This window comes from Sphaerodactylus townsendi, linkage group LG12, assembly GCF_021028975.2.
Source record: "Sphaerodactylus townsendi isolate TG3544 linkage group LG12, MPM_Stown_v2.3, whole genome shotgun sequence".
Lineage (NCBI taxonomy): Eukaryota > Metazoa > Chordata > Lepidosauria > Squamata > Sphaerodactylidae > Sphaerodactylus > Sphaerodactylus townsendi.
In genome coordinates, this window is record NC_059436.1 from 54,357,442 (window position 1) to 54,475,634 (window position 118,193).

The following is a 118,193-nucleotide window of genomic DNA, read 5'->3' on the forward strand; positions in this document are numbered from 1 at the left end:
CCCTGAGCCCAACGACAACAACAACAGGATTAGAGAAAATGGCTGCTTTGGAGGGTGAACACTGTGGCATTAAACACCCAGGTGATTCTGATTTTCCATCCTAGTCCAACTTCACCCATTCCCTAACCCACGTCTTCTCGGTCTCCAGCTCCTGCTGAATTCAACCCTGTGTGCGTCAAGTCACTTCTCTCAAGTCACTTCCAACTCATGGAGACCCTGTGAATGAACGATCTCCCAAATATCCTCTTGTTAATAGCCTTGCTGTCTGGCAGCACACCTGACATCAAACGGGGTCCTGGTTTCTGTCATGGTGAGGGGTCTCCTCTACTATCTGTTTCCTGCTGCCTTTGTGCTTTGTAACTTGGAGCAATATAGATTGCTCCCAGGTGCAAGTTGGGTTGATAACCCTTCCTGTGGGCTTGAGAACTACCGGATTTCACATTCCTGTTTTGTAATGCTTTGCTTTGATATCTCTGGGGGCTGAAGGGAAGGGGGCATCTTGGTGGGCATAAAAAAGGGTGCTTGGGAAGCCATTCTTCAGAACTGGCATCTTCTGAGCCCATGCTGCCGTCTGTCAATAAAGGCTTTTGATTAAAATCACTGAGTCCGATATTGCTACAGACAGTGGGGGCCTGACTTCCTTTATTGAGTTAAATCATTTCATGTTGGGCCTTCCTCTTTTCTTGCTGCCTTCCACTTTGCCTAGCATTATCATCTTTTCCAGTAATTGTAATCACATGTAATTATCTTCTTGTAATTATCTCATTATGTGAACAAAGTACAATGGCCACAACTGAGTCATTTTAGCTTCCAGGGAGATTTCAGACTTGATTTGATATAATCGCACTGATTTCTCCTTTGGCGGTCTACAGTATCTGTAAAATGCTGCTCCAACATCACATTTCACATGATTCAAAGGAGTATCTGGGTAACCAGTGACCCATCAACTTGATGGCCATACCTGGAAAAGTTTTAGAACGTATCACCAAACAGTCAATCCTTGAGTGTTTAGAATGGATGGCTGTGATTACTAAGAGCCAGTGGGGGTTTCTCAAGAACAAGTTGTGTCAGATGAACCTCATCTCCTTTTTTGAAAAAGTTACTAGCTTGTTAGATCTGGGGAACATTGTGGACATAGTTTGTCTTGATTTTTTATCAGGCTTTTGATAAGGTTCCACATTGTATTCTTGTTGAAGAGTTGGTAAAATGTGGTTTAGATCCTAGTACTTTAGATGGATCTGTGGATCTAGTTGCAGATCTCATCCAGAGCCTGTTAATGGTTCATCATCCTCTTCAGGGGAGTGACAAGTGAAATATCTCAGGGATCTGTTCTAGGCCTTGTGTTGTTCAACACCTTTAGAAATTATTTGGATGAAGGAATAGAAGGGATGCTTGTTAAGTTTGCAGATGGTACTGAATTGAAAGGGGTAGACAGAATCAGAATACAGGATGATCTTGACAGGCTGGGAAACTGGGCTAAAATAATGAAATTAATTTCAACAAAGATAAATGTAAAGCTCTTCATTTAGGCAAGAAAAATCAAATGTATAATTATAGAATGGTCGACACTTGTCCAGGCAGTAGCATGCGCAAAAAGGACCTAGGATTCTTAGTAGACCATACATGGGGCTCCCTAGATGTGCGCCTTATGCTGCGTTGTGCATAGAGATGGGCCAAACAACTCTAGAAACCTTGGCATGGATAAGGGCCATAAAATATTGGCTGCATATACATTTTCTAGTGGGATCCAATAGCAATATTCCCTCTCTGTTATCAGATCACTTTATTTCAGAATGGTATACTTTGATCTTTAGAAAGGTTGAAGCTATTGGTTTCCCCTTGGAATCACTCCTTATGCTCACAAAGGTGGAAGCCTTCAGACTAGTTAAGAATAGGCTCTTGGATCTTGATTTTCATAATTTGACTCGTGCTGCCAAGACAACCTGTTCTCCGACTACATTATTAATCCCATGCGAGCGTGGAATTATGGCAGCATATCTTCGTCTGCTGATAAATCCCACCCAGAGGAGAGCCTTGGCTACTGCCGTAAGATGTCATGCAGCTTAACCATCGAAAGCTCTGTTGCTTGGAGGGAAGATTTAAGAATATGGAACGTTCTAAAAGAGTTTGTTCATGTGATAGGACTACGGTTGAAACACTTGACCATTCTTGCCCTAAATACAATAAGATACGCATGAAATGCATGAATTCCATTTTCTTGAAATGTTCTCAGTGGCATGAGTGTTATAAGATATCCAATCTCCTGAACAGTTCTGATGTGCTCTTTTGTGAAACTGTTGCAAATTTTATACTGGAAATTAGTAATTTTAGCAATTTTAACTGTATTTCTTAACCTTGTTTTGTTTTAAAACTTTGTCCCGTTTTATATGCCAATAAAGGCTTGTGTTGTGGTGTTGTGTAGTAGACCATACACTGAACAGAAATCAATAATGTAAAGGTAAGGTAAATGTCATTTTGGTAAGATAAATGTGATTTGGGGCTGTATTATCAGAAATATAGTCTTCAGATCACGCAAGTGGTCTAACTCTGCTCTGGAGAGGCCTCACCTAAATTAAATTTTGGGCACGTAGACAAGCTGAATGTGTCCAGAGGAGGGCAACGGAGATGGTGAGGGGGCTGGAGACCAAGTCCTATGGGGAAAGGTTGAAGGAGCTGGGTATGTTTAGCCTGGAGAGGAGACAACTGAGAGGTGATATCAGAATCATCTTAAAGTACTTGATGATTACTAAAGTACTTGAAAGTGTTGTTTTCTGTTGCTCCAGAAGGTCGGACCAGAACCAACGAAATTAAATCAAAAGATTTTTTGACTACCTAACTGAACAGTTCCTCAGTGGGATAGGCTTCCTCAGGAGGAGATGGCACAGTAGTTAAGAGCAGGTGTACTCTAATCTGGAGGAACTGTGTTTGATTCCCCGCTCTGCTGCTTAACATGTGGAGGCTTATCTGGGGAAATCAGATTAGCCTGTTAGTGACGTAGGTATAGATTTTTATGGGGGGGGGGATTCGGGGGCAATGCCACGCCCCCACCCAACCCTGGGGGCATGGCCACACCTTCCCAAGCCCCGCCCCTGGCCTCAGTGCTTATAAAAGCAGCTGTCCGAGGCCAGAGATGGCAGACTCTCCTGCTCTGCCCGCCCTGCCCCCCCACCAGCTGGGCTCCCAGCTGGTAGCAGCAGTCCCTTCTCCTTCCCCTCCAGGTAGAGGGGTAGCTAGGGAAAATGGAGCCTGGTGCAAAACCTGAGGTTTGTACCCCCCCCCCCCGGTGGTTGCTGTGATGCTGAAATCCACCCCCAAACAGCATCACTTTCAATGGTGTTTAAATTAGGGAGCCCAGATTCTCAGCAGTGGCGTAGGAGGTTAAGAGCTTGTGTATCTAATCTGGAGGAACCGGGTTTGATTCCCAGCTCTGCAGCCTGTGCTGCGGAGGCTTATCTGGGGAATTCAGATTAGCCTGTACACTCCCACACAAGGCAGCTGGGTGACCTTGGGCTAGTCACAGTTGTTCTGAGCTCTCTCAGCCCCACCGACCTCACAGGATGGTTTGTTGTGCGGGGGGAAGGGCAAGGAGGTTGTCAGCCCCTTTGAGTCTCCTACAGGAGAGAAAGGGGGGATATAAATCCAAACTCTTCTTCTTTTAAATCCATCTTAAAGGGAGAGTCCCCAGTTAAAACAACATTGAAAGTGATGCTGTTTTGGGGTGGATTATCCCCCACCCTGAAACAGCATCTCTTTCAAGGTTTAATCCCTGGGAGACTCAGATTCTGCTGGAGTGCATGCCGAGGTTTTGGATTCAAAAGGAGATCTGGGAATCTCTTAGAGTCCAATTTTCCTGCTGTCAGGGGTGTGTAGTAAGATTTATTTACGGTCTTTGACCAAAGCATTTACAATACAATTTAAAATAAACCATCTTAGAACCTTCTTAGCTAATCTAACAGAACAGGAAGGCCTGTTCTCCAGCCTGTTCGGTTTTCTAAAGTAAGTGGGGGGAGGGGAGGGGGCGCTGCGGGGGGGGGGGGGGGGCAAAAAAGCCAGAGCGTGCACCGGGGGCACTCTGGCCCAGCTACGCCTCTGCATGGGACTGGTGGGGTGCCATTCCTCCTTGAGAACTGGTAGTCAGGGGTGGTGTCAGGTGACATAGGGCATAATGGAGGGCATTTTGCCGCTTATGCTTTAGTTCTGGCAATAAAAGTCTACATGCTTGTTCCTGATGCTGTTTCATAATAAAGAAATCATCTGAACACAAAGTCTCATTATCAAACAGCCCGGGGGCACAACACCCAATCACTTCCAGCATTTGGGGTGAAATGTTGGCCAATCTTGCACCTCACAATGTTGTGACCCTCTCTAAAGCATGCATCGCACAATGTGTGCTGCTTGTCTGGCCGGGTCGTTTTTCGCACCACAATTCTCACGCTTTTTAAACGACGCCTTCTGTGCTGTGTCGAAATGCCGCCTCCAGCAAAACTCCGCTCCGACGAAGGAAGACCTGGGCTGGGGGCGCTCTGGCGTTGGCCGCTTGCTGTTGGAGGGACTCTCCTGGGGGCTGTCAGTGATGTTCACATCACCCCGACATCTCCGGCTGTACATCGGCCTTCTGTGGTGTCCCACGGTGGGACTGCGCGGGTGGAGCTCCAGACCTTTTCCGTGGCAGGCCTCCACCAACATCACTGACTGTCTCTACAACGGAACGGAGACTACAGCGAGGAAAACCTACAGCAGTGGTGGCGAACCTTTGGCACTCCAGATGTTATGGACTACAATTCCCATCCGCCCCTGCCAGCATGGCCAATTGGCCATGCTGACAGGGGCGGATGGGAATTGTAGTCCATAACATCTGGAGTGCCAAAGGTTCGCCACCACGGACCTACAGCATAGGTGTCAAACTTGCGGCCCTCCAGATATTATGGACTACAGTGCTCATCATCCCCTGCCAGCATCATGCTGGCAGGGGATGATAAGGCTGCTAACAGTCCTGCTGAGGGAGCCTGAACAGTACCTGTGTTTTCTGGTATCGCGCAGCCAGTTTGCATTTCCGGTATCCAATCAGCACCCGGCTGCTGTTCACTCTCTAAGGGGGGGCGTGCCATCGCTCCACCAGTCCAAATCTCTATGTTCACTGCCGTTGTACGGCACCCCAGAGCAGACAATCAAGTTCCGGTTCAGACCGGAAGTGCCTGTAGAGAATGAGTGAGCTTGACCAGTCTTTTCAAATTTCCCCCTCAAGTCACATCACGCGACCGGTTCCTTTGCGACGCTGACTCCAAACTACTAAGGAACCGTTTCTTTTCTTGGGGGGGGGGAGGGGGGCTTATGATAGAGACCCCAATGCCTAGAGTGGACACCCGCGGCATCCACCGACGTAGGCTCTCCGCCGTTTCCTCTCCTGATAAAGGGCGTCCAGCCCGTCACGCGCTTTCCTTTCCACGTCGCCCTTCGACTCCGGAAGTGGGCGTGGCCAGAGAGGGCGATGTTGATGCTGGAGTAAAGATGGCGGCGCGCGGAGGCGACGGTTGCGGTCCCCGCTGGGCGGGCTCGTGCGGGGCGCTGCTCCTCTTGGCGGTTCTTCTCTGGGGCGGCTCCGCGCACGGCCGCGTCCACCACCTCGTCCTCAAGGTAGCCGCGGGGCTGCGCCTCTCCCTCGGCGCGGCAGGAGCGGGGCTGCCGGCTGGGGAAGGGAGGGAGGGAGGGAGGGGCGGCGGCGCTTATCCCGACCCTGAAGGGAGAGGCTGCCGTTCCCGGCTCGGTCTCTCGCGCCCCCGCTGGAAGAGGTGTGGCGGAAGAGGCGCGGTGGGCTTTTGTCTGCTGCCCTGGGTTTGTTTCCCCACTCCGTCGCCTGGAGCATGCCGGGAGACCTGGGGCCAGTCACTGTTGTCCCCAAATTCCCTCAGCCCCACCTACCTCGCAAGGTGTTGTCGAGGGAAAGAGCTTGCCCTTGCAATTCCCTCAAGGCAGAGGCTATACACCTGTGGCCTTATACCCTGCTGACCTCCCTGTCCCCCCCAGGCTCCACCCCCAAATCTCCAGGAGTTTCCCGCCCTGGAGCTGGCAACCCTCTCGCCCCCTTCCCCTGTTTGGAGAGGAGACGTCTGAGGGGGGAGTAGAAAATGTTGACAGGGAGACATTTTTCTCTCTTTCTCACAATACTAGAACCAGGGGGCATCCATTGAAAATGCTGGGGGGAAGAATTAGGACTAATAAAAGGAAACACTTCTTCATGCAACATGTGATTGGTGTTTGGAATATGCTGCCACAGGAGGTGGTGATGGCCACTAACCTGGATAGCTTTAAAGGGGGCTTGGGCAGATTTATGGAGGAGAAGTCCATCTATGGCTACCAACCTTGGTCCTCCTTGATCTGAGGTTGCAAATGCCTTAGCAGACCAGGTGCTCAGGAGCAACAGCCACAGAAGGCCATTGCTTTCACCTCCTGCATGTGAGCTCCCAAAGGCACCTGGTGGGCCACTGCGAGTAGCAGAGTGCTGGACTAGATGGACTCTGGTCTGATCCAGCTGGCTTGTTCTTATGTTCTTATGCCAGTAACCATGGGGATTAGAGCTGTAAGTATTGGGCCACTGAAGGAATTCCAAAACCAAACTTACCCGACTATGGTTAGCCCAAACCCAAATAAGACTGTGGAGTGATGATAGACTATTTACATGTTGGTAATATTTGTATTGTATACATTGTAGTTATATGTGAGTGTATATTGTAAGCTGAAAGCATTATTTGGGTTAGAGATTCAAGGAGTGCTTTTGTCTGTATCTGAACAAGAATGTTCATTATAAAAATTTAAAATGCATCGCTGTCTTAGAACAAGTGTGTTAGCCCTTCGGGTGTAAAAGTGGATTGGCTGTATTTACTCAGTGCACCCATCCCATATTTTTTGAATATGGTAGTAACCAGGGAGGGCCTGCCAACCCTTCCTGTAACACACACATTTGGGACATGGTAGAATCTCTGCAAGGGTTAGTAAGCAAATGTGGTTTTTTAGTGCAATGAGTATAGCAGTGACTTTCTCTTTTCCATATTTGTTTGCATGCATAGTGGTTAAGAGAGGTGGACTCTAACGTGGAATTTGATTCTCCACTCCCCCACACATTCTAGTGAACTGGATTTGTTTCCCTGCACCTTCAAGACCTCTGAGTGACCTTGGGACAGTCACAATTCTCTTAGAAATCTAGTCCCACCTGCCTCACAAAGTTTCTGTTGTTGGGAGAGGAAGGGAAGGAGCTGGTGAGCCACTTTGAAATACCTAAAGGGTAGAGAAAAGGCGGGTATAGATCTAAACTCTTGTTTTCCACACGAAATATTCTGGGTTCACTCACTGGCATCGCTAGTTAAGGAATCTTGGGAAAAATCTTCCTTGTGGCACTAAGGAATGCCAAACTAGAAGCCTGACTCTGTTTTAAATGGCTTCATCTATATATCTTAAAATGAGCTGGATGTGTTATTGAGTAAAAAAGTCATTATGGGTCAGTTGGGCCTGTGATTCAGAGGTAATGAACTTTTCAGGTGAATGTTGCTAGGGTTGCTTCCTGACATTGTAAGTCAAAAGGATCTCAGTTGAACGTTTAGGTCTAGGTAGGAGCCTGGAGAGCCCAGTGCTGGTTAAAGTATGCAGTTGGCTGTTGTGGGTTCTCCAGACTGTGTGGCAGTGGTCTGGTTGCTTTTGTTCCTAATGTTTTATCTGCATATCTGTAAGGGTTTGGTACCCCAGTCAATAACAAGACTCGAGAATGGCTTCAGGAGCTTTATCAGAACTGTGTCTGACCCCTATGGCCAGGTAGCTGAGACTGAAGCCCCAGTATAAACTTTACAGTTACAGTCACCTTTGCATTCCCCCCATATCAGCATGAGAAAGGACAGTTGAAGACAGCTGCGGTAGATACTACCTGGAGTAACTCATAGATTTGCAAACAAATTGTTTTGCCTTAGGCGTGTTCTCAGCTTGGACACTCTGCTATCCACCCATACAAACATGGAAACTGGTTTCCAGCCCCGCCTTAGAGGAGGAGCTCCGCTCACTCACGTCGTGGTTCCGCCTGAACTTCGGGAAGGGGAGGACCTCTTGGAGAGGGGGGGTTATGGTGGAAGGGGGACAAGTTGTTCATCCCAGACCCCCTCCGGCCCAAGGTCCTGGTGGGTTGCCACGATGTGGAATCGGCGGGCCACTTCAGTTTTGTCAAGACGCTCGAAGTGTTTATATTCCGTAAAAGTTACAACAAACTTCTTGTTGTCCTTCTATTGCAGGTTCAGGCACACAAAGGTACCCCAGGGTCACCGTGAGACTTGCTGGTAGACTTGTTGCATAAAGAACCTGGAACGTGAATGGTGTGATGCAAATGTTTTCCAGCATCTCTCTTTCATACAGGTCCCCTCACCTGTGAACAATGGTTGGCTGCAGCTCTGTTAAGCGTGTGCTGGGTTAGACTCCCAGGTTAACCTGTGTAGTTTGTTCAAAGGTGTCTGCTAAATGTCCTTAAAATGAGAGCTCTAAAGAGGAATCCATTATCTTTCAGTTTCTTCTTCCTGACACTGGAGGGGCAGGATTTTTTTAAAATCATTCAGCCAAGTTCTGAACTCCCCATCTGGGCATCCCTTTTGCTGTTCCAAAACAGAACATACTGATCTCTGTTCGATGTGGGGCCAGGATAGGGGGCAGGGAGTTTCATATTTGTTTTCCTTTTAGGTAGGGTAGCCCTTTTAGCTTTCCCTCCAAGTGAGACTGGCCGGTATCTTATTTGCACGCAATATCTGCCTGTTTCTTTCTATCTGTAACGATCCTAAAAATAGCTGTGTTATGGTTTATGGACCAAAGGCCTGTGGTAATTGGGGCTTTCCCCTGTTAAGCAGTGTCTGTATCATGCTACTCGCTTGTCTTTTTCTTTAGAATACCTTTAACATGGTAGATTTTGAATGTTGCTTATCAGCTTTCCCTTCTACAAGCATCTACAAACAAAAGAATGGGCTTGGTGGGTGGGTGGGTGGGTGGGTGGGGGCTTGCAAAGAGGCCCACAAGCTAGTAACCCACATTATCCCACCAGTTGATGCATCTACAGGTTTGTCCTCTGTGATGAATGCATGTTTTTTTGTGTGGGGGGGGGGAGGTCCTTTCCTCAGAAAATAATTTTATTTACCTCTACTAACCAGACAAGCGGTTGTTACCTGGGCCACAATTGAGAACAGTATCTGTAAGCTTCAAAACATGTTGGAATTGGGGATGGACATCTAAGGCCAGCTATAAAAACATTGTAATGATAGATCTGTTCTTTTCGTTCCCTTTTAAAAAATACAGGCCTTGATGAAAGAGACTCAAACAACTCGTAAAAAACATCAGTAAGATTTGTGAGTGTTCTTTTGAAATGAAGAGTGAGTGTTTCCAGAGCAGCAATGGCGTAGTGGTTAAGAGCAGGTGCACTCTAATTTGGAGAACAGGGTTTGATTCCCCACTCTGCCACTGGAAGGTATTTATTTTTCATGCATTGGGTATAAAAGTGTCTGCCTAGTGAGGCTCCATTTGTTGTATCTGAAGAAGTGGGTTATAAAAGTTTTACTTGCCTAAAACTTCATTGACTCTGAGGCATTGCAAGATTCTTGTTATTTCTGCAGCAGACAATAGGGATGCCCTTAGGGAGCTATCACCTCTGAAATGAACAAGCAGAGGCGTAGCTGGGCCAAACTATGCCTAGTGTGCATTCTAATTTTCCGTCCCCCATGCCCCCCCACGGCACCCCCTCTTCTCACACTTACCTTAATTCCTTTCCTTTTTCAGAACTTTTTCAGGCTGCAAAAGGCCTGTTCTCAGTAAAAACGGCCCGATGGGAACTATACTTCCCAGGAGACTTCACAAGGTCTCCTGGGAACTGTAGTTCCTCAGGCTGTTTTTACTGCAAACAGGCCTTTTCCATCCTGAAAAAGTTCTGAAAAAGGAAAGGAACTAAGGTAAGTGTGGGAAGTGGGGGGGGGAGGGGAAGTGGGGGCCTGGGGGCAATTTTCCACGCCCTTCAGGCGTGCACCCCGTGCACAGCGCACACCCCCGTCCCCTTGTAGCTTCACGACTGTGAACGAGCATCCATGTTTCCTGTGGGCAAACTCAGGCTATCTCCATAAAGCATCCATAGTGACTAAGCCTGGTGTTCCCTTTGGGGAAGGGATCAATGGCCACTTTACATGTGATTTTGGATGTCTCCCAGGACAAGGTGAGCAGCTGATTCATTCTTCTTCACCTTATTGTTTAAGTACATAAGAACATCAGAAAGCGCCTGCTGGATCAGACCAGAGTCCATTTAGTCCAGCACTCTGCTACTCGCAGTGGCCCACCAGGTACCTTTGGGAGCTCACATGCAGGAGGTGAAAGCAATGGCCTTCTGCTGCTGCTGTTCCCGAGCACCTGGTCTGCTAAGGCATTTGCAACCTCAGATCAAGGAGGATCAAGATTGGTAGCCATAGATCGACTTCTCCTCCATAAATCTGTCCAAGCCCCTTTTAAAGCTATCCAGGTTAGTGGCCATCACCACCTCCTGTGGCAGCATATTCCAAACACCAATCACACGTTGCATGAAGAAGTGTTTCCTTTTATTAGTCCTAATTCTTCCCCCCAGCATTTTCAATGGATACCCCCTGGTTCTAGTATTGTGAGAAAGAGAAAAAATTCTCTGTCAACATTTTCTATCTCATGCATAATTGTATAGACTTCAATCATATCCCCCCTCAGACGTCTCCTCTCCAAACTAAAGAGTCCCAAACGCTGCAGCCTCTCCTCATAGGGAAGGTGCTCCAGTCTCTCAATCATCCTCGTTGCCCTTCTCTGCACTTTTTCTATCTTTCCAATATCCTTTTTGAGATGTGGCGACCAGAACTGAACACAGTACTCCAAGTGCGGTCGCACCACTGCTTTATATAAGGGCATGACAATCTTTGCAGTTTTATTCTCAATTCCTTTCCTAATGATCCCCAGCATAGAGTTTGCCTTTTTCACAGCTGCCATGCATTGAGTTGACATTCCCATGGAACTATCAACTAAGACGCCCAAATCCCTTTCCTGGTCTGTGACTGATAGCACTGATCCCTGTAGCGTGTATGTCCCCAGGAGTCCCCAGCATGATGCCTTCCAATACCTTTTCTTGAGTCCCCAAGTGTTTTAAGGAAGTAGGTGAAGCTAGATGGGATTACTGGTAACTTGGATTCAAGTGAAGAGGGATAGGCACCTTAACAGTTTATGGTACCCTTATCAAATGACTGACTAACTTATGCTGAATGTCTACTGAAGAAGATTGTTTTTTGGGGAAAGTGGAATACACGCAAAGCTGTTTGATGACATCCAAGACTTGTGCATAATTGCAATTTTGTTATGGACAGTTGAGTGGTTTTTGTTTTCATGGCCCAAGAAGAGGAGGAAGCTAATATAATCAGTCTACATAAACTGGAAGGGCTAACACCCCCATTTTCCACATTCTTAAAAGGCTCTTGGATGTTTGTATAATCAATTGTGTGTGTAAATTGTATGTTATGAGTACGAGTAAGAACTGTATGTTTTGGTAATTGGTATATGTTATATGTTGGAATTTGGCAATAGTATATAGTGGTAGTCTGTTTGGTATAGTGATGAGTGGGTGTTTATAGGAATCACACTAGCACAATAAATGCACTGTGCACTTTATATATATCTTTGTGTTTTGAACTTATCTGCTTTACACCATTGGATATTGGTTGAGATGGGATTTTTGCCCAGCAAGGCTTCTGATTGACTTTGGCCGTTTCTGCACGGGCAATTCATGGCGGCCTGGAGACGGTAAAAACACCGTCTCCAGGCCGCCATTCGCACGGGGGGCGCAGCTGCAACGCAGGGCCAGCGGGGCGTGTCCCCAGGCCTCGGCGACGCGCTGGAGGCCCGGGGACAGGCCGGGTCGGCTGGGTGCCGGCGCTCCGCGGCGCCGGCTGCCCAGCTGCTTCAAGGACCGTGCATGCGGACGGTCCCAGCGTCTTCAGGTCGGCGCGCAATGCGCCGACCTCGCCGTTTCCGCCGCCGTGCGGAAACGGCCTATTGGAGATTTGATTGGCTACAGAGATTTTTGGAAAGGTTGTTTTGGCAGAATGCCAGCCCAGGACAGAGATCAACGCTACACTACTGAAGTTAAGCCGTAGTCATTTTGTTGCTGATCCCACCATGTTGTGTCAGAATTCCACCTGCACCCACAGGCTCTAAAAGGCTGGTGACTCCTGGGCTTAGCCATTAGTTGCTAAGCACTTACTGAATCACCCTGTTCTTTCCTGATCTTGGAGGCACTTGAAACTGGGAACCTGCAGGCCCAGTGCAAGACGAGAGGCCAACCAGCACGACAGTAATGGGAGCATATTACACCCATCCTGCATTGGTTGCCAGTCGAATACTGGGTCATATTCAAGGTGTTAGTTTTGATTTTTAATATCTTGAGTGGTATGGGACCCTCAAGACTGCATCTTCCCATATTGCCTGCAGGGGACAGCTTGTTCTTCTGATGGAAATCTGTTGGTGGTCCCCAGCCCTAAGGACATTAGATTGGCCTCGACCAGAGCCAGGCTTTTTTGGCCCTGGCTCCAGCCTTGTGGAATCCTCTGTCAGTTGACACCAGGGCCTTGCGGGATCTTAACCAATTCTGCAGGACCTGTAAGACAGAGACGTTCTGCCAGGTTTTTGGCCACCCACTGTCTCTCTACCATCTTGCCAGCCTCCCCCCAACTCGCTACCAACTATCACCATCGTCAATTGAGTAGTAAATACCATCAAGCACTTGCTGTCTTCAAATGTGTGCCTCACCCCTCCCTCTTTGTGTATATGTTGTTGTTACCTGATCTTGTTCACCCACTAATCTTTATGGTGGTTTAGAAATTGGAGGAAAAAGAGATTAGGATTGTTAGAGGCTGAATGGGGCGATATATTCACTGATCTGTTGTTGTATTGTAGGTTTTGATGTTTTAATTTTATTATGTGGTTGTATTTTATGTAGTGTTTTAAAAGCTTGTAAGCCACCCTGAGCCTGTCTGTGGCTAGGGATGAGTGGGGTATAAATATAATAAATTTCCAGGGACCAAAGGACTTGTGGGAGGGATACGGTCAAAGCCTGCACAAATTTTGGCAGGCTAGCAGGATCTGCAAATTTGTGGATTCCTCACCTTTGGCTGTTTTTACTTCCTATCTTCTTGTGTCCTTTTTTGCCTCCTGTTTTCAGCTCTTTTGACATCCCTATAAATTTGGGTTGTCTGTGGTCACTCCATGAGCCTCTCTCTTGCCCTTTGTGCTTTCATTATAGCTTAGCTCCTGTTACGATCAGCTCCGTTAAAATCTGGAAATGGTTGTTTGTTCTTGGCTCAACTGAGCAACGACCTTGCCAGACCATTTTGTCTGGTCTTCAAGCTCTTAAGTTGCATTTGAGCTCCTCCAAGCAGGAAGTTGGCACCCAGAACTTCCTGCTTGCTTCTCTCAACTTGCTTTGCCCTTGTCCTGTCATAACTCTACAACTCTACTAAAAAGACCTGTTGCTCTAGGATATTTGTAAATTTTCACAGTTTATCTGGGAGAGAAAGAAATGTTGGCCTGATACAAAAGGTGCATTTTGTTTTAGGTGACTGGAGTGATTTGTGAATGGGTTGTTTCTCTGCTATAGTTGGGTCTTTGTCCCACACATTTTCTCAGTGGTGTTACTGAACGTTATGCTGGAGGGGTGGAGCAGGTCCTTCACGTGCCTCCTACACATTCCATCTTGTTAATGCAAGGGTTTGTGGGGGCTTGTTAATGGGGTCTTATGCAGCAGCAGGACATCTGGAACGAATTGGCAGCCTCATCTGAGTGGTTGAAGCTCCTGGTCAGTAACACCAGTAGTCAGTTGGGTTGGGTTACCTCATTGGGCCTGCATCAGACTGGCTAATCTAAATCATTCCTGCACAGACTCCAAGGCATAAAGGAAAGAATTTTTATTCTAGTTTTGCCCTTTTAGCTAGCCGTGGGACACTTCTGATTGGGGTGGGTCACGACACCTGTTGATTTTGAACTTGGAAACTACTTGGGCTCTGCTTTGCTGAGTAAAGAACCGTTCTTTATTATGATTCCGCATTAAAGAACCATTGTCTGGAAGTAGCTAGCTTCCTAGCTTGGTTATTTTATTGTCACCATCTTTGCTCATTGTTGCATATTCAGGTATATCCTGTTAATCTCTTTAATTGTATTTTGGTATGTTTTTGAATCTAGCACTTTGACCCAAGTTGGCTGCAGCTGCCGAGGAACTTGTTTTTCACACTTACCATGTGTGAGTACAACCTTACATAGTTGGTTTCTTGTTTAGAGCTGGAAAGGGCTAGAGGTTTGGTCCCTTGGTCTCTGGCTGTCTGGGTAGCCAAAAGGTGCTGGTGGGAGTGATACCTTGAGGTGTGGGGACTTAGATTGTTTGCCCCTTTATCTCACTGGGCAGTGCTGCGGAGGTAGGCAGTTTCTGACAGTGAGGTCAGGTGTTTTTCTTCCAGCTCATCTCCTAGTCACCAGCGCCCAGGTTGGAAGGAATTCCCTGAACATTGGAGGGTGGGGAAACGCGAGGGAGGGTCCAACCCTTCCCTCCTGCATGCTGTTTCTTTGTCAAAATGAAACCTCTCCCCCACCTTTTCTGTAGGTGATGAGAGCAGGTATGGGAACAATAAACAAGGACTTGGATCTTCAGCTTTACTTCCATTCGCACCCCTCTTTGTGTCCAAGACAGTCCCCTGCGGCCCCCTGCATTTCTTGCATGAATGAAGTTCTTCATGTTGGAGGATTGTTCTCTACTCCAGAGACCCCCCCCCCTGTCCAATGAAAGAGCCTGCAACATGAGCAGGAGTATGGCTACTCTGGCCCTTGGTACCACGCTGAGGTGCATGAGGTGTACAACAGATTGCTTCGAGGGAGGTGCGGGTGGGGGGGGCTGTTGGAAGCAATCACTTAACTTCCCTTCAATAGTAGTTCTTCGTGCCAACTTGTCAGGCTGTAGAACCCTCTCACAATATAGAGGATTCTGGGGGTGTTGGCCCTCACTTTTGCAGGAGGAACCTATTCTGAAATAACAAAGATGGTGTCTTGCTGTGGCCGTCTTGCCAGTGGATTGTAGGTTTAAGCCAGGAGGCAGCTTTTCCTGTTAGGACCACAGACTTTTAATTGATGGCTCAGTGGGATTAATCCAATTAATGTGCGCTTGGGGCTTGTGCTTTGCTTTGTTTAACTGGCAGAACTGACAATGAGCAAACACTGGGGCTTGCAGGAAGATCATCTGATGACTGCTTAGCTTTTCAAGTCCCAAGAATAAGACAGAAAAAATAGAGGTGGCTTTTGCCTTACAGGTGGAACAGCTTTGTAACAAACCATCTCTTCATGTTCTCTTTATGTTCATTTAAAACGAACCAGTGGCCTCATGAAAAGACTCTTGGCCTCACTTTGCCATCCTTTGTTCCTGGCTTTACAAGAGTCTTGATTTTAGTGCTAAAAATGATCCGGATAAAGGCCCACAGTTCAGTTTGTAAAGAGATCAGCTATTTTCTTTTTACACTCCACCTCCCCCAGCTGCAACTTCACGGGCAGTGTTTTATAGTGGTCAGAGTGGACCAGCACTTTGGGAGAGATCAGATAGTTGCTATGCTGCAAAGCTCATTCTGCTCTTGGGCCAGTTGTCCTCTTTCTCAGCCTAACCTGCATCTCAAGGTTGTTATGCTGATAAAATGAGAATGGGAGAGCCACCACAGGTGCCACTCGCAGCTCCTTGGCAGAAGGGTAGGATGAAACTTGCTGGATATTTAGGGCTGTGCATAATGAACATGCATTAAGCTGCCTTCCTCCAAGGGGTGTATGTGTGTTGGCCTGACATATCTGTGTTGGAGTATATAATGCTTTGCCTTTGTCTAATGTACTCAGTTCTACCCAATATAAGTCAACCGCTTTTCTGCGCTTGCCATCAATAAATAAGAATTCGACTTTCAAAGTACTGATTCCTTTATTGAACAAGTCTGGGGTTGCGACACCTGGGTCTTATGGGCAGAGGCTGATTGGCCATTTATTTCACCCAGGTAAGTTTTTGGAAAGCGAGTAGTGTCAGGGAGGGCTTTTAACCATTGAGATTTTTGATTAGCCATTGAAGAAGAAGAGAAGAGTTTGGGTTTATACCCTGCCTTTTTCTCCTGCAAGGAGACTCAAGGTGACTTGCAGACTCCTTTCCCTTCCTCTCCTCACAACAGAAACAAATCCAGTTTACCAGATAAGAGCCCACTGCTCATGAGGAGGAGTGAGGAGTCAAGTCCGGTTCTCCAGATTACAGTCCACCTCTCTTAACCACTACACCATGCTGGAGATATAATTGGCTATGCAGATTAAATAAAACAACATTGCTTTGAAAATAGCTGCCAATCTAGCACAAGATCTTCGCAATGTGACTGAAAGTGAGTGGTGGCCGCTGTTTTGTGGGTGTGCCCACCATTCTTTGTTGGAATTCCAGAGGCTCAAAAAGTTGAGGGCCCCCTGTGGCCAACCAGGATTAATTATATCACCATTCTATCATGAAGTTTGTTGGGGGAGCCTGAGGAATCTGCTAACTGACCTCACAAGGCTATTTTGGACTGAAATGGGGAAGGGAGGAGAATGCAATCAGCCCCAAACACCTTGGAGACCAGGTGGTTTGAGAACATGCTCGGTGTCTTTCCTTTCTTCTTCTCTGGGTTATCTATATGTCTCAGCAGAGCAGAACTCCTCTCTGCAAGGACCCCACTTAATGCTTTTATCTTGTTTCTCCAGAGTCATGCTTAATAATCCCACTTGAAAGCTCACATTTCCTTGATCTCTCTTACGAGGCTTAGAGCTGCACTTGTTTTTCACCTGCTGGTGACCCTGGGAGCCCAGTGAATACCCAGCTAGGAGCTGGTGATGCATCTGTGGAAAACTGCGTGTCATGATCATTCCTGCTCTAGTTGAGCAGATGGTTCCCCCTCAGGAGGACGTCACGTGGCAGAGAGTTCTTCTCGCCTTCCCAGGATGCTTGCAGGCTCACTTTCAACTGGGCTTTTGAGTGGATTTTAAGATGGTTCTGCTGGGTGGGAGTCACAGTGGAACAAAGAGCAGATACAGCTACGGAATGGGAGGTTTGTACAGTCAGGAACAAACTGTGGATGAGGATCGCAGCACACCTTGCATCTACTGAAACCAAGGAATTGGGGTGGTTTGGGGGGGTTTTGGATAGTCAAGTAACACACATGGCACACTGCTGTGGTGACATTTGGCGCATGCTGCACAATGCACTAGTTTTGCCTATTATGCTATAACATGAGCACAAAGAAGGTTTTTAAGGGTGTTTGAAAGCACAAGGTATATGCTCAAAAAAGCAGGATTGAGCTGGGATAGATTCAGACTTATTTGTTTATTTGTGGTCATAGACCAGGGGTAGGGAACCTGCGGCTCGAGAGCCGCATGCGGCTCTTCTGCCCTGGCACTGTGGCTCCACGAGCTGAGCTGCCGGCCCCATCCTTGCACCAACTGCCCACAGTTGGCTGGGCCGCGCCACGGGCTTCCCCTCTCACCTGCCCCGTTGGAGTGGGGCTGGCGCTTTCCCCAGCAGCTGGCAAGGCCGAGCCGCTGGCTTCATCCTTGCCCGCCCTGCAGGCAGCAGGGCGGGCGCATCCATGCGCTTCTCAGAATGAGCGGAGTAAAAGGTAAAAAAACCCCCTATATATATATAGTGTTATCTTTATTTTAAATGTCAAAAATTATTTGCAGCTCCAAGTGTTTTCTTTTCCCGTGGAAAACGGGTCCAAATGGCTCTTTGAGTGTTAAAGGTTCCCTACCCCTGTCATAGACCAATAGCAAAGCATGGAATGAGCTGGGATGTGTCGCAACAAACTGAACGTGAAATGATCTTCCCATCTTCTTAGAATTTATGCACCTGTATTTGTAGACATGTGTGCTAAAGGATGTTCCCCTTTTTCCTGCCCTGTTGAAAGATTTAGTTTCTGGAAGGGGCTGAAACCTGAAAAACAGCAACTTCAACTGTTTGTGCCCATCTTGTTAAAAAGCTAAAGCACTTTCTCTGTTTCTCCAAAAAAACATAATAGAGGCAGCAATTTGTCAGGGTTATAGGCCAGAAAGTAGAGAGTGTCCCTTCTTAATTGGGCAGTTGGAACTGCAGTGACTCATTTTGCAAACAGAATAAGTAGATGATCTTCATTGGAAACAGAGCTGTAGCAGCAGGTAGCCTCACAGACGACCCCTGCAGACAGATGGATCAAGGCGCGTCAGTGCTGCTGGTATTGCTGCATCTGACAGCCACGTTTGACATGGTTGACCGTGACCTGTTGGCCCACCAGCTTGTTGAAGTTGGTTCACACGGGTCAGTCTTGCAGTGGCTTTTCTCATTTCTCCAAGGTCAGGGACAGAGGGCAGCGCATGGAGAGAGGAGGCCATCGTGCCACTTTTTAGATTGTGGAGTCCCTCACGGAGCAGTCCTCTCATTGGTGTTATTCAGCAGCCACTGGAGCTAGTCTGGTTGGGTGGCTATCTGTATGCAGATGACACCCAACTATACCTGTTGATGTGTGGCTGGCTGGATACCACCCTGGTTATTCTGGGCAATTGTCTGGGAGCTGTGGTGGAGTGGCTGAGGCAGTTGGTTGAAACAGATCTATTGGAGTTAGAAGTCCTGTAGCTGGGCTTGGGAGACTGTCAGACCACGAGTCCGAAAATAATAGAAACTAGATTTGTTCTAAAGTCTTTATTTCACAGTGCAGGCCAAACATCAGCAAAGAGGAATCTGAAGATTCCTGCTCAAACCCACTGCCTATATTATTCTCTATTGCCCCCTCTCCCAGAGCCCCACTTCAAAGCACTACAAGCCTGGGAACAGTTCACAGTCTCCTCCAGATAAGATCTGTGGCCAGGCTGTCCTGGGAAGTGAGGAGAGAGCCCTGGACATCTGCAAAGTAGCAAGCAGTAATAAACCATTCCCCCCTTGCCATGCTTTCCACCCATCACTGACAGGCACGGTCCTGACAGAGACTTGGGTTCAGGGTGCCATCTTCCCACTCTTGACAGGGTGCAGTTGACACAAGTACCATCTGGCAAGAGGCTAGGGGTGATCATAGATACCTCTTTATTAGGGAAGGCACAGGTTACCAACAGAGCCAGAATGGCATTTTCCCGCCATCATCACCTCTGGTAACTGGCCCTCTGCCTATCTTGCCCTGACCTGGCTACATTGTGATCCATACAATGGTTACCTCCAAGTTAGACTGCTGTAACTCGCTTTATGCAGGGCTCACCTTGAGGCTGCTCCAGAAACTCCAGCTGGTCCAGAATGCGTCGATGGGGACCCCTTCAAGCGCATATGTCCAACCAGAGCTCTGCTAGCTGCTCTGCACCTGGGTGCAGTACTGAATCTCATTCCTTGGCCTTTAAAGCCCTTAATGCTCTGGGGTCCTCGTATCTGCGAGATGGCCTCTCTTGATCCATCCTCCCAAAGAACACTTCACTCATCAGGTAACAACTTGCTGGTGGTCCCTGGCCCCCAAAGCATCCACCTATCCTCGATCACAGCCGGAGTCGTCTCAGTTCTGGCCCCGAGATGGTGGAACTCTCTCTCAAATCAGGCAGCGGGATGTAGTGGTTAAAAATTGTGGATTCTCACCTGATGGACCGAATTTGATTCCCTGCTCCTCTGCATGAAGCCTGCTGGGTGACTTTGGGCTAGTCCTAGTTCTCTGAGAACTTTCTCAGCCCCACCTACCTCACAAGGTGTCTGTTGTGGGGAGAGGAAGGGAAGGAGTTTGTAAGCTGCCTTGTGTTTCCTTATGGGAGAGAAAGGTGAGGCATAAAAACCGACTCCTCTTCTTCAAGTGAGATCCAGACTCTGTGTGACATGATGTGATTCCACAGGGCCTGCAAGACAGGCCTGTGGTTGAAGACGGTGGTGGTCTCCTCCTGTCTGGCCTCCAGTTCTCCTGCTTCCCCTCCTCTCCTTTCTACGTCCTGTTATCCATGGTGGTATTCTGTTCTCTTTTTTCGACAAGAATTTGATTTGGTCTGCCCTTCCTTTGGATTGGTCCCTGTTAGTGCCATCACATTTTATTAATTAAGATTTTAACGTTATTTATATATTTTAATTGTGAAGAACTTTGTGGGAAGCTGCCCTGAGCCTGACGTGCTGGAAAAAGATGGTGTGAAAATTGAGTCAATAAATGTTCTCGTGGGGGATTGGAGTGTGGATCCGAGGGCGCGGACGAAGGAGCGATCAAAAGCTGGGCTAGGACTGTGGGAACAGGCAAGTCTGGAAGGCCAGTGCATTGCAGTGGGCTAGTGCTGGGTTAGAATGGATCCGTGTTCAAATCCCCTCACAGCCACAAAACTCACTGGGTGACCTTGGGCCAGCCGTGTGCTCTCAGCCAAGCCTGCCTTGATTCTGGATTTGTTCAGTTCAGCCTTCCTTGATTGGGAGACTAATCTGATATTGGTGGTGCAGATCCAGCGGCAGGCTGAAAAGCATTCCGGGTACTGGAGTGCTTCCTGGGCTAAAAGTCAGTTCTGACACGTATTCTTGTTATGGTATCCTTGGCATTTCCTATTTTCCCATGCCACCAGCTCACTAGTGGCTGGACACGGCCACTTCTGCCTTCTTATTCGTGACCTAATAAAAATTGCTAGTGGAAGTGGTACCAGAGCCTTTTCCATTGGGACTGCTGTGGGTGGGCCTCTTTTGTTGGGGTACACTGAGATTGATGGGACGGAGCTCTAGTGTGGGTCTTCTTTTGTTGGGAACTGTGGGCACATTGCTGTTGGTGGGACAGAGCTGTAGGAACCACCCTGGTATTTTCAGTGCTTTGTGCAGGAGAGCAGAAATCCTAAAAATTGTGGGGTTGTGCCCTTATTGTTCCTTCACTAAATGCAAGGACTTCAGCAATACCAAATGATGTACTGGCATAAGAACATAAGAACAAGCCAGCTGGATCAGACCAGAGTCCATCTAGTCCAGCACTCTGCTACTCGCAGTGGCCCACCAGGTGCCTTGGGGAGCTCACATGCAGGAGGTGAAAGCAAGGGCCTTCTGCGGCTGTAGCTGCTCCTGAGCACCTGGTCTGCTAAGGCATTTGCAATCTCAGATCAAGGAGGATCAAGATTGGTAGCCATAGATCGACTTCTCCTCCATAAATCTGTCCAAGCCCCTTTTAAAGCTATCCAGGTTAGTGGCCATCACCACCTCCTGTGGCAGCATATTCCAAACACCAATCACACGTTGCATGAAGAAGTGTTTCCTTTTATTAGTCCTAATTCTTCCCCCCAGCATTTTCAATGGATGCCCCCTGGTTCTAGTATTGTGAGACAGTGTTTTGGGGAAAGGTTCTGATGCTCAGGACTGGGTAGACCTTTCCTGTGTAAGCAGCAGGTGGAGTGTGGCTAAAAGATGTGCAGCTTTTCTTAAGTTGATTCAGCACCAGATAATTCCAATGCTTTCTGTAAATAAACACAACGATTTCAAGAATATTTGGAAATAATTTTGACCTCCCTATCCCTATTTTTATTTTTGTTTCAGCCTTATTATATTTTGTTTAATTGGTGGTGGATAAAAGAATTTGAATCCCAGGGGAATTTTTAAATTGTGATTTTAATGTTTAATGTCTATTAATTCTTGATTGTTTTAATAAACAAAGTGTGGGTTGTTCTGAGCCGACCCCAGTCAGGAAGGGGTGGGATAAGAGTCTTATAATTAAATAAAATAAAAATAAACAAATTACATTGTGCTTAATGATAATTTATTATTGAGGAGTTTGGTGTTGCATACTTGCAAATTTTCTTATAGAAATGGAAACTATACTTTAAAATCTAGAAATAAGCCAAATAGAAGAGAAGAGTTTGGATTTATATCCCCCCTTTCTCTCCTGCAGGAGACTCAAAGGGGCTTACAATCTCCTTGCCCTTCCCCCCTCACAACAAACACCCTATGAGGTGGGTGGGGCTGAGAGACCTCCGGAAAGCTGTGACTAGCCCAAGGTCACCCAGCTGGCGTGTGTGGGAGTGCACAGGCTAATCTGAATTCCCCAGATAAACCTCCACATCTCAAGCTTCAGAGCGGGGAATCAAACCCGGTTCCTCCAGCTTAGAATGCACCTGCTCTTAACCACTGCGCCACTGCTGCTCCTAACATGGATACTAACATGATACTTGTTAAGTAATTAATGCATGTTATGTTTTAAGCTGGTGAAAGAAGTTTAGGTTAGGAAGGAATGTAAGTATTCCATGTATTTCATTCCTTCTTCTCCTGCCCCCCCACCCCCCAATATCAGTTTTTTTTAACATGCATGCACATATATGAAAAAGGAGGGCTGAAAGAAGAGAGAAACCAACAAGTTCAGGCAGTGACTGATGGATAGCTGACTTGACTCTTACATAATGGCCTGGCAGGATTGCCACTGTAGGAGATGGTTCTGGAAACATTTGGTCCTCCCTGGTTGGCCGGTGGAAAGGTGCCTCACTGTTTCACCTCCTGCTCCGCTGTATCCAAGTGGAATAGCTACTAACAGGGGTGAGAAGTGCCCTGTGGCAAAGTCCACTTTATGAAAGAGGCCACCTTCTCTCTTTCAGGATGATGTGCGGCAGAAAGTTCATCTGAACACTTTTGGCTTCTTCAAGGATGGCTTCATGATGGTCAGTGTTCACAACCTCTCCGTTGACCGGAACCACCTGGTAGGTGTCCTATTGCATGTACCAAGCAACCCCCCCTCCAAAAGTTGCTATATATATTGGAACTGAACTATGGTTGGCCTCAGAGGTCAGTCTTGCTCCTGAGTCAGCAGCTGCAAATAGTCTTGAAGGCTACAAATTGAGCACCCATGTCTACCCCACCACATTTGTTTGCCGAGCTTGCTCTGAACAACTGTTACATCTTTCTGATAGTAATTAAGGACTAGAGTGCGTGTTGTGGATGTGGCAAGTGTGCTACAGAAAATATGACATCTCTATGTAGTCTCTTTCTGTCTTCCTCTACCGCAAGCTGGTAACCGCCAGGAAGGTGGATGGGATGACATATGGTGGATTTGCAGTTCCCACTCAACCTATATGGTGAGCACTAAGGAGCACCCGTTGCACCCAGGCTGTTATTCAAATCAGTATATTCATTTTTCATATACTGCATTAATTTTTATAGTCATTAATTTTAAAGTCAGTTTGACATCTACATTTAAACACAGTATAATATTTCATTCATCAGTATTCAATACTTATCAATTCTTATCAATAGTCAATTCAAATGAAATATCCATTCCAAAATCAAAGCTTCATTCATAAGTATATACAGTTTCATTCACAAAGGTACATCATTCATATAAGTATACAAAAATGCTTCGCGTGTATGAGAAGTTTTTCGCGTATCTTCTTCAGTGTAATTAAACTTTCATCCAATTAAATCATGGAGGCTTCTGATGGGTACATCTGCAATTAAAGACACATATACATGTATGTACATATATACAATTTCCCAGTACATTGTTTTTACGTAGATCATTTTTAAAGTCCACTACTTACTGGCTCTCTGCCCTGAGTTGCCTATTCCCATTGGCACCTTCCTATTCCTTTCCTGTCCGCATGTCTGAGTTCCACTGAAATCAACCTAATTGGAATCACCTGTACAGCTGTCCTTCATTCTACAAATGGCATGAGAATTCAAGTGCTTTGTTAAGCCCTATTCGATCAGTTTGAAATTTAAAGATATATCAGTTTTCCATCTGTAACAGTTTTTTCTCTACATTACCTATGTCAGTCCCATCTTTCAAGTGATAAATTATACAGAAACATAAATCCGTATCACTATATTGTAATGTTAAAAAATGTTCCACCTGTGGGGCATCTGTCTATCTATCAATGGGAATAGGCAGCTCAGGGCAGAGAGCCAGTAAGTAGATACGCGAAAAACGTCTCATACGCGCGAAGCGTTTTTGTATACTTATATTAATGATGTACCAGGTCTATGGGGCTATCAAGAAGAGACTTTTTGTTAGAGAGTTTCAACAGATGCTAGAGGAAGCTAATAAAACCTGTTCCCCAATCTCTCTGGGAATACCTGTGGATAGATTAATTGTAGCCCCGGTACCTTTATCTCCTGGTTGAGGCCCGGTGGAGTAGAGCAATCACCTTAGCTAGGTGTAATGCCCTGCCTTCCTCCTTTAGCCTTGGATGCCACCTTGGAATTCCACATAAAGAAAGGAAATGCCCGTGTGGCATGGGTTCTGTGGAAACAGTATCTCATATGCTGTTGGATTGTCCTTTTTATGAGATAGGTAGGAAGAAGCACATAATTCCCTTCCTGCATGGAAGTGAAGGCATTACAGATAAACAGAAGGTTATATATCTTTTAAACAGCCACAACTACGAGCTGTTGGAAGCGGTGGCTAAATTTTTAAATGGTGTTATTTTAACTCGTCAGAAGTTGTAAAGGCTGTTATTATCTTGCAGTGTTAATGTTAAACTATTTATATGCCATTAAAGGTATTCGAAATCGAATCGAATGATGTACCTTTGTGAATGAACTGTATATACTTATGAATGAAGCTTTGATTTTGGAATGGATATTTGATTTGAATTGACTATTGATAAGAATTGATAAGTATTGAATACTGATGAATGAAATATTATATTATGTTTAAATATGATGTCAAACTGACTTTAAAATTAATGACTATAAAAATTAATGCAGCATATGAAAAATGAATATACTGATTTGATTGCCTGGCTGCAACGGGTGTTTATTTGTGGGTGAAATAGGTGTTTATTTGTGTGAGTTGAGATTACTCTAGACCAGGGGTGGGCAATTATTTTTTCCATGGGGCCGCATAAGAAACAGAAAATATTGTTGAGGGCCGGGCCAAAAGGCAGAGGGGCGAGGCGCTTTTGAAAGCCCCGCAGAAGCCGGCAGCCAAGGCAACCGGCTTCTGCAGCGCTTTCAAAGACGCCTCGCTCCCCAGCAAGGCAGTATGGCGAGATGCGAGTTTGATTCGGCAGAAGCCGGCAGCCAAGGCAACCGGCTTCTGCGGGGCTTTCAAAGGCGCCTCTCTCCCCAGCAAGGCATGGGGGCCAGTCAGGGTCATCCGGCGGGCCGTATAATGCCCAGGTCTGCTCTAGACGTTGCACTCAAAGAGTTGAAGTGTTACTAGAGCACTAAGGAGCGCCACAGGATGAGTTGAGTTCCACTTCTGGAGCTCCAGGCCTAAACTTGATTTTGACCTGCCACAGCGGCAGTGACATTTGAGAAGTAAAGTAGCATTGCAAACACAACTGGTGTGTTTCTTGCACGTTAAATGTGGAAACGAATTCCAAATTACTTGCATTTTCATTCTTGCCCTGCCCTTTTTCTGATCTGCTGAAGCTGGTGTTTCGCTTTGGCTTAATCAAGCAACTAGATCTCCTGAGTAAACTTTTATATGAAGTCTTGTAATGTTTAGCGAGCTGTAACTTCTGAATAACCTTGGGTAGGACTGGAATCCTTAATCTGTAGCTGCTTAATTGGTGAAGGCAGATTCAGATAGGAAAATATTATCCTGTTTTTTGTAGGATGCTGTTGAGGGTTCTGGAGATATTACTTTATCGAATGATATTAAAGACAGATTTTTTTTAAAAAAATTGGGTGGTAGCTTTGGCTTGTTGAACCATAAATTCTGCCGCATGTTCTTAACATCCTCAAAATAAATACTAATGTGGGAAGTTTTGGCAGAATACAGTTGAATCTGAATGTTGAGTGGTGTAATGATTAATTTTGTGTAAAAAAATGTTTGATTCATTGACTACCTTAATTTTAAGTGATTCATTCTCTGAACAATTTCTTTAGGTGGGATTCACTTTAGACCGGACACGGAATGATGGATTTTCCACTTACCTGGTAAGGCCAAAAAAGGACGGGTGGGCAGGGCTGATGAGTATCACGCACATTGATCATTCTGTACTGTGTTCCTTCTGCTAGCAGAGAAGGATGCTTTCCAGTAGCACACATTTGGCCTGAACTTTGCCAGGCCCTGAATGGAACTTTTCAATGTAAGCTTGTTTCTCTAAGAAAAAATGTGTCTTCTGTTTAAAGAACTCCCAGAGTTATTGACTTTTTTTCCTCTATATGGTGAGCAGAGAGAAAGTCATAGATAATCTGCTTTTGTGTCTTTTAGGATGAAAAATTGGATTATTGCATTTTAAATAGGACGTCGCTTGATGTTTCTATTAAAATCCTACTTGTGAACTTCACAGATTATAGGTAAGAGTCTCAGTTGCTTCTTCCAGCTTGCCTCCCTCTTTTCTAATTGAATATTGTCAAGATGGCCACCCCTACTCTGGGCTGAATCACACCTTTAAGTGGCCTTGGGAGATTTCTTAATGAAGGTCTGGTAAAAGGTCTCACCTAATCTTTGTTTGGAAACTGAATATCCTTTTTTCATGTTGGGCGGGACCTCTTTCTTCAATGCAATCTATCTTTAAAAACGGTTTTCAGGACTGTTCACATGAGGCTGTGTTCTTTTGTTCTTGGAAACTGGCAGGCCCTTCCTTCTACCTGGGGTCGGTCTCCTTTCAGAGTTTGCAAAGGGAGGCCCTATTTTATTGCAGGAATACATGTTAATACTCATGACTAGGGAATAGGATCCCCCCCCCCCCCGAGGCGTAGCAAAGAAAAATGGTGCCTGGGGCAAAATGGTGCCCCCGCACCCCATGGTAGCTGTACCCCCTATGGTAACTACACCCCCCCTGTGCCCCACTTACCTGAGCTGGCGGTGGTCTCGGACTGCCTGGCGGGGCTGAGGGGTGCTCGGTTGCTGCCTCCGCCAGACCTGGCTGGGTGGGGCCAAGCCAAGGGGCACTGTTGCGGCCCTGCTAGGCTGCTCCTTGAGCCTCTGCCAGCTGAAGGAGAAGCCTGGTGGGGCCAGGCCCAGCTGAAGGGGGTAGGGCATGGATGAGCTGAGTCGGTGTGGGGGTGCCAACCCTATCTCTCCTGCGCCAACTCGGACGGGCCGATTCAGCACGGGAAAGGTGTGGGGGGCACAGAATCGCCTCACACACGGCACACCCTTCCTCCCCTGTGCCGATTGGGGAGCCAAGTCAGTGCGGGGGTGTGGGAGGTGATTTTGTGCCCCTCCATGTGATAGGATGGCGTGCGCCCAGGGACATGTGACCCCACGTCTCTGTGGGCGCTCCATCTCTGGATCTCCCCCACCTCCTGTTCTCCAGCCAATTTCATACCTCAGAAGGAAAGATGTTGACAGTCTGTATTCTTCATTCGTTCAGGAATTGGTAGAGTCTTTTAAAAAACCCAGCTTGGGACCTATTGCAAGCTTGTTCCCACCAATGGAGAGGTTCTGAGTGTGAACCAAATAGAAATGTTAAGGCTGCTTTAAATGCCATCTAGCCAATGCGTGGCTTAAATACAGCACATCTGCTCACCTTTTTCCCCAAGCTAAGCATTTATCTCTGCTTTTGGGATCCCTGGCTGGAGTGTGATGCTCCGCAGAGTTTGTTTACAGAGGGCCTGCTGCCCTCTGGTCTCCTGCAGGAAGCTGGCCTAGTGCTATGGGTTGTTGATCTTACGGCTAATAGGGGGCTGTGTCAGGCCCAGAGTGCATTGTGTACTCAGGAAAACGGGGTGCTAAATCTATCAGTATTATGAAAGTGTAGATTTCTTTCCCACCGCTTGGAAGGAGCATTGATAAATACTTGCTGTTGGTCAGTTTCTCCAGAGGCTTGACTTCTTATAGAGGCCACTGAAAGTAATTTGCTTAAGAGAAGCTAATAATGCTTACTGATTTAATATCCATTTAAACCTTAGAGGAGCCATCGAAAACCCTTAGCCCTCTTGTTTGTGTTGCTCATTTGACTATCAGCCTTCTTCTTCTGAGAAGTAGGTCACTATTTGATTCCGCCTGAGGTTGGAAGGTAACAAATAGCTGTAGGAAACAGCCATAAAAATCCTTGATATGTCCCTTCTTTGGATTGGGGATAATAGCAGTGGCCTACCCTACTGGGAAAGTGGTTAAATTTCTTGCGATAATTCTTGTGAAGTACTATGAGCAATATGTAAACCTATATTATTGCCTCTCTTTTTTCCCCACCCCCAAATAAGTCTTCCATTCTAGGCCTAATTGATAGAATTGCCTTGGGGAGGGGGTGGCAGTGAGAAGATGCCACAATCCTGGGAAAGGGGGCGCCCTTCTCAGCAACTGGACCTACATGCAAGGTCCAGCTTCACCCTTTTTTTGAAGCAACCTCTCTCCGTATTTAGTTGCATGCGCTGAAACTGTTTTTGACTCCTGACTACCTCTGGAAGGCTGCTGCCCTTTACTTTCTCTTGGAGGCTGAGGACAACTTGGTGGTGGGTGATTTCCACCCCATCTCAGGAAGGCAGGAAAATAATTCCGTCACTTCCTGTCAAGGCTCAGGCTCCATTTTAGCCAGTATTTTTCCTGCCTCAACAGGGAGTGCATGGAATTCTTCAGTCTCCTGCACTTGATTCTTGGTTTTGCACCACTTGGTGCCTGATCCGTCCTCCTGTCTTTGTCTTTTCTCTGTGTCTCTTCTTGTACTTTTCCCTACTTGTATCTAGGCTGTTAGAATCTTTGTATTGTAGTGTGCTCTCTCCTTCTAGGGAGATTCACTAGCGGCCTTCTTTCCTGCCAAAAAGGTCTGCAAAAGGCTGACAGGGAGTTTTCCCCTTGTAGGGCTAACTACCACCGCTCTGCAGCAGAAGCTACCAGAGCAGCCCTTAGGAGGGTGGACCCCCCCCCCCCCCCGAGCAACACAGAAGATCCCCTCTCAGCCCAGTATTGTGCATGGGATTGTGCACTAGTATGCAGGGCTGAACCAGAGGCTCATAGGCCTCAGCAGCCAAAAGGCATGCAGGGCAAGCAGCAGGCAGGATTGGAGCAGCCGCCTTCAAAAAGTAAGCAGTTTGATAGCCACAAGCACGCTCCATGCCTAGAGCACACTCCATGCCTAGAGCATATTGCATCACCCACTCCTTCGGATGTCTTCCACGATCCAGCTGGAGTCAACAAGGCAAGATTGCAGCGGTTTGGGGGAAGGTGTGCAAACCTCGGAGGAGGAAGATAGCTCTGGAACTGTTCCCTTGCATGGCCCTTTTGACTGGCAGTCTTTCACCTTGTCTGACTTTGCCAGTTTCTTGAATGAGGCTATAGATGACAAAGCTGCAGCAATCCCACCAGGGCAGAGAGGCCAGGACTACTGGCTCTCTTCTTCCCTCTGAAACAATGCAAGCTCCTATGCATCCCCATTGCAGGGTCCAGATCCTCCACAACTGGGACAGACCTAGGTCCCCATCCCAGGACCCACATCCAACAATATATGGGCAGACTAGGGGTTACCCTAGGTCCCCATCTCGCAATCCTCTGGCCTTCCCGCAGGAGGAAAATTATAGCGGGGACGAGGAACAACAGTCAGCAGATCACTTCTCTGACTCTGAGGAGGTAACAGCATCCACTGCAGATAATGCCTTCGGGTGCCTTAAAGAGGAAGAAATTGAATTCTTAATTATCAAAACCACAACTGCCCTTGACTTACGTGATTCTGAGGATGCACAAGTCCCAGGTGCTACTTCAGCATTACCAACCAAACCGATCAAAGGATGTCCTAAGGGTAGTAAGTAGTATTTCTCCCAAGGGGAAACCCCTGAACTAGCATTTCCCATTCCTGAATTTTTCATACGAAAGATTAGTAAAGAGTGGGAAACTCCTGCCGCCAACAAGCATACTTGTCGGTAGCCAAAAGGGCACTACCTTGTACTGGAATACGTTAACAACAGTGTACAGGTGCCCTTAGTGGATGGTGTAATTGGGGCCACACAATCTGGCAGCCTCGTTGTTAAAGATGGAGAGGACAGTATTAAAGACTATCTTGACAAAAGATCTGAGATGATTCTTAAGCGTCCTCATGAATTCCTGGCATCAACCATGAAAGCCATAGCACCAGCTTCCATGGTTGCCAGAGCCCTCCTAGTCTGGGTTGGGTGCATCCTTGAATTTTTACCCCCAAAGTAACAGCTATCAGGGAAGGGTTGGAGCGTATTAGGATCAGTTCAGCCTTCATCGCTGATGCCACCTTCGATGCCATAGGCTTGTCTGCATGCTCTATGGCAGGGGTCGGGAACCCGCGGCTCGCGAGCCGCATGCGGCTCTTCCGCTGCTGTTCTGCGGCTCCATGAGCGGAGCCGCCGGTCCCCTCTTCGCCCGCCCTGCAGGAAGCAGGGCGGGCACATGTCTAGCCCGCGGCGGGGGGGTGAGCGGGCGGGGGGGAGGGAGAGTGAGCGAGCAAGTCGGCGGGGGAGCGGACGGGGGGGCGAGCGAGTGGGTGGGGGGGGGGGGTGAGCCAAATAGCTCTTTGGTGGTGAGCCAAATTTGGTGGTGAGCCAAATGGCTCTTTGAGGGGAAAAGGTTCCCGACCCCTGCTCTATGGCATCCACAATGGTAGCCTGCCGCAGTGCCTGGGTCAGAACCTGGCAGGCTGATAACCATTCTAAAACCCTGTTGACCGGATATTCTTTTCAAGGTCAGACCCCTTTTGGCAAAGACCTAGACCAGATATTGGTCGAAACAAAAGTTAAGAAAAAAAAACCCTGGAGACTGTAGGAACACGTCATGGTACCCTAGAGATGGTAGGAACAGCTCATCATTCCCCAGGGGCCCTGTCTTCTCTCGTAGAAGAGACAACTTTTGGTCAAGGTTTGACAAAAAACCCAGGGCAGACACCACATCCAAATCTTGACTCCAATCTCAATGCCGTTCCAGTGGGGGGTCACCTCTTCCTCTTTCAGAAACTATGGAGAGATGACTACATGGACTCCTGGACGAGAGAGGTGGTGTCCCAGGGTTACATTTTCGAATTCCTCCATTTGCCACCCTCTCGTTTTCTACCCTCCCCACTCAGCTCCGGGACCGACATGCTTTCTCGGACCTTGAATGCCATAGATCATCTCCTATCCATCAGAGCAATTGAACCAGTCCTGAAGGAGGATCTGTTTTGTGGTCAACACTCGCATTTCTTCATAGTCCCCAAGAAGGCAGGACTGGAGGGTGATCCTCAATCTTCGCTTGATCAACAGGTACATCAGACTTTGCAGATTTAAAGAGTAAGCTCTCCCATTCAGTCTAGCCTCTGCACCAAGGGTATTCTGCAAAGTTCTGTTAGCACCAATCACGCTCCTCTGTCAACAGGGCGTGCACATTCATCTGTACCTGGATGACCTCCTCATCTGGTCCAAGTCCAGAGAAACTGCAGCCTGCGATCTCAACTGGGTGGTGCTGATCCTTCAACAACACAGGTTCTTGATAAACACGGACGGGAGCATCCTCATTCTTCACAGCGGATCTTACATCTTGGGGCCATCATCAACTCCAACAAGAATGCCTTCTTCCTCCCGGACGAAAAGATCTGCAAGATCCAGAGAATGATCGGCTCCCTACTCCAACCCCGGTCAGCATCGCTTCTGCTCCTGGCCAAAATCTTAGATATTCTCATAGCCACAATAGACCTGGTTCAATGAGGGGGATTCCATGCTCGACCCCTTCGACAGTTTCTTCGCCCGTTTCAATGGGACATAATCATCAAGAGGGATCAAACCTTGTTGATTCCCCACTCCTTCAAGGAACAGCTGCAATGGTGATTTCACAACAGAATGTGAACCAGGGCAAGCATGTCAGTCAAATACAGATCTTCACAGACACCAGCCTGCAAGACTTGGGAACCAATACAAGGCAAATGGAACAACAGGCAATCCAAGCTACCCATTAATATTTTTGAGGTAAAGGCCATCCTGCAAGTACTTCATCACTTCCAGTATTCAATCAGGAACCAACATGTCCTAATCCGCACCTACAACATCGCAGCAAAGGTCTACATAAACAACCAGGGAGGCTCCAAATATTCTCGCCTACATTCAACAGAGGACAATGTCCTGAGCCTCAGGGCAGAACACATCAAGGGAACCTCGAATCTGGATGCAGACTGGCTGAGCTGACAGACATTCTCTCCACCAGAGTGGTCCCTCAACAGAACAATCTTTCGGACCATCACTCACAGGTTCGGGATGCCAACGATGGACCTTTTTGCTACAGCTCAAGTAATTCTCATTGCTCCCTATTGGCCAAGGAGACCATGGTTCTCAGCTATCCAGGAACTCACTTTGGGCCCTCCTTACTGGATCCCAGTGTCTCCAAACCTCTTCTCACAAGGACCACTGAGACACCCCAACCCCAGGATGGATCAACTTGACCGTCTGGCTGTTGAGCAGCGAAAATTAACCAGTAAGGGATATTCAACATATGTTACCAATACACTGCTGGCTTCCAGACATCCAGCAACTCTTCGCATTTACAACTATACGTGGAAAGCCTTTGTCGGATGGACCAGGCGAAAACAAATCAGTCCAGATAATCCACCTCTGCCAGAGGCTCTGGACTTCCTACAGGAAGGTTTCAAATTTGGTCTTCGCAGTAACACTTGGAGAAGACAGGTTGCCGTCTTATCCATGGATGGCATACCTTTCAGGGTTTCCCAGCAACAGAACATCCTGACATTCTAAGGATTTTAAAGAGTGTTCAGCAATCTCAACCACCAATTTGTCACCGATTCCCTTCATGGAAGCTGCACAGAATCTTCTCATCCCTTACGAAGTCCCCACTCAAGCCAATCCAAACTATCCATCTTAAATGGCTAAGGATGAAGGTGCTCTTCTTGGTTGCGATCACCTCTGCTAGGAGGGTCTCGGAGCTCAGGGCTCTACCAGTCAATCCTAATCTGTGTGTATTCCATGAGGGCAAAATAGTTCTCAGAATGGATCCTACGTTTAAACCAAAAAGTTTCTTCCACTTTCCATCTGCAGCAAGACATTGTGCTGCCTTCATTCTGTCCACAACCATCACATCCCCAAGAGCGCTCATTGCATTCCTTGGATGTTAGGAGGGCAATCAAAGCCTTCATAATCAGGACTGACTCCATGCGCCAAATGCAAACTCTGTTCATCAACTTATCTGCCCCTAGGCTAGGCCTTCCTATATCAACAGCATCTATCAGCTCAATTCTGTATTATAGAGGCACATAAGGCCCTAAATATCCCATTTCCATCAGGTATTACAGCTCACTCCATTCGTTCCGCAGCCGCCAACGCAGTATTCTGACACAGGAGCAAATTTGCAAGGCAGCCATTTGGTCTCCCCCTCCACATTTGTTAAGCACTACAAATTACAATCTTGGGGGGCTGCTGAAACCGTCTTTGGACGGAGGGATCATATCATAGAAACTTAACGAGAGCCCACCCTAATTAGGGACACTGCTTTGGGATGTCCCACCAAGATGTCCTCCGCCTCCAAAAGAAAGGTCCATTGGATACTCACCCTGAAGGGACCTTCTCTTGGTAAGCAGGAGGACATCTTGGCCCTCCCTGTGCATCATTAGTGTCTTATATGGGTCCAAGAAATTCTTCTCTAAAGGAAATACTTCCTTCTAAGGGCTGTATGTAATTGTTACTGTTTTTTCCCCCGCTGTTCTTGTTACGGTTAACGCTGACTTCTAATGTTCTGTGGTTATGTTTTTTGCGTTCTTTACTGTTATTTCTACTGCTCGGTCAGGCGAATACTGGCTAAAATGGAGCCTGAGCCTCGACAGGAAGTGACGGAATTATTTTTCCTGCCTCCATGAGATGGGGTGGAAATCACCCACCAAGATGTCTTCCCGCCTACCAAGAGAAGGTCCCTTCACGGTGAGTATCCAATGGACCGTTCCCTGTCTTTTTAAAAAGAAAGATTCAATGCCCTTTAAAGCAAAAAATCTGTCAGTATCACAGTTCTGCAAAAGGCAACACAAAGCCTCTACTTTGTGTTGCTCTGTATACCCACGTCTAGTAGTGACTCTTTCCTGCCTTCCAGCTGAAAGTGCCAGGAACTGGGACCGTCTGCATGCAAAGCATATATGCCTGGTACGCATTCTGTAGCCTTCTGTTTCTTCCCTAGCCGTTGTTCTCTTCCCTGCTAACCTGGAAGTGATGGCTCTTCTTTCCCTCTTTTCTCTTTACTCCACCAGTGCTGCAGATCCAGAAAACCAATGCTAAGCTTCCTTCATTAGAGCTATGCCCTTTGCTCTCATACGGATGAAATAACATTACCCACCCCTCTTTGTCTATACAGTGTGAAAGTCAAGCCCAAAGCCGAAACTCCCCAGCTACCCAAAATAGTCTTCGTAGATGGGACTGCACATTCGGGGACTGCTCCAGTCAAGGGCTCGTCCACAGAGGAGGCGCTGCCTCAGAACAGTGGTGAGCTGGTCTCCAGATGTAAAATTAAGCTGTTACTGAATGACTAGCCATTTCCATGTCTACTGTGGAAGTCAGCTGTTTGACTTCTGGACCTGTCTAGACTATTTTAATAATATGATAAACATACACAAGATGAGGGTCAAAGTCACTGACTGTACTGACTTTCAACTGGAAACGAGGCTTGTAAGTCTGTGGATTGCCATTATGTCGTGATAATTAAATGGAGCCTGCATGACAGAGGCATGTAGACCTCTGGCATGTAGAACTGAAGAGGGAGGGCATTGCATGTATACCCAAGTTGCATGGAGAATGTACCAAAGATATAAAATGCTTTGCACAGTCTAGCCCAGGGGTAGGGAACCTGCGGCTCTCCAGATGTTCAATTGGCCATGCTGACAGAGGCTGATGGGAATTGTAGTTCCTGAACATTTGGAGAGCCGCAGGTTCCCTACCCCTGGTCTAGCCATGTTGGTTTGAAGGACTACTTTATCCTTCAGCGTCCTTTAAAAATCTAGCCGGTTGTCTCATTTTACAGCCAATGCTTTAAAGAATAGGGGGAGTTTCCCCCTTTCCTTACATATACTGGTTTCAGAAAACCTGGGAAAGACAAGGCTTTGTGTATTAATTCCCTTTGACAGTAGTAATAATGCTTTGTTCTATTCAGATAATCTAAAGACGTTTCGTGTTTTTCTCTTGATATGCAAGAGTGGTTAAGATTATTATGTCTATAAGAATTAAAATTCTGATATTTGATTCCACAAGAATTAAGAGACTGTGAAAACCTCAACACTGTCCACTACTTTCCCATTATCTTGCACCCTACCCCTCCTGCATAGAGGTTGCGTTCATAGAATGTCTCCCATCACACAAGCTAAAGATCCCTGACTTTATCATTTGTTCTCAGTCTTCTGAGAACCCTTTGAGTGCCAAGCCCCAATCCTAATGGAGCAGTGAGCTCTCTGTGGTAATGTATTGTCGAAGGCTTTCATGGCTGGATTCAACTGGTTGTCGTGGGTTTTCCAGGCTGTGTGGCCGTGGTCTGGTAGATCTTGTTCCTAACGTTTCGCCTGCAACTGTGACTGGCATCTTCAGAGGTGTATCGCAGAGAGAAGTCTGTTATAAGAGAAGTCTGGACACAGTGTATAACAGACTTCTCTTTATGATACACCTTTGAAGATACCAGCCACAGATGCAGGCGAAACGTTAGGAACAAGATCTACCAGACTGTGGCCACACAGCCCTGAAAAGCCACAACAACCAGTCTCTGTAGTCAGTTGGTGTGCAGATCTGCCTTGGAAATGGCATTCCAAGAAGTTTTGTAAAATGCATAAGATTTAGCTCAGGGTATACCTTATGAAGGTACATCCTGATAAAGCTAAGCAGATCTAGTGCCTGACTGGGAGACATTCTAGCGACTATGGGTAGGGATGGGAGAAAAGTGGGATTATAAACGTTTTAAGAAATTGCAGTGAATAGAGGCCATCCTGTCTGAACATCTGACTTTGGTTTTGTGTGTATATCTCTAGTGACGAAGCAGGCACCACCCAAAAATGTGACCACACCTCAGGTGAGAGATGGCTAGCATTATTACTATTACTATTGTTATTACTGTTACTGTTCAATGTTACATATCAGTGACAACTCTAAAGCAAAACTCGATACAGCCTTTTCAGAAAATAAAAAGGGACCTTTTATGGCATTTCAGATGATGAAACATTGCTGCAGCAAGGCATATACTGGCTCACATTTCTTAAGAGCAGGCTCAGCCATTTCAAATGATGTCATTCCGTTTCACTGCAGCTGGCACAGATGTTTGTCATCCCTGTCTGCTCTTCTTCCTCTCTCCCCCAAGCCCTGGTTTTCAGCCCCAGCATGCTGGAGGAGTGGGTGGGTGGGACTCCAGTTTGGTCATGCTCCTGTGCTGGGACATTACTGGCAATTGCTGTTTGTTTTCCATTGAGCCTTGTTTTCATGCTGTGTGTGAAAGGGTGGGGCTGGGGGAAGCACAGGAGGCAGACACGCCAGTCAAGCCAAATCTGTTCCTGATGCAACAGATTGAAGTTCAGTTGCAGCCAGTGATATAGGTATAGATTTTTGATGGTGGAGGTTCGGGGGGCGGGACCATGCCCCCACCTACCCCTGGGGGCGTGGCCACACCTCCCAAAGCCCCGCCCCCAGCCTCAGTGCTTATAAAGGCAGCTATCTGAGGCCAGGGACGGCAGACTTCCCTGCCCCCCCAGCCCCCTCCCGGCTGGGCTCCCAGCCAGCAGCCGGCAGTTCCTTCTGCCCTCCCCTCTGGGCAGAGGCATAGCTAGGGGAAATGGAGCCTGGTGCAAAATCTGAGTGTTTCCCCTACCTCCCTCAATGGGCGACCGCTGTGATGCTGGAATCCACCCCAAACAGTATCACTTTCAATGGTGTTTAAACTAGAGAGCCCAAATTAATCCACCTCAAAGGGAGCATCTGGGGTCCCCAGTTAAAACAACATTGAAAGTGATGCTGTTTTGGGGTGGATTCTCCCCCACCCTGAAACAGCATCTGTCCGGGCGCGAGTCCCAACGCGGCACCCGGACTTGTGATGGGGCCACGCAAGGCTGCGGCCACTCCCGAAGAGGAGACTGCGCGTGGCCTCGTCAATCCGTCGCCTCACTACCCCGCCGGGATGCTGCCCCCCCCCACCACGGCGACTCACTGACTCAAGAATCGGTCGGCATGTTGATCTACCGACCCGTCGATCCTTCGACCTGTCAATCAGCCAATCCGCTGGCACGAGCGCGCCGTACCGGGCTTGCCCAGCCTCAGCTGAGAGTGATAGTGGAGATGAGAAGGGACAACTCCTGGGATGGGGCAGAGAGTTGAGAGGGGAAAAGGGATATAAGGGGGTGGGAAAGGAAGCTCTGGGGCGTTGGCTGAGGGAAGAGGGTGGAAGGGAGAGCTGTGTGGAGGCAGGGAAAGAGGACTGTGTAGTCCAGGAGGGCAGGGGGAGGGAGAGTCCTGTAGGCCAGCTGTGCTGGAGAACAAGCTGGGGGACTTGTGTTGGGTCCCAACCCTCTGAGGGTACAACAGGGAAGGGGGAGTCGTGGGAAGCCTGGTAGGCGGACCAACCCTCGCTCAGTGAAGTAACAGAGCGAGGGGAAAGGTGCAGGAAGGGTGACAGGGTATGCCCACAGCTGAGGCACCCTGTGGGCGAGACTATTTAAGACATTGGCTGGGGAGGACAACCCCCAGGTAAAGGGAGGTGGGAGGGCACACTCGCCCCAGGGGGTGGGCGGTCAGGGGAGGTGCCACAGCATCACTTTCAATGTTTAAACTGGGAACCTCAGATTCTCCCGTTAAATCCATGCTGAAGGGGGTGGATTTAAAATAAGAATCTGGGGAAATTTGGGGGGTGCCTGCTGTCAGGGGTGCAATTGTTAAGCTAGCAGCACCAAACTTTCAGGGTATCTTTAGGAGACTCTCCTTATGATACCACCCAGGTTTGGTGAAGTTTGGTTCAGGGGGTCCAAAGTTATGGACCCTCAAAGGTGTAGCCCCCATCTTCTATTAGCTCCCGTTGGAAACAATCGGGGGTGTAGTTGTTCGTTGTTGTTTTGCAGTTAACTTTTCTCCATGGTGTTTGACCTGTTTGCGTGGGTTGGAAGAAGCTGATCTATCTTTGCTGTCTTTCCTCAGGTGCCTGCTGAGAAATCGCACCCCTTCCAGAACATATCAGGTGGCCTTTCTTTCCAGGTGGGTTGTTTCCCTGGTTGTGCTGTGTGTGGGAGATGCCTGCAGAGGGTCCCAACACATCCCTCTCGCTCCTCCATGCCATACTTTTATTTTTTATTCATTTGTTTCCCACCCAAAGCAGCTTACATTGATCTCCTTGAAGCTTTTTAGCCTCACAACAGCCTTGTGAGGTAGGTTAGTCAGAATGTGTTTGACTGGCCCATAGTCACCGCCCTCCCCCCAAGGCTTCACAGCACAGGTGTCCCAGATAATAGTTGAACACTCTTCATTATTATACCACCATGCCTCTCCTAATCTAACTGGTCCATTCTCTAAAGCTTTTAGTTCTGTTTCTACGACGTTTCATAATTCTTAATGACCTTTCTGAACCCCTGAGTTGTGTTCTATTAACTGAATATAAGTATGCCCTGCCTCTCTGGTGAAACAAACAATCACAGAGTGGTTTATGACAAAGTCAGAGAAAGGTCAGCCCTGCTAAGCAGCAGCAGAGGAATGAGATCTTTAACTTCTGCAACACCAAAGGGGAAAGGTCTTGAAAACATGCCGGTTGTATTAGAAACAGACCAAAGCCAGAACCAGAAACATTGAATACCTGATTCGGACTCAGTTGGGACAGGGGAGGTGAGGAAGGAGAGGCAGCTCCCAAATCTAAAGAAAACAAAGTTTTCATACAACACCTGAAGAATAATGAACCTGGCAGCATGGATACGGGGGGCAAGGAGGACAATCTAAGGTAATGGCCCCATCACCAGAAAGGTTCTGTGTCTGGTTACTGCTCTACAAACATAGAACAGCACAGCTTAACTGCTGGATGGGCTCTGAGAGGTTCATATGAGCCTTTAAAAACCTTTGTTCTGGACCGTATTCTGCTTTAAAGATAACCACCAGCACTTTGAATGAGACTGGCGACTAGCTGGCAAATGGTGATGTTCTCTTAAAAGTACTGTTCCCTGCATCTAGGCCAGTGATGGCGAACCTTTTCGAGACCGAGTGCCCAAATTGCAACCCCAAAACCACTTATTTATTGCAAAGTGCCAACGCGGCAATTTAACCCGAATAACCCCCTCGAGCAGGGTCCAGCCTGCTGTAGCCTCCAGCAAGTCCCACATGCACTGCTCTGCACCTCTCTAGCATCTCTGCTGCCTCTGCCCCCCTCCCCCCTGGGCAGCGGCCACTTGGAGCTGCTGCCTGGTACCAGCCCCGCCAGCTGAATCCTCCCTGCTCGCTAAGGTGCATGCACATCAAGTCCAGCGGCCCAGGCCAGCCTAGATGTGTGTGTGTGGGGGGGCAATTTCCCCCCCACATGATGAACTCTGTGCGCATGTGCCCACAGAGAGGGGTCTGAGTGCCACCTCTGGCACCCGTGCCATAGGTTCGCCACCACTGGCCTAGGCTCTGTGGTTATGTGTGTGTGTGTGTTTGGAGTAAAACCATTGACTTCTCCTCTGCCTGCTTCTCAGTTTTTCTTCAACATCTCTGAGACCCAGGAGGGCCTTTACAGCCTCTACTTCCACAAATGCGTCGCTAAGAATGTCCTGAACGATCCCTTCAGCCTCGATGTGAGTTGGCGGTCTCCCTTTCTATCCACGTATTTCTAACTAGGTCTTGGTAACTGTTTGGTGGGAAACAAGTGACTGTTCTCGTGATTCCAGCATTAAAGGGGTTGGCGTCCTCAGGCAGCTGCTGGTGCCCTGGTGCTTGGAAGGGCCTTTGCCAGCTCTGCCACTCGGCACTCACCCTCTTGATCAGACAGGCAGCTGCAAAGAGCCATAGCTGTTGACGGCTCACTCCTCTGCTCCGTCCCCATCACATGCTCATCCAGACCACTGCAGGGTTGGGGAATCTTGCTGAGAGGTGTGCGGAAACTTTGCAGCATTGCTGACAAGATAGGCCCAGTTGCCAAACCTGGCAAAGGTGGAAGGAAGTCCCTCTGGCTAGGTTTTTGACTTGTGCCTCCACTGATGAGGAGGCATCCAAAGTCAGACTCCGACTCTTGACGAGCATCTGGCTGGTCGCCCCTCAACAGATATAGTTGCGGCTCGTGAGCATATTGATGGCAGCCCAGCCCAAAACTCCAGACCAGCTGGGGAAAGAGTCACATATAGATGTCAAATAATATTGGGGAGAGGATGACCTCGTGCAGGACTCTGTGCACCCAAGGGTGCTGTGATGGCACCCTTTCTTTTTGCGCTGCCCTCTGTCCCCAGCCTCCGAGGAATGAGACTAGGAATTGCAGGGCTATTCCCTGTATGCCAGTATTGGCAAGGTGGCGGATTAAAGATCATAAGTGATTGTCCTAAATGCTGTCCCCATTAGAGGTATGCCACTGCTCAAAAAGCTGATACCAGCTAGTTCAGGAGTCTGCAACCTGCGGCTCTCCAGATGTTCATGGACTACAATTCCCAGCAGCCCCTGACACCATGGCCAATGGGCCATACTGGCAGGGGCTGCTGGGAGTTGTAGTCCATGAACATCTGGAGAGTTGCAGGTTGCAGACCTCTGGGCTAGTTGTCTTTTAGGTGCTGCAAAATCTCCTACTTTATGTTGTCTCGTTTTCAGATAGAAATTAATGAGAAGAACCCCGGCAGCTACCTCTCGGCAGGAGAAATCCCTCTCCCTAAGCTCTACATTTCAATGGCTTTCTTCTTCTTCATCTCTGGGGTGGTGTGGATCCATATCCTTCGGAAACGCAGGTCAGTGCAGCAGTGGCATCTGTGTGTGCCAATTTGGTGGCTGTCAGCTCGTGCTCAGTAAGGGCTCGGGATGGCTAGTTAGAAAGAAGCTCGAGTCAATGAAGAAATATGGGAGAAGAGGCTACAGAGAATGAACTTACTGCTGTTTGTGTGACAAAACTATGAGGAAGATGAAACGGGGGGAGGGAAAAAAGGGGGGAAATTATTTGTTTGAAAATGTATGAAGAAGGAAACTATTATAAACTGTAAAATTCAAAGGATGGCTAGTTTAAGACAAAAAGCAGTTATTCCTTCTTTCAGGCATTCTGTACAAGGTTTGAGATGCTTCCATCTTTGGTAATTAATCATCATGTGAGAAGGGTCTGTTCCTACTCTGAGATCACTTGCCCTGTTCGTAGGATCTTGCCTTTGTGCTCTGTAAAGGTGACATAATGTCTTGTGCAAGAAGGGCCGCCAGCTCTCTTTTCTTTGCTGTACCCCCTCCCCGGCACAGGCCCATTACTCACGGAACGCTTACCTCAGGACTGGCAGCTGTGTAGTGGGGCTGAAGTGTGCTCTCCTCATGTTTCTCGATTTGCACATGAGGAGGCAGCCCAGTGCCTGATCTGCAGCTGCTTGCTCATCTTAACTGACCTTTCTTTTTGCTACTTCTCTTAATTCTGCCCATCACTGGGTCTCTGCTGCAGCAAGAGAGAGAGACTTGTTTTAGAAAAGAGTCTTATTTCAAATAAAGTTTTTAAAAGCCCTCATGATCATCAGGGAGGCCAGAAGCAGAGCAGTGAACTGGATCCAGAAAGAGACGGGCTTATATCGAAATCGCTATATGAGCACTTTAGAGAAGCAGGATGGAACTGACAACATGGAATGAGGGCAGAGGCGCATGGGGGGGGGGGGGAATGGTGCCTGGAGACAACCCCTTCTCTGAATATCTCACCCCCCCTGTGCTTGGGGGCGTGGCTCAGGGGCACTAAGCCCCGGCCTCGCCAACCTGCATGAGCTGCCCACCGCTGAGTCTTGCCCCCAGCCTCCGTGCAGGTCGCAGGGCCTGGGGAACACAAAAGCCGCCCTGCACACAGGCTGGGGGGGGGGGGGGAGGCTCTACTGCTCAGGCGGGCATCACGCCCACCCTCTGCCGAGCCCCACCCTCCACCTCCCTGCAGGCCAGCTCCTGAGCTGGATCTTGCAAAGTTTTCAGCTGCTCAGCACAAGAGAGTCTTAGTTGCTGTTGACATTGAAAGAATCAAAGTGATTGGCGGTTGAGAAGGAACCAAATATTGGGAGGTGTCCTTTGTTGCATTGTGAGTGCTCGAGTACCTTGCGCATTATTTCTTGCACTGTCATGTGGATGTTTCCATTGATGTCATGATTCTCTTTTTTCCAGCTTCTTGAACCTCCAGCATCTTATAGCATTGTCTTTAAATGTCCTGCTTCAGGAGCAGGGCATAACTTAGAGTTGCTCTTACTGTTTTGATTGTGTTCCCTTCTTACAGGGCTGACGTGTTTAAGATTCACTGGCTTATGGCTGCTCTTCCTTTTACCAAGTCCCTCTCTTTGGTCTTTCACGCAGTAAGTAACTTCTCAGTCTGTCTCTTTTGCTACTGACATCATGAGGACAGGAACTGGGTGACGTCAGAGGCAGGAAGTGGGGTGTGGTTGAGCAGTTGAAATCCTTCTTCCCAAAGTATTTCTCTTACATCACGCTGAAAGTATCAGTGCTGGTGAAATGCATGGGTTCCAGACAAGGCAAGGGAGACAAGCATGCTTGTTCAGATATCCAGCTGTGTTGTTGTTGCTATGCAGCACACTCGGGCAATGTGGAAGTGTTCACACAACAGAAGAGAACTAAGTCAAGCACCCCAAAAGGCCTCCACAGTTGCAGTTTGGTGCTTTCTGATTCCAGCTGAACAGTAGCTGGTGACCAATGACTGAAGAACAGGGCAGGGAGGGATCATAACCGCAGGGGGTTACGTACTACCCAAGAAGAGAAGATGATCTTGGATTTATATCCCCCCCCCCCTTCCTTTCTCTCCTGTAAGGAGTCTCAAAGCAGCTTCTGGACTCCTTTTCCTTCCTCTCCCCACAACACACACCCTGTGAGGTAGGTGGGGCTGGGAGAGTTCTGAAGAACTGCGACTAGTCCAGGGGTCGGGAACCTTTTCCCCTCAAAGAGCCATTTGGCTCACCCTCCCCCGCTCACCCCACCCACTCGCTCGCAGGCCCCCCCTCCGCCCACTTGCTCGCTCGCTTGCGCCCGCCTGCTCCCCCCCCCGCCCGCCTGCAGGGCAGGCGAAGATGGGTCCGGCGGCTCGGCCTGGCCGGCCGCCGGAAAAGCGCCAGGAGCCACCGCAAGCGGCGCTGCCCGGCCAGCTTCTGGAGAGGGATGCGCGCGCCACTTTGCTGGCGCTTGCAGGGCGGGCGGCGATGGAGCCGGGGCGGCTCGGCTCAGCCGGCCGTGAGGCAGAGCCTCCCAGGCGGTAGGAGACAAATCCCGTGGCGCCGCCTGACCTGGCCGGCCGCTGGCTGGGGGATGCGCCAGCCCTGCTGCTTGCAGGGCGGGCGAAGATGGAGCCGGCGGCTCGGCCTGGCCGGCCGCCGGCAGAGCGCCCGAGGCGGGCAGGAGCCAAATCCCGCGGCGCGGCCTGGCCTGGCCGGCCGTGGGAGAGGAATGCGCCCGCCCTGCTGCTTGCAGGGCGGGCGAAGATGGGGCCGGCGGCTCGGCTTGTGGAGCCGCAGAACAGCGGCGGAAGAACCGCATGCGGCTTGCGAGCCGCGGGTTCCCGACCCCTGGACTAGTCGAAGGTCACCCTGCAGGCTTCCTGTGTAGGAGTGGAGAAAAAAAATCCAGTTCACCGGATAAGAGTCTGCTGCTCATATGGAGGAGTGGGGAATCAAACCTGGTTCTCCAGATTGGAGTCTACCTCTCTTAACCACTACATAGTGAACCTTTTCAAGACCGATAGTGATACCGATAGTGATAGTGAACCTTTTCAAGACCGAGTGCCCAAATTGCAACCCAAAACCCACTTATTTATCACAAAGGGCCAACACGGCAATTTAAGCTGAATACTGAGGTTTTAGTTTAGAAAAAAACAGTTGGCTCCGAGTTACTTGGGAGTAAGCTTGGTGGTAGTCGGTGGCTTTGCTTTGAAACAACCGTGCAACTCTTCCAACATGTGAATCATGACCCTAGGAGGGTTTACTCAGAAGCAAGCCCCATTGCCAGCAACTGAGCTTACTCCCAGGTAAAGGATCGCGCTGTAGCTCTTTGCATGAAGTCAGTCAGGTTTAACAGCACTTAACAGGGTTATCTACACTGCTTCCCCAAAACTAGGTCTTAGGTTTAATGCTAATAGAGCCCAGCGGCTCAAGCCAGCCTAGATGTGTGGGGGTGGCACGTGCCCACCGAGAGGGCTCTGAGTGCCACCTCTGGCACCCGTGCCATAGGTTCGCCACCACTGCACTACACCATTCTGGTTCTCAAATGTTGGCCATCAGTTCCTCTGCTGTTGAAGTTCCCAGCATGGTGCCCATGAGCACTGTGGCACCTGCCAACTCCTTTCCTGGTGCTTACCGAGTGTTTTTAGAACGTGGATGGATTTGGGTGGGGCTTGCTACAGCAGGAGGTCTGCTTGATTGTTTAAAAAAAATGCTTTGGCTACAGCTGCCACCACAGCACAGGGATTTTCACTGTGCAATTGAAGGTAAGCTGTGACAGTCACTTTGTGCCTGGTTCCGCCTTCTGCAGCAGCCATTTTGTGACTGCGAGCACCACACTGGGTCAGAATCCCAAAGTTGCCCACACGCTCAGAAAGGCACCCTTTCTCCCTTTTGCTCAAAACAAGCCTGGCCTGCATACTTCTGGATCAGAGAGCAGGGCTTACCATGTGACCTGTTGTGTCCTGTTCAAGCTGTTTCTTAGCAAGGCCTGACTAGCTGCTCTCCCTCTGGCCAGATTTGCTCAGGGAAGTCAAACATTCAGGTGCAAATTGAGGTGACTTTTAACTGACGTCTCCCTTTGTCCTCCAGATCGACTACCACTACATCTCCACTCAAGGCTTCCCCATCGAAGGCTGGGCCGTGGTCTACTACATCACTCACTTGTAAGTGTTCAGGCCAAATTGTCGGCCAGATCCAGGGAGGTGTGATGTGTCGAAGCAGCGGATTTACTCAGAGTAGGCCACCTTGCAGGACTCAATGTAGACAAGAACTGACAGACACACAGTCACCAGTGCAGTTCTATTTATTGCTATCTACTGACAGAGTGCTTCGCCAGACCACAGGTGTTTTCAGGCACACATCACTCTGTTGTCTGTGCTATCTATATACAAAAGTGGTTCCAATCAGGTGCCCTTACCTTATCAGGTGCCTTTACCTTATCAGGTGCCCTTACCTTTTGCACACGGTACATGTTGTTCACTCAGCCCTAATTTGCACACGGCACCTGCTAGAAGGAGGGTCCAGCTGCCATTTAGATTGTGCTCATCTAAACACATGTCCTGACACCCCTTCCAAAATCGGTATGACGGTATTTACATATTTACAACATTGACAGACACCACATTTAGCTGTTCACACAGTGGCTCATATTTTTTCTTTTGCAGTAGGTTTTGTTAAGGCATCAGCCCAATCCCATGAACCCCAATCCACACGAAGTATTGACTTGGCTTGGTGCCACTTGCCATCAGGAATGGTTTCACTTGGGTTAATAAAACAAAATCTGAAAAGCCTCCATCTTTGGCGGATGCGGTTGCTCCCTCCCCAGCCTCACAATGTGTGAAAATAGAAAGTTCTAAGCAGGCAAGCAAGCAAGATCCTTGTGGGTTTTCTACTTGGGCCGAGCCAACCTGCTCTCCACCCCACCAGGCTAGCCTTTGCAAAAGGAGCCGAAAAGAGTTTGCAAGATTCAGTTTCTTCCTGGCTCTGCAGTGTGCCACTAATTTAGGATACATGAATGTGGAATCAGCTTTTCTTCTCCCACACACGTGAATGGATTTTTATCCATTCGAGAAGAGCAGTTTCTATGTGATGGTTTGGCATTGTAATTGATGAAGACAACAATTTTGGATTCATATCCCACCTTTCTGTCCTGTAAGGAGACCCAAGGTGGCCTACAAGCTCCTTTCCCTTCCTCTCCCCACAACAGACACCTTGTGACCAGTGAAACTATTAAGACCGAGAAAACTTGTTCCTGGTATAGTCTTCTGTGTTTGGTATCTGAAGAAATGGGCATACACATAAAAGTTCATGCCAGGAATCAAGCTTTGCTGGTCTTCAAGGTCCCACTGGACTCTTCTCTGGTGCTTCAGACCAACCCAACTACTGGTCTGAATCTCTCTGAGGCTTGATCTTCATCCTTCAGATGCAGCAAAATGAACAATTTTGATTTTTTGCTAATGACTCCCTGTCCTGTCACAAAGGGAACCATCCCATTTCCAGCAAATTCAAGGCTGGATCTTGTCCACTCCTCCTCCAGTGCAAGGGAGATTCTGGTGGCACAAGTGGCATCCATAGGGAAATTGTGGAATTATTGTCTGATAAGTGAACCTCTGGTGTCCTTAAAAGCTCCTTGAGCGGCCAAGAGGCACTGTGTCAGGATCCAGCCCATTAAGGTAAAATGTCCCTGCAGCCAAGCGATCTCTGCCACTCTGGTCACAACACTGCAATTGGCATGGCGCTCTAAAGAGGAGAGTTCACTCTTCGACTGTCGGTTCAGTTTCCTTTGTAGGTCAGGTTGGAATCCAGCACAACTGCTGCTGTAGTGGAGGTGCCTTCTTCAGGCACTCTCATGACACAAGATGGCTGTGGAGTAGGGTGAATTGGAATATAACCTTTCTGACTCTTGGCTCTTCGATATGTTCAGTCACTTTAACGGGTCCCTTTACATCCTGAGAGCTGCCTTTGAGGCCTCTGGCCTGGAAAAAAGTAAACTTTGAGCATTGTATGTGGAATGATTCCAAGCAACGCTCTCCTTCTCCTTCTTCTTTTGAATAATCCAGACTAAAAGGTGCTCTGTTATTCATCACCATCGCCCTCATTGGCACTGGCTGGGCCTTTATTAAGCACATCCTTTCGGATAAAGACAAGAAAATCTTCATGATAGTCATTCCGCTGCAGGTGAGTGTGCTGCTACTTCTTGCATTTTCCTCAGTTGCATGTTTCCCCGGTCCCAGTTTTCCTTCAAGAAGGGAGCACCAGTTGTGTCTGTACTGGTAGCAGTGGCGTAGGAGGTTAAGAGCTCGTGTATCTAATCTGGAGGAACCGGGTTTGATTCCCAGCTCTGCCGCCTGAGCTGTGGAGGCTTATCTGGGGAATTCAGATTAGCCTGTCCACTCCCACACACGCCAGCTGGGTGACCTTGGGCTAATCACAGCTTCTCGGAGCTCTCTCAGGGGGGGAAGGGCAAGGAGATTGTCAGCCCCTTTGAGTCTCCTGCAGGAGAGAAAGGGGGGATATAAATCCAAACTCTTCTTCTTCTAGGTTGATTCTGGTGCTGCTGTCTTTTGCAGTCCACATGCTGTCCGTGATGGCTTGTGTGAGCAGCGTGCATAGGATGTTGAATACTGAAGTGTAGGGAGGAGGAGGGCTGTTTGCCAGGAAACTTCAAAAGGACCGTTTGAAGCCTCTCTTTTCTGTACCTCAAAAGTTCCGTGCGCAGGCTAAATCTGTGGACAGTCAGTCACATCCAACTTCCCAAAATCCGAGGGCAAGGGCCAACCTAGGGCAGAGACTAGGGCAGAGGCCAGTCCTGAATGAGGTGCATCCCATGGGACACTCTTGGAACCCTTTGCTAGACCGACAGTGATACTCACTGCAGGGTGACAGGATGTCTGTAAGTCACTGAGCAGATTTGTTCTGAGCCTTCCCAGAGCAATGGAAGTAATTTTAGTCAGCGTTGCAGTTTTTGGTTCTGGATGCCCATGCCGATCCAAGTTTCCTTTCGCCATGGGAACAGAGATAGCCCAGCCAAAAGGAACCAGCCCCTTTATTGTTGGGTTGGGGGGTGGAGCAGGAAGCCCTCTGAAATAATCTTCCTCCGCAGCTAGCTTGCTGGGTGGTCTTGGCCCAACGTCTGCGGTAGCTGGTCCTCCTCCTCTTGCCAAGTTCCACTTAGGAGCAGCAGTGGCGTAAGAGGTTAAGAGCTCGTGTATCTAATCTGGAGGAACCGGGTTTGATTCCCTGCTCTGCCGCCTGAGCTGTGGAGGCTTATCTGGGGAATTCAGATTAGCCTGTCCACTCCCACACACGCCAGCTGGGTGACCTTGGGCTAATCACAGCTTCTCGGAGCTCTCTCAGCCCCACCTACCTCACAGGGAGTTTGTTGTGAGGGGGGAAGGGCAAGGAGATTGTAAGCCCCTTTGAGTCTCCCGCAGGAGAGAAAGGGGGGATAGAAATCCAAACTCCTCCTCCTCCTCCTCCTCCTCCTCTTCTTCTTCTTCTTCTTCTCCTCCTCTCCTCCTCCTCCTCCTCCTCCTCCTCCTCCTCCTCCTCCTCCTCCTCCTCTTCTTCCTCCTCCTCCTCTTCTTCTTCTTCTTCTTCTTCTTCTTCTTCTTCTTCTCCTCTTCTTCTTCTTCTTCTTCTTCTTCTTCTTCTTCTTCTTCTTCTTCTTCTTCTTCTTCTTCTTCTGATCCCGTAGAGTTTTCAAGGCAAGAGGTGGTTTGCCCGTACCTGCTTCTGCCTGGCAACCCTGGAACTCTCCCATCCCAGTGCTAACCAGGGCCAACCCTGCTTAGCTTCTGAGGCCTGATGAGACTGCACCAGCCTGGTCATGGTGAGGGCTGAGAAATTGTGCCTGGCACTGAAGTCCCAGCAACTGAAAGACTTATTCACAGCAATTATTCTGGCTTCTAAGAGGCCACAGGGTGTTTTCCACATAGTGGAGTATGCTGTTTCCATAAGTGCTAGAAACTTAAGGCAATGGAAAGTCACCGTAGCCTGAATTCTAAGCCGAACATCCCATTTTCTGCTACTGCAGGATCGCAGGGCCCTCTCCGTTTTCTCGGCATTGCCTTCTTTGAGCTCTTTGTGTAAAGTGCTGTGGAGTCGCAGCTGATGTATGGCAACCCGGTAGGGTTTTCAAGGCAAGAGACAAACAGAGGTGGTTTGCCACTGCCAGAGCTCTGTAGAGCAATCCTGAACTTCCTTGTTGGTCTCCTGCCCAAGTACTAAGCTTAGCTTAGGAGATGTGACAAAATCAAACCAGTCTGGTTCAACTTGGCATCCCGTTGCTGTTCTTAGAATCCTTCCTGTTTCCTCTCACAAGGTCTTGGCAAATGTGGCCTACATCATCATCGAGTCGACAGAAGAAGGCACGACAGAATACAGTTTGTGGAAAGAGATCCTTTTCCTGGTGGACTTGCTTTGCTGTGGGGCCATCCTGTTTCCAGTCGTGTGGTGAGTTGCCAAGACCGTAGATTTGTATCAGGAGGAGAAGCAAAGTGCGCACGTCCATCCAAGCCAGGGAGACCGTCTTGGTTCCTGCCTAGAAAAGGATTTTCTGTCAATAGTGTGGGTTGTTCAAGGAGGAATGAAGGGATAAAACTCCCTGCTTTGCATGCAGAAAGTGCCAGGTTCAAACCCCAGCCTCTCTAGTTATTGTTGCAACACATAAAGCTGGCTTATTCTGAATCCTGCATGGGTCCAGCAAGAGCTGTGTTGCTACTCGGACTGGCAGCTGCTCTGCAGGATCTCAGGTGGGGTCTTTCACATCATCTCCTCTTTCGTCCTTTTAACTGGAGATGCCAGGCATTGAACTCCTGCATGCCAAGCCAATGCTCTGCCACTGAGCTGTGGCCCCTCTCCTGAAGGCTCTGCCTCTGCCTGACATTTCGGAGAGCTGCTGCTACCTAGAATTGCCAATACTAAAGTAGACTATGTGTAAGGCAGCTTCATAAGACTATGTGTAAGGCAGCTTCATATGTTTATGTGAAACGCTTGGCAACACCATCGCTCCGCCATATCCCAAGAACGTGTCTGTTTTTGTCCTTCCCTAGAGACATTCTTTTGCACTGTTTAGGATAAGCAGTTACTGCTTTTGCAGTGTTGCCTGGCAGAATTTTGTCTACTGGATGGAAACAGACTTATCTGTATCATACCTTCCTGATGTATTCAGCAAGCTCAGTTTTCTGGATTGTGGAGTTCCAGTACACAGAATACCCAAGGCCCTTACCTAGGATCTGGCAGCCAGTCTTCCTGGTCACCAGAGGGCGCCCCAGGCTTGTATAGCATCTGAAGACCTTCGGCAGGTGGTGGATTGATTGAAGATTACTGGTGGTAACTCATAACTAATTTTCCCTTAATTTTTTGTTCTAGGTCAATAAGACATTTACAGGAGGCTTCTGCAACAGATGGCAAAGGCAAGCGAATCCTCTTCCTTCAGTTTTGTACCACATGTGCATAATTTAAAATCACAGTGGCAGATGACACTTTACAGGGACTAAACAGTTCTGCTATTTATGGTTCAGTTTCTTTGCTCTTAGAAGCAGGAAGTGGGGCAGGTCAGGGGTTGGCTTCCAGTCTTGGCTGCCTGCTCTGCAGATGGTTGATGCAACCAATGCATCTGTTGCTCCCCCTTCACTGTCCCCGCAAAAGAAACCATTGTCTCAGTCTCTCATTTTGATGGAGGAGATAAATACCTGGAAACCAGAATCCTGATGTGATATTATGAGCTGGAGCTTCCTGCCCCTTCCTGCCCCTTTTTGAAAGTGTGGGAGAATCTCCAGATCTTTTGTGGAATCAGGCTAACACACCAGGCCAAGGTCCAGGATAGAACTGGAAAGACCAATTGCGGTCAGTTCCAGAGTCCGGGCAGGAGCCAAAGGGGTGGGACTAGCAGAGCCGAGGACTCCAGCAGAGGCAAGTGGTATTGGGAAGCAAGATCTGCGGGCAGGGGGGAGAGAGAACAGACAGGTGCAAAATATAGGAGAGTTGCGCAGCAGATGTGCTTAGCTGCACAGGCAGAAGAGCAGTCTCCTTCCAGAGGTCCCAGGGTGCCAACTGCGGCCATCAGACAGTCGTCTGGTGACTATCCCACTATGCAGGGTCGCCCATCTGGCGTCAGCTGGAGCCTTGGTTTTTTCCATTGTGGCTCTGTGGAGTGGGCTCCATGAAGATGGGAGGTGGGGGGTGCTTCCTTGGAGATCTTCAGGAGACACTGCAAGCACCTCCCTGTTTTCAGGACTATTTGAACAGCAGGAATCTTAAGGAGGGAGAGGGCAGAGATTTGGGGTTGGCTATTTTTTTTTTTCACTAAAAATAGACAAGATAAAAGAACTGGGAGGAATGTCAAAAGTGTGCAGACGTAATATATACATAAAGGGAAGCGCAGAGGATTGTTTCAGAGCATTAATCAAGAAATTGGGCACCATTTTCAATAACATAGAATCTGGATTATTCAGGAGATAATTCAGTCTGGAGTTAGGAAGGCAAGGGCCTGCCAAAATTGGAGGCTTAAGAAATTCCATCTAAATTAGAAGTTCCGTCTAAATTCCATAAATTTTGGGCAGACAAACAAAATATGCTCTAGTGACTCTTCAGAAGTTAGACAATACGTACAAGTGCGCTTCTGATGAAGAGATTTCGTAAATCTCTCTGGAGATAGTGTGAGAGGAAATGTATTGGTTCTTGCTCTGGTTCTTGCTCCATCATGTGTCTGGTTCTTGCTCCATCAGCTGAGGGTCAAACAATATGTTTAACTAGCTGACTATCCTACATTTCCCAGGTATAATATCAAAATAGAGGGGGGGACACAGACTCTTTTCTTTGCCAATTAAAAGTTGATATTCCTGATGGAATAACCACTCCTTAATACGATGGAGGATCTCATTGGAGGAGAGCATGTGAAGCTGGTCCCAAGTGAAACCCAGGGGAAAAAATCTTGGATTCAATAAGGGCCCACCAGGCAGACAGCTGAAGTTCAGGAAGGGCAAGATAGATAAGACTGTTGGAGTCGTGAAAGAAACATAGGCTAGTAGTCTCAAATGGATCAGGGCTGTATCCCTTCAAACCTCCTCAGAACAAACCATAGAAGGCTAGCAGGTCAGGAACAGTCATTTCTCCGCTTCGTCGAATCGAACTTTGTGTAGCAACACTTGTGTGCTGCTTCAGATCCTTAATCAGGTACTATTTATTTATCCCATCCTTCAGGGAAATCAGAGTGGAGCAGCAGTGGCGTAGGAGGTTAAGAGCTCGTGTATCTAATCTGGAGGAACCGGGTTTGATTCCCAGCTCTGCTGCCTGAGCTGTGGAGGCTTCTCTGGGGAATTCAGATTAGACTGTACACTCCCACACACGCCAGCTGGGTGACCTTGGGCTAGTCACAGTTCTTTGGAGCTCTCTCAGCCCCATCTACCTCACAGGGTGTTTGTTGTGAGGGGGGAAGGGCAAGGAGATTGTCAGCCCCTTTGAGTCTCCTGCAGGAGAGAATGGGGGGATATAAATCCAAACTCTTCTTCTTCTTCTATATGTGGTTCTCCCCTCCTTTGTTTTGTTCTCATGTGGTGTAGGCTAGGCAGAGCATGATTGAACCAGTAACCCAGTGAGTTTCATGGTGAGTTGGGTTTAAACCCTGTCTTCCCCCCACCCCAGCTGGATCTAGGGCTGACGATTCCTGAGCTATTGCTTGGGATTCCAAGCTGGTGGGCGTAGCATGGGAGGGAGCAGCTTAGTGCCTGGCTGCCGAGTGGGTTTCAGAAGTGATGCCTTTTGAGCAGACTGTGGTAGTGGGGGGCATGGGAGGTGGGTACTCAGGACAGTGTAAGGATTTTCTGCCAGGGGTGTTGTATGGTTTCCGGGCTGTATGGCCATGTTCCAGTAGCATTTCCTCCTGACGTTTCACCTGCACCTGTGGCTGGCATCTTCAGAAGATCCTCTGAAGATGCCAACCACAGATGCAGGCGAAACGTCAGGGGAAAATGTTATTGGAACATGGCCATACAGCCCGGAAACCCCACAACACCCCAGTGATTCTGGCCGTGAAACCTTCGACAATACATTTTCTGTGTCCTTCACAGCAATAATAAGTAGAGGCCCCAAAGGATAATGTGTGGTCAGCCTGCCCGTATTCCACATCCTTGGGGCGTTCATGCCCCAGTTGACCCTGATTTTACTTCAGCAGTGCCAAACCCTTGAGGCCAGGCCAGTTACCATGGCAGCTGGAGGTAGCTTCAACCATTAATTTCATACAATGCTGTTGCATTTCTAGTGTTGCTGCTTTAAAATGGCACTATTATACCACAGCTTGGAGCCGCTGTCACTGTTGAGTACTGTGCCGCTGGGGTGTGTTTGTGTTCCTGTGTGTGGTACTTGCAATTTCTGTTTCAAAACTCTTCCCTCCCCATCCCTTGGAAGTTCTTGTTTTGTTCCCTCTTCCCTAGTCTTAGAGGCCACTTGGGGCCTTTTGACTTGGCCTTATTGATTCTCTCAGAAAGAAGCATTCAAGGATTGCTTTAGACACTCTGTCATGCAGAGGCGAATCTAGGCAAACTGGAGCCCGGGGACAAAACCTGAGCTCCCCCACCCCGGTATGGGTGGCCACCCTTCCCCACCATGACCAAACAATGATTTTTGCACCAGCTCACAAAACACCTCCCACCCCCAGCAAAACATACATGGCTCTCTCCCCACCAACTCTCTTTCCTAATTTTGTTCTCACACTAACCCTATGAGGTAAGTTGTTAGCCTGAAACAACTCCAAGCCAGTGCAAGTGGATATTAAGCATGTAAATCTCTCACAAATCACCCCCACCCCCAGCAAAACATACATGGTTCTCCCCCACCAACTCTCTTTCCTAATTTTGTCCTCACACCAGCCCTATGAGGTAGGTTGTTAGCCTGAGAAACAGTGCCAAGCCAGTGCAAGTGGGTATTAAGCATGTAAATCTCTCACAAATCACCCCCAGCAAAACATTTACCGAACAAATGTCACCATCAACTTTCACAAAACACCTCCAGTGGAATCCACCCCCAAATAGCATCACTTTTAATGGTGTTTAAACCAGGGAGCTCAGATTATTCTTCTAAATCCACCTTAAAGGAAGAATCTGGGGTCTTCGGTTAAATCAAAATTGAAAGTGATGCTGTTTGGGGGTGGATTCCCCCGCCCCCCGGAAAAAGCATCACTTTCTAGGGTTGGAGATTTGGATGAAACAGATACCAGATTTGGACAGAATCTGGGCGAATCTGGGCATATTTGGACAAAAATTGTCCGAATATGTCATGCCCAAATATGAACGAATCCAAATGCAAGGTATTCAGACTTTTTTGGGGTATTTTTGATGTTTTTCGGCCTGCAGGGGGTGCATTTTTAAAGTTAGTAGTGCCAAAATTACAAGATGTCATCCGGAGACTGTCCTGATCATACCACCCAAGTTTGGTGAGGTTTGGTTCGGGGGGGGGGAGGGCAAAGTTATGGACCCCTAAAGGGGGTGCCCCCTACCCCGTTGTTTCCAATGGGAGCTAAAGTCAATTTCATTTTTTTCTGCCTATCTGGAGTGTCTTACATTTATCTCTGTTGAAATTCATTATGTTTGTTTTGGCCCAGCTTTGTAATCTGTCCAGGTCATTTTGAATTCTGATTCTCTCTCATTAGCTACCCTTCCTTACTTGGTGTCAAGAATATCATGCTTACAAGAATATCATGGGGGACCTTGTCAAATACCTTACTGAAATTAAGGTATGCTACATCCACAGCATTCCCTTCATCTACCAAACTTGTCACTGTATCAAAAAAAGAGATAAAATTAGTCTGTCATGACTTGTTTTTGAGAAACCCATGTGGACTTTTAGTGATTATGACATTCCCCTCTAAGTGCTTACTGACTGTCTTTTGAATTTACTTAAAGTAACCAGGTATTCCTTCATTACCTCTTTATTTATTTTGCACTGAATTTCCCCTATTGTATTTACTGTTCCATTTTCCTCTGATTGAACACTTGTTTTCTTTTCAAGAAAAGACCAAGAAGGTTTTGAGTATTCTGCCATTTCTCTGTCCCCTGTTAGCATTTTTCCATCTTCTTACTTTCTCTATGGAAGTAACTAAAAAAAACCTTTTAAATTGTTTTTAATCTCTCTAGCAAGCCTGAGCTCATTCTGTGCTTTAGCTTCTGTGACTTTCTCCCTACACGTCTTGGCTATTTGTTTGAATTCACTCTTTGGTGATTTCCTCTATTTTCCCATTTTTTTTGGTACATAACCCTTTTATTTATTTATTTATTTATTTATACTTTAAATTTCTATCCCGCCCCGTCCCCGAAGGGCTCAGATGAAAAGTCTTTAGACATCCATCCAGGTCTCCTTAGACACCTCCCATTTTTTATTCCTCATTGGAGCTATTTGAAATTGTACCTTCAAGATCTCATTTTTTTAAAAAACTCCCATCCATCATGGACTCCCTTCTCTTTTGGTATTCTTAATCACAGGCTCACATCTGGTAGTTTTCTGAGTTTACTGACATCAGCTTTCTTACAGTCTAGAATGTGTGTCTGACAAGGCTTGGCATCCCCTGTCCACTATACAACAAACTCCAGGAGAACATGTCCCTCCTACCTACTACCACTTTCACCCCACTAACCAGGTCATCATTGTTGGTTAGGAACAGATCTAAAAGAGCCAATCCCCTTGTTGCCTCTTCCACCTTCTGCACGATGGAATTGTCTGCAAGGCCAGTAAGGAATCTGTTGGGCTTGATAGTCTTGGCAGAGTTTGATTCCCAACAAATACCAGGATAATTGAAATCTCCCATTACTGCTCTTTCTCTCCTTTCTGAAACTTTGCTCATCTGTTCCAGGAAGGCGTCATCCAGCTCTTCAGTCTGTCTTAGAACTCTATAATAGATGCCCACAACCTCAGTTGTTTCTCTCCCCTTTAGTTTTTATCCAGATGCTCTCAACCTGACTTTCAGTTATTTAAGGCATGGATCTGCTCACAGATGTCAGCATCTCTGAAATATAATGCTGCTACTCCTCCTTTCCTCCTTGGTCTATTTCTCCAAAATAGGCTATACCCCTCAATTATTACATTCCAATCATGAGACTCCTACGACCAAATTTCAGTGATGCCTATTGTATCTTATTTGCTCATGAGTTCATCTAGTTTATTTCACATTCTCTGTGCATTAGTATAGAGATGTCTAAGATCACGGTTCATCCTCCTGGCTGCTTATTTAAGGTTTCTTCCCTTCCACTGTTGGATTCTTGAACTATTCACTCAGTTCTCTCTGTAAACTTCAAACTGTTATCTCTAGCTCTTGATAAACTCCTGCTTTCTTGAATACTGTCTCCCCGCACATAACTCAATTTAAAGCCCTCCTAATCAGGTTTATGAGCCTCCTAGCAAAATGTTCCTACCTGCAGCCATGAAGGGCAACCCATACTTTGCCAGTAGTCCATCTTCATGAAACCACAGACCATGGTCCAAGAAGCCAAATGTTCCTGGCTGCTCCACCTGCGAAGTTGGTTGTTCCATCTCCAGTATTATTCTTTCCCTCACTCAGCCATGTTTTTCAACCGGGAGTAGAGATGAAATGACAACCTGTGCATCCAGATCCTTTCGCTTCCTTCCCAGATCTTCAAAATCCCTTCTGACGTCCTGCAAGCTACATCTTTCAGGGTCATTTATTCCCACATGGATCAAAAAGATGGGATACTTTTCAGTGGGCCTGACAAGTCTGTGTGACATCATGGATTTTTGCCCCAGGAAGATGAGATCTTGTCAGGCCTGCAAATCACTGTTTCTGTTCCCCTCAAGTAGGGAGTCCCCTGCACCATCACACATATCCTCTGGTGATTGGCAGGGGCCAATCCATGGACTGAATCTTGTGTCCAAGGACTGACTCTATTGCTCTTGTGCCTGTTCTTTATCGTTACTGACAAGGGAGAGAACTTCAAATTGATTCTGTAACTTCAAATGCACAGAATGCTCCCTGGTCCCTCCACTTCTATGTGTCACATTCTTCCAGATTCCCACCTCCTGTGTTTGAGAACTGCCCTCCTCCTCAGAGAGATCCCTGCTGTGTTCCCCACCCAGTACCGTTTGCCTCAAGCTGCTGGACCTTCTCTTCCGAGAGAGCAGTCAGCTTGGACTTGCTAATGGTGAAGCTACCCACATCCTCCGACAAAAAAACCAAACATACCACAGCTGTTGCAGTGACTGCAGCAACACCCTGACCATCCGTATTTAGTAGTCTTAAATAGTACACAAACATACCTCTGGGCCTTCCTTTTGAAAAGTCCCCCCCCTAAATTCCTCTGCACAGTGAGTGTTGACCTTCCCTGTTAGCCAAGCTCCTGTTCACTGAACTCCAGGACCTGAGACTTGGTGGCTGAAGCCGCTCTCTGAACCCGAACCAAGTCTCTAACTCACCTTTATTATACTGAGTTAAGTTATTAATTTTAATTAATTATTTATTTATTGTGCACATTGTTTTTAGTTGTTGTTTTGTTGTACACTGCCCAGAGCCCTCCAGGGGTGGGCGGTCTATCAAGTTGTTGTTGCTGTTGTTGTTGTTGTTCTCCTGAAAGATTGGTTCTCACTGATAAAACTCCTGGCTCTTAGAGGTGGCTCAAAAGAGCTGGATGGCAGGTAAATAGTGCTGGTGATTCTCCAGAAGCCCCATCTCTCAGACACCTGAGGGCAAGCACATGCCCCAAAAGGAACAGCAGCCCCAACACAAACTAAAGCCCTCCCAAGCCCTCAGACAGCAAGCACACAAGCCCTCAAAACCACACAGTTAAAGATTTAAGGATAACAACCCCTCCCTAAAAAACAGAGCTCACCTTTTGCCCTCTGTTCAGCTCTCTTCTGCACTGGCTCTCACAGATTGAGGTGTGTGCCAGAGATGAGAGCCATTTGTGGGTTCCTGTTGCTCAAAGAACTGCAGTGCAGCCGAGCTCCCAGTTTTCTGCAGTTTTTGGACATTTTTGCCCTGACCTTTGCTTTGGCAAAAGAATTTGTGGGTTAGTGAACTGGCAGCAACACAAAGAATTTGCACTAAATATGGGCTCACTTGTAATGCATCAATCACAGTGTCCAGGAAAAATGCGTTATGATTATATATTCATAAATAGGAAGCTCAAGCAATTTTCACTGTCGTGCTTTCAGTGACAAAATCAGTTGAATAATGGGATGCAATTTCACATACGCACTGAGTGTTATCCAACAACATACAATTGGAGAGATTGTAACGAAAATCCTCAGAGCTAGTCGGTGGTCCTGATAAAATCTGACCTCATATGCAGACTTCAAAGGCTTGTGGTTATGTCAGATGAATATTCTTATAGAAAGTCACATAACAGAATTGTTTCAAGCAAAGTTTCAAGCTGGACAGCGAATTGTAATGCATCAATCACAGTGTCCAGGAAAAATGTGTTATGATTATACATTCATAAATAGGAAGCTCAAAGCAATTTTCACTGTCGTGCTTTCAGTGACAAAATCAACTGAAACCAGTTGATCCTCAAACCAGTCATACAAGTTGTCCTTGATACATATTGGTGTGTTGGTGGGCAGAGGGTGTCTTCGTGTGAGAGAGACTGGGGAGGGATGAGATCAAAGAGGAGGTTTGTGCTGGTTACAGAGGCAGCTCCAAGTGGCATGACTGGGGTGGGTGGGGGGCGGGGGTAGCCATGATATTTGCTTATCAGACCATTTGGCAATCTCCTATGTCTGCCCTGAGAGCATCAAATTGACCAGTGAGGTTGGGCTGCTAGCATGGGGATGGAGGCACAGAAAGAGTATTTCTGGTCGAAGAGATCCCAGAGTTGTGCTCTAGCTCACTCTATGCCAGTGGTGGTGAACCTTTGGCACTCCAGATGTTATGGACTACGATTCCCATCAGCCCCTGCCAGCATGGCTAATTGGGGCTGATGGGAATTGTAGTCCATAACATCTGGAGTGCCAAAGGTTCACCACCACGGCTCTATGCAGTGCCATGCAGCCTTCCAGCTTGTGCGCTGAGGGTTCCCTAACTTGGCATAGCCCACACTGGACCATTGATCTGGTTGGCTGTAGGGTAGTATGTGCTTATGAGAGTGGGGACTCACCAGTATTATGCTCAAAGCTGTCCCCCCCCCCCCCCCCCCCCCCCCACTAAGCATCAATCCTACCGTATCATAGCTTAAATCTGGCCTTTGCCAGAATATTTATCTGGCAGGAGCTGCCTGCGAAGTCAGCAAACGTAGATGAATACCTTGATCTTTTTTTCTTTCCTTTGTTCTCTACCATTGTCGTCTTGCAATGTTGTGGATTCCGCACGGCAGGCACTTTCAAGAGTGGCCGGTGGGGGTGAGGAGCAGGAAACTTACTCTGGTTTCCGCAACTTTGCTGTCCTTTGCTCAGTTCCGCTCAGAACATTGCAAGCGCAAGCTATAAAACCAAATGGAGGTGGCAGGGAAGAGAAATAGAAGAAGCCAAGTACAAACTGATGCTGGGCCCAGGAGGGTGAAATGTACCTGCCAAGGTGACTGGGTACAAGTGCAGTAAGCTGAAAATGCAGTGAATTAATAGCATTCACAAATCTGATAGGTTGTGCACACCTGGATTGGAGAAGGGCCCAAACTCAATATTCACAGTTCTCAAAAAATCCTCCACCCCTGGGAGAGGGTCTGTAGGGTGGGCTGCGGCTGGCGTAATGCTTCCCCTCCACTGTTTTTTTCAAGAGGTAAAATTGTCAGGTGTATTTTTTTGCTGCTCACTAAAATGGGACAGCCACAGCAGGAAGGCGAAATAGCCCTTTAAAAAAAAATCTTTAAAAAGGCAGACAAGGCATTAAAGTCACTCTCCCCCCTCCCCCCCCCATGCTCCATGAATCATGACCCATTAAATTCCCGAAATAAATAGCTCCTAATAACTGGGCTGGTAGCTTTGAGTCATGAATGAACTGCGTTACTTTCTTCCCTCTCCTCCGTTTCAAAAGCCCTGCATTTGAAAAAAGCACCCTTCCGTTCTTCATCCCTGCACTGCTAATTGGATGGGAGAGGGGAAACAGAGGGCAGGTTAATTCTCACATTGAATTGCATCCTTCCAGCCCCCCCCCCCCCCCCGCGCAATTCTTTTTACCTCCAGAGTTCCAGTCTCTCCTCCCACTTGATGTGGAATATTTCCTCCCCATGAGAACTTTTATTGAGTCTGTAGATAAATTCAGGAATGGTAAATGTTAAATTGTTGCATTTAGAGTTTTGCTAGATGCATTCTGCCAAGAAAAGTCCTAATGGATCAGTTGTGTGGGCTTTAGAGGAAGATGAAGAGCTGCTATTTGGGGAACTACGCATTTGGGCAAGCGAGGGGCTCCTTCTGGTGAAATCAAGTCCAGCATTGGCATGCCTGACTTGCCCAAGGCCACCCAGTGGTTCCTGGAGTCGGGGGTGGGGTGGGGTGGGGTGATGTTTCAAACCCAGATTGTTTTGTTCCCTTCTGGCTGGGGATGCTGAAACTCTTAGACACCTGTCTCACTTGCATCTCAACTTTGCTGGTTTTGATGTGCTTGCATGTTAACCATGCTTGTAAAGTTGTTGTGATCAGTCCCTGTTTAATCCTGCCATGTCTCCGATCTCCTGTCCAGGTTGTGGGAACTCTTCTCTTCTCATTCCCTCTCCCTACTGTGATTATTATTATTGTTGTTGTTGTTGTTGTTTTGCTTTGCTTCCCAGACCTTATCACCTCATTAGACATCAGCTGTTGTAGCTCTGTCAGTAGTGTGGAATGCTGATTGTTTTCATCCCAAGTGTGTTGGGGGGTTTCTTCTTCTCTGGACTGTGGGATTGGAGAGGTGCCATCCCCCTTGGGACCTGGAAGTCAGCGGTGGGATGATGTGGGGTGTAATGGTGGCTGCAGTGCTGCTTATGCTTAGTTCTGGCAAGGCTGAGGCAGGGTATTTAAATACATGTCGAGATTAAGCATCTTTGCCATGAGAGCTCTGAGTCCTTGAAGCATACCGTCTGGAAGTCTCTTTTCATTGCACAGACAAGGTGAGCTGCATGCAGCTTGTTTAAGCCTGCTGAGAGTCATTCCTGGCAACCAGAGGAGAAGTTCTTGGCTGCTTTGTAAGCACATCTGCCGCTGGGGTTGCTAATGCAGCACAGCCCCTTCGCCCTCTGCAAGGTCACGAGAACAACAGGAGGCCAGAGTCCTCTTTCCCACGCCACCTGGACACGTTGGCATCACAAACCGAGTTTGACAACTGTTCCATCTGCTGCCGCTTGCTGTTCTTGTTCCTGTCAAGGAACGGCAGCTTTTGAAGGAAATCTTCATGACCTTTCTAGGAAATGAACATGTTAGGTCCAGGCCACTTGGTGTCTGTGGGTTGGCTGAATTGCAAGGATTGTTCATGGGAACCTGATGGCTCTTCATGATGTTGAACATGATTGTCAGAAATGAAGAGACTGCGCCCAGACATCATGTGCACATGTTAAGCTTGAATGTGCACAGACCGACTCCCCCTTCCTTCCACCAGAGTATAATGGCTGGGCCCACATTTAGAATGAATCCCTGTTCCCCCTGGCATGCCATTACAGGTGCATAGTTTCACTAGAGTTCTTTCCCCTTCTAAGCGTGGAGTTTGTACTAGAGTTTAGAATTCTGGGGAGGCAGGGGAATAACTGCTTAAGGGGCACACCTTTATTTATATAATATGGGTGGTTCTTCAGAGTTTGCAGAGCTAAGAAAGGGTCTTCAGAGTTTGCAGCAGCGTATCCAGATTGGCACTGGATGGGTATGTATGTACTTTCACTGGGACAGGATGCTCCATAACCAAGAATGGGGTGGTTTTGGCACAGGGTGTGTTAAGTAACAAACTCTATAGATTGACTATGGAAAATGATACCCCTGTGACCAGTGAGTTCCAAACTACTGTCTGTGGGGTAAATGACCCACTGCACCCAGCTACCTGCGTGCACAATTTCCATAGACAATGTGGGCATGTGAGTTTTAGAGTACTCAAACAAACAGCACAAATGTGTGGTGTGTGATTTGCAAAATGTGATTTGCAAAATCTGAGTCAGACTCAGAAAGTGTTAAAGGAACAGAATCAATCCCCAGAAAATCCAGACGTGTGACTAAGGGAAAACCTCCGCAGAGGTTTGGATATGATGCACAGCATAAGGTTAAAACAGAGAATGGAGCTGTGAATGTGTTACAAGCAAAAGTAAACAAGTAGTCCGAACCAAGTAATTACCAAGAAGTTCTACAAAGAGATGAGATCGAGCAAAAATTATGGTTTGAGGCTATGAACTCAGAGTTTAGCTCTTTAATACCCTTGATGTTTTTACTGAGGTAGATATACCAAAATGGAAAATTCTTTTAGACTCCAGGTGGGTCTATAAAAGGAAGCACACAACAAATGGTGAAATGTTTTTTAAAGCTAGGCTTGTTGCCAGAGGATTCAAGCAGAATTTCCCTGAGGACTTTACTGACACCTATGCTGCCACAGCTAAGTATGACTCCATCAGATTGTGTTTAGCCATAGCTGAACAGAGGGGATATATATCCTAACAACTTGATGTGTGCACAGCCTATTTGAATGCAAGAATAAATGAGGAGATATACATGAGACCACCACCAGGTTACAGGTGTAAAGCAAACAAGGTGTGTTTGCTGAAACGCGCTCTTTATGGTTTAAAGCAGTCAGCACATATGTGGAGAAACCATTTAGATGACTTGTTGGTCAAAGAGGGTTTTCAAAGTGGTGGTACTGACTCTTGTGAATATAAAACAGGAACATCAGGTGCTGAGGTATACCTAGTAGTCTGGGTTGATGATATCATAATTTTAGCAGGAACTGAACAAGAAGTGAACCAGGTGTTTCAGAAATTGAGTAAACACATTGAAGTGCGTGATCTGGGTAGACTAACCAACCACCTACCTAGGTATGGAATTTATACAAACTACTGCATCAAAAGAGTAAAATAAAAGAGCTCTTGGAGAGAACACAAATGGTTAACTCTCTTGGCAAAGAAACACCCATGGTAGTAGGTTTTCAAGAACTAGAAAGAGTGCAAGATTGTGGTGACTCGGGTCTCTATAGAAGTGTAATTGGGTCTTTACAGTATATCGGGTCTATCAGCAGACCAGACATTTCACATGCGGTAAATGTGCTCAGCAGCAGTGGCATAGTGGCTAAGAGCAGTGGCTAAGAGCAGGTGCACTCTGATCTGGAGGAACCGGGTTTGATTCCCAGCTCTGCCGCTTGAGTTGTGGAGGCTTATCTGAGGAATTCAGATTAGCCTGTGCACTCCCACACATGCCAGCTGGGTGACCTTGGGCAAGTCGCAGCTTCTTGGAGCTCTCTCAGCCCCACCCACCTCACAGGGTGTTTGTTGTGAGAGGGGAAGGGCAAGGAGATTGTAAGCCCCTTTGAGTCTCCTGCAGGAGAGAAAGGCGGGGTATAGCCTCACAAAATGGCAGCAGGGTGCTGTGACCTCCTGCCCGGGAGAGAGCTTCTCTGAGGGCACTTCCGCACATCCAGAATGGTGCACTTTCAATCCACTTTCAGTGCCCTTTGCAAGTGGATTGTACTGTGTGAAATAGCAAAATCCACTTGCAAACAATTGTGAGAGTGGATTGAAAGTTCATTATTCTGCATGTGCAAAAGTGCCCTAAGGCATGTGCAGAGTAAAACTTTGATGTGCGTCTCTTGATTCACTGGTAATATTTACCTTAGTTTGTATGTGAATTAGAACAAATCTTGTTCTTTACTCAGAAACCCTCTTCTGCCTGTCAGTTTTAGCTCAGTAATTGTTCCAGGCCTGGGTGGGTTTACATTCAGCCCCAGATCCTATCCCTTCAAACTCTGTTTATGTTCTTCTTTTTAATTTTCCTCTGGGAATCCAGTGCAGTGCGGGCATTAGGAAAACTGAACTTGTGACGGGCGGGTGAAAAACCTTGAGCGTGTGTGTGTGGGGGGGTGGGGGAGCTAGCCTCCCAAGATATCTATCGCAAAGTGTTACCAGAAAAGGTGACGGGAAAGCAGTGAGCCACACAAGCCCAACAGCTTATGCACATTTTGACTTAATGCTGGCTTGGTGGGACTCTTGAATACTTCCTTTGAATCCCAGGGGCTGTTGTAAAACCAATCAGCTATGAGTATATGGCCAGAAACCCTTCTCTGGGAGTGAAATTTGCACAGCACCTTTCCTGAATTAAGGAATGTCCTGCCTTGGACTGGTATTCCATTTTCTTTGCTTGTCTGTCTGCACTGCGCCCCTAAGTAGAGACAGGTTTGTTTGAGAAGTAAGGAAGTGTTGAGCTTGTCTGTCCAAAGGACCTTGGCCAGTCAGGAGGGCTCTCTGTCTTTCTCTCCCAGAGGAAATCTCAGGAGGTGAAGCTGAATCAGGAAGCCCCCGAGCGTTTCTTGCTGACTCCTCGTCTCTATCTAGGAGATGTGTAGCCTGATAAACAGTTTTTCAGGGTGGCAGAAAATGTGGAAATGCACGGACGTTAACTGACAACCCAGTATTGTACCCGTAATCAGGACTGAAATAGAAACTGATGAAAAGGATGTACTTGTGTCTGTCTAAAGGTAATAGGAATCCTACAAAATTGTGACATTTGGGACCAAGCTAAATGTGACACAGGTGCATGGAGAGTTTCCTGATGATCTCCTCTCCCTCCTTTTTGGAAAAGCAGCATTGGAACCAGAAAATGGGGGAAGGGGCAGATTAATCTTTCTTGTCCCACTGTCTGTCTACTGGGATCCCCTTACCTGGCTGTTTTCCCACCTGCAGGGATTTAAAAATGCAGACTTCCCTTGCTGGCCTCTTTCCCAATAGTGACATGATGGGTTTCAAGTGGCCGATGGGATCCTTAAGTGTGGGGCATGAGGAGGTATCATTTGAAAATCTGCCTTGGAACATAAGAACATAAGAAAGAGCCTGCTGGATCAGACCAGACTCCATCTAGTCCAGCACTCTGCTACTTGCAGTGGCCCACCAGGTGCCATTGGGAGCTCACATGCAGGAGGTGAAAGCAATGGCCTTCTGCTGCTGCTGTTCCCGAGCACCTGGTCTGCTAAGGCATTTGCAATCTCAGTCAAAGAGGATCAATATTGGTAGCCATAAATCAACTTCTCCTCCATAAATCTATCTAAGCCCCTTTTAAAGCTATCCAGGTTAGTGGCCATCACCACCTCCTGTGGCAGCATATTCCAAACACCAATCACATGTTGCGTGAAGAAGTGTTTCCTTTTATTAGTCCTAATTCTTCCCCCCAGCATTTTCAATTTATGCCCCCTGGTTCTAGTATTGTGAGAAAGAGAGAAAATTTTTTCTCTGTCAACATTTTCTACCCCATGCATAATTTTATAGACTTCAATCCCTTCCCCCCCTCAGGCGTCTCCTCCTCAAACTAAAGGAGTCCCCAACGCTGCAGCCTCTCTTCATAAGAGGAAGGTGCTCCAGTCCCTCAATCATCCCCTCATTGCCCTTCTCTGCACTTTTTCTATCTCTTGATATCCTTTTTTGAAATGTAGCGAGCCAGAACTGGACACAATTACTCCAAGTCTTGCAGTGCAGCACCACTGCTTTATATATAAGGAGCATGACAGTCTTTGCAGTTTTATTCTCAATTCCTTTCCCAATGATCCCAGCATAGAGTTTGCCTTTTTCACAGCTGCCATGCATTGAGTTGACATTCCCATGGAACTATCAACTAAGACGCCCAAATCCCTTTCCTGGTCTGTGACTGATAGCACTGACCCCTGTGGCGATGTATGTGAAGTTTGGATTTTTGCCCCTATGTGCATCACTTTACATTTTGCTACATTGAACTGCATTTGCCATTTCTGAGCCCACTCACCTAATTTATCAAGGTCCGCTTGGAGCTCTTCGCAATCCTTTGTGGTTCTCACCACCCTACCTAATTTGGTATCATCTGCAAACTTGGCCACCACGCTACCCACCCCTACTTCCAGGTCATTTATGAATAGGTTAAAGAGCACTGGTCCCAAAACAGATCCTTGGGGGACACCACTCCCTACATCTCTCCATTGTGAGAATTTCCCATTTACACCCACTCTTTGTTTCCTGCTTCTCAACCAGTTTTTAATCCATAGGAGGACTTCCCCTCTTATTCCTTGATTGCTGAGTTTTCTCAATAGTCTCTGGTGAGGAACTTTGTCAAAAGCCTTTTGGAAATCCAAGTAGAACAATGTCCACTGGTTCCCCTTTATCCACATGCCTGTTTACACCCTCAAAGTAAGTTTGTAAGACATGATTTGCCTCTGCAAAAGCCATGCTGACTCTTTCTCAGCAGGTCTTGCTTTTCTACATGTTTTATAATTTTATCTTTAATGATAGATTCTACTAATTTACCAGGAACAGATGTCAAACTGACTGGCCTGTAATTTCACGGGTCCCCCCTAGATCCCCCCTAGATCCTTAGAGGAAGGTGCATCCGGTTAATAGAAGTTACCAACGGGTACTGAAGCCATAGCTTGTGTGACTGGATTTGCACACAGTTATCCCATATGGGAGTGAAATTTGCACAGCGCACTTCCTGCAGTGTGGAATGTCATGGCGCAGGCAGGAATTTCTTCTTTTGCTTGTTTCCGTCTGGTTTCCGTCTTCATGTTCCTGGTCTGACCTGCAGCATTGTTTGCAGGGTGTCCTGTTCTGTCTGACCTGGCTTTTGTATACTTTTTTTTTTGTAATTTGCCCTGAGTCTCAATGAGGAAGACAGGCTATAATTAGGTAAATAAAAATAAATGAGATTTGCTGTGCAGATGTCTCTAACCGTTACAGGGTGCTAGCATCCTCTATGCAAGGTGTATGATGCGGGGGAGTAGTCAGAAATTAAGGCCCCCTTTTCCCCTGAAGCAGACCAGAATCCAACTGCCTCATTCTGCGTATCGGCCTGTCAACCTCCAGATAGCACAGGTGCACTGCATTGAACATTTGAAACGTGCTAGGTGAATGCTAATTGTTGCAGTCGGCATGCTGCCATGTTTGCAAATAGCTTCTGTCTCTAACCTTCTGTTCTGGGTGTTCTTTTTTTTTTCTCCTACAGCTGCCATTAACCTAGCAAAGCTGAAACTGTTTAGACATTACTACGTCATGGTAAGGACCTGTCTGGCTCTTTTTGGGGAAGGGAGGATTGGAATGTATGGTACTTCTGGTTTATGCCTAATAAAGGTTTTTGGATTGGATTGGGAAAGGGGGGTGTTTTGGAAACTGTTAGTCCCACCCACTGCAAAATTAAGGCTCCTCCTTTAAACCCTTATTGGTGAAGGTGCTTGGGGTGACACTTGTGATTTCTGACTAGCCTTTCAACCAGCAATCTGAATGCCCCAACCCAAGCTCCCTGCACACGAGGAGGGAGAACTCCAAATTGTAACCCCTCATCCAGGAAAAAACTGTCCCATTTCATTCTGTTGGTCCTGCAACCTGTACTTTATTCTTGACTGCTGGCTGCTCCATTTATATCCAGCCACTGTGTCCTGTGGAACTTGAGTCAGCCTGGGGCTCCCAGGAGGTCTTTCATGCAGACCTGCTTGGCTGCTGCAGAGTTGCTGTGCCCCACGCCCAGCAGTTCCAGTGCTTCTAGCACCCCCTCTGTGTCCTGTGTCCTTCCTGTGTACCTGATCTTGCCTACTCTAGTTCAGATCCTTCTCCTGGATTGTACACTGTCACCAGGGGTGGGGGTGGGGGGCTGATATTTCTAAAAAATCTTTCCAGGCAGCATGGCAGGTGCACTTAACACTGGGGTCCTGACTTTCTTACCAAAAAGAATGGTGCAGGGTGGTGGTCTTCATTTACACATGAAGCATTCAACTTGCTGAATCTGTGCAACTGGTCAAGGCCCGGATCACGGGGATCTCTTGGAAAGCCTCTGTGATGAGTAGATGTCTTCCCAGTGCTTTTAGATGTAATTTGGGGTTTTTTTGGCAGGGGGAAATTAGGGGGAGCAGTTCCATTAGTAAATTTGCACATTCCCCAGCCTGGTCTGTGGTAGGCTGCTTCGGTATACCATATAGGGGTGTTATTCAATATTCAAATCAGATAGTCTGAAGTTCCTTTTGGACAGAAGAATATGCCTGTCTGATAACCTGTTCTGTGGGGTGTTGCCTTCCTCTCTACCTTTGGAGCACGACAGAAACATAAGCGGCTCTGTCAGTTTAAGTAGCAGGTTTGTCCGTTGAGGTATCTGGTGAACACTGATCCATGTTCCCATCTGTTCCACCCCAAATAGTCACAAAATGGCACGAGGGTTGCAAGACATTCCTGGGTGGCTGATCCGTTGCAAGATCTAATTTCTCTGCCAAACAGCAGGGTTTGTGCGTGAGGAGCTCTGACCGCTCAGTCCTGTTCTCTTCCTCTGCCCACAGATTGTGTGTTACATTTACTTCACACGGATCATTGCCATCTTCATCAGGATTGCTGTTCCGTTCCAGTGGAAATGGCTTTATCAGGTACTGGTATCAGCTGCACTCCTCTCTCAGGAAAAAAGACAAGCCCAGATTTAAAAAAAACCCAGATGTTCAAATGTAGCAGCCCTCATGGAAACTCGCCATACTTCGCACAGATATGGCACATGTCGCATTTTTGCTGTGCAGGGCTCAGGATTCTGCCTCTTGTCTTCATGGCTGTAGGGTCAAGTCAAGTCATTTTATTTACAGTCAGCGACCAGTAGTACAAGATCAGGGTACATCAGTTTCAAGGTACCATTACCATAGTACCCTGTTTCCCCGAATATAAGACATCCCCTAAAAATAAGATGTAGTAGAGGTTTTGCTGAAGTGCGAAATATAAGGCATCCCCCGAAAGTAAGACGTAGCAAAGTTTTGGTTTGGAAGCATGCCCGACGAACAGTACACAGAAAAATAAGACATCCCCTGAAAATAAGACGTAGCGCATCTTTGGGAACAAAAATTAATATAAGACACTGTCTTATATTCGGGGAAACACAGTATATATATAGACAAAAGAGTACTAGAAGCACTATTCAAAATGTTACATAATCTATAATCTATAATAAGAGTACTAGAAGCACTATACGAAATATTATATAGTCTATGGTATTTGCAAGAAGGAATATTTGCGACACTAATATAATTATTATTGTACTTATACACAGTTGGTGGCTGTAGGGTTACATATATCCATGCGTACTGAAAAGTAATGGCTTTATTGATTTTTAGAACACACCCACACACGTGAAGTCCTTCAGGCATTAATCAAATGCAGCAGAAAGGGCCCAGGAAAGGCCTTGGAACCGCAGCCCTGGGGAGCTAGTGGAATTCAGCCTGCCTCTTCTGCTTGGTGCTGGCAAGCTCGATGGCTTCATTCTTTGCCACGGGAAAGGCCATTTTGATAGAATCCAGTCTTAAAATGGAGGACTAGCTCTTGTCCTGCTCCAGATTGAAATAATTTTGCCACGTCGTCTTACTTGTTCTTACTTGTATTGCACAATGGTATGCTTGCTGTGGTAGTCGTGGGGCAGAGGGTGAAGCAGCACCGTGAAGCCTTCTGTCAGGAGGCCTGTCTTTAGGGGTTTGCTTATGCAGCTCTCAAATTGCGCAGGGGGGAGGAGGAATAGGTTAAATGCATTTCTAACTGTCTTTCCACTGTTTCTGTAGAAGCTTATGCAGTACCAGGTGGTGCTCAAGGTCACTGCCTGACCATCTCATGTTATCTTTTTTATGGTAACTTTTAGGCGTGCTTTCCCAGGCTGGGGTGTGCAAGCTGTTTTAACTACTGGGTTTTGTGCGGGCAATTCTCAGTACTGGCTTTAGCCAGGGTAGATCCAACACGAATAAAACTACTGTTCTTCAACAAGAGTTTGCGTGTGTTTTTGGGATTCTGACAGTGATCAGCTGGTCCTCTAGCTTCTGAGAAATTAGCCCAGGTCCGTTTTTAATCCATCTATCATGAGAGCTAGAACCAGGCTTGGGAAATAAGAATAGGAATTTCACTCCACGCCTGGTACCACGTTAGGCGGCTTTCGGGCAGATTTGCCACATCAAATGAATTAAAAGAAATTAGCTTTAATAACTTGTTGTTGTCAGAGGTGGGGTGGGAAATCAAGTTTTGAGGTTACTTTAAGGCTGTTTTAATTGTTATATTTTACTGATGATGTTTGATTGTGGTTTTTATGCTGCCTAGAGACACAGGTATGAGGTAGGATATAAATACATATAAACAAATGAAATAAAAGCAGACCCTGGGGCTGTACCTTTATTTTTTTAAGTGAGAGGAAAAAGATGTAGCGAGTTGCAGCCCAGCATACAAAGTTCTTGTTCTGCGCGCTCACAGTCTGATATTCAGTCTTTGGCATCTCATGCTAAAGGGTCTGGGGTAGCAGATCTGTGGTGGGAGGAAGGGCTGATCCCTTGGAGAGCTGCTGCTAATTGGAACACAGAAATGGCCTGGCTTGATAGGACGTGCCTTCATACATTCATGATGGCTTCTTGGCAACCCCACTAGCGTGGGAAGGTGTGGTCCTTAAAGCAACTTTTATTTTTTGTCTCCTGTTTCTTTGTTTGCTTTGCCACAGGTCCTGGATGAAATGGCCACCTTGGTGTTCTTCATCCTCACTGGGTACAAGTTCCGGCCGGCCTCAGACAATCCTTACTTGCAGCTCTCTCAGGACGACGAAGACAACTTGGACATGGAAGCTGTGTAAGGGACCTTTACCCTCTTGTGTTCAGGGCCGCTTCCCGCACATTCAGAAGGGCTTGCGGGAGCTCACAAGTGGGTGGCAATAAGGGACTTCAGCGCAGGCAGAATGAGGCGTGTTGATAGACAAGGCCCAGCCTTGTCAGATACCCCACTCTGTCATCTGTTGGGCCGTGACAGTGAACACACTCCAGTCTTCCTACAGTTCCCTTCTGTGCCTCAGAACTCTGAGGGTGTTGAACTCATTTGTTATGATACGGCATAAATGACTTGGTCGGACCAGGCCAGGGGTGGGGAGGGGAGGGGAGGGGGGATGCCTGGACTGGTGGGCCCGCAGTAGCGTGGAGTGGCCAACTTCACTACGGACCAACCTTACTACGGACCAGTCTTCGCTGGTGGACTCTGAAGAGGAATCTCAATCAAGGGAAGGTCTTCCTTCCCCCACAGCAGATACAAATCTTCACGGATGCGAGCCTGCAGGGTTGGGGAGCTACTCTGGGGACCCAGATCACCCGAGGCACCTGGTCAAACAAACAGGCAGGTCTTCCGATCAACATCCTGGAAACACGTGCGATACTCTTGGCTCTGCAACACTTCCTACCTCTGGTCAGGCATCATCACGTGTTGGTCCGGACAGACAACGTGGCTTCCAAATATTACATAAACAATCAAGGGGGATTTCGGTCAACGCAGCTTCATCGGCAAGCATCCCTAATCCTCTCTTGGGCGGAACAGCATCTTCTGTCCCTGCAAGCAGCACATATCCGGGGATGCCTCAACACCAAGGCCGACTGGCTCAGTTGACAATAGGTCCTGGAAGCAGAATGGTCCCTCAATCGATCCATCTTCCCGGAGTTAACCAACAAATTCGGCACTCCACAACTGGACTTGTTTGCTACTGCGACCAACTCTCAGACCCCGGAATTCATGTCTCGTTTTCGACACCCGAGAGCCACGGCAGTCGACACACTCTCAGCCCCCTGGCCAGAGGGCCTTCTCTACACCTTCCCTCCAACACCTGTAATACCCAGGCTGCTCAGAAGGATCTCCAAGGAGAGAGCAACGGTCATCATGGTTGCTCCCTATTGCCCGAGACGGCCACGGTTTTCGACCCTGAGGGAACTAGTGGTGGCCCAAAGTACCCTCTTCCCCTGGTTCCAGGCCTCCTGATGCAAGATCCTGTCTATCACCCCAATCCAGGGGGGCTGTGACTGACTGCGTGGCTCTTGAGAGGTGGCTCCTGTTGAGGAAAGGCTACTCAAACAAGGTGACTGAGATCCTGCTGTCTTCACGACACCCAGTGACCAAGAGGATCTACAATGCTTCCCGGCAGACCTTTCTTGATGGTGTCTCCCCAGTCTTGTTTAACTTATTTATTAATAAGTTAATAAATTGGCCAATTGGCCATGCTGGCAGGGGCTGATGGGATTTGTAGTCCATGAACATCTGGAGAGCCGCAGGTTGCAGACCCCTGACCTAGACGTTAGACATTCCCTGAAAGCCTTTATTCTCCGGACGGAGGATATTAGGCAGGCAGGAAGCCTCTTCATCAATGTCTCCCCTCTAGCCTTGGGAGCCCAAATGTCAACTGCGGCAATCAGCTCAGCTCTCAAATCTTGCATAGTTGAAGCTTACAAAACAGGGGACTTACCTGTGCCACCGGGCATCATGGCACATTCTATTCGGAGCGCAGTAACCAACTCTGCGCAACCAGGCTTCTGTGGAAGAGATCTGTTGGGGTGCTGTTTGGTCATCTTCCAAGTTCATCAGGCATTATAAGATTCAATCCTGGTCAGTGGCTCAGACAGCCTTCGGCCGCAGGGTCCTGGATCATGTTTCTTCCAACTAACAATGTCCCACTCGTTAGGGACACTGCTCTAGGAGGTCCCACAGCAGATGTCCTCCGCCTCCAGGAGAATGGCCCATTGGACTCTTACCTGAAGGGTCCTCCTCCTGGGGGCAGGAGGACATCTGGGCCCTCCCTGTCCCATTAGTTCTGTGTATATACTTGTTCTTATGTTCTGTGTTGAGCTGTTACTCATGTTTAAGTGTTCTTAGTCACTACTAGGCCAAAAGTGTACTGGCCAAAATGGCGCCCAGGCTCAGCACAGGAAGTTTGTTTTTTCAAGTTCCTGCCTCCCGGAGAAGGGGTGGAGAATAACCCACATCAGAGGTCCTCCTGCCCCCAGGAGGAGGACCCTCCGGGTAAGAGTCCAATGGACCGTTCTCCCCGAGAAAGCGTTCTGTTTTCTTTGCTTTTGGCACAGATTAATAAGGAATGGTGGTAAAATTCCTAATGGAGCATTTCTCTCCTCTGCCTGGTCTGTGTGGTTTCTTCAGGTGTGTAGTTCACACACATCTCTGCGGATTCCTTCCTTTTGTGTGTGGTCAGTTCTGCTGTTTCCACATGGGATGCGGGAGAGCAATGGATGTCATTTTAGTCAGCGTTGTAGTTTTTGGTTCTGGATGCCCATGCCTATCCAAGTTTCCTTTCACCATGGGAACAGAGATAGCCCAGCCAAAAGGAACCAGCCCCTTTATTGTTGGGTCGGGGGGTGGAGCAGGAAGCCCTCTGAAATAATCTTCCTCGGCAGCTAGCTTGCTGGGTGGTCTTGGCCCAACCTCTCTCGTCTGCGGTAGCCGGTCCTCCTCCTCTTGCCAAGTTCCACTTTGTTTCTGTCATGCCGCATTGCTTCAGTCGCACGGAGAGACCCGAGCAGGACCGAAGGCTGGCAGCTGGCAATGCCTCTTTCCTTCTCTGGGCTCTTGGTGCTCTGCTGGCATCTGACTCACTGCTGATTCACTTGATGTCTCCATACGGACCGAGCAGAAATCAGAGAAGAGGTTTTGAGGCCTCCTGGGGGCTTTTTACCCCTTCGTTGCTGGAGAGGGAGCTCTTCCAGTGGATGCAGGGGTAGCAGGCTCAGCAGCAGAGCCACGGGGAAAGTTGGGCAGAAGTCTCTGTTCTCAGAAAGTCTGTGAGAGGAAGAGGAGAGAAACACTCTACCACAGCGGTGGCGAACCTTTGGCACTCCAGATGTTATGGACTACAATCCCCATCAGCCCCTGCCAGCATGGCCAATTAATGCTGGCGAGAATCTGGAGATGGGGAGCTCTCCGCCCTGCTCTTCCCAACACTTCCAGTGGAATGATGCTGCTGGCCTACCTTTCAGGGCTGTAGGATAGTGTTTGTTGTGCTGGGCCGAGTAGACCTGGGTGCCAGACTTTCATCCGGTCTTGAAGCTCACTGGGTGGCCTTGGGCCCGCTGTTCTTCCTCAGCCCAGTTTCCTGCCTCATGAATGGGATGGAGTTGCAAAATGCTTGGCGCCTTGGAGGATAGGAGGGGTATAAGGGCAAGGAATAGCAGCTGTCAAGAAAAAGTACCTGGTGGCATTTGAAGCACCAGAGGCACTTGTCAGTTGGTGCCAACTACTTTTTTTCTTTTGTTTGTCCCATTCAGGCAAAATAAAAGGGCAGATTCCCTCCTTTTAGAGGTCTTATTTTAGGAGACGACAGCATAAACGCTACTCGTCAGAAGTAAAATGATATAGGCCAGGCTTCTGGGTAATTGCCCCTTTTCACCAACTTCACTTTTCTTGGCGGCAAGCTTCCACCATGTCTTTTGCTAAGCAGGGGGATAAAAGTATGTTTGGGGTTTTCTGTTCGGTTGTTCCCAGATGCTCCTTTCAGGCTATGCAGGAAAGATCCCTTGGCAGCAATTTAGGCTTTTGGAAGTCCATCTGACTCAAAGAGCATCTAGTATCAAGGCTTATTCACATTCCAAGCTGTCTCTTCGCGGTCCCCCCGCCCCCCCCCCCCCATTTCAAAAAACAATTTTTCCCTCGAGTATTCAAAAGCAGGAAGTGTAGAGTGGGCGAGGCTTGTTGGTGCGCTCTGAGCCCTGAGTGATCACGAGCAACATGCCAAAGACAGTGGGTTGTGTTTTTTTAAAATCCTGGGTTGCTTTGGTGTCATCTGTATTTCCTCATTATGAGGAGTAGGAAAAAGGGAACGTGTCCTTCATGGTTGACTGTTCTGGTGCTGGCATGTATCTTCCTCTGCAGAAACTGGGAGTGGGTGGGGAGCAACACTGTGATTGGGGGTGGGGTGGGGTCACATAATTTGGTCCGATGGTTGTGGTAGGAAGTGCCCCGTATGGTTTTCAAGGGAAGAGATGAACAGAGGTGGTTTGCCATTCTGGCCTTCCTGTGAGGAACAATCTAGGTCTGTGGTGGTGAATCTTTGGCACTCCAGATGTTATGGACTACAATTCCCATTAACTATTGGCCATGCTGGCAGGGGCTGATGGGAATTGTAGTCCATAACATATGGAGTGTCAAAGGTTTGCCACCACGGACCTAGATCGTTCCTCGGTGGTCTCCCTTCCAAATACCAACCAGGGCTGACCTTGCTTAGCTCCTGAGATCTGATGAGATTGGACTAGCCAGGGCCATCCAGGTGAAGCCAGAGGTTATTTGCTATGGACTGCCTCTGGATAGTGGCCCAGGGCGTCCGGCTTCATTTCTGAGATCTGAGGTCACAAAGGACCCTGTCAGTTTGCTTCAATACGTATCTTTAAAAGTGGACTAAACACACTTAGGTGGAATTGGGGATCGGCTCTGAAAATGAAACGGAAGCTCCTGTTTTAGCAGCCATTAATTTTGGAATAATAGTAACTGTGGCCTTTTGCTCCTTTGTCACACTTGTGGAAGCGTGTGGCTGACCACTGTTGGGACTGGGATGCCAAACTAGTTGGGCCTTTAAGGAATCTGTTAGGATTTCACCCAGATTTCAGCTTAAGCCAGAGCTGCACAGTTGCAATGATGCTGCCGTCTTTGATTCCTTTTGGCTTCCAGTAATCAAAGGGGAGCCCGCAGAGCTCCTTCCTTGTCCCACAGGAGTGGGATTTGGTGTCGGCACAACAGGAGGGCACCTGGCTGCTTCCTGCTCGCCCTCTGGGTCCTTAACTGGGAGAAGGGGAGCTCTCAGCTGGAGCTCATTCTGAGTGCGATGCAGAGCTTATGCAGAATAGTAAAAATGCAGAATGAATTGGTGAAACCCCTGTCACGTATGCACCAACTCGCCTGTGCCAAAATCACATTGTGGGGTCACTGCATCGACTGCAGCAGTCCCTTTCAATTACCAGCATAGCCAATCACAGGAGTAAGTTAGCACGCCGCATGGCCCTTCCTGGCGGAATCATGTGAGCTTTATCCTTAATATGCCTCCCCACTGGCATATAGAAGCTGTTCTTCGGTGGCTTCCATGTTGCCACGATGCGATGAATTAGGCCAAAGGGGTTCTCTGCCCCATGTCACCTGCTTTTGAAGCCCCCTATTTGCCATTTGGGCCAGGGGGATAGGGCACAGCCCCCTCATAGGCACTCTGAATTATTGTTGTTGTTGTTATTATTATTATTATAATATTGATACAAAAACAGTTATACACAGCAAACAAGATCAATATGCTGGATTTTGTATTATATCACACGTCGGACACTTCCCAAGCATCTAGGACTGTGTGATGTATCGACGAATAATGCGTGCAGAGCCGAGTAGGGTGGCCTTTTGCAGCTGACATATGGTGATTTTGTCAGCGCCAATTGTTTCTAAGTGCCATCCAAGGTCTTTAGGCACTGCACTCAGTGTGCCGATCACCACTGGGACCACCTTTACTGGTTTGTGCCAGAGTCTTTGTAATTCAATCCTTAAATCCTCGTATCGTGTAAGTTTTTCCAGTTGCTTCTCATCAATTCTGCTGTCACCAGGAATTGCAACATCAACTATCCACACTTTCTTTTTTTCCACAATCGTGAGGTCAGGAGTATTGTGTTCCAAAACTTAAACCGCCCTCCCCCAGAGGGCTCAGGGGGAGCCTGCTTTGGCCCCTCTTGTCCTCTTGCTGCTTTGGCCCCTCTTGTCCTTAAGTGCCTGGCATAAGGTTTGCAAATTACCTCTTTTTTTTTGTCTTGCAGTCAAACCTTGATACATGAGTTAACTTACCTTCAGCAACTGAACCGCTTAATATTCAGCTAATGGTTGAACAAAACTGTAATATGACCGTTGAATTTCCCGACACTATTAAATGTTCCTTTGAAGTTACAGGCCATTTCAGTCTGGTTGATAATTACTCATTCCTCTTTCTCTTTTCTCCTCCTACACCCCCACCCCCCAACCCCGCTGAGCCTGCTAGAGGCTTTATAAAAATTTTAACTGCCCTTTCTACTTTAACATCTTCAAGTAGTTACACGTTTTGATTATGCATGCCCTCTCAGCTCACAAATGTAAGGAGGGTGAGATAATTTTCCTCCCCCCAGTCTTTCCACCCCTTCCAATTTGGCAAGCGATTTTTCTCCTCTGTTGTGAACCAAACCGAGATTGAGTGCTGTTTTGATTGAGTGTGCCTTTTCGTGTCAAAACATGTTTCCACTCAAGTGTCACTGATGCCGGTGTGGGTCTTAAAACAGGCTTGGAAAGCTGCGAGCCCAGCTCGGAAGATAGCGTGCGGGGTCCTCCCTGCTGATTTAATGGAGCAAACACTTACAATATACAGAGTCCTCCTCTGGTTGCGTGGCATTCAGCATGCCAGTGAGGAGGCTGTGCTGGTGTGGAATGTGGTGCCCGTTCTAGAATGTGGCCTGCTGATCTTTGCTTTTTGTAATTCCTGCTCTTGTAAGAAGCTGGTTTTGCAAGCAGCGTTGAGTCCAATTCTGCCCCCCCCCCGCCCCCCAGTCTGAAAAAAAATTGTTCAGGGCTGTGCAGAAGGCAGTGTTGATGGCAGAACAGACTTACCAAAGTTTGAAGACCAGGTCAAGGTTGCGGCGGGAAGGTGGGCTCCAATCCCCACTCCATCAGGAAAGCATTTGGGGGCATTGTGGGGTTTCCAGGCTGTATGGCCGTGTTCCAGTAGCATTTTCTCCTGATGTTTCATCTGCATCTGTGGCTGGCATCTTCAAAGGATCAGATCCTCTAAAGATGCCAGCCCCAGATGCAGTCGAAACGTCAAGAGAAAATGCTACTGGAACACGGCCATACAGCCCGGAAACCCCACCACACCCCAGGGATGCCAGCTTGGAGAGCCTTTGACAAATACAGGAAAGCATTTATTTGCATTCACTCAGTTGTACCTCACTTTTCTCCCTCACTAGGATTCAAAATGGCTTTTAGAACATGGGTCTCCCCTCATTCTTTTTTTCTTTTTTTTTGCAACAGCCACCCTGTGAAGAAGGCCAGGGCAGGGCAGGCAGCAGGGTTTGTGACAGACCCAAAGTCACCCAGCGAACTTCCATGGTAGAAGAGGAGATTTGGACTTGGGTCAGCCCAGGTTCTCGTCTGCCGCCCTGACCACTGCACTTCACCGTTGCGGCTTCATTTTGAGCCAGCCTCTCTGCCTTACTGACCGCACAGCGTAACTTAAAAGTGTAGCATGAAATTAAAACATTTGAAGCCCAGTTCTGTGTGCATTCAGAGCAGCTTCCAGTAATCGGGTATAATCCAAAAAGGATGCAAGGCCCATCTGCCTGCATCAGACCCTTGGAGGCCAGAGAGAATGGTGGGGAATAGCATTGGCTTTAATGCACTGAATAGTTCTTAAATTTGTATTGTCAAAGGCTTTCTTGGCTGGGATCCCCTGGCTGTTGTGAGAGCCAGCGTGGGGTAGTGGTTAAGAGCAGATGCACTCTAATCTGGAGAACCGGGTTTGATCCCCCACTCTGCCATTTGAGCTGTGGAGGCTTATCTGGTGAACCAGATTAGCTTGTGCACTCCAACGCACACCAGCTGGGTGACCTTAGGCTAGTCACAGTTCGTTGGAGCTCTCCCAGCCCCACCTACCTCACAGGATGTTTGTGGGGGGTAGGAGGGAAAGGCATTTGTACGCCCCTTTGAGTCTCCTAATAGGAAAGAAAGGGGGGATATAAATCCAACTCTTCTTCTTGCTGCTGCTGCTGCTGCTATATGGCCTTGGTCTAACAGTTTTAGCTGCTAATGTTTCATTCATGTCTTTAGCTGCAGGTGAAATGTAAGGAGCGAAAACGTCCAGACCACAGCCTGGAAAACCTACAGCAGCCGGTTCTTAAATTGTGTGACTTTAAATTGCTGTGTGTCAATGTTTTGGTTTTTTTTAAAGGTAGATGAACCTGGTTGCACCTTGTCAGAGTCCAAAAAAATGTGGAGTTTGGTCAGAAGACATGACGAGTGCAGCAGAGAAGCAGCATATTCAAATGCCAGAGTACTTCTCAGTTTGGTGATCGATCGCTTTGCTTGACTTTTCAGAGGAAGCCAGTGGGTTTCTTGATTAGGTGGGATCTCTTGCTCTTTGACCTCGATTCGGTCCCTGGCTTCGCCACTTAGAAAAGTCAGGTAGTGGGTAATGTGAAAGGCAGGCAGGCGGGCGGGAGCTAGAGTGTGACCGGGCAAGCCAGAGTCAAAGCAGGCCGCATGTGAGGCGTGGTCACCCAGTCTGGGCAGGCAGCAGGCACAGGCGTGGTGGTCAAGGCAGCCCACAGGCAGGCAGGCTGAGAGCCAGAGGCCCGTGGAGCTTACCAGGAAGTCCACTCGCTGCATCCAGGCAGACACAAGCCCAAGGCAGAGTTTATAGGAGGAGTTCTGGTGACTGAGGCTGGGATCCTGCAAGGACTCTGTCCTCCTCAGATGCAGATACCCCCATCTCGCAGAGCCTTCTGCCATACCTACCGTGTTTCCCTTAAAATAAGACAGTGTCTTATATTAATTTTTGCTCCCAAAGATGCGCTATGTCTTATTATCAGGGGATGTCTTATTTTTCTGTGTTCTGTTCGTCGGGCGTGCTTCCAAACAAAAACTTTGCTACGTCTTACTTTCGGGGGATGCCTTATATTTCGCGCTTCAGCAAAACCTCTACTACGTCTTATTTTCAGGGGATGTCTTATATTCGGGGAAACAGGGTAGCGCAATGTGAGCCCTTCTCTTTGTACCCTGTCACTGTAGCCTCAGTCTCCTTTGCGCAGTTGACTTGTTCCTGGTCTCCTCTGAGATTCCTGGTGGCTCTCCCAGCTGCATGGCATCAGGCTCTTCTCTGGCTCGTAGGGAAGGACCTGGAGCTGGCTCTGCCGCTTGCCCCTCCACCATGTCGTCAGGCTGCACGGCAGAGCCCTCTGTGTCCAGGGACTGGCTCACGACAAGACCTTTCTCTGCCTGAGCCCCTGCAGAGCTGATGCCAGTCACAGTAGATACACCTGTCAGGATCAAAGGCAGCTTTGAAGTGGGCCAGGAGACAGGTTTCAAGGCATGCCTGCCGTTTACCAATCTTCAAGCCTTCCTTCAGCAGAAGAGCCAGTGGCAGAAGATGCTCTTGCATCAGAGGAAGACTCCTTCACCCAACAGAGGAGAGCTTAAACGTGACTGTGTTGCACAGAAGGAAAACAAGCCAAGGCCTGTGTGGCTGGGCCGTTAAAACTGAGGCACCCGCAGGTCCACCTGATGCAATCTTGAATTGGCGAAGTGCTGCTGCTAAGTCAGTGATGGCGAACCTTTTTGAGATCGAGTGCCCAAATTGCAACCGAAACCCCATTTATTTATCACAAAGTGCCAACCCGGCAATTTAACCTGAATACTGAGGTTTTAGTTTAGAAAAAACCGGTTGACTCCCTCTTCCTCTGCCCCACCTGTTCGAGCAGGGCCCAGCCTGCTCTAGCCTCCAGCAAGTCCCGCGCGCACCGCTCTGTGCCTCTCTAGCATCTCTGCACCCCCCCACCCCCCCCGGGCAGCAGCCACCTGGAGCACAGGCACCAGGCCCGCCAGCCGAGTCCTCCCTACTCACAGAGGTGCGTGCACATCGTGCTCAGTGGCCCAGGCCAGCCTAGGGGTGTGTGTGTGTGTGTGTGTGTGTGTGTGATTTTCCACCCCCCCACCTGACTGTGTGTATGTACCCACAGAGAGGGCTCTGAGTGCCACCTCTGGCACCCATGCCATAGATTCGCCATCACTGTGCTAAGTGCTACAACTTGCTCAGCCTGGAAGGACTTTCATTTTATACCTGTCATTTCAGTCGAGCATCTTACTCTCCTGATACCATTTAAAGACCGAAGGCCACCGGGCAGAGCTGGGAAAGGCCCAACAATTTGAGCATCTTAAAACCTTTGATTGTGACTACCTAGAAATCTGAAAGCCACAAGAGAAAGAAAAGAGGGCACTTCTGTGAACATGTGATAGAAGGAAACGCCGATGTCGGTACAGCAGCCCTTGGATTTCCCTGCTTTAGCTCCTCCAGGAAACCAGGGGCCTTTTTGCATTTCTTTTTCATACCGTTCTGGTGAAGAAGCAAAACATTCCCCAGGGGGAAATTAATTTAATTTTATTATGTTTAATACTTGGTTGTTTCTGTTTTTTTTTGTAGGACCAAAATCTAATGTAAATAAGATTTTATCTGTGGGTGTAAGTTCTGTATATGTGTGGGTTACTTACTGACTTCTGAAGAAAATCCAGTGGGATCAAAACACATCAGGTCATTTGGGGGTATATTTTGGGATATTTTCTGTTATTACCCACAAATCTTGTGGTTATCTGTACTATATTTTAGGATGTTTTACATGTGTTTTTAGCGATTGACGTAAATTTTTATGTACAATTTTCTATTGACAAGAGTTAAGTACAGTACAAAAATGTAAATTTAATATATTTTAACAGACATCTGTCAGACTTCTCAATCTCTTCGGGTTCCTAGAAGAGTGCGCTATAAATGTTCTGGAGTTTTAACTGCTCTATGGCAGTGGTGGCGAACCTTTTCGAGACCGAGTGCCCAAACTGCAACCCATAACCCACTTATTTATTGCAAAGTGCCAACACGGCAATTTAACCTGAATACTGAGGTTTTAGTTTAGAAAAAACGGTTGGCTCTGAGCCGTGCGTTACTCGGGAGTAAGCTTGGTGGCAGTCGGTGGCTTTGAAGCCCCCGTGCAACTCTTCCAACAGATGAATCACGACCCTAGGAGGGTTTACTCAGAAGCAAGCCCCATAGCCAGCAACCGAGCTTACTCCCAGGTAAAGGATTGCGCTTTAGTTCTTTGCATGAAAATCAGTGGGGTTTAACAGCGCTTAACAGGGTAACCTACACTGCCTCCCCAAAACGAGGTCTTAGGTTTAATGCTAATGATTGAGCCCAGTGGCCCAGGCCAGCCTAGATATGTGGGACAAGGGGGACTCTGCGCGTGCCCACAGAGAGGGCTCTGAGTGCCACCTCTGGCACCCATGCCATAGGTTCGCCACCACTGCTCTATGGGGTTAATTTCTTCTGGCCTTTCCATAGCTTCCTACAACTCTTCCTCTTCTTTCTGCGACCCCTTGCAGGCTGCGCCGGTGGTGCTGAAACTGCACGGTTGGTTCTGAACACAGTCTCTTTTTCTCCCTTTTAGGGTGACGACTACAGGTGTCATGGAGGGCATGAAGAAAGTGAAGAAGGTGGTCAACGGCTCAGCAGAGTCTCGAGGAGAGTGGGAAAGCACCGCGTGATGGATGGATTCTTTTCCTCCCTCCCTCCCCCCCTCCCTCCTCCCCGGTGCCCCTTAGGACAAGGCAGCACTTTCAGATACACTCTAATTTATTGATCTTTTACTTTCTCAACGGAAACGAAGCTTGCTCAGCTTCCTGACATTGGAACTGGAGAATGTAAGAGGGGAGGCGGCGGAGAGGCGGGGCGACATTCTGCAGAGAGCAAAAGCCCTTCCTCTGCCTTGGTTCTGCGGAATCTGGGTTCTCCTGATGCTGGCAACGAAGGTTTTGCGGGGGACGTGGTGGCTGGTGTTTTTTTTTAACATACTGATTTCTCTCTCTCTCTTTTTTTTCTCACTCCGAGGAGAATGGAAGCATCTGGGGAATGTGGCTTCCAAATGTGAAATGATAGATCTGTGTGTGTATATTTTATCAGCTGTGCTTCTTGAGGTGCAAACTCTGCTGTGTAACGTTGCGTGCCAGGAAACCAATGAAGTTTTACAGGGGTGGGTGGGGGGAGGGCATGAGATATTTCACGACTTTCTTTTTGTAAACTTTTGCTGACCGAAGGCATCACGCTTTTTTTTAAAAAAAACCATTTTCGTTTGGGGACCAGGAAGAACTCGGACCTCAATATGTGAACAGGAACTTTTGAGACCAAGCAGACACTTTAGAGCAGGGAGGCAGAACCACTTTTCCTTTTGCTCCTGAACCGCATAGGTCAAAAGTGTGGTCCGATCTCTTCTATGCATTGACTGGAATGGTTTCTGAACAGGTGCAATCAAATCTGATCAAGCTTGGATGATGCGTCTCCTCCCCCGCTACCCCGTTTTGTTTGGAGAGCACAGAAGTCAGAGCCGATGGATTCTAATCCTCTGCATCAAAACTGGAGCCTCCTTAAAAGAGAAATGCAGAATCAGTTGCCCCTGAGGCTTCCCAAGCAGCAGATCTGTTGCGTTGTGGAGATGGCCAGCTTTTCCAGAACTCTGACCTGATCTCGGAAGGGAGCCCGTGCTGCCAGTTACTAGAGAAATTGAGCCCTGGATCTTGGAGCCAGAGCCCTGAAAGCTGGCTGACCTCCAAGAGAGGTCAAGAGACAGCAGCAGGAATTCACCTGACCACTTCGCCCTGCCCCCCACTGTTCATAAAACACCAGCCTTCCCCAGGCAGAGGAGTGTTTTGGATCATGCACAGGTATTTGGATGCTTCTCTGGGAACCTTTGGCAGCTCCTGTTGGTGAGAGTAGATGGGGGCAGAGGGGCCAAGCATGTTCCCTTGTGAGTAGAAGGCATGTCATGGCTGCACTTAGCAGCAGCAGGAGGGTAAAGAGAAGCCCCCCCTTCAAAGGGGCTGGGGCCCTGAGAGGAAACAATGCATTTGTGCACACCTGGGCTGGGCGCCCAGTTGCAAACTCCCAAGAGCGAGGCCAGAGATGGCTTCCTTTATTGTGAGCTTGGGGTGTTTGGTTTGTTAGGGGCATTAATTGTAGGTGGTCAACCCATTAAATGTCCACTTTTACCCAAGTGTAATCTTTGAATCACGATCTCCGCCCCTTGCAGGCGATGGGTTCTCAGAGCAAGAGAAAGCTGCTAGTGGGACACCAGGTGCCTGAAAGGCAAATAGTTCTTCCATGTGGACCGCCATTATCATGGTCCTAGAACAGGTCTTTCCACCATGCCTGCCCGGCAGGAACCAGTGAGATCGTTCTCCTGGCCTCATGTATCCAGACGTACCCCTCTGTATTCCTTACAGAGGGAGCACGGCCCCTCCCTCACCTGGTCTTTGCACTCCCCCCCGCCTTGGTGTCATATTGCTCAGGGCCGTAGGATTTTGTGGGCCTGGGGGGTGGGGGCTCTGTGGAGATTGAAGCTGTTGCACTCTGCTGGAGCTGTCTGGCTTAACGGGAACACCAGCCAATGTTGGGGACTGTGTTGAGCAATGGAAAGTATTTCTCTTGCTCTGACCTTTCTGGGTCCAGCAGCTGAGATTGGTGGAGGCGTAAAGAGCCCGCCCCAGTTGCCCAGGCCTCCTCACTTCCACTGGCATCCTCCTTCAGCAGCAGGGCTTGTTCTGGCCTGGCCTGCTCTTCCATTATTTGCTGCAAAGGGTTATGGGCACTCCGGCCTGGTCTCACAGGACCTCACAAGCAGCTCTGAAGCTTTTGGGCAGTGAATACCGAACCTGCTGCAGGGAACTGTCTTGATGCTATAACACTTCACAATGTACGCAGTGGTCTGGGCGGTATTTCCTGTTCCCTTTGGACCTCTTGGTTCTGCAGCGAGGGAAGAAGCAGAATGAGGCGGCGGGGGCGGGGGGTTCCCCCCAGTGCTGTTTTCTCAATTGGAATTTGTGACTCCTTCCCTACTGAGTTGCTGATAGGCCAGGAGGAGGAGCCGCGGAACCCATTCAGTCCCTCTCCCTTCAGTTCCCTCCCTGCAGTGAAGGTAATGGACATTTGCACCCCTATTTGCAAGCTACTGTTGGAAATGGCGCAGGCCAAGGGAGGGACAGGGCTTGCACTCCATTTTAGGTTAACTGGAAGAGCAGATGACAGGTCCCCAAAAGCACCAGGGAGCTTGGCCTAGAGGACAGACCCAGAAGTTGCTCCAGCTGCCTGCAGCAAATCTTCAGGGATAGGAGAGAGCTGCGGCAGAATTCTGTGGTCTGGAACATGTCTGACACAAGAGATTTTCCAGTGGGCTGATAAGCTGTTCCTGGTCCATCTGGGATATATAATAAGGTTGGGAGGGGAACCATCTCCAGTCTTGTATGCCTGTAAGTGGCCCTCTATTGCCTTATGCCTCAAATCCCATGTACCGCCTTTCTTAGATTTAGCACTCCTGGGTATGGCTTCATTTTGCAACGGAGCTGCTCACTCCCATCTCTCCAACCGTCCGACTTCAAAGCTTGCTTCTGTCTGTGACCAGGAGTCGCAGCCTTCCTTTAGAGCATAGGTGTCAAACTTGTGGCCCTCCAGATGTTATGGACTACAGTTACCATCATCCCCTGCCAGCATTGGGGGGGGGGGTGGGGGGGGGGGGGGGTGGGGGGGGGGGGGGGTGGGGGGGGGGGGGGGTGGGGGGGGGGGGGGGTGGGGGGGGGGGGGGGTGGGGGGGGGGGGGGGTGGGGGGGGGGGGGGGTGGGGGGGGGGGGGGGTGGGGGGGGGGGGGGGTGGGGGGGGGGGGGGGTGGGGGGGGGGGGGGGTGGGGGGGGGGGGGGGTGGGGGGGGGGGGGGGTGGGGGGGGGGGGGGGTGGGGGGGGGGGGGGGTGGGGGGGGGGGGGGGTGGGGGGGGGGGGGGGTGGGGGGGGGGGGGGGTGGGGGGGGGGGGGGGTGGGGGGGGGGGGGGGTGGGGGGGGGGGGGGGTGGGGGGGGGGGGGGGTGGGGGGGGGGGGGGGTGGGGGGGGGGGGGGGTGGGGGGGGGGGGGGGTGGGGGGGGGGGGGGGTGGGGGGGGGGGGGGGTGGGGGGGGGGGGGGGTGGGGGGGGGGGGGGGTGGGGGGGGGGGGGGGTGGGGGGGGGGGGGGGTGGGGGGGGGGGGGGGTGGGGGGGGGGGGGGGTGGGGGGGGGGGGGGGTGGGGGGGGGGGGGGGTGGGGGGGGGGGGGGGTGGGGGGGGGGGGGGGTGGGGGGGGGGGGGGGTGGGGGGGGGGGGGGGTGGGGGGGGGGGGGGGTGGGGGGGGGGGGGGGTGGGGGGGGGGGGGGGTGGGGGGGGGGGGGGGTGGGGGGGGGGGGGGGTGGGGGGGGGGGGGGGTGGGGGGGGGGGGGGGTGGGGGGGGGGGGGGGTGGGGGGGGGGGGGGGTGGGGGGGGGGGGGGGTGGGGGGGGGGGGGGGTGGGGGGGGGGGGGGGTGGGGGGGGGGGGGGGTGGGGGGGGGGGGGGGTGGGGGGGGGGGGGGGTGGGGGGGGGGGGGGGTGGGGGGGGGGGGGGGTGGGGGGGGGGGGGGGTGGGGGGGGGGGGGGGTGGGGGGGGGGGGGGGTGGGGGGGGGGGGGGGTGGGGGGGGGGGGGGGTGGGGGGGGGGGGGGGTGGGGGGGGGGGGGGGTGGGGGGGGGGGGGGGTGGGGGGGGGGGGGGGTGGGGGGGGGGGGGGGTGGGGGGGGGGGGGGGTGGGGGGGGGGGGGGGTGGGGGGGGGGGGGGGTGGGGGGGGGGGGGGGTGGGGGGGGGGGGGGGTGGGGGGGGGGGGGGGTGGGGGGGGGGGGGGGTGGGGGGGGGGGGGGGTGGGGGGGGGGGGGGGTGGGGGGGGGGGGGGGTGGGGGGGGGGGGGGGTGGGGGGGGGGGGGGGTGGGGGGGGGGGGGGGTGGGGGGGGGGGGGGGTGGGGGGGGGGGGGGGTGGGGGGGGGGGGGGGTGGGGGGGGGGGGGGGTGGGGGGGGGGGGGGGTGGGGGGGGGGGGGGGTGGGGGGGGGGGGGGGTGGGGGGGGGGGGGGGTGGGGGGGGGGGGGGGTGGGGGGGGGGGGGGGTGGGGGGGGGGGGGGGTGGGGGGGGGGGGGGGTGGGGGGGGGGGGGGGTGGGGGGGGGGGGGGGTGGGGGGGGGGGGGGGTGGGGGGGGGGGGGGGTGGGGGGGGGGGGGGGTGGGGGGGGGGGGGGGTGGGGGGGGGGGGGGGTGGGGGGGGGGGGGGGTGGGGGGGGGGGGGGGTGGGGGGGGGGGGGGGTGGGGGGGGGGGGGGGTGGGGGGGGGGGGGGGTGGGGGGGGGGGGGGGTGGGGGGGGGGGGGGGTGGGGGGGGGGGGGGGTGGGGGGGGGGGGGGGTGGGGGGGGGGGGGGGTGGGGGGGGGGGGGGGTGGGGGGGGGGGGGGGTGGGGGGGGGGGGGGGTGGGGGGGGGGGGGGGTGGGGGGGGGGGGGGGTGGGGGGGGGGGGGGGTGGGGGGGGGGGGGGGTGGGGGGGGGGGGGGGTGGGGGGGGGGGGGGGTGGGGGGGGGGGGGGGTGGGGGGGGGGGGGGGTGGGGGGGGGGGGGGGTGGGGGGGGGGGGGGGTGGGGGGGGGGGGGGGTGGGGGGGGGGGGGGGTGGGGGGGGGGGGGGGTGGGGGGGGGGGGGGGTGGGGGGGGGGGGGGGTGGGGGGGGGGGGGGGTGGGGGGGGGGGGGGGTGGGGGGGGGGGGGGGTGGGGGGGGGGGGGGGTGGGGGGGGGGGGGGGTGGGGGGGGGGGGGGGTGGGGGGGGGGGGGGGTGGGGGGGGGGGGGGGTGGGGGGGGGGGGGGGTGGGGGGGGGGGGGGGTGGGGGGGGGGGGGGGTGGGGGGGGGGGGGGGTGGGGGGGGGGGGGGGTGGGGGGGGGGGGGGGTGGGGGGGGGGGGGGGTGGGGGGGGGGGGGGGTGGGGGGGGGGGGGGGTGGGGGGGGGGGGGGGTGGGGGGGGGGGGGGGTGGGGGGGGGGGGGGGTGGGGGGGGGGGGGGGTGGGGGGGGGGGGGGGTGGGGGGGGGGGGGGGTGGGGGGGGGGGGGGGTGGGGGGGGGGGGGGGTGGGGGGGGGGGGGGGTGGGGGGGGGGGGGGGTGGGGGGGGGGGGGGGTGGGGGGGGGGGGGGGTGGGGGGGGGGGGGGGTGGGGGGGGGGGGGGGTGGGGGGGGGGGGGGGTGGGGGGGGGGGGGGGTGGGGGGGGGGGGGGGTGGGGGGGGGGGGGGGTGGGGGGGGGGGGGGGTGGGGGGGGGGGGGGGTGGGGGGGGGGGGGGGTGGGGGGGGGGGGGGGTGGGGGGGGGGGGGGGTGGGGGGGGGGGGGGGTGGGGGGGGGGGGGGGTGGGGGGGGGGGGGGGTGGGGGGGGGGGGGGGTGGGGGGGGGGGGGGGTGGGGGGGGGGGGGGGTGGGGGGGGGGGGGGGTGGGGGGGGGGGGGGGTGGGGGGGGGGGGGGGTGGGGGGGGGGGGGGGTGGGGGGGGGGGGGGGTGGGGGGGGGGGGGGGTGGGGGGGGGGGGGGGTGGGGGGGGGGGGGGGTGGGGGGGGGGGGGGGTGGGGGGGGGGGGGGGTGGGGGGGGGGGGGGGTGGGGGGGGGGGGGGGTGGGGGGGGGGGGGGGTGGGGGGGGGGGGGGGTGGGGGGGGGGGGGGGTGGGGGGGGGGGGGGGTGGGGGGGGGGGGGGGTGGGGGGGGGGGGGGGTGGGGGGGGGGGGGGGTGGGGGGGGGGGGGGGTGGGGGGGGGGGGGGGTGGGGGGGGGGGGGGGTGGGGGGGGGGGGGGGTGGGGGGGGGGGGGGGTGGGGGGGGGGGGGGGTGGGGGGGGGGGGGGGTGGGGGGGGGGGGGGGTGGGGGGGGGGGGGGGTGGGGGGGGGGGGGGGTGGGGGGGGGGGGGGGTGGGGGGGGGGGGGGGTGGGGGGGGGGGGGGGTGGGGGGGGGGGGGGGTGGGGGGGGGGGGGGGTGGGGGGGGGGGGGGGTGGGGGGGGGGGGGGGTGGGGGGGGGGGGGGGTGGGGGGGGGGGGGGGTGGGGGGGGGGGGGGGTGGGGGGGGGGGGGGGTGGGGGGGGGGGGGGGTGGGGGGGGGGGGGGGTGGGGGGGGGGGGGGGTGGGGGGGGGGGGGGGTGGGGGGGGGGGGGGGTGGGGGGGGGGGGGGGTGGGGGGGGGGGGGGGTGGGGGGGGGGGGGGGTGGGGGGGGGGGGGGGTGGGGGGGGGGGGGGGTGGGGGGGGGGGGGGGTGGGGGGGGGGGGGGGTGGGGGGGGGGGGGGGTGGGGGGGGGGGGGGGTGGGGGGGGGGGGGGGTGGGGGGGGGGGGGGGTGGGGGGGGGGGGGGGTGGGGGGGGGGGGGGGTGGGGGGGGGGGGGGGTGGGGGGGGGGGGGGGTGGGGGGGGGGGGGGGTGGGGGGGGGGGGGGGTGGGGGGGGGGGGGGGTGGGGGGGGGGGGGGGTGGGGGGGGGGGGGGGTGGGGGGGGGGGGGGGTGGGGGGGGGGGGGGGTGGGGGGGGGGGGGGGTGGGGGGGGGGGGGGGTGGGGGGGGGGGGGGGTGGGGGGGGGGGGGGGTGGGGGGGGGGGGGGGTGGGGGGGGGGGGGGGTGGGGGGGGGGGGGGGTGGGGGGGGGGGGGGGTGGGGGGGGGGGGGGGTGGGGGGGGGGGGGGGTGGGGGGGGGGGGGGGTGGGGGGGGGGGGGGGTGGGGGGGGGGGGGGGTGGGGGGGGGGGGGGGTGGGGGGGGGGGGGGGTGGGGGGGGGGGGGGGTGGGGGGGGGGGGGGGTGGGGGGGGGGGGGGGTGGGGGGGGGGGGGGGTGGGGGGGGGGGGGGGTGGGGGGGGGGGGGGGTGGGGGGGGGGGGGGGTGGGGGGGGGGGGGGGTGGGGGGGGGGGGGGGTGGGGGGGGGGGGGGGTGGGGGGGGGGGGGGGTGGGGGGGGGGGGGGGTGGGGGGGGGGGGGGGTGGGGGGGGGGGGGGGTGGGGGGGGGGGGGGGTGGGGGGGGGGGGGGGTGGGGGGGGGGGGGGGTGGGGGGGGGGGGGGGTGGGGGGGGGGGGGGGTGGGGGGGGGGGGGGGTGGGGGGGGGGGGGGGTGGGGGGGGGGGGGGGTGGGGGGGGGGGGGGGTGGGGGGGGGGGGGGGTGGGGGGGGGGGGGGGTGGGGGGGGGGGGGGGTGGGGGGGGGGGGGGGTGGGGGGGGGGGGGGGTGGGGGGGGGGGGGGGTGGGGGGGGGGGGGGGTGGGGGGGGGGGGGGGTGGGGGGGGGGGGGGGTGGGGGGGGGGGGGGGTGGGGGGGGGGGGGGGTGGGGGGGGGGGGGGGTGGGGGGGGGGGGGGGTGGGGGGGGGGGGGGGTGGGGGGGGGGGGGGGTGGGGGGGGGGGGGGGTGGGGGGGGGGGGGGGTGGGGGGGGGGGGGGGTGGGGGGGGGGGGGGGTGGGGGGGGGGGGGGGTGGGGGGGGGGGGGGGTGGGGGGGGGGGGGGGTGGGGGGGGGGGGGGGTGGGGGGGGGGGGGGGTGGGGGGGGGGGGGGGTGGGGGGGGGGGGGGGTGGGGGGGGGGGGGGGTGGGGGGGGGGGGGGGTGGGGGGGGGGGGGGGTGGGGGGGGGGGGGGGTGGGGGGGGGGGGGGGTGGGGGGGGGGGGGGGTGGGGGGGGGGGGGGGTGGGGGGGGGGGGGGGTGGGGGGGGGGGGGGGTGGGGGGGGGGGGGGGTGGGGGGGGGGGGGGGTGGGGGGGGGGGGGGGTGGGGGGGGGGGGGGGTGGGGGGGGGGGGGGGTGGGGGGGGGGGGGGGTGGGGGGGGGGGGGGGTGGGGGGGGGGGGGGGTGGGGGGGGGGGGGGGTGGGGGGGGGGGGGGGTGGGGGGGGGGGGGGGTGGGGGGGGGGGGGGGTGGGGGGGGGGGGGGGTGGGGGGGGGGGGGGGTGGGGGGGGGGGGGGGTGGGGGGGGGGGGGGGTGGGGGGGGGGGGGGGTGGGGGGGGGGGGGGGTGGGGGGGGGGGGGGGTGGGGGGGGGGGGGGGTGGGGGGGGGGGGGGGTGGGGGGGGGGGGGGGTGGGGGGGGGGGGGGGTGGGGGGGGGGGGGGGTGGGGGGGGGGGGGGGTGGGGGGGGGGGGGGGTGGGGGGGGGGGGGGGTGGGGGGGGGGGGGGGTGGGGGGGGGGGGGGGTGGGGGGGGGGGGGGGTGGGGGGGGGGGGGGGTGGGGGGGGGGGGGGGTGGGGGGGGGGGGGGGTGGGGGGGGGGGGGGGTGGGGGGGGGGGGGGGTGGGGGGGGGGGGGGGTGGGGGGGGGGGGGGGTGGGGGGGGGGGGGGGTGGGGGGGGGGGGGGGTGGGGGGGGGGGGGGGTGGGGGGGGGGGGGGGTGGGGGGGGGGGGGGGTGGGGGGGGGGGGGGGTGGGGGGGGGGGGGGGTGGGGGGGGGGGGGGGTGGGGGGGGGGGGGGGTGGGGGGGGGGGGGGGTGGGGGGGGGGGGGGGTGGGGGGGGGGGGGGGTGGGGGGGGGGGGGGGTGGGGGGGGGGGGGGGTGGGGGGGGGGGGGGGTGGGGGGGGGGGGGGGTGGGGGGGGGGGGGGGTGGGGGGGGGGGGGGGTGGGGGGGGGGGGGGGTGGGGGGGGGGGGGGGTGGGGGGGGGGGGGGGTGGGGGGGGGGGGGGGTGGGGGGGGGGGGGGGTGGGGGGGGGGGGGGGTGGGGGGGGGGGGGGGTGGGGGGGGGGGGGGGTGGGGGGGGGGGGGGGTGGGGGGGGGGGGGGGTGGGGGGGGGGGGGGGTGGGGGGGGGGGGGGGTGGGGGGGGGGGGGGGTGGGGGGGGGGGGGGGTGGGGGGGGGGGGGGGTGGGGGGGGGGGGGGGTGGGGGGGGGGGGGGGTGGGGGGGGGGGGGGGTGGGGGGGGGGGGGGGTGGGGGGGGGGGGGGGTGGGGGGGGGGGGGGGTGGGGGGGGGGGGGGGTGGGGGGGGGGGGGGGTGGGGGGGGGGGGGGGTGGGGGGGGGGGGGGGTGGGGGGGGGGGGGGGTGGGGGGGGGGGGGGGTGGGGGGGGGGGGGGGTGGGGGGGGGGGGGGGTGGGGGGGGGGGGGGGTGGGGGGGGGGGGGGGTGGGGGGGGGGGGGGGTGGGGGGGGGGGGGGGTGGGGGGGGGGGGGGGTGGGGGGGGGGGGGGGTGGGGGGGGGGGGGGGTGGGGGGGGGGGGGGGTGGGGGGGGGGGGGGGTGGGGGGGGGGGGGGGTGGGGGGGGGGGGGGGTGGGGGGGGGGGGGGGTGGGGGGGGGGGGGGGTGGGGGGGGGGGGGGGTGGGGGGGGGGGGGGGTGGGGGGGGGGGGGGGTGGGGGGGGGGGGGGGTGGGGGGGGGGGGGGGTGGGGGGGGGGGGGGGTGGGGGGGGGGGGGGGTGGGGGGGGGGGGGGGTGGGGGGGGGGGGGGGTGGGGGGGGGGGGGGGTGGGGGGGGGGGGGGGTGGGGGGGGGGGGGGGTGGGGGGGGGGGGGGGTGGGGGGGGGGGGGGGTGGGGGGGGGGGGGGGTGGGGGGGGGGGGGGGTGGGGGGGGGGGGGGGTGGGGGGGGGGGGGGGTGGGGGGGGGGGGGGGTGGGGGGGGGGGGGGGTGGGGGGGGGGGGGGGTGGGGGGGGGGGGGGGTGGGGGGGGGGGGGGGTGGGGGGGGGGGGGGGTGGGGGGGGGGGGGGGTGGGGGGGGGGGGGGGTGGGGGGGGGGGGGGGTGGGGGGGGGGGGGGGTGGGGGGGGGGGGGGGTGGGGGGGGGGGGGGGTGGGGGGGGGGGGGGGTGGGGGGGGGGGGGGGTGGGGGGGGGGGGGGGTGGGGGGGGGGGGGGGTGGGGGGGGGGGGGGGTGGGGGGGGGGGGGGGTGGGGGGGGGGGGGGGTGGGGGGGGGGGGGGGTGGGGGGGGGGGGGGGTGGGGGGGGGGGGGGGTGGGGGGGGGGGGGGGTGGGGGGGGGGGGGGGTGGGGGGGGGGGGGGGTGGGGGGGGGGGGGGGTGGGGGGGGGGGGGGGTGGGGGGGGGGGGGGGTGGGGGGGGGGGGGGGTGGGGGGGGGGGGGGGTGGGGGGGGGGGGGGGTGGGGGGGGGGGGGGGTGGGGGGGGGGGGGGGTGGGGGGGGGGGGGGGTGGGGGGGGGGGGGGGTGGGGGGGGGGGGGGGTGGGGGGGGGGGGGGGTGGGGGGGGGGGGGGGTGGGGGGGGGGGGGGGTGGGGGGGGGGGGGGGTGGGGGGGGGGGGGGGTGGGGGGGGGGGGGGGTGGGGGGGGGGGGGGGTGGGGGGGGGGGGGGGTGGGGGGGGGGGGGGGTGGGGGGGGGGGGGGGTGGGGGGGGGGGGGGGTGGGGGGGGGGGGGGGTGGGGGGGGGGGGGGGTGGGGGGGGGGGGGGGTGGGGGGGGGGGGGGGTGGGGGGGGGGGGGGGTGGGGGGGGGGGGGGGTGGGGGGGGGGGGGGGTGGGGGGGGGGGGGGGTGGGGGGGGGGGGGGGTGGGGGGGGGGGGGGGTGGGGGGGGGGGGGGGTGGGGGGGGGGGGGGGTGGGGGGGGGGGGGGGTGGGGGGGGGGGGGGGTGGGGGGGGGGGGGGGTGGGGGGGGGGGGGGGTGGGGGGGGGGGGGGGTGGGGGGGGGGGGGGGTGGGGGGGGGGGGGGGTGGGGGGGGGGGGGGGTGGGGGGGGGGGGGGGTGGGGGGGGGGGGGGGTGGGGGGGGGGGGGGGTGGGGGGGGGGGGGGGTGGGGGGGGGGGGGGGTGGGGGGGGGGGGGGGTGGGGGGGGGGGGGGGTGGGGGGGGGGGGGGGTGGGGGGGGGGGGGGGTGGGGGGGGGGGGGGGTGGGGGGGGGGGGGGGTGGGGGGGGGGGGGGGTGGGGGGGGGGGGGGGTGGGGGGGGGGGGGGGTGGGGGGGGGGGGGGGTGGGGGGGGGGGGGGGTGGGGGGGGGGGGGGGTGGGGGGGGGGGGGGGTGGGGGGGGGGGGGGGTGGGGGGGGGGGGGGGTGGGGGGGGGGGGGGGTGGGGGGGGGGGGGGGTGGGGGGGGGGGGGGGTGGGGGGGGGGGGGGGTGGGGGGGGGGGGGGGTGGGGGGGGGGGGGGGTGGGGGGGGGGGGGGGTGGGGGGGGGGGGGGGTGGGGGGGGGGGGGGGTGGGGGGGGGGGGGGGTGGGGGGGGGGGGGGGTGGGGGGGGGGGGGGGTGGGGGGGGGGGGGGGTGGGGGGGGGGGGGGGTGGGGGGGGGGGGGGGTGGGGGGGGGGGGGGGTGGGGGGGGGGGGGGGTGGGGGGGGGGGGGGGTGGGGGGGGGGGGGGGTGGGGGGGGGGGGGGGTGGGGGGGGGGGGGGGTGGGGGGGGGGGGGGGTGGGGGGGGGGGGGGGTGGGGGGGGGGGGGGGTGGGGGGGGGGGGGGGTGGGGGGGGGGGGGGGTGGGGGGGGGGGGGGGTGGGGGGGGGGGGGGGTGGGGGGGGGGGGGGGTGGGGGGGGGGGGGGGTGGGGGGGGGGGGGGGTGGGGGGGGGGGGGGGTGGGGGGGGGGGGGGGTGGGGGGGGGGGGGGGTGGGGGGGGGGGGGGGTGGGGGGGGGGGGGGGTGGGGGGGGGGGGGGGTGGGGGGGGGGGGGGGTGGGGGGGGGGGGGGGTGGGGGGGGGGGGGGGTGGGGGGGGGGGGGGGTGGGGGGGGGGGGGGGTGGGGGGGGGGGGGGGTGGGGGGGGGGGGGGGTGGGGGGGGGGGGGGGTGGGGGGGGGGGGGGGTGGGGGGGGGGGGGGGTGGGGGGGGGGGGGGGTGGGGGGGGGGGGGGGTGGGGGGGGGGGGGGGTGGGGGGGGGGGGGGGTGGGGGGGGGGGGGGGTGGGGGGGGGGGGGGGTGGGGGGGGGGGGGGGTGGGGGGGGGGGGGGGTGGGGGGGGGGGGGGGTGGGGGGGGGGGGGGGTGGGGGGGGGGGGGGGTGGGGGGGGGGGGGGGTGGGGGGGGGGGGGGGTGGGGGGGGGGGGGGGTGGGGGGGGGGGGGGGTGGGGGGGGGGGGGGGTGGGGGGGGGGGGGGGTGGGGGGGGGGGGGGGTGGGGGGGGGGGGGGGTGGGGGGGGGGGGGGGTGGGGGGGGGGGGGGGTGGGGGGGGGGGGGGGTGGGGGGGGGGGGGGGTGGGGGGGGGGGGGGGTGGGGGGGGGGGGGGGTGGGGGGGGGGGGGGGTGGGGGGGGGGGGGGGTGGGGGGGGGGGGGGGTGGGGGGGGGGGGGGGTGGGGGGGGGGGGGGGTGGGGGGGGGGGGGGGTGGGGGGGGGGGGGGGTGGGGGGGGGGGGGGGTGGGGGGGGGGGGGGGTGGGGGGGGGGGGGGGTGGGGGGGGGGGGGGGTGGGGGGGGGGGGGGGTGGGGGGGGGGGGGGGTGGGGGGGGGGGGGGGTGGGGGGGGGGGGGGGTGGGGGGGGGGGGGGGTGGGGGGGGGGGGGGGTGGGGGGGGGGGGGGGTGGGGGGGGGGGGGGGTGGGGGGGGGGGGGGGTGGGGGGGGGGGGGGGTGGGGGGGGGGGGGGGTGGGGGGGGGGGGGGGTGGGGGGGGGGGGGGGTGGGGGGGGGGGGGGGTGGGGGGGGGGGGGGGTGGGGGGGGGGGGGGGTGGGGGGGGGGGGGGGTGGGGGGGGGGGGGGGTGGGGGGGGGGGGGGGTGGGGGGGGGGGGGGGTGGGGGGGGGGGGGGGTGGGGGGGGGGGGGGGTGGGGGGGGGGGGGGGTGGGGGGGGGGGGGGGTGGGGGGGGGGGGGGGTGGGGGGGGGGGGGGGTGGGGGGGGGGGGGGGTGGGGGGGGGGGGGGGTGGGGGGGGGGGGGGGTGGGGGGGGGGGGGGGTGGGGGGGGGGGGGGGTGGGGGGGGGGGGGGGTGGGGGGGGGGGGGGGTGGGGGGGGGGGGGGGTGGGGGGGGGGGGGGGTGGGGGGGGGGGGGGGTGGGGGGGGGGGGGGGTGGGGGGGGGGGGGGGTGGGGGGGGGGGGGGGTGGGGGGGGGGGGGGGTGGGGGGGGGGGGGGGTGGGGGGGGGGGGGGGTGGGGGGGGGGGGGGGTGGGGGGGGGGGGGGGTGGGGGGGGGGGGGGGTGGGGGGGGGGGGGGGTGGGGGGGGGGGGGGGTGGGGGGGGGGGGGGGTGGGGGGGGGGGGGGGTGGGGGGGGGGGGGGGTGGGGGGGGGGGGGGGTGGGGGGGGGGGGGGGTGGGGGGGGGGGGGGGTGGGGGGGGGGGGGGGTGGGGGGGGGGGGGGGTGGGGGGGGGGGGGGGTGGGGGGGGGGGGGGGTGGGGGGGGGGGGGGGTGGGGGGGGGGGGGGGTGGGGGGGGGGGGGGGTGGGGGGGGGGGGGGGTGGGGGGGGGGGGGGGTGGGGGGGGGGGGGGGTGGGGGGGGGGGGGGGTGGGGGGGGGGGGGGGTGGGGGGGGGGGGGGGTGGGGGGGGGGGGGGGTGGGGGGGGGGGGGGGTGGGGGGGGGGGGGGGTGGGGGGGGGGGGGGGTGGGGGGGGGGGGGGGTGGGGGGGGGGGGGGGTGGGGGGGGGGGGGGGTGGGGGGGGGGGGGGGTGGGGGGGGGGGGGGGTGGGGGGGGGGGGGGGTGGGGGGGGGGGGGGGTGGGGGGGGGGGGGGGTGGGGGGGGGGGGGGGTGGGGGGGGGGGGGGGTGGGGGGGGGGGGGGGTGGGGGGGGGGGGGGGTGGGGGGGGGGGGGGGTGGGGGGGGGGGGGGGTGGGGGGGGGGGGGGGTGGGGGGGGGGGGGGGTGGGGGGGGGGGGGGGTGGGGGGGGGGGGGGGTGGGGGGGGGGGGGGGTGGGGGGGGGGGGGGGTGGGGGGGGGGGGGGGTGGGGGGGGGGGGGGGTGGGGGGGGGGGGGGGTGGGGGGGGGGGGGGGTGGGGGGGGGGGGGGGTGGGGGGGGGGGGGGGTGGGGGGGGGGGGGGGTGGGGGGGGGGGGGGGTGGGGGGGGGGGGGGGTGGGGGGGGGGGGGGGTGGGGGGGGGGGGGGGTGGGGGGGGGGGGGGGTGGGGGGGGGGGGGGGTGGGGGGGGGGGGGGGTGGGGGGGGGGGGGGGTGGGGGGGGGGGGGGGTGGGGGGGGGGGGGGGTGGGGGGGGGGGGGGGTGGGGGGGGGGGGGGGTGGGGGGGGGGGGGGGTGGGGGGGGGGGGGGGTGGGGGGGGGGGGGGGTGGGGGGGGGGGGGGGTGGGGGGGGGGGGGGGTGGGGGGGGGGGGGGGTGGGGGGGGGGGGGGGTGGGGGGGGGGGGGGGTGGGGGGGGGGGGGGGTGGGGGGGGGGGGGGGTGGGGGGGGGGGGGGGTGGGGGGGGGGGGGGGTGGGGGGGGGGGGGGGTGGGGGGGGGGGGGGGTGGGGGGGGGGGGGGGTGGGGGGGGGGGGGGGTGGGGGGGGGGGGGGGTGGGGGGGGGGGGGGGTGGGGGGGGGGGGGGGTGGGGGGGGGGGGGGGTGGGGGGGGGGGGGGGTGGGGGGGGGGGGGGGTGGGGGGGGGGGGGGGTGGGGGGGGGGGGGGGTGGGGGGGGGGGGGGGTGGGGGGGGGGGGGGGTGGGGGGGGGGGGGGGTGGGGGGGGGGGGGGGTGGGGGGGGGGGGGGGTGGGGGGGGGGGGGGGTGGGGGGGGGGGGGGGTGGGGGGGGGGGGGGGTGGGGGGGGGGGGGGGTGGGGGGGGGGGGGGGTGGGGGGGGGGGGGGGTGGGGGGGGGGGGGGGTGGGGGGGGGGGGGGGTGGGGGGGGGGGGGGGTGGGGGGGGGGGGGGGTGGGGGGGGGGGGGGGTGGGGGGGGGGGGGGGTGGGGGGGGGGGGGGGTGGGGGGGGGGGGGGGTGGGGGGGGGGGGGGGTGGGGGGGGGGGGGGGTGGGGGGGGGGGGGGGTGGGGGGGGGGGGGGGTGGGGGGGGGGGGGGGTGGGGGGGGGGGGGGGTGGGGGGGGGGGGGGGTGGGGGGGGGGGGGGGTGGGGGGGGGGGGGGGTGGGGGGGGGGGGGGGTGGGGGGGGGGGGGGGTGGGGGGGGGGGGGGGTGGGGGGGGGGGGGGGTGGGGGGGGGGGGGGGTGGGGGGGGGGGGGGGTGGGGGGGGGGGGGGGTGGGGGGGGGGGGGGGTGGGGGGGGGGGGGGGTGGGGGGGGGGGGGGGTGGGGGGGGGGGGGGGTGGGGGGGGGGGGGGGTGGGGGGGGGGGGGGGTGGGGGGGGGGGGGGGTGGGGGGGGGGGGGGGTGGGGGGGGGGGGGGGTGGGGGGGGGGGGGGGTGGGGGGGGGGGGGGGTGGGGGGGGGGGGGGGTGGGGGGGGGGGGGGGTGGGGGGGGGGGGGGGTGGGGGGGGGGGGGGGTGGGGGGGGGGGGGGGTGGGGGGGGGGGGGGGTGGGGGGGGGGGGGGGTGGGGGGGGGGGGGGGTGGGGGGGGGGGGGGGTGGGGGGGGGGGGGGGTGGGGGGGGGGGGGGGTGGGGGGGGGGGGGGGTGGGGGGGGGGGGGGGTGGGGGGGGGGGGGGGTGGGGGGGGGGGGGGGTGGGGGGGGGGGGGGGTGGGGGGGGGGGGGGGTGGGGGGGGGGGGGGGTGGGGGGGGGGGGGGGTGGGGGGGGGGGGGGGTGGGGGGGGGGGGGGGTGGGGGGGGGGGGGGGTGGGGGGGGGGGGGGGTGGGGGGGGGGGGGGGTGGGGGGGGGGGGGGGTGGGGGGGGGGGGGGGTGGGGGGGGGGGGGGGTGGGGGGGGGGGGGGGTGGGGGGGGGGGGGGGTGGGGGGGGGGGGGGGTGGGGGGGGGGGGGGGTGGGGGGGGGGGGGGGTGGGGGGGGGGGGGGGTGGGGGGGGGGGGGGGTGGGGGGGGGGGGGGGTGGGGGGGGGGGGGGGTGGGGGGGGGGGGGGGTGGGGGGGGGGGGGGGTGGGGGGGGGGGGGGGTGGGGGGGGGGGGGGGTGGGGGGGGGGGGGGGTGGGGGGGGGGGGGGGTGGGGGGGGGGGGGGGTGGGGGGGGGGGGGGGTGGGGGGGGGGGGGGGTGGGGGGGGGGGGGGGTGGGGGGGGGGGGGGGTGGGGGGGGGGGGGGGTGGGGGGGGGGGGGGGTGGGGGGGGGGGGGGGTGGGGGGGGGGGGGGGTGGGGGGGGGGGGGGGTGGGGGGGGGGGGGGGTGGGGGGGGGGGGGGGTGGGGGGGGGGGGGGGTGGGGGGGGGGGGGGGTGGGGGGGGGGGGGGGTGGGGGGGGGGGGGGGTGGGGGGGGGGGGGGGTGGGGGGGGGGGGGGGTGGGGGGGGGGGGGGGTGGGGGGGGGGGGGGGTGGGGGGGGGGGGGGGTGGGGGGGGGGGGGGGTGGGGGGGGGGGGGGGTGGGGGGGGGGGGGGGTGGGGGGGGGGGGGGGTGGGGGGGGGGGGGGGTGGGGGGGGGGGGGGGTGGGGGGGGGGGGGGGTGGGGGGGGGGGGGGGTGGGGGGGGGGGGGGGTGGGGGGGGGGGGGGGTGGGGGGGGGGGGGGGTGGGGGGGGGGGGGGGTGGGGGGGGGGGGGGGTGGGGGGGGGGGGGGGTGGGGGGGGGGGGGGGTGGGGGGGGGGGGGGGTGGGGGGGGGGGGGGGTGGGGGGGGGGGGGGGTGGGGGGGGGGGGGGGTGGGGGGGGGGGGGGGTGGGGGGGGGGGGGGGTGGGGGGGGGGGGGGGTGGGGGGGGGGGGGGGTGGGGGGGGGGGGGGGTGGGGGGGGGGGGGGGTGGGGGGGGGGGGGGGTGGGGGGGGGGGGGGGTGGGGGGGGGGGGGGGTGGGGGGGGGGGGGGGTGGGGGGGGGGGGGGGTGGGGGGGGGGGGGGGTGGGGGGGGGGGGGGGTGGGGGGGGGGGGGGGTGGGGGGGGGGGGGGGTGGGGGGGGGGGGGGGTGGGGGGGGGGGGGGGTGGGGGGGGGGGGGGGTGGGGGGGGGGGGGGGTGGGGGGGGGGGGGGGTGGGGGGGGGGGGGGGTGGGGGGGGGGGGGGGTGGGGGGGGGGGGGGGTGGGGGGGGGGGGGGGTGGGGGGGGGGGGGGGTGGGGGGGGGGGGGGGTGGGGGGGGGGGGGGGTGGGGGGGGGGGGGGGTGGGGGGGGGGGGGGGTGGGGGGGGGGGGGGGTGGGGGGGGGGGGGGGTGGGGGGGGGGGGGGGTGGGGGGGGGGGGGGGTGGGGGGGGGGGGGGGTGGGGGGGGGGGGGGGTGGGGGGGGGGGGGGGTGGGGGGGGGGGGGGGTGGGGGGGGGGGGGGGTGGGGGGGGGGGGGGGTGGGGGGGGGGGGGGGTGGGGGGGGGGGGGGGTGGGGGGGGGGGGGGGTGGGGGGGGGGGGGGGTGGGGGGGGGGGGGGGTGGGGGGGGGGGGGGGTGGGGGGGGGGGGGGGTGGGGGGGGGGGGGGGTGGGGGGGGGGGGGGGTGGGGGGGGGGGGGGGTGGGGGGGGGGGGGGGTGGGGGGGGGGGGGGGTGGGGGGGGGGGGGGGTGGGGGGGGGGGGGGGTGGGGGGGGGGGGGGGTGGGGGGGGGGGGGGGTGGGGGGGGGGGGGGGTGGGGGGGGGGGGGGGTGGGGGGGGGGGGGGGTGGGGGGGGGGGGGGGTGGGGGGGGGGGGGGGTGGGGGGGGGGGGGGGTGGGGGGGGGGGGGGGTGGGGGGGGGGGGGGGTGGGGGGGGGGGGGGGTGGGGGGGGGGGGGGGTGGGGGGGGGGGGGGGTGGGGGGGGGGGGGGGTGGGGGGGGGGGGGGGTGGGGGGGGGGGGGGGTGGGGGGGGGGGGGGGTGGGGGGGGGGGGGGGTGGGGGGGGGGGGGGGTGGGGGGGGGGGGGGGTGGGGGGGGGGGGGGGTGGGGGGGGGGGGGGGTGGGGGGGGGGGGGGGTGGGGGGGGGGGGGGGTGGGGGGGGGGGGGGGTGGGGGGGGGGGGGGGTGGGGGGGGGGGGGGGTGGGGGGGGGGGGGGGTGGGGGGGGGGGGGGGTGGGGGGGGGGGGGGGTGGGGGGGGGGGGGGGTGGGGGGGGGGGGGGGTGGGGGGGGGGGGGGGTGGGGGGGGGGGGGGGTGGGGGGGGGGGGGGGTGGGGGGGGGGGGGGGTGGGGGGGGGGGGGGGTGGGGGGGGGGGGGGGTGGGGGGGGGGGGGGGTGGGGGGGGGGGGGGGTGGGGGGGGGGGGGGGTGGGGGGGGGGGGGGGTGGGGGGGGGGGGGGGTGGGGGGGGGGGGGGGTGGGGGGGGGGGGGGGTGGGGGGGGGGGGGGGTGGGGGGGGGGGGGGGTGGGGGGGGGGGGGGGTGGGGGGGGGGGGGGGTGGGGGGGGGGGGGGGTGGGGGGGGGGGGGGGTGGGGGGGGGGGGGGGTGGGGGGGGGGGGGGGTGGGGGGGGGGGGGGGTGGGGGGGGGGGGGGGTGGGGGGGGGGGGGGGTGGGGGGGGGGGGGGGTGGGGGGGGGGGGGGGTGGGGGGGGGGGGGGGTGGGGGGGGGGGGGGGTGGGGGGGGGGGGGGGTGGGGGGGGGGGGGGGTGGGGGGGGGGGGGGGTGGGGGGGGGGGGGGGTGGGGGGGGGGGGGGGTGGGGGGGGGGGGGGGTGGGGGGGGGGGGGGGTGGGGGGGGGGGGGGGTGGGGGGGGGGGGGGGTGGGGGGGGGGGGGGGTGGGGGGGGGGGGGGGTGGGGGGGGGGGGGGGTGGGGGGGGGGGGGGGTGGGGGGGGGGGGGGGTGGGGGGGGGGGGGGGTGGGGGGGGGGGGGGGTGGGGGGGGGGGGGGGTGGGGGGGGGGGGGGGTGGGGGGGGGGGGGGGTGGGGGGGGGGGGGGGTGGGGGGGGGGGGGGGTGGGGGGGGGGGGGGGTGGGGGGGGGGGGGGGTGGGGGGGGGGGGGGGTGGGGGGGGGGGGGGGTGGGGGGGGGGGGGGGTGGGGGGGGGGGGGGGTGGGGGGGGGGGGGGGTGGGGGGGGGGGGGGGTGGGGGGGGGGGGGGGTGGGGGGGGGGGGGGGTGGGGGGGGGGGGGGGTGGGGGGGGGGGGGGGTGGGGGGGGGGGGGGGTGGGGGGGGGGGGGGGTGGGGGGGGGGGGGGGTGGGGGGGGGGGGGGGTGGGGGGGGGGGGGGGTGGGGGGGGGGGGGGGTGGGGGGGGGGGGGGGTGGGGGGGGGGGGGGGTGGGGGGGGGGGGGGGTGGGGGGGGGGGGGGGTGGGGGGGGGGGGGGGTGGGGGGGGGGGGGGGTGGGGGGGGGGGGGGGTGGGGGGGGGGGGGGGTGGGGGGGGGGGGGGGTGGGGGGGGGGGGGGGTGGGGGGGGGGGGGGGTGGGGGGGGGGGGGGGTGGGGGGGGGGGGGGGTGGGGGGGGGGGGGGGTGGGGGGGGGGGGGGGTGGGGGGGGGGGGGGGTGGGGGGGGGGGGGGGTGGGGGGGGGGGGGGGTGGGGGGGGGGGGGGGTGGGGGGGGGGGGGGGTGGGGGGGGGGGGGGGTGGGGGGGGGGGGGGGTGGGGGGGGGGGGGGGTGGGGGGGGGGGGGGGTGGGGGGGGGGGGGGGTGGGGGGGGGGGGGGGTGGGGGGGGGGGGGGGTGGGGGGGGGGGGGGGTGGGGGGGGGGGGGGGTGGGGGGGGGGGGGGGTGGGGGGGGGGGGGGGTGGGGGGGGGGGGGGGTGGGGGGGGGGGGGGGTGGGGGGGGGGGGGGGTGGGGGGGGGGGGGGGTGGGGGGGGGGGGGGGTGGGGGGGGGGGGGGGTGGGGGGGGGGGGGGGTGGGGGGGGGGGGGGGTGGGGGGGGGGGGGGGTGGGGGGGGGGGGGGGTGGGGGGGGGGGGGGGTGGGGGGGGGGGGGGGTGGGGGGGGGGGGGGGTGGGGGGGGGGGGGGGTGGGGGGGGGGGGGGGTGGGGGGGGGGGGGGGTGGGGGGGGGGGGGGGTGGGGGGGGGGGGGGGTGGGGGGGGGGGGGGGTGGGGGGGGGGGGGGGTGGGGGGGGGGGGGGGTGGGGGGGGGGGGGGGTGGGGGGGGGGGGGGGTGGGGGGGGGGGGGGGTGGGGGGGGGGGGGGGTGGGGGGGGGGGGGGGTGGGGGGGGGGGGGGGTGGGGGGGGGGGGGGGTGGGGGGGGGGGGGGGTGGGGGGGGGGGGGGGTGGGGGGGGGGGGGGGTGGGGGGGGGGGGGGGTGGGGGGGGGGGGGGGTGGGGGGGGGGGGGGGTGGGGGGGGGGGGGGGTGGGGGGGGGGGGGGGTGGGGGGGGGGGGGGGTGGGGGGGGGGGGGGGTGGGGGGGGGGGGGGGTGGGGGGGGGGGGGGGTGGGGGGGGGGGGGGGTGGGGGGGGGGGGGGGTGGGGGGGGGGGGGGGTGGGGGGGGGGGGGGGTGGGGGGGGGGGGGGGTGGGGGGGGGGGGGGGTGGGGGGGGGGGGGGGTGGGGGGGGGGGGGGGTGGGGGGGGGGGGGGGTGGGGGGGGGGGGGGGTGGGGGGGGGGGGGGGTGGGGGGGGGGGGGGGTGGGGGGGGGGGGGGGTGGGGGGGGGGGGGGGTGGGGGGGGGGGGGGGTGGGGGGGGGGGGGGGTGGGGGGGGGGGGGGGTGGGGGGGGGGGGGGGTGGGGGGGGGGGGGGGTGGGGGGGGGGGGGGGTGGGGGGGGGGGGGGGTGGGGGGGGGGGGGGGTGGGGGGGGGGGGGGGTGGGGGGGGGGGGGGGTGGGGGGGGGGGGGGGTGGGGGGGGGGGGGGGTGGGGGGGGGGGGGGGTGGGGGGGGGGGGGGGTGGGGGGGGGGGGGGGTGGGGGGGGGGGGGGGTGGGGGGGGGGGGGGGTGGGGGGGGGGGGGGGTGGGGGGGGGGGGGGGTGGGGGGGGGGGGGGGTGGGGGGGGGGGGGGGTGGGGGGGGGGGGGGGTGGGGGGGGGGGGGGGTGGGGGGGGGGGGGGGTGGGGGGGGGGGGGGGTGGGGGGGGGGGGGGGTGGGGGGGGGGGGGGGTGGGGGGGGGGGGGGGTGGGGGGGGGGGGGGGTGGGGGGGGGGGGGGGTGGGGGGGGGGGGGGGTGGGGGGGGGGGGGGGTGGGGGGGGGGGGGGGTGGGGGGGGGGGGGGGTGGGGGGGGGGGGGGGTGGGGGGGGGGGGGGGTGGGGGGGGGGGGGGGTGGGGGGGGGGGGGGGTGGGGGGGGGGGGGGGTGGGGGGGGGGGGGGGTGGGGGGGGGGGGGGGTGGGGGGGGGGGGGGGTGGGGGGGGGGGGGGGTGGGGGGGGGGGGGGGTGGGGGGGGGGGGGGGTGGGGGGGGGGGGGGGTGGGGGGGGGGGGGGGTGGGGGGGGGGGGGGGTGGGGGGGGGGGGGGGTGGGGGGGGGGGGGGGTGGGGGGGGGGGGGGGTGGGGGGGGGGGGGGGTGGGGGGGGGGGGGGGTGGGGGGGGGGGGGGGTGGGGGGGGGGGGGGGTGGGGGGGGGGGGGGGTGGGGGGGGGGGGGGGTGGGGGGGGGGGGGGGTGGGGGGGGGGGGGGGTGGGGGGGGGGGGGGGTGGGGGGGGGGGGGGGTGGGGGGGGGGGGGGGTGGGGGGGGGGGGGGGTGGGGGGGGGGGGGGGTGGGGGGGGGGGGGGGTGGGGGGGGGGGGGGGTGGGGGGGGGGGGGGGTGGGGGGGGGGGGGGGTGGGGGGGGGGGGGGGTGGGGGGGGGGGGGGGTGGGGGGGGGGGGGGGTGGGGGGGGGGGGGGGTGGGGGGGGGGGGGGGTGGGGGGGGGGGGGGGTGGGGGGGGGGGGGGGTGGGGGGGGGGGGGGGTGGGGGGGGGGGGGGGTGGGGGGGGGGGGGGGTGGGGGGGGGGGGGGGTGGGGGGGGGGGGGGGTGGGGGGGGGGGGGGGTGGGGGGGGGGGGGGGTGGGGGGGGGGGGGGGTGGGGGGGGGGGGGGGTGGGGGGGGGGGGGGGTGGGGGGGGGGGGGGGTGGGGGGGGGGGGGGGTGGGGGGGGGGGGGGGTGGGGGGGGGGGGGGGTGGGGGGGGGGGGGGGTGGGGGGGGGGGGGGGTGGGGGGGGGGGGGGGTGGGGGGGGGGGGGGGTGGGGGGGGGGGGGGGTGGGGGGGGGGGGGGGTGGGGGGGGGGGGGGGTGGGGGGGGGGGGGGGTGGGGGGGGGGGGGGGTGGGGGGGGGGGGGGGTGGGGGGGGGGGGGGGTGGGGGGGGGGGGGGGTGGGGGGGGGGGGGGGTGGGGGGGGGGGGGGGTGGGGGGGGGGGGGGGTGGGGGGGGGGGGGGGTGGGGGGGGGGGGGGGTGGGGGGGGGGGGGGGTGGGGGGGGGGGGGGGTGGGGGGGGGGGGGGGTGGGGGGGGGGGGGGGTGGGGGGGGGGGGGGGTGGGGGGGGGGGGGGGTGGGGGGGGGGGGGGGTGGGGGGGGGGGGGGGTGGGGGGGGGGGGGGGTGGGGGGGGGGGGGGGTGGGGGGGGGGGGGGGTGGGGGGGGGGGGGGGTGGGGGGGGGGGGGGGTGGGGGGGGGGGGGGGTGGGGGGGGGGGGGGGTGGGGGGGGGGGGGGGTGGGGGGGGGGGGGGGTGGGGGGGGGGGGGGGTGGGGGGGGGGGGGGGTGGGGGGGGGGGGGGGTGGGGGGGGGGGGGGGTGGGGGGGGGGGGGGGTGGGGGGGGGGGGGGGTGGGGGGGGGGGGGGGTGGGGGGGGGGGGGGGTGGGGGGGGGGGGGGGTGGGGGGGGGGGGGGGTGGGGGGGGGGGGGGGTGGGGGGGGGGGGGGGTGGGGGGGGGGGGGGGTGGGGGGGGGGGGGGGTGGGGGGGGGGGGGGGTGGGGGGGGGGGGGGGTGGGGGGGGGGGGGGGTGGGGGGGGGGGGGGGTGGGGGGGGGGGGGGGTGGGGGGGGGGGGGGGTGGGGGGGGGGGGGGGTGGGGGGGGGGGGGGGTGGGGGGGGGGGGGGGTGGGGGGGGGGGGGGGTGGGGGGGGGGGGGGGTGGGGGGGGGGGGGGGTGGGGGGGGGGGGGGGTGGGGGGGGGGGGGGGTGGGGGGGGGGGGGGGTGGGGGGGGGGGGGGGTGGGGGGGGGGGGGGGTGGGGGGGGGGGGGGGTGGGGGGGGGGGGGGGTGGGGGGGGGGGGGGGTGGGGGGGGGGGGGGGTGGGGGGGGGGGGGGGTGGGGGGGGGGGGGGGTGGGGGGGGGGGGGGGTGGGGGGGGGGGGGGGTGGGGGGGGGGGGGGGTGGGGGGGGGGGGGGGTGGGGGGGGGGGGGGGTGGGGGGGGGGGGGGGTGGGGGGGGGGGGGGGTGGGGGGGGGGGGGGGTGGGGGGGGGGGGGGGTGGGGGGGGGGGGGGGTGGGGGGGGGGGGGGGTGGGGGGGGGGGGGGGTGGGGGGGGGGGGGGGTGGGGGGGGGGGGGGGTGGGGGGGGGGGGGGGTGGGGGGGGGGGGGGGTGGGGGGGGGGGGGGGTGGGGGGGGGGGGGGGTGGGGGGGGGGGGGGGTGGGGGGGGGGGGGGGTGGGGGGGGGGGGGGGTGGGGGGGGGGGGGGGTGGGGGGGGGGGGGGGTGGGGGGGGGGGGGGGTGGGGGGGGGGGGGGGTGGGGGGGGGGGGGGGTGGGGGGGGGGGGGGGTGGGGGGGGGGGGGGGTGGGGGGGGGGGGGGGTGGGGGGGGGGGGGGGTGGGGGGGGGGGGGGGTGGGGGGGGGGGGGGGTGGGGGGGGGGGGGGGTGGGGGGGGGGGGGGGTGGGGGGGGGGGGGGGTGGGGGGGGGGGGGGGTGGGGGGGGGGGGGGGTGGGGGGGGGGGGGGGTGGGGGGGGGGGGGGGTGGGGGGGGGGGGGGGTGGGGGGGGGGGGGGGTGGGGGGGGGGGGGGGTGGGGGGGGGGGGGGGTGGGGGGGGGGGGGGGTGGGGGGGGGGGGGGGTGGGGGGGGGGGGGGGTGGGGGGGGGGGGGGGTGGGGGGGGGGGGGGGTGGGGGGGGGGGGGGGTGGGGGGGGGGGGGGGTGGGGGGGGGGGGGGGTGGGGGGGGGGGGGGGTGGGGGGGGGGGGGGGTGGGGGGGGGGGGGGGTGGGGGGGGGGGGGGGTGGGGGGGGGGGGGGGTGGGGGGGGGGGGGGGTGGGGGGGGGGGGGGGTGGGGGGGGGGGGGGGTGGGGGGGGGGGGGGGTGGGGGGGGGGGGGGGTGGGGGGGGGGGGGGGTGGGGGGGGGGGGGGGTGGGGGGGGGGGGGGGTGGGGGGGGGGGGGGGTGGGGGGGGGGGGGGGTGGGGGGGGGGGGGGGTGGGGGGGGGGGGGGGTGGGGGGGGGGGGGGGTGGGGGGGGGGGGGGGTGGGGGGGGGGGGGGGTGGGGGGGGGGGGGGGTGGGGGGGGGGGGGGGTGGGGGGGGGGGGGGGTGGGGGGGGGGGGGGGTGGGGGGGGGGGGGGGTGGGGGGGGGGGGGGGTGGGGGGGGGGGGGGGTGGGGGGGGGGGGGGGTGGGGGGGGGGGGGGGTGGGGGGGGGGGGGGGTGGGGGGGGGGGGGGGTGGGGGGGGGGGGGGGTGGGGGGGGGGGGGGGTGGGGGGGGGGGGGGGTGGGGGGGGGGGGGGGTGGGGGGGGGGGGGGGTGGGGGGGGGGGGGGGTGGGGGGGGGGGGGGGTGGGGGGGGGGGGGGGTGGGGGGGGGGGGGGGTGGGGGGGGGGGGGGGTGGGGGGGGGGGGGGGTGGGGGGGGGGGGGGGTGGGGGGGGGGGGGGGTGGGGGGGGGGGGGGGTGGGGGGGGGGGGGGGTGGGGGGGGGGGGGGGTGGGGGGGGGGGGGGGTGGGGGGGGGGGGGGGTGGGGGGGGGGGGGGGTGGGGGGGGGGGGGGGTGGGGGGGGGGGGGGGTGGGGGGGGGGGGGGGTGGGGGGGGGGGGGGGTGGGGGGGGGGGGGGGTGGGGGGGGGGGGGGGTGGGGGGGGGGGGGGGTGGGGGGGGGGGGGGGTGGGGGGGGGGGGGGGTGGGGGGGGGGGGGGGTGGGGGGGGGGGGGGGTGGGGGGGGGGGGGGGTGGGGGGGGGGGGGGGTGGGGGGGGGGGGGGGTGGGGGGGGGGGGGGGTGGGGGGGGGGGGGGGTGGGGGGGGGGGGGGGTGGGGGGGGGGGGGGGTGGGGGGGGGGGGGGGTGGGGGGGGGGGGGGGTGGGGGGGGGGGGGGGTGGGGGGGGGGGGGGGTGGGGGGGGGGGGGGGTGGGGGGGGGGGGGGGTGGGGGGGGGGGGGGGTGGGGGGGGGGGGGGGTGGGGGGGGGGGGGGGTGGGGGGGGGGGGGGGTGGGGGGGGGGGGGGGTGGGGGGGGGGGGGGGTGGGGGGGGGGGGGGGTGGGGGGGGGGGGGGGTGGGGGGGGGGGGGGGTGGGGGGGGGGGGGGGTGGGGGGGGGGGGGGGTGGGGGGGGGGGGGGGTGGGGGGGGGGGGGGGTGGGGGGGGGGGGGGGTGGGGGGGGGGGGGGGTGGGGGGGGGGGGGGGTGGGGGGGGGGGGGGGTGGGGGGGGGGGGGGGTGGGGGGGGGGGGGGGTGGGGGGGGGGGGGGGTGGGGGGGGGGGGGGGTGGGGGGGGGGGGGGGTGGGGGGGGGGGGGGGTGGGGGGGGGGGGGGGTGGGGGGGGGGGGGGGTGGGGGGGGGGGGGGGTGGGGGGGGGGGGGGGTGGGGGGGGGGGGGGGTGGGGGGGGGGGGGGGTGGGGGGGGGGGGGGGTGGGGGGGGGGGGGGGTGGGGGGGGGGGGGGGTGGGGGGGGGGGGGGGTGGGGGGGGGGGGGGGTGGGGGGGGGGGGGGGTGGGGGGGGGGGGGGGTGGGGGGGGGGGGGGGTGGGGGGGGGGGGGGGTGGGGGGGGGGGGGGGTGGGGGGGGGGGGGGGTGGGGGGGGGGGGGGGTGGGGGGGGGGGGGGGTGGGGGGGGGGGGGGGTGGGGGGGGGGGGGGGTGGGGGGGGGGGGGGGTGGGGGGGGGGGGGGGTGGGGGGGGGGGGGGGTGGGGGGGGGGGGGGGTGGGGGGGGGGGGGGGTGGGGGGGGGGGGGGGTGGGGGGGGGGGGGGGTGGGGGGGGGGGGGGGTGGGGGGGGGGGGGGGTGGGGGGGGGGGGGGGTGGGGGGGGGGGGGGGTGGGGGGGGGGGGGGGTGGGGGGGGGGGGGGGTGGGGGGGGGGGGGGGTGGGGGGGGGGGGGGGTGGGGGGGGGGGGGGGTGGGGGGGGGGGGGGGTGGGGGGGGGGGGGGGTGGGGGGGGGGGGGGGTGGGGGGGGGGGGGGGTGGGGGGGGGGGGGGGTGGGGGGGGGGGGGGGTGGGGGGGGGGGGGGGTGGGGGGGGGGGGGGGTGGGGGGGGGGGGGGGTGGGGGGGGGGGGGGGTGGGGGGGGGGGGGGGTGGGGGGGGGGGGGGGTGGGGGGGGGGGGGGGTGGGGGGGGGGGGGGGTGGGGGGGGGGGGGGGTGGGGGGGGGGGGGGGTGGGGGGGGGGGGGGGTGGGGGGGGGGGGGGGTGGGGGGGGGGGGGGGTGGGGGGGGGGGGGGGTGGGGGGGGGGGGGGGTGGGGGGGGGGGGGGGTGGGGGGGGGGGGGGGTGGGGGGGGGGGGGGGTGGGGGGGGGGGGGGGTGGGGGGGGGGGGGGGTGGGGGGGGGGGGGGGTGGGGGGGGGGGGGGGTGGGGGGGGGGGGGGGTGGGGGGGGGGGGGGGTGGGGGGGGGGGGGGGTGGGGGGGGGGGGGGGTGGGGGGGGGGGGGGGTGGGGGGGGGGGGGGGTGGGGGGGGGGGGGGGTGGGGGGGGGGGGGGGTGGGGGGGGGGGGGGGTGGGGGGGGGGGGGGGTGGGGGGGGGGGGGGGTGGGGGGGGGGGGGGGTGGGGGGGGGGGGGGGTGGGGGGGGGGGGGGGTGGGGGGGGGGGGGGGTGGGGGGGGGGGGGGGTGGGGGGGGGGGGGGGTGGGGGGGGGGGGGGGTGGGGGGGGGGGGGGGTGGGGGGGGGGGGGGGTGGGGGGGGGGGGGGGTGGGGGGGGGGGGGGGTGGGGGGGGGGGGGGGTGGGGGGGGGGGGGGGTGGGGGGGGGGGGGGGTGGGGGGGGGGGGGGGTGGGGGGGGGGGGGGGTGGGGGGGGGGGGGGGTGGGGGGGGGGGGGGGTGGGGGGGGGGGGGGGTGGGGGGGGGGGGGGGTGGGGGGGGGGGGGGGTGGGGGGGGGGGGGGGTGGGGGGGGGGGGGGGTGGGGGGGGGGGGGGGTGGGGGGGGGGGGGGGTGGGGGGGGGGGGGGGTGGGGGGGGGGGGGGGTGGGGGGGGGGGGGGGTGGGGGGGGGGGGGGGTGGGGGGGGGGGGGGGTGGGGGGGGGGGGGGGTGGGGGGGGGGGGGGGTGGGGGGGGGGGGGGGTGGGGGGGGGGGGGGGTGGGGGGGGGGGGGGGTGGGGGGGGGGGGGGGTGGGGGGGGGGGGGGGTGGGGGGGGGGGGGGGTGGGGGGGGGGGGGGGTGGGGGGGGGGGGGGGTGGGGGGGGGGGGGGGTGGGGGGGGGGGGGGGTGGGGGGGGGGGGGGGTGGGGGGGGGGGGGGGTGGGGGGGGGGGGGGGTGGGGGGGGGGGGGGGTGGGGGGGGGGGGGGGTGGGGGGGGGGGGGGGTGGGGGGGGGGGGGGGTGGGGGGGGGGGGGGGTGGGGGGGGGGGGGGGTGGGGGGGGGGGGGGGTGGGGGGGGGGGGGGGTGGGGGGGGGGGGGGGTGGGGGGGGGGGGGGGTGGGGGGGGGGGGGGGTGGGGGGGGGGGGGGGTGGGGGGGGGGGGGGGTGGGGGGGGGGGGGGGTGGGGGGGGGGGGGGGTGGGGGGGGGGGGGGGTGGGGGGGGGGGGGGGTGGGGGGGGGGGGGGGTGGGGGGGGGGGGGGGTGGGGGGGGGGGGGGGTGGGGGGGGGGGGGGGTGGGGGGGGGGGGGGGTGGGGGGGGGGGGGGGTGGGGGGGGGGGGGGGTGGGGGGGGGGGGGGGTGGGGGGGGGGGGGGGTGGGGGGGGGGGGGGGTGGGGGGGGGGGGGGGTGGGGGGGGGGGGGGGTGGGGGGGGGGGGGGGTGGGGGGGGGGGGGGGTGGGGGGGGGGGGGGGTGGGGGGGGGGGGGGGTGGGGGGGGGGGGGGGTGGGGGGGGGGGGGGGTGGGGGGGGGGGGGGGTGGGGGGGGGGGGGGGTGGGGGGGGGGGGGGGTGGGGGGGGGGGGGGGTGGGGGGGGGGGGGGGTGGGGGGGGGGGGGGGTGGGGGGGGGGGGGGGTGGGGGGGGGGGGGGGTGGGGGGGGGGGGGGGTGGGGGGGGGGGGGGGTGGGGGGGGGGGGGGGTGGGGGGGGGGGGGGGTGGGGGGGGGGGGGGGTGGGGGGGGGGGGGGGTGGGGGGGGGGGGGGGTGGGGGGGGGGGGGGGTGGGGGGGGGGGGGGGTGGGGGGGGGGGGGGGTGGGGGGGGGGGGGGGTGGGGGGGGGGGGGGGTGGGGGGGGGGGGGGGTGGGGGGGGGGGGGGGTGGGGGGGGGGGGGGGTGGGGGGGGGGGGGGGTGGGGGGGGGGGGGGGTGGGGGGGGGGGGGGGTGGGGGGGGGGGGGGGTGGGGGGGGGGGGGGGTGGGGGGGGGGGGGGGTGGGGGGGGGGGGGGGTGGGGGGGGGGGGGGGTGGGGGGGGGGGGGGGTGGGGGGGGGGGGGGGTGGGGGGGGGGGGGGGTGGGGGGGGGGGGGGGTGGGGGGGGGGGGGGGTGGGGGGGGGGGGGGGTGGGGGGGGGGGGGGGTGGGGGGGGGGGGGGGTGGGGGGGGGGGGGGGTGGGGGGGGGGGGGGGTGGGGGGGGGGGGGGGTGGGGGGGGGGGGGGGTGGGGGGGGGGGGGGGTGGGGGGGGGGGGGGGTGGGGGGGGGGGGGGGTGGGGGGGGGGGGGGGTGGGGGGGGGGGGGGGTGGGGGGGGGGGGGGGTGGGGGGGGGGGGGGGTGGGGGGGGGGGGGGGTGGGGGGGGGGGGGGGTGGGGGGGGGGGGGGGTGGGGGGGGGGGGGGGTGGGGGGGGGGGGGGGTGGGGGGGGGGGGGGGTGGGGGGGGGGGGGGGTGGGGGGGGGGGGGGGTGGGGGGGGGGGGGGGTGGGGGGGGGGGGGGGTGGGGGGGGGGGGGGGTGGGGGGGGGGGGGGGTGGGGGGGGGGGGGGGTGGGGGGGGGGGGGGGTGGGGGGGGGGGGGGGTGGGGGGGGGGGGGGGTGGGGGGGGGGGGGGGTGGGGGGGGGGGGGGGTGGGGGGGGGGGGGGGTGGGGGGGGGGGGGGGTGGGGGGGGGGGGGGGTGGGGGGGGGGGGGGGTGGGGGGGGGGGGGGGTGGGGGGGGGGGGGGGTGGGGGGGGGGGGGGGTGGGGGGGGGGGGGGGTGGGGGGGGGGGGGGGTGGGGGGGGGGGGGGGTGGGGGGGGGGGGGGGTGGGGGGGGGGGGGGGTGGGGGGGGGGGGGGGTGGGGGGGGGGGGGGGTGGGGGGGGGGGGGGGTGGGGGGGGGGGGGGGTGGGGGGGGGGGGGGGTGGGGGGGGGGGGGGGTGGGGGGGGGGGGGGGTGGGGGGGGGGGGGGGTGGGGGGGGGGGGGGGTGGGGGGGGGGGGGGGTGGGGGGGGGGGGGGGTGGGGGGGGGGGGGGGTGGGGGGGGGGGGGGGTGGGGGGGGGGGGGGGTGGGGGGGGGGGGGGGTGGGGGGGGGGGGGGGTGGGGGGGGGGGGGGGTGGGGGGGGGGGGGGGTGGGGGGGGGGGGGGGTGGGGGGGGGGGGGGGTGGGGGGGGGGGGGGGTGGGGGGGGGGGGGGGTGGGGGGGGGGGGGGGTGGGGGGGGGGGGGGGTGGGGGGGGGGGGGGGTGGGGGGGGGGGGGGGTGGGGGGGGGGGGGGGTGGGGGGGGGGGGGGGTGGGGGGGGGGGGGGGTGGGGGGGGGGGGGGGTGGGGGGGGGGGGGGGTGGGGGGGGGGGGGGGTGGGGGGGGGGGGGGGTGGGGGGGGGGGGGGGTGGGGGGGGGGGGGGGTGGGGGGGGGGGGGGGTGGGGGGGGGGGGGGGTGGGGGGGGGGGGGGGTGGGGGGGGGGGGGGGTGGGGGGGGGGGGGGGTGGGGGGGGGGGGGGGTGGGGGGGGGGGGGGGTGGGGGGGGGGGGGGGTGGGGGGGGGGGGGGGTGGGGGGGGGGGGGGGTGGGGGGGGGGGGGGGTGGGGGGGGGGGGGGGTGGGGGGGGGGGGGGGTGGGGGGGGGGGGGGGTGGGGGGGGGGGGGGGTGGGGGGGGGGGGGGGTGGGGGGGGGGGGGGGTGGGGGGGGGGGGGGGTGGGGGGGGGGGGGGGTGGGGGGGGGGGGGGGTGGGGGGGGGGGGGGGTGGGGGGGGGGGGGGGTGGGGGGGGGGGGGGGTGGGGGGGGGGGGGGGTGGGGGGGGGGGGGGGTGGGGGGGGGGGGGGGTGGGGGGGGGGGGGGGTGGGGGGGGGGGGGGGTGGGGGGGGGGGGGGGTGGGGGGGGGGGGGGGTGGGGGGGGGGGGGGGTGGGGGGGGGGGGGGGTGGGGGGGGGGGGGGGTGGGGGGGGGGGGGGGTGGGGGGGGGGGGGGGTGGGGGGGGGGGGGGGTGGGGGGGGGGGGGGGTGGGGGGGGGGGGGGGTGGGGGGGGGGGGGGGTGGGGGGGGGGGGGGGTGGGGGGGGGGGGGGGTGGGGGGGGGGGGGGGTGGGGGGGGGGGGGGGTGGGGGGGGGGGGGGGTGGGGGGGGGGGGGGGTGGGGGGGGGGGGGGGTGGGGGGGGGGGGGGGTGGGGGGGGGGGGGGGTGGGGGGGGGGGGGGGTGGGGGGGGGGGGGGGTGGGGGGGGGGGGGGGTGGGGGGGGGGGGGGGTGGGGGGGGGGGGGGGTGGGGGGGGGGGGGGGTGGGGGGGGGGGGGGGTGGGGGGGGGGGGGGGTGGGGGGGGGGGGGGGTGGGGGGGGGGGGGGGTGGGGGGGGGGGGGGGTGGGGGGGGGGGGGGGTGGGGGGGGGGGGGGGTGGGGGGGGGGGGGGGTGGGGGGGGGGGGGGGTGGGGGGGGGGGGGGGTGGGGGGGGGGGGGGGTGGGGGGGGGGGGGGGTGGGGGGGGGGGGGGGTGGGGGGGGGGGGGGGTGGGGGGGGGGGGGGGTGGGGGGGGGGGGGGGTGGGGGGGGGGGGGGGTGGGGGGGGGGGGGGGTGGGGGGGGGGGGGGGTGGGGGGGGGGGGGGGTGGGGGGGGGGGGGGGTGGGGGGGGGGGGGGGTGGGGGGGGGGGGGGGTGGGGGGGGGGGGGGGTGGGGGGGGGGGGGGGTGGGGGGGGGGGGGGGTGGGGGGGGGGGGGGGTGGGGGGGGGGGGGGGTGGGGGGGGGGGGGGGTGGGGGGGGGGGGGGGTGGGGGGGGGGGGGGGTGGGGGGGGGGGGGGGTGGGGGGGGGGGGGGGTGGGGGGGGGGGGGGGTGGGGGGGGGGGGGGGTGGGGGGGGGGGGGGGTGGGGGGGGGGGGGGGTGGGGGGGGGGGGGGGTGGGGGGGGGGGGGGGTGGGGGGGGGGGGGGGTGGGGGGGGGGGGGGGTGGGGGGGGGGGGGGGTGGGGGGGGGGGGGGGTGGGGGGGGGGGGGGGTGGGGGGGGGGGGGGGTGGGGGGGGGGGGGGGTGGGGGGGGGGGGGGGTGGGGGGGGGGGGGGGTGGGGGGGGGGGGGGGTGGGGGGGGGGGGGGGTGGGGGGGGGGGGGGGTGGGGGGGGGGGGGGGTGGGGGGGGGGGGGGGTGGGGGGGGGGGGGGGTGGGGGGGGGGGGGGGTGGGGGGGGGGGGGGGTGGGGGGGGGGGGGGGTGGGGGGGGGGGGGGGTGGGGGGGGGGGGGGGTGGGGGGGGGGGGGGGTGGGGGGGGGGGGGGGTGGGGGGGGGGGGGGGTGGGGGGGGGGGGGGGTGGGGGGGGGGGGGGGTGGGGGGGGGGGGGGGTGGGGGGGGGGGGGGGTGGGGGGGGGGGGGGGTGGGGGGGGGGGGGGGTGGGGGGGGGGGGGGGTGGGGGGGGGGGGGGGTGGGGGGGGGGGGGGGTGGGGGGGGGGGGGGGTGGGGGGGGGGGGGGGTGGGGGGGGGGGGGGGTGGGGGGGGGGGGGGGTGGGGGGGGGGGGGGGTGGGGGGGGGGGGGGGTGGGGGGGGGGGGGGGTGGGGGGGGGGGGGGGTGGGGGGGGGGGGGGGTGGGGGGGGGGGGGGGTGGGGGGGGGGGGGGGTGGGGGGGGGGGGGGGTGGGGGGGGGGGGGGGTGGGGGGGGGGGGGGGTGGGGGGGGGGGGGGGTGGGGGGGGGGGGGGGTGGGGGGGGGGGGGGGTGGGGGGGGGGGGGGGTGGGGGGGGGGGGGGGTGGGGGGGGGGGGGGGTGGGGGGGGGGGGGGGTGGGGGGGGGGGGGGGTGGGGGGGGGGGGGGGTGGGGGGGGGGGGGGGTGGGGGGGGGGGGGGGTGGGGGGGGGGGGGGGTGGGGGGGGGGGGGGGTGGGGGGGGGGGGGGGTGGGGGGGGGGGGGGGTGGGGGGGGGGGGGGGTGGGGGGGGGGGGGGGTGGGGGGGGGGGGGGGTGGGGGGGGGGGGGGGTGGGGGGGGGGGGGGGTGGGGGGGGGGGGGGGTGGGGGGGGGGGGGGGTGGGGGGGGGGGGGGGTGGGGGGGGGGGGGGGTGGGGGGGGGGGGGGGTGGGGGGGGGGGGGGGTGGGGGGGGGGGGGGGTGGGGGGGGGGGGGGGTGGGGGGGGGGGGGGGTGGGGGGGGGGGGGGGTGGGGGGGGGGGGGGGTGGGGGGGGGGGGGGGTGGGGGGGGGGGGGGGTGGGGGGGGGGGGGGGTGGGGGGGGGGGGGGGTGGGGGGGGGGGGGGGTGGGGGGGGGGGGGGGTGGGGGGGGGGGGGGGTGGGGGGGGGGGGGGGTGGGGGGGGGGGGGGGTGGGGGGGGGGGGGGGTGGGGGGGGGGGGGGGTGGGGGGGGGGGGGGGTGGGGGGGGGGGGGGGTGGGGGGGGGGGGGGGTGGGGGGGGGGGGGGGTGGGGGGGGGGGGGGGTGGGGGGGGGGGGGGGTGGGGGGGGGGGGGGGTGGGGGGGGGGGGGGGTGGGGGGGGGGGGGGGTGGGGGGGGGGGGGGGGGGGGGGGGGGGGGGGTGGGGGGGGGGGGGGGTGGGTGGCGGGGGGGGGTGGGGGGGGGATGTGGGGTGGGGGTGGGGGGAGGGGTGGGGGGAGGAGGTGAGGGGGGGGGGGTGGCGGGGAGGGGGGGTGAGGGGGGGGGGGGGGGGGGGGGGGGGTGGGACCCCCCCCAGCGGTTTTCCTAATAAAAAAGACCATCTCCCAGGCTTCTTCTCTCACCAGTAGGGAAACAGAGCATAATATGGTAAAAGGTAAAAGTAGTCCCCTGTGCAAGTTCCAAGTCATTACTGATCCATGGGGTGAGCTTCACATCACAATATTTACTAGGCAGGCTATGATTACAGGTTGGCTTGCCACTGCTTTCCCCAGTTGTTTACACTTTACCCCCAGCAAGCTGGGTGCTCATTTCACCAACCTCGGAAGGATGGAAGGCTGAGTTCAGCCTTGAGCCAGAGACTTGAAACCAACTCCCATCGGGAACGAACTCAGGTTGTGCGCAGAACTTTGAGACGTTTCCCAGGACAGCATTCCACCAGGTTGGGGCCAGAATTGAAAATGCTCCGGATGGTCTTTTGGGCCAGGGATCACCAATAAGTTCTCCGAAGAGTGAAGTGTTCTCTCGGAGGTGTATTTGGAGAGGCAGTGCTTTAGGTTTGGGGGTCCCAGACCACTCAGGACCTTAAAGGTCTACTACAGCTGCTACTTGAAGGGTTCATCTCCTTCTGCACCCCAGTGCAGCTGAACGGAAGTACAGCTCCTTTTCCACTCCATGCAGCTGTTCCAAAAATGAGACAGGGTAGACATGCTAATTATTTCTGCTATGTTGCTGAGGTGTCCACTAGTCAATAAAGTGTTACTTGGGGTCCATGTGGCTATAGGTTCTGTGGGTTATACAGACAGAATGAACCAGCAATGCCGTGCTTGTGCATGCTGTGTTCAGGTTGTCTGATAAGCTGCATTACCGTAGAGTGGTCGTTGCCATAAATATATGGAGAATCACTGAATTAACATGTGTCATAAGATCCACATGGATCCACACTGGTGTGGTAAGAAGAAGAAGAAGAAGAAAAAGCAGCAGCAGCAGCAGCAGCAGCAGCAGCAGCAGGAGGAGGAGGAGGAGGAGTTTGGATTTATATCCCCCCTTTCTCTCCTGCAGGAGACTCAAAGGGGCTTACAACCTCCTTGCCCTTCCCCCCTCTCAACAAACACTCTGTGAGGTAGGTGGGGCTGAGAGAGCTCCGAGAAGCTGTGACTAGCCCAAGGTCACCCAGCTGGCGTGTGTGGGAGTGTACAGGCTAATCTGTGTACTGCAAGTTGTGCAATATTGATCTTTTTATTGTATTTGGAACTCATGACACACTCCGGTTTTATGCCTAATAAAGGATTTGGATTTGAATTTGGAATGCTGTAAGTTGCTTTGGGTTTCCATTGGGGTGAAACAGGCTATAAATAAAGTAAGTAAATAAATCTGTTTGGCACCTGTGAGAAACAGGATGCTGATTTATATCAGTGGACCCCCAATCTTTTAAAGACACCTTTGGAATTTTAGTTTTACTTTGTTTTATTTGGCTTGATGCTGTGCCCTTTGTACCCCAAACTGGCTGCCTCAGGTGGTTGAGCCAAACTTAAAATGGATGCTTCAGGAGGTGGAACCAGATGGAATACCTCCCTCCTCCCACCTCCTGGGAAGAAGGAAATCCTAAAGAAGGAATGGAACTACACACCGTCTTAAGGAACTCCCAAGTGCTTACCAATCCTCCTCATCCTTCAGCGGAAAACTATTTTATTTGAATGAAGGAAGCCAATAATAAACCCTGCCTTACTATGACCCCACCCCCTTTTTGAAAACTTCACCTCCTGCCTGTGAGCTCTCAAAGGCACCTGGTGAGCCACTGCAAGTAGCAGAGAGCTGGACTAGATGGACTCTGGTCTGATCCAGCAGGCTAGTTCTTATGTTCTTAACTTGGTGGGTGCCAAGGGAAGAAGTTGGTACCATGTTGGACAACCATGGTCTATATGACTCATTACTGTGCTCCCCCAGGGCTTTTCTTACCTTATGTTTTTGCCCTGATTCACAACCTCAGCTGTCACATCCTGTTGCAATTCCTATTGGGTATTGTTGTAATGCCACATAAGAAGCATGGCTGTCTGCCATGGTGTGGGTGACATTCTCTCTCTCCTTTGCCCCAGTCTATTAAAACCTGTCTTCTGTTTGGTGCTTGTGCTCGAAACGTGTTGACAAATAGAGGCCCTTTGTTTTTGCTGCTTTAATTATCTTGTTTGCAAAAGCCAGGCTGATGGAGAATCCTATATTTTTGAAATGGCTGCTTATGGGAATATGTTCCTGGATAATTGATTGCAAAGCTGTCTCTCCCCAAGTGCAAAGTGAGTGTAATCAATCCATACCATACCCTCTGTTCCTTTCTACTACTTACAAATAATTTTGCTGAATTTATGGGCATGCTGTTTCATCCTGTCATGTAGAGTGCCAAAGAAAGAATTGAAGTGTTAGAAGTCCAAGTAAGAGGGGAAAATTTAAGATTTAAGAAGTACCGGAACTTGTTGGCAAATTTGACCTTGAAGGAGATTTTCGCAAACTGTTACAAGATGCTTTAAAGGAAGAAGTTCCCATAGAAATCGATCAAATATATAGAATTAATTCCAGATACATGCAGAAAAATTAAGTGCACAGAGATATCCTAGTGAAATTCACCTACAAAAGAACAAGATACAAGATTTTGGAAGTACACAGAAATAATCCTTTAATAATAGAAGGCATAGAAAAACAAATATTTCAAGATCTTCCAAGCACACTTCTCCAAAAAAGAATCTTTCCTGGGTGCATTTCTGGATGGGGGCTAGTTGAGCCCATCCATTGATGTAAGATGGGGCTCTCTCAGTCTTCACTGGGCACCTATGCTATGTTTACACCTTTGAGAGTTCACTGGGATTGGTCCGCATACTTCTGACCTCTCTTTCCCCTAGTCTTGAGGTCTAGACACTTGCTGCATTTTAAAAAGAAATGCTGAGATTTCAGGACTGTGTGAGTTGCTAGTGCCGTCATAAAGCTGTGGGAAATGTCTTGTGTTGCCTTTTGATTGGTGAGTAGCTTCATTCAGCTCTCACCCTGAAATCCTGTTCAAATGCCGCAGCTCTACTGTTGGAAGGCATTAAAATATTTAGCCTCTTTGTGGCTGTGACTCCTTATTCTGCTCAGAGCACAGGTGATCTTCTCCTAGCCTCATAATCTGTCTGCTGCGGATACTTTCCCAGTTGGGAGATAAAATCAAGCCGTTCTGTAGCAATCTTTTTAAATCGTTGTAGCTTTTGATAGCCTATTCAAATGACTCAGCTGAAGACGCCAGATAGGAGCTGGTAGAGACAAGCATCGTCTTTTTAAAACGATTACAGTGCAGGAATAATATTACAGTGCAGGAGAAAATGCAAGAAGCATCCTTGATATTAGACATTTCCAAGCTGTGTGTCAGGATACCTTATTCTGGTATGAGAAATTA

General features: G+C 59.4%; 1 protein-coding gene across 1 annotated transcript; it reads left to right on the forward strand.

The window, feature by feature from the left end:
• Positions 1 to 5,227: 5,227 nt before the first annotated feature.
• Positions 5,228 to 83,330, forward strand: GPR107 (G protein-coupled receptor 107). Its single transcript, XM_048513210.1, has 18 exons — positions 5,228 to 5,634; positions 22,627 to 22,728; positions 25,862 to 25,912; positions 26,190 to 26,275; positions 34,200 to 34,327; positions 35,854 to 35,894; positions 38,000 to 38,056; positions 39,517 to 39,615; positions 40,616 to 40,749; positions 42,240 to 42,315; positions 44,776 to 44,849; positions 46,746 to 46,863; positions 49,010 to 49,140; positions 50,059 to 50,102; positions 66,739 to 66,788; positions 68,057 to 68,140; positions 70,225 to 70,349; positions 81,737 to 83,330. The coding sequence occupies exons 1-18, from the start codon at positions 5,332 to 5,334 to the stop codon at positions 81,831 to 81,833; spliced, it is 1,800 nt and encodes a 599-aa protein (XP_048369167.1). The 5' UTR covers positions 5,228 to 5,331; the 3' UTR covers positions 81,834 to 83,330.
• The last annotated feature ends 34,863 nt before the right edge of the window (positions 83,331 to 118,193 follow it).

Bases quoted from the DNA above. Each gene is read 5' to 3' on its own strand.
- GPR107 (XM_048513210.1), top strand. From the start codon at position 5,332: ATGATAGAGACCCCAATGCCTAGAGTGGACACCCGCGGCATCCACCGA. The intron at 26,276-34,199 runs GTAAGAGTCTCA...TTGTCTATACAG, and splicing joins GTGAACTTCACAGATTATAG to TGTGAAAGTCAAGCCCAAAG. The intron at 44,850-46,745 runs GTAAGTGTTCAG...TGAATAATCCAG, and splicing joins GTCTACTACATCACTCACTT to ACTAAAAGGTGCTCTGTTAT.